Below are 144,179 nucleotides of genomic sequence, written 5' to 3' on the forward strand. Positions count from 1 at the left end.
AAGTCAAGGTATTGGAGTGGCCATCACAAAGCCCTGACCTCAATCCAATAGAAAATTTGTGGGCAGAACTGAAAAAGTGTGAGCGAGCAAGGAGGCCAACAAACCTGACTCAGTTACACCAGCTCTGTCAGGAAGAATGGGCCAAAATTCACCCAACTTATTGTGGAAAGGTTGTGGAAGGCTACCCAAAGTGTTTGACCCAAGTTTCAATTGTTTAAGGGAATGCTACCAAATACTAATTGAGTGTATGTAAACTTCTGACCCACTGGGAATGTGATGAAAGCTGAAATAAATCATTCTCTCTATTATTCTGACATTTCACATTCATAAAATAAAGTGGTGATCCTAACTGACCTAAGAGAGAGAATTTTTACTAGGATTAAATGTCAGGAATTGTGAAAAACTGAGTTTAAATGTATTTGGCTAAGGTGTATGTAAACTTCCGACTTCAACTGTACATTGATATTTAGTTAGTTAAGCAGACGATCTTATTACACCATAGTGCTATCAAACTTCTGATACCAATGCAGGGTGAAAAGGGGTGCCACAAAATGTGAACCACTAAATAAAAAAAATTGGTATAGAAAAGTTTTTAGAAAATAAAAAAATACAGTACAAAAATACTCAGACGTAATTAAAATACGTATTTCAAATACTGCCCATGTCTGCCCCATAGTGGAGATGGTAAATTATACGCTCTCTGCCCAAATGGAGATGGTATATTAAACTCTACCATGGGTATGGTTAAAGTACAACAGGGACTAAAACACACATCCAGGACATGAATAGATTTTACCGTATGGTTGTAATGCTGGAATATGTTTACTAAGGTCATATACTGTAGTACATTCACATATCAGTCACATTGAGTAGCCTATACACTTAGAAAAAAAGTGTTCTATGGCTAAGGGTTCTAAACTCAGCAAAAAAAGAAACGGCCTCTCACTGTCAACTGCTTTATTTTCAGCAAACTTAACATGTGTAAATATTTGTATGAACATAACAATATTCAACAACTGAGACATAAACTGAACAAGTTCCACAGACATGTGACTAAAATAAATGGAATAAGGTGTCCCTAAACAAAGGGGGGGGGGAATTAAAAGTAACAGTCAGTATCTGGTGTGGCCTCCAGCTGCATTAAGTACTGCTGTGCATCTCCTCCTCATAGACTGCACCAGATTTGCCAGTTCTTGCTGTGAGATGTTACCTCACTCTTCCACCAAGGCACCTGTAAGTTCCTGGACATTTCTGGGGGTGGAATGGCCCTAGCCCTCACCCTCCAATCCAACAGGTCCCAGACATGCTCAATGGGATTGAGATCCAGGCTCTTCGCTGGCCATGGCAGGAAATCACTCATGAGCAGTATGGCTGGTGGCATTGTCATGCTGGAGGGTCATGTCAGGATGAGCCTGCAGGAAGGGTACCACATGAGGCAGGAGGATGCCTTCCCTATAACACACAGTGTTGAGACTGCCTGCAATGACAACAAGCTCAGTCCGATGATGCTGTGACAACAAGCTCAGTCCGACACACTGCCCCAGACCATGATGAAACCTCCAAATCGATCCCGCTCCAGAGTACAGGCCTCGGTGTAACGCTCATTCCTTCAACGATAAACATGAATCCGACCATCACCCCTGGTGAGACAAAACTGTGACTCGTCAGTGAAGAGCACTTTTTGCCAGTCCTGTCTGGTCCAGCGACGGTGGGTTTGTGCCCATAGGCGACGTTGTTGCCGGTGATATCTGGTGAGGACCTGCCTAACAACAGGCCTACAAGCCCTCAGTCCAGCCTCTCTCAGCGTATTGCGGACAGTCTGAACACTGATGGAGGGATTGTGTGTTCCTGGTGTAACTCTGGCAGTTGTTGTTGCCATCCTGTACTGGTCCCGCAGGTGTGATGTTCAGATGTACCGATCCTGTGCAGGTGTTGTTACATGTGGTCTGCCACTGTGAGGAAGATCAGCTGTCCGTCCTGTCTCCCTGTCTTAGGTGTCTCACAGTACGAACTTCGCAAATTATTGCCCTGGCCACATCTGCAGTCCTCATGCCTTCTTGCAACCAAAAGGTTTCTAGCTGGAACCAAAAAGGGTTCTCATATAGGGACAGCTGAAGAGCCATTTTTGTGACATGGTAAGGTTGAACCCAGGTCCAGAGAAGAGACCAGACGAGGAATCAGTGGTTAAGGATAAACATAATACTTTACTGAGAAACGGTAGCCTCAGGATCCCAGTACACTTGAAAAAACAACAAACACTAAGTCTCGAAAACTCATTCAGGAATCAAACGCATACGGTAAACAATTCAAGCTTCTGCAAAGGACCAAAGAAAATACACCTCTTTTAACAGGGACAGGGACACAATCATGAAATCATAAGACACACCCACCAGAGTCCAATAAAAGTCTCTAGGGCGGAGTCTGCCGCCCTCTGGTGCCAGGAGGAACCATGACAGAAAGGCTTGAAACTGGTGCTGACGGTTGTCCCAGTGGAGGGTTGTGGGTAGTAACAGATGGTGACTGGGTAGCTGGGAGCTCGTCAGGGTCTCCCTCTGTTGTGGCGAGCCCTGGCGTTTCCCGTCAGCTCTGGGCAGGAAGCACAGAGATGGCCGAGATCTCCGCCGTAGAGGCAGCAGCCTTCGCGCATTCGCCTGTCACGCTCCTGCGGGCTCAGACGTGTCCAACCCAGCTGCATGGGATCCTCCATGCTGGGCTTGGTGGGCTTTGGATGCTCAGGAAACCGGAATGCTGGAGTGGTGTCAAAAGGGCGCTTTTTCACCCGTTTCCGGATGCGGTTGTCAAGCCTGATTGCCAGCATTATCAGGGACTCAAGGTCCTCTCCCAGTTCCCGAGCGGCCACTTCATCTTTAATAGAGTTAGACAGACCCTGGTGGAAAGCAATAACCAGTACCTCCGTATTCCACCCACTCTCGGCGGTGAGGGTGCGGGACTCAATGGCAAAGTCAGCCACTGGTCTGGCCTCTCGGAGGAGGTTGAACAGTCGGCTGGTCGCTTCTCGTCCGCCGACTGGGTGGTCGAAGACTCGTCACAGCAGCTACTATGGATCTGCAAGATGGTGGCTGCTGTTGCCACACCACCGTTGCCCACGCCAGGGCCTTGCCCGAGAGTCAAGATGATGTAGGTGATCATGGCCTGATTGGTGTGGAACGAGGACTGTAGATTGAACACCAGAGAACACAGAGTGAGGAACCCTTTGCATCCTCCCGGGTGGCCAGCGTACCGCTCCCTGGAGGAACAACAACGATGTCTGTAGCACTGGGCGATGAGACCTGGGCATTGGCTCCTTCTGGGTTGGTGGTGTGTCGTGGTTGGAGGGACTCGGCAAGTGCCCGAAAGGTCCCGGAGATTTGGGAGAGCTGTTCTTGCTGCCGTCCTAACAGTGCTCCTTGGTGGGCTACTACATTCCGGATCTGGGTGATCTCTGCTGGGTCCATGTTGTGGCAGAAGCTTGCTGTGACGTGGTAAGGTTGGAACCAGGTGCAGAGAAGAGACCAGACGAGGAATCAGTGGCTAAGGATAAACATAATACTTTACTGAGAAACGGTAGTCGCAGGATCACAGTACACGTGAAAAAACAACAAACACTAAGTCGAGAAAACTAACTCAGGAACCGACAGCACACGGTAAACAATTCAAGCCTCTGCAAAGGACAACAGAAAATACACCTTTTTTTAACAGGGACACAATCATGAAATCATAAGACACACCTGAGTCCAATAAAAGTCTCTAGGGCGGAGTCTGCCGCCCTCTGGTGCCAGGAGGAACCATGACACTTTTAGGTTCTAGATAGCACCTTTTATTCTAAGAATGTATATTCTGTTACACTTAGTGCGTGCACGCACACAGACACACACACACAACTACCAGGACTAGAAAGTAGAGGCTGAGGGTAAGTGGAGTGGGGATTGAGGTTGAAGGACCAGGGAGAGAGATCTGGCAGTTTCTAAGAGAAACTGTAAGCTCACTTTGTTGGTTGGAATTTGCAGCACCATGGAACGATTTAATAACAATGCGTGAAGCAATAAAAATTACACAGCTTCTGCTCCAAAGGAAAAATTCATTGCTCTCAGGTTGCACTCCAGATACATTTGTTCATCCGAGCAAACAGACGCACAGGCAGGCACGCAGGCACATTCGATCAGACACACCCAGTTTCTTTCTCTTTCTCTTTCTCTCACACACACACACACACACACACACACACACACACACACACACACACACACACACACACACACACACACACACACACACACACACACACACACACACACACACACACACACACACACACACACACACACACACACACACAGGTGCATGTAGAGCCCTTGGCTGCAGGCTGACCCTGGCCTAAGGACTATGAGATCTGATAGAAGTGAGTGTAACCGTGTTTGTGTGTGTGCGGGTGTGGGTGGGTGTACCTCAACCTGGAGCTCTGTTCAGTGTAAAGAAAGAGAGAGGGCCTGGGCCACATTCCAGCCTAGCCTCCCTGGGTGAGAGACAGGCCAGCAGCATTCCACCGCCTGCCTGTCAGGCCAGGTGCATTCTGCTCTGTGAGGAGGGGGCCAGAACACACACATGCAAACACACATGCATGTATGCACAAGCACGCACGCACACATGCACACGCACACACACACACACACACACACACACACAGAACATCCCCCAAACAAACAAACACACAGAGACCACCCCACAAACACACATGTTCACATTCATGCTCAATCACACATAAAACATGACATACATGCTTATTCCCACCCCATGTGCAAACATCTATTGGTGAACATACACATATGACTCCAAATACAAATAGTACATCCTTTTTTTTTCAAACAGAAATATTATTGCACTTGGTCGGTATGACAATATCCATGATCATTCAACTCTGTATTATACAGTATACACATCATACACACAATATCATGTAAAACACATTTAAGTACATCCACATACATACATACTGTACATACATACATACGGACTCATACATACATACATACATACATACATACATACATACATACATACATACATACATACATACATACATACATACATACATACATACATACATGATTAGTTGCACACATACAGTCTGACTCATTCCCATGAATGAGTCATACACATATGGTATGTAGGCAAGGGAGAGACAAACTGCCATTGTCTGTGCAGCGCTCCTTTGAGAGCTGTGTGAAAAAGTATATTTAATTAATGTATGGTTCAGTCATTTCGAATGCATGGATTTTTCTGTTCAGAGGAGGCACAGCTATTTAGAGCAGGGTTTGAATACACTGTGAATGTACAGCCAGCTTCACGTTCTCACGGTGCTGCTGCCGTTGCGCTCTGAGTCACACATGGACAGTGCGGATGGGGGTGGAGTGTGTGTGTGTGTGTGTGTGTGTGTGTGTGTGTGTGTGTGTGTGTGTGTGTGTGTGTGTGTGTGTGTGTGTGTGTGTGTGTGTGTGTGTGTGTGTGTGTGTGTGTGTGTGTGTGTGTGTGTGTGTGTGTGTGTGGCACCATCATCCGGGTCCTTTTTTCATTTGCTCTCTCATCATCAGGTTTTCTCCCTCCATCTCTGAGCTCTGCAGGAATCATAAGGCAAAGGCCTGATATGTACTTCCTCTCCTCTCCTCAATATTTTCACAAATCCCTCCTTCTTTTCTCACTGGACAAACACAGCCGCACTCTGAAGAGCCCAATGACACTAGCCTCTTCTCAAGGGTGAGGGGGACAGGTAGAAAGGGTGAAGGGGAGAGAGGGGGGATGGACGTTTTATTGCTCCTCTCATGCAAAGACAGTTGTATCTGCAGTCTCGGTCGAATGTAAAAAAAAACACAACGACCCCGGAACAAAAGCGCTATTCAGCGTTAGCGAGCTGCTTCCCCTCCACACTACTCGACCATCACACACACACAGAGAAAGAAAAGCTGCTGGTTACATGCTATTTGATAGGCTTGGGACTCCATGCTTAAAAAGCCCTGAATCACACCCATTATTCCCTAGCATAGTGGACTATACCTTCCCCTTCGTGGTTCCGCTTGCTTCCCCCTATTCCTGCATCTCCCCACACCTTCCCCTCTTCTTCCACCCCTCCCCTCCTTCCATCCCTCCATCCCTGTTCACATCTGCTGGTAGAGCGGGCCAACACCCACCTCATCCCCAACCCTCACCTCTCACCCCTGCCTAATACTCATCCATTTCCATACGGCTACTTTTCATCTCTGAAGTGCTGCCCCCACCCAGCATCAAGCCTTTCTGAATGGATGTTGAAGAGAGCAGCCAGGAGGATTCCTTCCTTCGTTCTTCCCGTGCCACCCCTCTGGCTGCCTCGGCACTTGGTACGTTCCGAGCGAAGGGACTAGAAGAAGTTGTGTGAGAGCACATTGTGTGTAATCTTGCATCGCAGGGGTCACTTCCTGAGTCGTGTGTCCGCTCCCCTAGCCCGCCGCCGATCCCCCTGTGTCACCCCCACCATCCCCACCCCACCCACCCCTGGGGGCTAAGCAGCCCCGAGAGGCTTTTCTGGACAGGCCCCTGTTCTTCCTCTTTTGTGTAGGAAAAGCTCTGACATCTGAAAACAATCAAATAATCTGGGCACAATGCTCCTCTTTATGGAGGGGGTACTGGTGGTTCCCAGATAAAGCGGGAAGGATTAAGGGGAGGAAGGGGGGGGTCACACAGCTGAAGCCGGGAGGGAGTAGGGACCATATTGTCACTGGTTGTGTGGGTGGGTGTCTGGGTGAGTGTTGGGGGATGCTCAACGGGAGAAAAAATATTCAAATATTCTTGCAAAGAGTAAGATGGGGAGTCATGTGTGACTCAGAGCTTTCCATCAGTGATTCCTCCTCCGGGTTTGAGGGAGACTGGAAAAGTCTCCGGGCCTGGTTAGGCAATGGGGGACTGAAATTTAAAACAGTTTTCACAGAAACACACCACATTCATAACTCATTTCAGATTCATCTCTGCAGTGTTTGTCAATTCATTTGTCATATTGGCTGTCTGACTGTGTGAAAACCACATACACAGTGAGAGTTGTGAGACGACAATGGGTCAATCCGCTGAGTACATTGTAGGAGTATATACACTGAATATTCACATAGATAATCAATAAGGGGGGCTTTATCAATACAATGAGGGTAACCTTTAAACCTCTATGTGCCTCTGTCTGTCTGTCTGTCTGTCTGTCTGTCTGTCTGTCTGTCTGTCTGTCTGTCTGTCTGTCTGTCTGTCTGTCTGTCTGTCTGTCTGTCTGTCTGTCTGTCTGTCTGTCTGTCCTTCTCGTTCTCTGCTCTTTGTAACATCCCCATGAGAATGGTAAACAGTCATCTGTAACTTCCTTTCCAACGTGTTCATTAATCCCTTTTATCCTGTGGGGTCGGATGATTACAGGGAAGCCAATTCAACTGACGCTGCCCAAATACACCACCCCCCCACCCCAACACCCCCACCCCCAAGCAACAAAGGCCTGTCTACCTCACCCAAAACACAGTTCCCTGCTTTAACAGGATCAGGTTTAAATAACACTAACATACAACCACAGAAACTAGTCTGAAATTATTAGAAAAGGCCCATTGTAAGTTAAAACGAAAACAAACAGTCCAAGTATCAATTTTAAGCCCACAGTGCAGTATGTTATTGAACTAAACAGGAGCTATTTCAATCTGGTCAAGCACATCCCTCAACTCTCTAAGCATGACACACTTTACCCATCCATTTAGCCAGATTCTCTAACTGTCCAATTTCCTAGATAAGTACACTCTCCTTTGGTGGGTCAACAACAGGTCCAACACATGGACTCATAGTCACATGTCGCTACCTCAAAAGTACTTCACTATTACCATGCAGTGTTGTCTATGTCTACTCTAAACCAGTTTTAGTCACGTTCTGGTGAAGAAGTCCCACAGGAAGTCATAGGTCTACATACATATGCAGTAGTCAAATATGCCTGAAGGCCCTAACACTTCCTCTCCTTGGAGCAGCTACACCTTTTCCGCTCGACACCCAGCAATTAGTGTGCCTGACAGCCACAAGCTTCCGAGGCTGGACCCGCACTAATCATAGGTATGCATTGTTGTGTTCAGCTGGCAACCCTTTAAACAGTACCTCTTGTTCAAAGCCCCACCTCTGTTGAGTTGGGTCCCAGTCCGTAGACTAGGCTAGTACATTGTCTGGTTAGATGGCAAATTGAAGTCAACAGGAACATAAAGGGAACCCAACCCGTTGTGGTTTAAACCAAATAAACAAGAAAGAGAGGGACACAATGTATATAAAAAAGGTACAGGATCCTTAGATTATTGCCTTTAAGATTTGTCGTTTATCATCTACTCTCTACGGCCTCCAGGAGGTCTCCACAGACTGAACGTCTGATGATGTACACACATCCAGTTCTCTCCATAATGTTCATACAAAGAGGGACCTTTGTGACCAGAGGTTGTCTGTCTACTCTACTGCTTATTCTAGCGATCACCTGTGATCACCTGAGTTTGAGGTCGTCACCTAATTGTGGTCATACATGAGAGCTAGAAACTGGTGCTGCTACTGCTTTGAATAGAATGCAGCTTTGGACATGTTTCGCCTTGAGCATCTTCCTTCAGTAGCCACGTTGTGTCCCTAGACTGTGATTCAATGTGTGTCATAACTCACTTTCCTTGGAATGTTGAATTTTGGTGGGCATTTTTGCAGTGTGAGTGAATTATTTGTCTAACAGAGATCTACTGCATCTAAAATGTGTTGTTACATCTTGTTACATCTATGAAATGCGTTGTCATGAGTTGTTACTCCCTTAACCCCATCAGTCCTGAGACACCAGAAAAAAATTGGCTTTTAATTTATCTGATTTTAATTTATCTGCATGTCCAGCCTTTATATTTAGACTCACAATGAAGTGTTGTACCATTTTCTTTTCAGAACAACCAGGGCTACAAGTAGAACACAAAACAATTTGACATAAACAGTTTTATTCATGAGTTTATTGAAATGCCAATAACAAAAACAAGGTCCGCCAAAGCAAAAACCGGATAAAAATGAATTTATATGAATGCTGTACAGAAATCGTTTGCTCACTGGGAATTGGCAACTGTGTTTGACATCAACTACGTGAGCTTATTACAGTAGTATAGGCACTATGTCCTGGGATTTCCTATGATCTTCTATGTAGAAGAACACCTTACCTTCTAATTACTTGTGTGTAGCTTGTGAGTGTGAGAGTCTTAGCTTTCAATAGTTTGTAGCTCAAACCATTCAGACTCTACAGACGTTTTTGGAAAAAGACCCGCCCCCACGGGCACCTTCGGGATCCACCCTTGTCGCACAAACACCACTCTAGCTCAACCCCTGTTAATAAACATACAGACTAATGGTATCTACGGATGCAGAAGAAATAGACAAATCCAAAGGTACAACCCAGAAGTCTGTAGCTCAAACACACAATGTTTAGAAAGACATTTCACTGTGATTGTGCATGTGACATTGAAACTTGAAACTTGAAACTTGTTTAAAAGGGGTTAGAATCCTATAAGCACCGTTATGGTGGGACTCATTGGGTTAAGACTTGAGTAGATAACCCTGTTATATATCTAATCTTCAGGTACTGTAAGTAGGTCACCATTGAACATCTTATTGATTCATTATGTTATATATCTCCTTCAACAGTTGACCCTTATTGCTCGTTGTGAGGGAAGTAGTGCACTAAGGCTTCTCTCTGTGAGCTAAACATCCTGTTGCCCTTTTGCTCAGTACACTGTGTTGAGTGAACAACACAGGAAATGCAATATAGGCAATTCATATTTGTGAGATGAGAAAACAAACTGACTTCCTGAACTCTGAACACTCCAAAGGATAGAGGCATGCTAGTGGGAAAATTCAAAGATGGTCATTGTTTTTCTTCTCAAATGACACTTTATTTGGGCATGTGGACGTAAGCCTAAGCATGAGGATGCTTGATTCTATTTAAGAACGGAGGGGTGAAAAGTGCACTACTGTAGCCGACTTTTTAAAATGAGTTCATTTTATGAATCCATTGCCACCAACATCTGTTAGATAACATAAACATGCGTATGAGACAGTAAATAATTTGGCCATCGAGACTGCACCATATTGTTGGAAAATTAACCTGAACAAAAAAACTCAACCTTTTTTCTAAGAATATCAGCAGCTACCCACCAAATCAGACCATTGTGTCACACTGATAAGCTCCACCCCCCATTGTCATGACAGATAGGAAATATTTTCAAACACCTGAGAGCAGTTCAATATGCGTTAACTATGCATCTCATTAGATAGAGCAATGTACTGTATCTACTGATTGGGGCTGTTTTATACAGCTGCTACATAGGCCGTAGCACAAGCTGTATGGGAGCCAGTGAAATACAAAGAAACTTCTCACACAACATACTGTCACTATGACAACCGGGTAGAATCCTTTAGCCTGATCTCTTGCCATTCCACACAGCACAGAAATCCAATAGCATAAAGACTTATATAACCACCCCATTGGTTGCATATGACAAATCTTCAACTAGTCTAGTGAATAAGATGAATTCATACCATATGGATTTGCAGTTAACTTGTCAATTAGTATTGCATTTGTTTTCTAGCTGTCTTTATCTCACAAAATACATAAATTAAATCCAACAAGGAGAGCTCAGAGATATTTCCCAATTTCCAATGGTTGTCCGCGGAATGCCAATGTAATAGCACATTATGCTACATTCACACTATCTTTTGGAGAAACACGTAGCTAGAACAATACAATAATTATAATAAAGTTAAAGATCTGTAAACATGCTGAGTGGAATAGGTTTTTTCAAAGGCCTGCACTTGCTGGTTAATGGAATTTCATTCAAGAATCTATTATTTTCGAAAGCTATTGCTGTGAAGGGCTTAAATACCTGGCTAACATTATTACCTGTCTTCAAGTATAATTTAGATAAAAAAATAATATTATTGTGTATTATTATCACCTTTTACATCCAAGAAAAAAGGTAACCGTTTTGAGAAAATTATATTCTGGTCCCAGTAAATATACTCATGATAATTTTCCTGGCCTGGCCATGAGGTCGCTGCAGATACAATGTTATTTGGGATTTCAACATAATACAATAATTGTATACAATTCAAAGTCAAACAAATTACACGAATCCCCATTCACATATCGGGCATCAGACCTAAACTTGAGATCAAGCCTACAGCCAATAAATGAGAAGCAGATTGAAGAATACAACTATAGCCTTCCTTCTCTGTTATTTGAAATCATGAAGGGAATCTGATGTAATTCCACGTGCTGCACCATGTATTCGGCTCATACTGTATGTCTAAACTATCTCCTCCATTTTATAGCACTAGTCATCCAGTATGAAAGTGGTTGTTTTATGTGATATTAAATGCGCGAAATGCAACCCAAATGAACAGAATCTACACTTGATATTGGCGGTGCTATCACACAGTCACACACACAATCCTTCCTACATATTATTTTCTATTTTGCGTGCTATCACACACACGCTTCCCTTTTCTGTGTATCAATGCGTGATTGAAAGGAAACTTCGTTCGGGAAGTGCAGGGACTACTTTAGGTCAACTTTGGATATAAATCATCAATGTATATGCCAAATGACACAGGCATATTTGAACATGAAAACGAGTGAAACATGGTTCGAGTAGATGTAAGCAATTGGATTGATAGTTGAGATTCCTTTGACATATATGTTTTTTTGCGGCCACGCGGAAGGATTTCATTCTCGAGCTGGGTCGACGCTTCCGCCCAGTTTTCCGATGTTCATTGCCCGAGTTGAAAATGGAATTCGATTAAAGCAGATGTCCAACAACTTCTTCGAGACATTTTTACTCGCCGTTTTTGCCTAATGTACTTCAATTTCATCATTGAAATTAGTTTGTAGACCTGTCTTCCCCCCCCCCCCAATTGTGGAGGTTATAATTCAACGTACACCGACACATTGACGGATCAACGCTGCAGCGCTTTTCAAGTGTTGTCCTGGACCCGAAGTTGGCGAGGGAACGCTCGATAGCTAAACACGAATAACGTGCCAAATGTCGGGTTTATTTTGTAAACATTTTAGCATCTGAACGCATTGGATTTCGTGTTGGCGAAGAGGATGACGAAGCTGTGTATTTTATTCTGGTTGGATTTTACTTCCAGGGAAGATAAAATGAATCATCGGTTGTCATTCCTCCTGACAATTTAGTTACAGCTAGCTAGGCTACTTGGTTTTCCGAAATAAAGCTCACTTATGCATGCACCACTGTAAGACCATTTACTTTTATCCAATATCTGGGTGTTTTATGCAAAAGAAAATGGTGATATTTGCGGTTTATTTCCCCGCCGTCACTGCGTCCTCGATGCTATTGCCAGGATTTGGATCCCCTTGAGAAAAGATGAGCGAAGATTCGACAAATCCAAACAACGAGTGAGTACATTTTACCCCACATTCTAGAATGCAACGATGTCCTTCATGTGTCTAATCTTCATTGCAATGATTTGCAGGATTTTAATGACTACTCTGTTCCACATGGATCATTGCTTCTACACATTGGTTCTACACACTTTCATATTTAAATTAGATTACTATTGAAGTAATACAAAAGACATAAACGTCTATTTAGTTTGTTGTGATAATATAAAATAAACCAATGTGTTTTGGGACTGGATTTAATAGAAATAGAGGCCAATATATTATATTATGCAACGAGAGATGCTAAATGTAATTTTGACAACTGTACAGAAAATGGTATACAGTCCACTATATAACAATAGCCTCATAATTAATGCAATATATGGTAGTTGTTTCATCGATATTGTCTTTGAAGAATACCTTTATGATTTGACTGCAATTGGATAATATCTGTTGCTATTTCAGATTGTAATAAATTACACGATGTAGTCACACAGTCACTGTGGCGAGATGATTTGTTTGTACGTAGGATTTAAGACTCTGTGCTTATCAGCTTTAAAATGATCTTGTCATAAGATTCAATATTATATACGATAGTGTTTTCTTGGCATTTGATAACATGTTAACGTTAGCTCCTCTACATGAACTAAGAGAGTATCATAAAATAGTAATGTGGTTGAAAAAAAATATTCCCTCAATATTATAATTATTCAATGTTAATGTGGCTGTAAACTGGTTGCTGCAATGTCAGAATCCAAAAGCAGAAGACGCCATATTTTTTTCTCAATCACACTCATTTGCATATTACAATCTCATTCATATATATATTTTTTTAATGGACGTAATGCGTTCCAAATGCACGGGCCTGAACCCGGAAAGCAGTATTTATGTGATTGTGAACTTGAAATAAGGTAATTTGTGTACATAAAAATAATTTATCGCTGTAAATCCGTATTGTTTTAATGGACTGATCGCTTGCGTGCGCTTGTTGACAGTCAGTGAGAAATATCTGGTCGGGAGGTGGTGCGGTCATGTGACCACTTCCATTCATAAAGTACCTGGGTGCCCATTCACAGTACGATGTGCAGTACAGTGTCTTGCAACGCACTGGCGATTACACAAACATTTTATCTGTTTTTGGGATCAGCTTAATCCAGATGTAGACATGACAGATAGTCAGTAATTTAAAAACAAATAGATAATGCAAGGATGCTTCGCTCTTATTGCAGTCTTCCATTGCTCTCAAAAGAATGGCGTCCATATTTCTTATTCTAGACGGTTGAAATGCGTTCATACGCTGACATTTCCACAGTTTTGTGCCCCAAGACTCCGATGTTCTCCATTCAATCCATCTGCCTCGCACACATCGGGTTGATTGATATATTGCAGGGAGGCTTTGTCCTTGAACTTGGCATATGTTGTTTCATATTCAATATATTACATAAGCAAAGACCATGATGTATGTGGTTCTGTGTGTGTGTTCTTCCTAGTGACATCAGCAGCACAGCGCATAAGATGGCCAACATATGATCCAATGTATTTGGTAATTATTCATTGAACATAAAGGAAGATGGTGGGAACAGAACAGTAAGCCCCGCCTGATCCCTTTTTATATTCATGCTGGCTGGAATTAGCCATCAGTCGAGCCCAACAATGGACTAAAGGAAAGGGAAAGGGGGATACCTAGTCAGTTGTACAACTGAATGTATTCAACTGAAATGTGTCTTCCGCATTTAACCCAACCCCTCTGAATCAGAGAGGTGTGGCAGGCTGCCTTAATCATCATCCACGTCTTCGGCGCCCGGTGAACAGTGGGTTAACTGCCTTGGTCAGGGGCAGAACGACAGATTTTTTTTACCTTGTCAGCTCAGGGATTCGATCCAGCAACCTTTCGGTTACTGGCCCAATGCTCCTACCCGCCAGGAACCTAATGTTGTTCCTTATAGTCCATGTTCTGTGTAGAGGCGAATTGGCTCTGGCAGCTAAAACGGCCAAATACTCCATCAAACCGTGTATTGATTTTCAATTGCGGTACTACTTTCATATATTAAAAATAAAAACACAAATGCTAAATCTACACTTACTGTAAACTGTTTTAATTGCTTTTAACACAGTTCCAGCCGACCAGTATTTTTCAGTGGCAACACGTTTGTGGCGCCCGTCTTTTGTTTACGCACAGGTGTTCAGAGACACAGATGGCTAGTTAGCACAGGTACACCTCTGTCTAACGTCTGTTTTCCGCGTGGGAACCCTAACCCTATATATTGTTTCCCATTGATGTGATCTGTTATTGATCTGATCAGTCTATTCACACATCTTCCCACAAACTGACAGTCCAATTTTGATATTTGTCCGCATTTTCATATTTTACAGTTTGTTTTCTATTAGTGGTGTTTTGTTTGAATTGAGAGGATGGGGAGAATTTTGGATGCAAAATTTTATAAGCATGCATACCTTACTGTTTCTCCTCACAGTAGCATTATAGTAAACCATGTCAATGAGTCGGACAGGGATCATCAACTGCATTCAGCCTCGGGACGATATATTTTCTTTCTTTAAAGGATGGTCAGGGGGCCAGAACATCATTTTCAAATAATTTGTGTACTGCAAATTGACAGCAAGAAGCCCAAACAGATATAACATTTGACTGAAACATAATAATTTCAAACATTGTTTACATTTGTATGCGATCACATATCTCTATTACATGTGGGAATACTTTGAAATAATAGATTTACAAAATGTAAATCACTTGGAGCTGATTTGCTGGGTTTTTTTTTGTCTTCTGTCCAACAACAAAATATATATACATTATTTTGCTGTGAAAAATTAGGGGGCCAAATAAAATCACCCATGGGCCATTTTTGGCCCTAGAGCGGCCAGTTGGGGAACTGTGGAGTAGGACATTAAACCACAGATGTATTGTTGTATATGTATAAAAACAATGGGCTGCTCAATAGGTTACATTGTCGTTTTGTTGGAAGTTTCTGGACACTTCTGTTAGCATCATGGGTCAAGTGTGATGAATATGCTTTTATTTCGCATAGCAAATGTATAAAGTTCCACAGCTTTTTCCTTCATCAAAATTGCACAAAGCTGTCTGATGAAAAACATGTGGTTGAATAGGAATATGTGCGCTACTCACCGACACCTGCAAAGACTCACTCGTACAGGTTATTACTCCCTAAAAGTCTAAACCGTTGGGGTTTAAGATGGTCATACCATGGATCATTTTAGTTATTTGATTTAGATTTTCAGGACCCTTGTAGGTATAAAAATATATTTAACAAAATGTAGGCATAAAATATTGAGTTTGGGCTTTACTACTGTTGCCCATAGAAACTCATTGAATAACTCATTCAGAAATGGCAGAACAGACCGTCCAAAAATATATCTTAAGTAATAAGGTTTTAAAGTGTCTGTCGTATATCTAGAAGATATAAGAACACTCGGGAAATATATATACTGAGCAAAAATATAAATGCAACAATTTCAAAGATGTTGCTGAGTTGCAGTTCATAAAAGGAAATAAATCAATTTAAATAAATTCATTAGGCCCTAATCTATGGATTTCACATGACTGTCCACCCACTGGGGATCTAGGCCTATCTAATCAGAATGAGTTTTTCCCCCACAAAAGGACTTTATTACAGAGAAATACTCCTCAGCACCAACCCTCCCCCCTCAGACAATCCCACAGGTGAAGAAGCTTGACGTGGGGGTCCTTGACTGGCGTGGTCTGTGGTTGTGAGGCCGGTTGGACATACTGTCAAATTCTCTAAAACGACGTTGGAAGTTTATGGTAGACAAATTTAATTCCCTGGCAACCGTTCTGGTGGACATTCCTGCAGTCATCATGACAATTGCACGCACCCTCAACTTGTGGCCTTTTATTGTCCCCAGCACAAGGTGCGCCTGTGTAATGATCATGCTGTTTAATCAGCTTCTTGATATGTCACATCTGTCAGGTGGATGGATTATCTTGACAAAGGAGAAATGCTTACCATCAGGGAGGTAAACAAATTTGTGAGAAAAATAAGCTTTTTTTTTTCATACAGAACATTTCAGCTCATGAAACATGGGACCAGCACTTTACATGTTACGTTTATATTTTTGTTCAGTGTATATATGTTTTAGACACATTTAACCCCCTTTTTGTGGGTACAAAACTACTTCCATACTTAAAAAAATAAATAAATAAAAAGTTAAATGGTACTGGGCTACCTTCAGTCCCGTGGGGGTCGTAGAGCAACATGGAAAAGGCCAAGGCCACTGTGTTCACGGGAGTCTCATCTTTTACACCAAACCGTTCAGATGCTTTTTGTGAGAAGACTGATTTTCGGGATGTCTCCTTGGTCTGACAAACAGCGCTATAACTGGGGTGTGTCAATCGACTCTTAAGGATTAATAGCTTTTTTTTCTGAGCATGTGAAATACATACCACCGTGTTAAATATCCGGTCTGCATGTTATGCTGAAAAGAGGAAGGACTAGTTATAACGTGTGGTTGAAGAAGGTAGCCTAGTTATCCAAAAACGCAAAATTTAATCAAACAAAGAGAAGGACATGAATCAGGGTGTGTCTAGCTGTCTTGGACTTGATTATATTTCTTTGATTTTATTAGGATCCCATTAGCCGATGCAATGGCGACAGCTAGTCTTACTGGAGTCCAAGACATTACAGACAAGACTTTACAATTTACGTACATTTAAAAACCTTAACATGTAGTGTGTGTTTGCTTTTATCAGTTGCACAGACTTGTACATACACACAAAAAGTAGGTCGCATGTATGCCGTTGTCTCCTATAGAAGTAGACACAACAACATTCATTCATATCCTTATGAGGGAGCATCTAGGTCTGTGTACTATTGTGCTGAACATTCATTCACAAAGTTATTTTCATTTTTTTAACAACTGTAACTCAATAAATAGGCTTATAGGCTATACACCTACAAACTGTAAATTTACTGTTTAGTTAGCCAAAATATTTTACTAAGTTTAGCCATTTGATGCTTTTTTTTATGTCTGGTATTGGTAAAGTCATTGAATGATTCGAGTTAGTCTAATATATTGATTGTTTAGTGTAGTTGTTTGCCAGTCAAGTGATTCCTCAGCCTTCTTTCTATCAGGTGATTTATTTGACAGCTCAGCGTTTGTCTGTCAATGTGGGTTGTTGTGATCTTATCACCTGGGGGTCTGTTCTGCCCCTCACTCTATTCCACTTTCAGGCTTTCCAAAACACATTCGACCCAAACAGCCACTGATTTGAATGTGAGCATCCTGCCTTGACAACAGCGCATAGCTACTTCAACTGTTTGGCAAGTAGTTTCTGGTTGTGTTAATTGCTCTGTGAAATAATGCTTATCTTTTTAGGCTAGTATTTAAGTTGCTCATACAATATGTATTGCGATTCTCACAATTCTATATGTATTGCAATTCGATACTGCAATTGTAATGCTATTTGATGTTGCAAACACATTTCTCACTAGAGAGCATGAGAACGAGTTTAGATCAGTCAGGGAAATAAAAGTCCTGAAAATGTTTTCTCACTATTTAAAAAGAGCATGGAGAATTAAGCTATAGGATGAAAAAAACTGATGTTTTGGCGCAGGTACAGCCGACTAATGCTACCTACAGTAGCAAAAACAATATAATATCGTCCCAAAATAATATTGCGATATGTAACTACATTTTTGGGATAGCCTACATAACACCACCTTTAGTTCTATAGCCATGGTGTAGCAAGGCCTAATAACCATTGGTGTGTAGTGGTCAGGCTCAGTAGAGGTTCTCAGTTGTTTGTAGTTTTGCTTCTGTAATCTTTTTGGGAAGTAGTCTTTAGAATGCTTCTAGCCACTACCCTGTATTGACTGAATTGGAACTTATCTGTGCAAACAATGTGGAAAGGAAGTTTTGGTCTTACGTAACGACTTCACTTTGGATTCAGTCAGAGCGAATTGTTCTTTTGTAACATTGTCAGCTGGCTGACCTAGTAGATTGTCAAACGATCACTGATACTACCTAGGGCTGCACAATATGATCCAAAAAATCAAATTGTGATTTTTGTACTATATATTGCGTTTTATCTTGCGATTTATAGATCAGAACACTTGAGTAAACTGATGGAATAAATAAAATGATCATTCTAATTTTATGGTTAGAATACAGTGGACACTTGGAATGTAGTTTTGTTTAGCGTGACAACGAATGGAAAAGTAAGGGAGGAGATGTTTGTGACAGTATGAAGCAAAGTGTTGGTCAGTGTTTCCCATGGGATGCTAATTAGGTTTAAAGAAATGATTGAAATATATTTTAAATAGTACATTCATATTTTCCTCTCTGATTAAGAACAAGCTGTGGGACAAACAGTGCTGATATACTTCCACTGGTACCGGCCTGTATTAAAGCAAAGGTTTGCTAGCAATATTTGCCCTAGCTCAGTGGATTTAGATAGCTTGTTAGCCCCTAATGCTAATTGCTAGCTAACACTTTTTAGGCACATTTAGAGCTTAAGAGCGACTAACTAGCATTTTGCAGAGAGCAAGTTACACAAACTAATCGTATAATATAGAAAACGTGGATTTGTATTAACAAGCAAAGTGAAAAGCTGTGTCGTTCTGTTGACTGCGTGCTGTTTGGTCCATGCATGCGGTAATCCCACTCTTCAAAGGGGGAGACACTCTAGATCCAAACTTTTACAGACGTATATCCATCCTGCCCTGCCTTTCTAAAGTCTTCGAAAGCCAAGTGAACAAACAGATCATCGACCATCTCGAATCCCACCATACCTTCTCCGCTATGCAATCTGGTTTCCGAGCTGGTCATGGGTGCATCTCAGCCACGCTCAAGATCCTAAACGATATCATAAATACTATTGATAAAAAACAGTACTGTGCAGCCATCTTCATCGACCTGGCCAAGGCTTTCGACTCTGTCAATCACCGTATTCTTATCGGCAGACTCAACAGCCTTGGTTTCTCTAATGACTGCCTCGCCTGGTTCACTAACTACTTCTCAGATTTCAGTGTGTCAAATTGGAGGGCCTATTGGCCGGACCTCTGGCAGTCTCTATGGGGGTGCCACAGGGTTCAATTCTCGGTCCAACTCTTTTCTCTGTATATATCAATGATGTCACTCCTGCTGCGGGTGATTCTTTGATCCACCTCTACGCAGACGACACCATTCTGTATACATCTAGCCCTTCTTTGGACACTGTTCTAACAAATCTCCAAATGAGCTTCAACTCCATACAACACTCCTTCCATGGCCTCCAACTGCTCTTAAACGCTAGTAAAACTAAGTGCATGCTCTTCAACCGATCGCTGCACCCGCCCGCCAAGCATCACTACTCTGGACGGTTCTGACTTAGAGTATGTGGACTAGAGGTCGACCGATTACGATTTTTCAACGCCGATACCGATTATTGGAGGGCCAAAAAAAGACGATACCGGTTAATCGGCCGACTTTGTTTTTTTATTTTTATTTATTTGTAATAATGACAATTACAACAATACTGAATGAACACTTATTTTAACTTAATATAATACATCAATTTAATCAACTTAGCCTCAAATAAATAATGAAACATGTTCAATTTGGTTTAAATAATGCAAAAACAAAGTGTTGGAGAAGAAAGTAAAAGTGCAATATGTGCAATGTAAGAAAGCTAACGTTTAAGTTCCTTGCTCAGAACATGGGAACATATGAAAGCTGGTGGTTTCTTTTAACATAACCAGGTAAGAAGTTTTAGGTTGTAGTTATTATAGGAATTATAGGACTATTTCTCTATGATTTGTATTTCATATACCTTTGACTATTGGATGTTCTTATAGGCACTTTAGTATTGCCAGTGTAACAGTATAGCTTCCGTCCCTCTCCTCGCTCCTACCTGGGCTCGAACCAGGAACACATCGACAACAGCCACCCTCGAAGCAGCGTTACCCATGCAGAGCAAGGGGAACAACCACTCCCAAGTCTCAGAGCGAGTGACGTTTGAAATGCTATTAGCGCACACCCGCTAACTAGCTAGCCATTTCACATCGGTTACACCAGCCTAATCTTGGGAGTTGACAGGCTTGAAGTCATAAACAGCGCAATGCATTGCGAAAGCTGCTGGCAAAACGCACGAAAGTGCTGTTTGAATGAATGCTTACGAGCCTGCTGGTGCCTACCACTGCTCAGTCAGACTGCTCTATCAAATATCAAATCATAGACATAATTATAATATAATAAACACACAGAAATACGAGCCTTAGGTCATTAATATGGTCGAATCCGGAAACTATCATCTCGAAAACAAAATGTTTTTTTTCTTTCAGTGAAATACAGAACCGGTCCGTATTTTATCTAACGGGTGGCATCCCTAAGTCTAAATATTCCTGTTACATTGCACAACCTTCAATGGTATGTCATAATTACGTAAAATTCTGGCAAATTAGTTCGCAACGAGCCAGGCAATGAACGCAAGAGCAGTGACACAATTTCATGTTAGCAGGCAATAGTAACTAAATATGCAGGTTTAAAAATATATACTTGTGTATTGATTTTAAAGAAAGGCATTGATGTTTATGGTTAGGTACATTGGTGCAACGACAGTGATTATTTTTCTCGCAAATGCGCTTGTTAAATCATCACCCGTTTGTCGAAGGAGGCTGTGATTCGATGAAAAATTAACAGGCACTGCACCTATTATATGCAACGCAGGACACGTTAGATAAACTAGTAATATAATCAACCATGTGTAGTTAACTAGTGATTATGTTAAGATTGATAGTTTTTTTTTATAAGATAAGTTTACTGCTAGCTAGCAACTTATCTTGGCTCCTTGCTGCCCTCGCGTAACAGGTAGTCAGCCTGCCATGCAGGCTCCTCGTGGAGTGCAATGTAAGGCAGGTGGTTAGAGCGTTGGACTAGTAATGTGTGGCTCAGTTGGTAGAGCATGGCACTTGCAAGGCCAGGGTTGTGGGTTCGATTCCCACGGGGGACCAGTATGGACAAATATGAAAATGTATGCACGCACTACTGTAAGTCGCTCTGGATAAGAGCGTCTACTAAATGACAAAAAAAAGGATGCAATGACGAATCCCCGAATCCCCCCTGAACAAGGCAGTTAACCCCCGTTCCTAGGCCTTCATTGAAAATAAGAATGTGTTCTTAATCTGACTGGCCGAGTTAAATAAAGGTAAAATAAAAATGCAAAGAGAATGTTGAGCACTAGGAACTGTCTGCTTGAGTGGCGGGGCTTGGTGTCTGTGTAGGACTACGAAGCGGACAAAAAGATGGACTGAGAGAGAACTCTGTCAACTCGAGCAATAAATTAATAGTAAAAAACAAACAAAAAACAGGCTTTACAGATGGCTAAGTGGCATTTGAAAATGTCAATGCCTCTTGCGATATGGATATTGCGCATGTCAATATCGCAATTTAGATAAAAATTTGATTAACCTCTTACATCTAGACGTTCCGCTAGCGGAACACCTGCTCCAATATCCAATGATAGGCGTGGCGCGAAATACAAACTCCTCGAAAATCCGAAAACTTCAATTTTTCAAACATATGACTATTTTACACCATTTTAAAGACAAGACTCTCCTTTATCTAACCACACTGTCCGATTTCAAAAAGGCTTTACAGCGAAAGCAAAACATTAGATTATGTCAGCAGAGTACCCAGCCAGAAATAATCAGACACCCATTTTTCAAGCTAGCATATAATGTCACAAAAAACAAAACCACAGCTAAATGCAGCACTAACCTTTGATCTTCATCAGATTACACTCCTAGGACATTGTTATACAATACATGCATGTTTTGTTCAATCAAGTTCATATTTATATCAAAAACCAGCTTTTTACATTAGCATGTGACGTTCAGAACTAGCATTCCCACCGAACACTTCCGGTGAATTTACTAAATTACTCACGATAAACGTTCACAAAAAACATAACAATTATTTTAAGAATTATAGATACAGAACTCCTTTATGCAATCGCGGTGTCCGATTTTAAAATAGCTTTTCGGTGAAAGCACATTTTGCAATATTCTGAGTAGATAGCCCGGCCATCATGGCTAGCTATTTTGACACCCACCGAGTTTGGTACTCACCAAACTCAGATTTACTATAAGAAAAATGTTATTACCTTTGCTGTCTTCGTCAGAATGCACTCCCAGGACTTCTACTTCAATAACAAATGTTGGTTTGGTTCCAAATAATCCATAGTTATATCCAAATAGCGGCGTTTTGTTGTGCGTTCAAGACACTATCCGAAGGGTAAAGAAGGGTGACGCGCCCGGCGCGTTTCGTGACAAAAATTTCAAAATATTCCATTACTGTACTTCGAAGCATGTCAAACGCTGTTTAAAATCAATTTTTATGCGATTTTTCTCGTAAAAAAGCGATAATATTCCGACCGGGAAACCCTGTTTTCGTTCAAAGACTGAAAATAAAAACATGGAGTCGTCTCGTGCACGCGCGCGCCAGTCTCATTGTTCTCAGATCGACCACTTACCAAATGCGCTACTGTTTTTCAGCCTTCTGAGAGCCTATGGGAGCGTTAGAAAATGTCACGTTACAGCAGAGATCCCCTGTTTTGGATAGAGATGATCAAGAAGGCCAAGAAATGGTCAGAGAGGGCGCTTCCTGTTTGGAATCTTCTCAGGTTTTGGCCTGCCAAATGAGTTCTGTTATACTCACAGACACCGTTCAAACAGTTTTAGAAACTTTGGAGTGTTTTCTATCCAAAGCTAATAATTATATGCATATTCTAGTTTCTGGGCAGGAGTAATAATCAGATTAAATCGGGTACGTTTTTTATCCGGCCAGACTACGGTTTGCAACTGCACATGGGGACAAAGATCGTACTTTTTGGAGAAATATTCTCTGGTCTGATGAAACAAAAATAGAGCTGTTTGGCCATAATGGAAAAAGGGGGAGGCTTGCAAGTAAAAGAACACCATCCCAACCGTGAAGCATGGGGGTGGCAGCATCATGTTGTGGGGGTGCTCTGCTGCATGAGGGACTGGTGCACTTCATAAAATAGATGGCATCATGAGGAAGGTAATTATTACTTGGCTATATTCAAGCAACATCTCAAGACATCAGTCAGGAAGTTAAAGGTTGGTTGCAAATGGGTCTTCCAAGTGGAAAATGACCCCAAGCATACTTCCAAAGTTGTGGCAAAATGGCTTAAGGACAACAAAGTCAAGCTATTGGAGTGGCCATCACTTAGCCCTAACCTCAATCCTATAGAAAATGTGTGGGCAGAACTGAAAAAGCGCGTGTGAGCAAGGAGGCCTGCAAACCAAACTCAGTTACACCAGCTCTGTCAGGAGGAATGGGCCAAAATTCACCCAACTTATTGTGGGAAGCTTGTGGAAGGCTACCCAAAACGTTTGACCCAAGTTAAACAATTTAAAGGCAATGCTACCAAGTGCTAATTAAGTGTATGTAAATGTCTGACCCCCTGGGAACGTGATGAAAGAAATTAATGCTGAAATAAATCATTCTCTCTACTATTATTCTGACATTTCACATTCTTAAAATAAATTGGTGATCCCAGCTGACTGAAGACAGGGGATTTTTTACAAGGATTAAATGTCAGGAATTGTGAAAAACTGAGTTTAAATGTATTTGGTTAAGGTGTATGTAAACTTCCGACTTCAACTGTATCTCAAGATCTCTTTTGTCAAATGTCAACATTTTGTCAGTCTTTCCTACCACAATACCATCCTTCGTTCTTTACCAATTCTTAACATATGGTTATGGAGGATGAGCAGTTTCATAATCTGTGAAATTAACCCATGTACAGGCCATTTATGGGTTAGTTTGTTTGTTCTTTTAGAGGATGTTGAGTTGTTTGCATGATTAATGACAATTAATCTAACTCTTATCTGGCAAATGGGATGGTTTGTTACTGACCGTGTGTTACTGTGTAACTGAGCAGGCCCTGTACAGTATAAATGTAGTCTGGTCTGGCTGTTCTCTTCCGATGGCCAGAGTTGTAATGCAGTATATTTTAAACCTGAGCCACTTCCCTCTTGTAATTCTCATTTCCTCTTAAAAGTATTTTAGCAGCAGACCTATTACTAAACTTGTAAATGTCTTCCAGTGTATTTGGAGGATTTTTCTTTTCTTAAAGCACAGTAAAACAAGTTTTCTTTCAAATAAAATTGTGCAGTGAAATATGTTTTAGTCTATTTAGTTGAAGGTCACAACATTGAAGACAAATTATAGGTAACACATGAAATGCCCATTTTGCCTTTTGAAAATGCTACTGATTAGGCTATGTTGTGTCGTACACTAAAAAATCCTCATTTTTTTTGTTAGGCCTAGATCAGGGCTATTCAACTAGCGGCCTACTGGCCACATCTGGGCCGTTATTAATTTAGACTGGCTCTTTCATCAATTCTGAACCTTAATAAAATATCTGCAAAAAATCCTGCAAAAATCTTACGTTCAGTTCCAAAATGACACTTTCCTGGAATTTGGCATTAGATGATTTGACATATCATAGCGTTAATATTGAGGCGCTTAGTTTTCAGATTTTTAAGAAGCTTTTAATAGTTAAAATGGTGAATGAGGGTTGAGCCTTTTTCCTTTTCAATTAGCACTTTTTTTGTTTGCTCCTCAACTTTTGTTGGTTGAGTGCCCTCCACTTCTTTCTTAATTACTTTTAGCACATTTTAAGTGCTTTATTGGTGTGTGTGTGCATTGCTTTTTTTTATATCCCTGGCCTACATTATGTATTTTTTCAAGGAGCCCGTCTCTCTCTAATATGCCCTGGCCATATCTCAGTGCTTCTAAGAATTGCTTTGAGCAGTATAATGTCTGAATTGTACATATTGTTTTCAGTTGTACTGCTGCATGCAGGAGCATGAAGGCTAAGCCTTGTTGGATGGTGCTGCAGCTGGGTTACGACGGTTCTTTCCTACGAGGCCACAGACCTAAATCCCTGTCTTTGAGTTACCAAACTCTTTGAAACAGGAAGGGGTTGGGGCCTGTGTATGGGTTTGTGTAGGCCTGTGTTCGTGTGTGTGTTCAACTATGTATGTAAGTGTGTTTGTCTATAAAGATAAGTAGGTATAGGCTAGATGAGGGCATTTAAGCAAACACAACTTCATCTTATAAAAGGAATCTTTTATGAACCAAACTCTTAACAGGGTATGTAGCCTATTAAAGGAAACGTTGACCCAAAATTCAGAAACTCCCAAGTGACTCCATACATTGAAACTAGTTCAGTGGAGTTTGCCCTCTCACCCTCTCTCTCTGTAGTGTTGTACTGAAACAGCTGCAAAAACTGGTCACGTGACTGGTGACGTTGCTGGACGCAGTCCTCGCTCTGCTCCGTTGCCAGTGAATCCATGATTCAGAAATCTGCGAAGTGTGGACATTGGTTTTTATTGAAAGCATATGGACGAATTAGCTATTTTGATCAAAGTAGGATCAGTTTTGAGTCAGGAAATGTGTACTCTTCCACCTAAAACATTTGCGATTACAGCAGCGAAGATGGTTAACAACTGCGCATGTGCGCTCTTGGGGTAATCCCTACTACATAGAAACTGCACGTTATGCCATTATTCATAGATGCTAGTTTTCTTCAGAGAAGTGAAGACAACTTTACACATTATTTTACAGTAAACAACAACCTACAAATATGTTTGACGACAAATTCAAGAGTCATGAAGAAAACAAGGGGAGGGGAGCCCATTGTGTCATCAAACATATTTATTTGAGCCGGAGTATTCAAACAAAGAATTGAGGAAAATTAAGCTTTGGATCACCGACCGCAGCAGTAGCTAATAAAGGCCTTCACGGGTCCAAAATGGACCTGGGGCTTTTCAACCTGTACCCGATATGCATAAATACATTTTCTTTTAATATAGAGACCCGTTCTGAACAGATCCTAGGACAACTAGACCCAATCCGAGTGAGAGAAGCAGCAGAAAATGATATTTTTTAAAAATCTACTTTATTAACCGTAGCTGATAAAGGGAGAGGTAGAGAGAAGTCCCGGATAACGTCTGAGGTATTCTGGAAACAGGTAGATCCGTGCAGACCTCTAGTAGCTGGATAACAGCCCCAACCCATCGCCAGGATCAACACAGACTGGTGGTGCAGTTGTGGCAATTGCACTCCAATGCCATGAATGAGGAATGTTTTTGCTGCAGATAATTTGAGTACGTGACTACAGTTCTTACAGAAATGGAAGAACGTAATGATGAGCAGTTAGTATTACAGAAATGGAAGAACGTAATGATGAGCAGTTAGTTTTACAGAAATGGAAGAACGTAATGATGAGCAGTTCGTTTTACAGAAATGGAAGAACGTAATGATGAGCAGTTCGTTTTACAGAAATGGAAGAACGTAATGATGAGCAGTTCGTTTTACAGGAATCCGTAAAACTAATTGGAGATGCACCCCTCTTCTAGCTGGGCCAAATGGACACTTATCTAACGAGTAAGTTGCTAAACTTTACTTTATGTAATGATCGCATATCATAAACCTCAATGAACGGGCCATTTTAGTTGGTTTATGCTTTCACATTAGCCCAAAACATTATATAGCCTATGTTTATATATCACAATGTTTTGGGGATATTCTATTCTACAATGTTAGGTGACAAAATGTCTATTGTCTCTCAACTATGGCTTTGGTGGTCATGAAATGTTGTCAGCCGGTTAGTGTCATTCAAAAGACGGTCTCACGGTAATTGACCATTAGTTAATATAAACACATTTAGTACAATATCTCTAGGCCTCCGCATACAAGCTGCTGATGCGTACCTTTGCAACATCTACATTTTAAAGGTCTAATAAATCAATGAAATATACACCATCTGAATAAATCCATGATTTATTTAGTCAGGTCCAAAGAAACATAATATGAAGAATAGAATGAGTTGGGCGACTGTATGTTATCTTACTATGCTCCATGCCATAGGCTGTAGGCTAGTTCATTTAGCGGACTGTATGTTATCTTACTATGCTCCATGCCATAGGCTGTAGGCTAGTTCATTTAGCAGACAATATATGGTTATAAATCCCGTGCCCTTACATTATATGATTTTATAGTAAGAATAATATAATTGAACTTACCTGAATAAAATAGAAAGGATATGTTTCCCATTCCGGAGCGAGTGTGCATATGAAGTGGCTATGTTGAGCGTAAAAGTGATCATTTCAAACAGGTCCTATAAGCTATATTTGGAGTTATTTGGCAACTTTTTAGTTGTGAATGATACAAACTGTAGAATGTCTTACAAATCAAAACGTATATGGGCTGCATGATGCGACTATAAGCTATTGATTTGAGAAAGTAGGAAAAAAAGCTTGCGCTCTGGTAGTTGCCTCAGGCTGCACAGCTGTTCTCTCAAGTGATCATATTTTCACCCATCAGACTATTCTCAATTTAATCTCGTCTTTATTAATATGTCAAATTAGTTTCCATTTAGAATGGCACATTATCAAATTGGCAGGGGAAAAAAAGACATGTCATCTGTATGCACTCCAATAGCGAATTGAATCTGCGCGCTTTCCCGCCAGTCCATTTTTCAATGATGCCAGTAGGCTACTTTGGTTTTATAGCAGAGCATGCACTTAATATAAGCAGCTGAAAAATAATTATCAGAACACTTATTTTACTCGACCCATCAACTACTGTTTGAGGAGCATTCTCTCGCTGAGCGACAGGTGATATTATGCCCAAGCTATGTATGCCATGGGCTCTCCAACCCTGTTCCTGCAGCTGCCTAGTGCTTAATTTACGAAACCAAGTGAAATCTGTTCGGGAACATCGATAGTAAAAGGTTTTTGCAACGAAACATATTTCACTCAACTGTTGACAAGCCCCTCTGCCAGCTCCAGAAAGGAATAAAGGATGTGTCACCCAATTTAATTATGAAAATATAAAACCTTCCCTATTACTAGGCTATTCAAAATCTTCCTGCACAACCAACTTAATCGCCTAGGGCTGTACATTTTCTCCCAGACTCCTGGATAGACATTTTGGAGCATAGCATAAGGTAACCGGTCCATACTCAAAAGGCGATTACTTGAATTTGTTTAATTTGGAGTATAGGCTAGCTATGTTCATCAAGGCAAAAGGTGGCTACTTTTAAGAATCTCAAATATGAAATATATTTTGATTTAACACTTTTTTGGGTCACTACATGATTCCATATGTGTTATTTCATAGTTTTGATGTCTTCACTATTATTCTACAATGTAGAAATTAGGAAAAACCTTGAATGAGTAGGTGTGTCCAAACGTTTGACTGGTACTGCATACTGTTGGTCATGGAAGTTTGTGTATGAACCCTGTTTATTGAGAAACTGTGAAATCTAAAAGGTAACTAAACTAAATTACTATTGCCCTGTAGCACTCACTTCTGTCACCATGAAGTGCTTTGAGAGGCTAGTTAATGATCATATCACCTCCACCTTACCCGACACCCTAGACCCACTTTAATTTGCTTACCACCCCAATAGATCCACAGACGATGCAATTGCCATCACACTGCACACTGCCCTATCACATCTGGACAAGTGGAATACCTATGTCAGAATGCTGGTCATTGACTATAGCTCAGCCTTCAACACCATAGTACCCTCCAAGCTCATCATGAAGCTTGGGCCCTGGGTCTGAATCCCGCCCTGTGCAACTGGGTCCTGGACTTCCTGATGAGCCGCCCCCAGGTGGTGAAGGTAGGAAACAACAGCTCCACTGCACTGATCCTCAACACAGGGGCCCCACAAGGGTGCGTGCTCTGCCCCCTCCAGTACTCCCCGTTCATCCATGACTCCAACTCAATCATCAAGTTTGCAGACGACAACAGTTGTAGGCCTGATTACTAGCAATGGCAAGACAACCTACAGGGAGGAGGTGAGGGCCCTGGCGGAGTGGTGCCAGGAAAATAATGTCTCTCAACGTAAACAAAACGAAGGAGCTGATCGTGGACTTCAGGAGACAGCAGAGGGAGCACGCCCCCATCCACATTGACGTGGCCGCAGTGGATAAGGTGAAAAGCTTTAAGTTCCTCGGCAAACATATCACTGACAATCTGAAATGGTCCACCCACACAGACAGTGTGGTGAAGAACGCGCAGCAGTGCCTCTTCAATATCAGGAGGCTGAAAAAATGTGGCTTTGCCCCCGGAGACCCTCACAAACTTTTACAGATGCGCTATTGAGAGCATCCTGGAATGGCAACTGCACCGACCGCAACCGCAGGGCTCTCCAGAGGGTGGTGCGGTCTGCACAACGCATCACTGACGTCACTGCCTGCCCTCCAGGACACTTACAGCACCCGATGTCACAGGAAGACCAAAAGGATAATCAAGGACATCAACCACCCGAGCCACGGCCTGTTCACCCCGCTATCATCCAGAAGGCGAGGTCAGTACAGGTGCATCAAAGCTGGGACTGAGAGACTGAAAAACTGCTTCTATCTCAAGGGCATCAGACTGTTATATAGCCATCACTAGCCAGCCTCCACCCAGTACCCTGCCATGAACTTAGTCACTGTCACTAGCCGGCTACCACTCGGTTACTCAACCCCGCACTTTTGAGGTTGCTGCCCTATGTACATAGACATGGAATCACTGGTCACTTTAATAATATTACATACTGTTTTACTCATTCATATGTACAGTGCATTCGGAAAGTATTCAGACCCCATGACTCTTTCCACATTTTGTTACTTTACAGCCTTATTCAAAAATGTATTAAATCGTTTTTCCCCCCTCATCAATCTACACACAATAACCCATAATGACAAAGCAAAAAAGGGTTTTAGAAGTGTGTGTGTGTTTTTTTTATATATATATATATATATATATATATATATATATATATATATATATATATATATATATATATATATATATATATATATATATATATATATGAAATATCACATTTACATAAGTATTCAGACCCTTTACTCAGTCCTTTGTTGAAGCACCTTTAGCAGCGACTACAACCTTGAGTCTTCTTGGGTGTGACACTACAAGCCTGGCATACCGGTATTTGGGCACACCGGTAATGTCAGAGCAAAAACCATGCCATGATGTCGAAGGAATTGTCTATAAGGCTCCAGGACAGGATTGTGTCGAGTCACAGATCTGGGTAAGGGTACCAAAACGTTTCTGCAGCATTGAAGGTCCCCAAGAACACAGTAGCCTTCATCATTCTAAAATGGAAGAACTTTGGAACCACAAAGACTCTTTCTAGAGCTGGTCGCACGGCCAAACCTAGCAATCGGGGGTGAAGGGCCTTGGTCAGGGAGGTGACCTGACAGAGCTCCAGAGTTCCTCAGTGGAGAGGAGTGAACCTTCCAGAAGGACAACTATCTTTGCAGCACTCCACCAATCAGGCCTTTATGGTAGAGTGGCCAGACGTAAGCCACTCCTCAGTAAAAGGCACATGACATCCCGCTTGGAGTTTGCCAAAAGGCACCTAAAGGACTCTCAGACAATGGGAAACAAGATTCTCTGGTCTGATGAAACCAAGATTGAACTCTTTGGCCTCAATGCCTCACACCTGGAGGAAACCTGGCACCATCCCCACAGTGAAGCAAGCTGGTGGCTGCATCATGCTGTGGGGATGTTTTTCAACGGCAGGAACTGGGAGACTAGTCAAGATCGAGGGTAAAATGACCGGAGAAAAATACAGTGAGATCCTTGATGAAAACATGCTCCAGAGCGCTCAGGACCTCGGACTGGGGCGAAGGTTCACCTTCCAACAGGACAACAACCCTAAGCACACAGCCAAAACAATGCCGGCGTGGCTTCAAGACGAGTCTCAATGTCCTTGAGTGGCCCAGCCAGAGCCTGGATTTGAACCCGATCGAACATCTCTGGAGAGACCTGAAAATAGCTGTGCAGGGACGCTCCTCATCCAACCTGACAGAGCTTGAGAGGATCTGCAGAGAAGTATGGGAGAAACTCCCCAAATACAGGTGTGCCACACTTGTAGCGTCATACCCAAAAAGAAGCTGTAATCGCTGCCAATGTGTTTCAACAAAGTACTGAGTAAGGGGTCTGAATACTTATGTACATTTCTAAAAACCTATTTTTTTCCCTGTCCATTATGTGGTATTGTGTGTAGATTGAGGATAAAAAAAGCTATTTAATACATTTTAGAACAATGCTGTAACGTAACAAAATGTGGAAAAAGTCCAGGGGTCTGAATACTTTTTTGAATGCCCCCCCCCCCACTACATACATACATACATACATACATACATACATACATACATACATACATACATACATGCTCTGACATTGGTCATCCTAATATTTATATATTTCTTAATTCCATTCTTTTACTTTTAGATTTGTGTATTGTTGTGAATTGTTCAATATTATTGCACTAGGAACACAAGCATGTCTCTACACCTGCAATAACATCTGATAAATGTGTATACGACCATTAAAATTGTATTTGATTTTAGACCGATAGTACTTAAAACAAAAAAGAGAATTCGGCCATACGTTTTCAATAAAACAAAGAATTTGTCTACAATTTTACTTCAGCAGATGTCACAAAATGCTATACCGAAACCAAGCCTAAAACCCCAAACAGCAAGCAATGCAGATGTAGAAGCATGGTGGCTAGGAAAAACTACCTAGATAGACAGGAATCTAGGAAGAAACCTAGAGGGGAACCAGGCTCTGAGGGGTGGCCAGTCCTCTTCTGGCTGTGTTGGGTGGAGATTATAAGAGTACATGGCAATTTAAGGCTAGATTGAACATCTTGAAGAACAAATATTCATAGATGACCAGCAGGGTCAAATAATAATCACAGTGGTTGTAGATGGTGCAACAGGTCAGCACCTCAGGAGTAAATGTCAGTAGGCTTTTCAGTGGCGAAGCATTCAGAGGTCGAGACAGCAGGTGCAAGAGGGAGAGCGAGTCAAAAACAGTAGGTCCGGGACAAGGTAGCACGTCTGGTGAACAGGTCAGGGTTCTCTAGCCGCAGGCAGAACAGTTGAAACAGGAACAGCAGCACGACCAGGTGGACTTGGGACAGCCAGGAGTCATCAGGCCAGGTAGTCCTGAGGCATGATCTGGGATGGGAGGGAGAAAGGGAATTAGAGGGAGCATACTTAAGTTTACACAGGACACCAGATAAGACAGGAGAATTAAACCATATGTAACAGACTGACCCTAGCCCCCCGGCACATAGACTATTGCAGCATACATACTGGAGACAGACAGGGGTGGGTCGGGGGACACTGTGGCCCCGTCTGACAATACCTCCGGACAGGGCCAACCAGGCAGGATATAACCCCACCCACTTTGCCAAAGCACAGCCCTCACACCACTAGAGGGGTATCAACTGACCACCAACTTACTACCCTGAGACAAGGTTGAGTATAGCCCACGAAGATCTCCTTCACTGCAAGAGCAGTCACTGAGGGGGCGCAAAACCGGACAGGAAGATCATGTCTGTGACTTAACCCACTCAAGTGATGCACCCCTCCTAGGGACGGCATGGAAGAGCACTAGTAAGCCAGTGACTTAGCCCCCGTCAGAGGCAGAGAATCCCAGTGGAGAGCCGGCCAGGCAGAGACAGCAAGGGCAGTTCGTCGCTCCAGTGCCTTTCACCTTCGCACCCCTGGGCCAGACTACACTTTATCGTAGGACCTACTAAAGAGATGAGTCTTCAGGAAAGACTTAAAGGTTGAGACCGAGTTTGCCTCTCTCACATGGATAGGCAGATCATTTCATAAAAATTGAGCTCTATAGGAGAAAGCCCTGCCTCCAGCTGTTTGCTTAGAAATTCTAGGGACAAGGAGGCCTGTGTCTTGTGAGCGTAGTGTAGGTATGTACGGCAGTACCAAATCGGAGAGATGGGTAGGAGCAATCCCATGTAATGCTTTGTAGGTTAGCAGTAAAACCTTGAAATCATACCTAAACTTAACAGGAAACCAATGTAGAGAGGCTAGCACTGGAGTAATATGATCACATTTTTTGGTTCTAGTCAGGATTCTAGCAGCCTTGTTTGGGACTAACTGAAGTTGATTTAGTGCTTTATCCGGGTAGCCAGAGAGTAGAGCATTGCAGTAGTCTAATCTAGAAGTGATAAACGCATGGATTAGCTTTTCTGCATCCATTTTTTTTTACAAAAATTTTCAGATTTTTGCAATGTTACCAAGATGGAAAAAAGCTGTCCTTGAAATATTCTTGATACTGAATGTTGGTCAAAAGAGATCAGGGTCCGGAGTAATGCAGAGGTCCTTCGCAGTTTATTTGAGACGACTGTACAACCATCGAGATTAGTTGTCAGATTCAACACCAGATCTCTTTGTTTCTTGGGACTTAGAACTAGCATCTCTGTTTTGTCTGAGTTTAAAACATTTGCCGCCCTCCACTTCCTTAAACATTTAGATCCACAATATTTATTCCACGGGACAAAACTAGATCCAGGGTATGACTGTGGCAATGAGTAGGTCCGGAGACATGTTGGACAAAACCCACTGAGTCAATGATGGTTCCGAAAGCCTTTTGGAGTGGGTCTGTTGACTTTTCCAAGTGAATATTAAAGTAAAAAAAAAAAGTGAATATTATCTGCCATGACTACAAGGTCCTCAAAAAGAAAGGAGGACCAGGGCACTCTTCATATATTTAATCAAAATGCCTTTATTTGTATTTTAATGGAAACAAAGATTTAAAACTCTGACACGTTTCGGCTGCATGGCCTTCGTCAGGGAGTACAAAGATGTGATAATACAATGTCCTCTTTTGAACAGATTTCTCATCAACCCTGATTTGAAGAGGGGGTGGTTACAGAATTCATTTGACAATACCTAGTCAGCAATACTATACACATTCAAAAGTGAAATACTGTAGATATGTTATAAAAATGCAACTCAAGGCTAGAAGCATCAGAATCCATATAAAGGTAGTTCTAACCTTGAATATTTACTCCTGAGGTACTGACCTGTTGCACCCTCGACAACCACTGTGATTATTATTTGACCCTGCTGGTCATCTATGAACATTTGAATATCTTGGCCATGTTCTGTTATAATCTACACCTGCCACAGCCAGAAGAGGACTGGCCACCCCTCATAGCCTGGTTCCTCTCTAGGTTTCTTCCTAGGTTCTGACCTTTCTAGGGAGTTTTTCCTAGCCACTGTGCTTTTGCATTGCTTGCTGTTTGGGGTTTTAGGCTGGGTTTCTGTACAGAAATTTGAGATATCAGCTGATGTAAGAAGGGCTTTATAAATACATTTGATTTGAATATGACTGGGAAAAGTGCTAAGAATAGGGGCGCCATCTCTTTTAATGTACACTAGAACACAGCAAACATGGACCACAACTGTCTAAACATAGCTGAGGGCAATAGAGCAAAAAGTCCACAAGATGACAGGAAATGGACCTCTTGCGACCCTACAGGAAAGCTGAGAAATCCATATCTTCATTTAAACCAGGATATTTAGTGGCCTGTAGTTTGTAAATCTCAAAACTTTCCCTTTGGTTTAGCTGTTTAAGACGGTCCCCTTTTCTAATTGAGGCCGGAACATGATCAATACCCATAGCTTGTAGGGAGGCAGGGTTGCCATGGTGTAAGGACTTGTAGTGCCTTGTTGTAAGGACAATTCCGATAGGAATTCAGGGAACTCGGTGAGGAACGCTGTATACGGCCCAGGAGGCCTGTAAACAGTAGCTATAAAAAGTGATTGAGTAGGCTACATAGAGTTCATGACTAAAAGCTCAAATTGTAAATAAAAATGTGCTGTCATAAATGTTAGCAACACCTCCGTCTTTGCGGGATGCACGGGGGATATGGTCACTAGTGTAACCAGGAGGAGAGGCCTCATTTAACACAGTAAATTCATCAGGCTTGGGCCATGTTTGTCAGGCCAATCACATCAAGATTATGATCAGTGGCAGACTCCACTAAGCTGGCAGGCTGGCTAACAGCCTTCTTCCTGGCCTGCACCCTATCATTGTGGAGCTAGAAGAGTTCGAGCCCTGTCTATGTTCATAGATAAGATGAGAGTACCCCTCCAGCTAGGATGGAGTCCGTCACTCCTCAACAGGCCAGGCTTGGTCCTGTTTGTGGGTGAGTCCCAGAAAGAGGGCCAATTATCCACAACTTCTATCTTTTGGGAGGGGCAGAAAACAGTTTTCAACCAGCGATTGAGTTGTGAGAGTCTGCTGTAGAGCTCATCACTCCCCCTAACTGGGTGGGGGCCAGAGACAATTACTCAATGCCGACACATCTTTCTAGCTGATTTACACGCTGAAGCTATGTTGCGCTTGGTGACCTCTGACTGTTTCATCCTAACATCGTTGGTGCCGACATGGATAACAATATCTCTATACTCTCTACACTCGCCAGTTTTAGCTTTAGCCAGCACCATCTTTAGATTAGCCTTAACGTCGGTAGCCCTGCCCCCTGGTAAACAGTGTATGATCGCTGGATGAATCGCCTTAAGTCCAATACTGCGGGTAAAGGAGTCACCAATGACTAGGATTTTCAATTTGTCAGAGCTAATGGTGGGAGGCTTCGGCTGGTCAGACCACGTAACGGGAGGAGGAGAGACCAGAGAAGGCTTGGCCTCTGACTCCGACTCGTTGCATAATGGGGAAAACCGGTTGAAAGTTTCTGTCGACTGAATGAGCGACACCGGTTGAGCATGCTGACAGCATTTCTTTCCCGAAGCCTTGAGAAAATGTTCCGGCTGCGGGGACTGTGCGGGGGGATTTAAACTACTATCTGTACTTACAGGTGTCACAGACACGGTTTCATCCTTTCCTACACGTACATTACCCTTGCCTAACAATTGCATCTGAAGCTGGGCTTGCAACACGGCTATCCTCACCATAAGGTGATAGTTCTCCTGTATATTATGAATACAGGGACTGCAATTAGATGGCATAATGTTAATGTTACAACCTAGCTTTTTTGGCTGGTGGAGGTCCTGTAGAACCATGTCCAGATAAAGTGTCTGGGGTGAAAAAGTTGAATGAAATCGAGCGATGAAAAAACTAAAACGTTGGTAAATGTATTTACATTTTAGTCATTTAGCAGACGCTCTTATCCAGAGCGACTTACAGTAGTATTAAAAGTTAAATTAGAAAAGTTTGGCAGTTAGCCAAGTAGCAACAAACCGCACAACAGCACAGAGACAAGTCCGGAAGTTGAGGGTGGAGCGAATGGCTGGAACAGTCTGGATTACAGGGATAGTTTACAACCTAGATAGTTTAAATGCTACATTTCTGTGATTTTTACAGCCATGGTGGATGGTTGATGGCTTCTTTACAGCATGGTGGATTCCTTGTAATGATGGCTTCTTCTCAGCCTTATCCTGGTACTCTTTCCCAGCAGTCCCCAGTCTTGAGTTTCAGACTGTAACTATGACGATTAGAAGCAGGGTCTCCAGAGACTACTTTCACATCAAAGCCGCCCCGGAGACGCCGCAGCAGTCCAAATTTGCGGTGCCTCTTTTTTTTTTTTTGTAATGGTGAGTGCAAGGTTTTAATTTTCCAAATGCTTGCGGTTCGAATTAAGATCATCTCAATATGTGGGGCTTTGATTGATGTTTGACAAATAGTTTTGGGGCTTTTGATACACATGTGGGATTATTTTTGATTTATTACGCTACCCTGGCGCTGCGGTACCCAGAACATTGTTGTTGGGGTTACAGTCCCAATCCTGCAATGAAAGGTTGGTTAGCGTTGGCGCAAGGCAGAAAATCAATGTTACAAAAAAACGTTGCCTGTGTAGTTTAACATGACGCTCTAGTTTCTTTTTACATTTTTTAGCTGTTTTTCTGTGATTAGGGGTAAACAAAGGGTGGCCTTCAACCAGTCTCTCTTTCCTTGTTACTCTTCTAGCCTATTTATAGTCACCTTGATGGGTAGATTTCCTCTTGTGCGGAAGGCACGTTGTGTTTTTCTGTGTTTGCTAAGCAGAGTGTTGGAGTGACGGAGATGAGTCACCACTAGCACCATGTTGAGGTAGCTAGCTACCATGTTGAGAGAATATGTGGATAGGACACATCTTTCATTACCCTTTTTTTAGGATATTTAGGCGCATTGCTAACTAACCTGATACTTGCTGTACATAGATGTGTGTAGGCCTATTTGATATTAACTCTAAATAGAACCCTTAGTTTAAAAGGTCATGGTAGAATTCGGTAATTTGTCCAACATCCAAAGGGTTGTGTTTGTGTTTTGTTTTGGGTCTGCATGCCTGTTGTGTAGCCTATTTGTAAACAAAATGTAAACAGTAGGCTAGGTTTGTCTTTTGGAAGCATAAAGATGTGTGATATATATTTGTCCTTTTAACAGTTGCTCGGCTTGCGCGGAAGAAGGTAGACTATTCAGCCACAAAAAATAATGAGTCACTGTTAGTGAAAAGCAAAAAAAAAAGTCTTTTTTTTCCCTTTTCTTTTGCTAGTGGTTCGTTTCTCACTCTGCAGAAGGTTAATCTATAGAATCCGATTGGGGTAAGTAGCTTGTGTTTATTTTGCAAATTATTATTTTTATTTTACCCAAAGTGGACTGCTGAAGCTTGACGGCCTTCCTCCGGTTTGGGCACAAGGGAGGTAGAAAAGGGGCAATTTGGGGAGGGACCTCTCTCCCCTTTTCTGATGCTAATGAAAAGAGGAACGGTTTTCCGCCTTTAGCTTGCAGAGTGTGTCTCTCCTGCAGCATGCTCCACTGCCTGGACATTGTGAGAGTACAAAACTTCAGGCCCGGGATCCAATAACGTGAAATTTCAGCAGAGAAGCGGCCATTGTGTAGAGCGAGGCAGCCGGGGAGGGTGATGGATAGGGGTGGGAGGGGATGGTGACTTGGCGAGCACCCAGGGCTCAGGCCACATCGTCCCTCTCCTCCTCCCCCACTCTTCCGCCACTCTCCCTCTCCTGTCTTTCTTTCACCCCCCCCCCCTCCCCTCAGGGGCTGGGAAGCCAGAGGGCTGAGGCAGAAGCAAAGCATGATGGCATGCTGGAGCTCTGTGAGCCACGGGCCGGGGCCACAGACAAACGGACACTTTGTCAGGCCAGGAAATGGCTGTCCCAGGATCCCCCTTCTCCACCACACACTGAAGCAGCCAGGCCCTCTGGGCGCAGGCCTGGCCAGCACGTGCTTTCAAGTACAGCCCTAGCCTACAGACCTTCATGTTGCTGGTGCTGCTGTGTGCTGGCTGTGTGTTTTGGATGGCTTGCACTGTGATGGTATATGTATAGCCTAGTTTGGGGAAATTGTGCTGGTTTAGGTATGAAATCACAGTCAAGCAGTTGTGGTATCAAAATGTATGTGATTGAAAGTCTTTTATTCTGTTTATTTCACCAAAACTTATTAGGTCATTTAGACAGTTCTATAATTTAGTTATTTATAAATATTTTTCTGTTGCTTCTCCAGTAATGCTGTATGTTGTCTACTTGCTTAGTTAGACACAGTCCTTAATTCAGTTTTTAGCCAAAGTGTAGTCCCACCACTTTACTATAAAAATGAGAGATGCTGAAAGCAATGTTCCCTCAAATTTCTTTCAGCCCTGAGCAAATTTCAGGTCTGCTGAGCACACTTTTACATTGTGAAAATTCAGTGCAACTTCTGGCACACATTTACTGTGAACACTGGCTGTACCCGCTTTAAGTTACAATTTTAACAGTGGCCAAGGTGGCTATTTTATCATAATGTAGGCCTACCTGAGTGGCCTACCACCAAAAACAATGGAGAAAATGCATACCATAACTTTTTAACATGGAAATAGCTATTGAAATGGCTGTTCTATGATACAGCCTACAGTAGCAGCCAATGTGTGGTGTTCAATGTGGGCCTACGTTCCATGAGATGTCTGGAAACATGCAGGTCTTGACATTAACCTGTTTAGCCACTTGTCCTTCAGACATGGAGGTGACTGAAAATGTTGTTTGATGCAAGAAACCACTTTACAAAATTACATTAATTATTATTCCCATACCATTATTCAGTCCCTCCAGGATTCTGCGATCGCAATTTGTTTAGTAAAATCAACAATTCCCTGTGTTATTTGAGTGCTTGCAAATTTCACCAATCACTTCACTATTTCCACATAAAACAGGCAAATCAAAGCAAAATTATTGCATAAAACTGACCCATCACCGCAGTACAAAAAGAGGGTTTTCAATTTCTACAAATCAATGCACATTTACCACTATGGTTAAATCAACCCACACAAAAAGAAAAATCCCTCGTCAGTGCATTTTCCCCACATATTTAACAAAATCATTGCATATTCCCCATGCAAAATGTCAGATTTGCTGGAGCAAAATCAAGCATTTTTAGCCACAAATATCACAAAGAATCCCTGCGAAATCCTGAAGGGACTGATTATAACAGAATCAGACAACTATGTTAACCTCAGCCTATTGGCCTCTTACTTTATTCAAGCCCGTCTCAAAATGCAACACTGCCTTTAAAACCAATAAAGCTATTTTCCTGATTCGCTTTTCAAAGATGGCTAGAAAAAGAAGAAAAATTGTGCTCTTGTAGGAGGCAATCATTCCCTCGTTACTGAACAGAAATTATTGGGCTAATGACTCATTAACTAGCAAAGAATATGAAGAATTGAGCACACGCGGCTGCATCTGGCTTTTGCGCTAAGATCTCACCAACTGCTCAATTGTGGCTACCAATGCAAAAAAAAGTATAAAAAAAGACTTAACGGTGTCAGTGTAAACGTAAATGACTAAAACCAAATATTTAAGAAAATATATAGAAATATAATGGAGCAATATATTTGTACATAAAAACATCTTTGAGGCCTACCGAGTGGCGCAGTGGTCTAAGGCACTGCAATCGGTGCTAGAGGCGTCACTACAGACCCGGGGAGAGATCCCAGGCTGTGTCGCAGCCGGTCGCGACCGGGAGACCAATGAGGCAGAGCACAATTGGCACAGCATCGTCTGGGTTAGAGGAGGGTTTTCCGTCTGGGATGTTCTTGTCCCATCGCACTCTAGCGACTCCTTGTGGTGGGCCGGGGACATGTACTCAGACTTCGGTCGCCAATTATGCGGTGTTTCCTCCGACACGTTAGTGGAGGACGCATGGCTCTTGACCTTCGCCTCTCCCGAGTCCGTACGGGAGTTGCAGACTGTAACTACCAATTTGGATATCACAAAATTGGGGAGAAAAATTCAGAAAATGTCATACCATTTATTTTATGTTTGAGTCACTCAGATCGCATAAGAACACAGCATAAGCCATGGCAAAACATGTAGAATTGCAGGAAACTGGTTTTAAATCTGCAAATATGCTCTCAGCCACATGGCAAAATGTGTAGAATTTCAGGAAATTAGCTTTAAAATGTTCTCTTAGACCGATGGCAAAATGCGAAGAATTGCAGAAAATAATCTTTAAAGCAAATGGTCTCTGTGGCTTCTGATACTGAGTCATTGGCTACCACCCCCCCGCGCTATCTTTGCCACCACTGCTAAAAAAAATCCTAGTGCAAACACTCCTGACCGCTTGTGCCTGTCAATAGAATAGAGAGAACATTGGCTGAGAGACTCAAGAAATGTAACCACTTAAATTCATAAATTGACCTATGGATGTAAGGCCTTACTGACAGTACATGAGATCAGCATATTTTGAAGTTATACATTTTTTTGTTGACAAATACATAGTTTCCAAGCCTTGGTGTAAAATAACCTTATTTTGGATTTCAAATCTCACATCCAACAAGATTGTTTTGAGAGAGGTGTTTGAGCGGACGTTCTCAATGACCTGACTCCACAAACCTGTTTGGCTGGCCTATATTGAGGAAGATGATATAATCCTGAAATGCACATGTATGCCCTCACATGAGAAGAGGAGTCCCATGTCCTAGTTTGGTGATGAACTTGAGGGGTTTTAACTCCGGAAGAGAGCTGAAGACTCTCTCCCTATCCACACCCTCTTTCTCACTCACTCCCTCTGTTTTGTTCTTCTCCTTTTTGTCGGAAATGAAGTCAGTCATCCAGCAGAAAATTTGGAATGGGGGGCTCCTCTCTCTCTCTCTCCTTGCGGGCCTGAGCCAGCTGATCTGCTTCCGCTCTCATTGTATGTCCAGTGGACTGTGTGCACCCAGCGAGGAGCACGGAGCCCAACCTTTGTCTCCACAGACCGTCCCGCTCTGGACAGGAGGGGGGTGGGTGTGTGTGTGTGTGTGTGTGTGTGTGTGTGAGGACAGTGGAGCAGTTGGTGTCTAGGCTTAGCACGCGCTTTTTAGCAGATTGTGGGTTTCTCTTTTGGTGGAGGAGTTGTTGCATGAGAGGAGAAATATGAATTGAATTGGAATGAAAGGAAGTTAATCCATTTGTAGATCTTTTAATGTCTGGATAGTGCAAGGCCTATTTTTCCAGGCAAATGCTGCTCATTGTGATGTTGATGTGGGTTACTTTAGGGCCGTTCCATTTGATTTCAATCACTTTTTGATCACACCCCTTTTGCTTTGAACAAAACTTTCTATACATATTTGCCCATGATAGAAGTGGTCAGAGTCACTTTTTGGACCTGAATGCCCAAACATTTAAAGGGGAGAGGTGCCCATTACCCATTTTTACATACCCTACCATCACTTGTAAAACAGGACCCACTTTTGCAGGCCCACGAGTCAGTCAGTCTCAACTTACTGTTGTAGAATATAGAAGGTGAAATTTTGAAATGTGGTTGTGTATCAGCAGTTGTTCTCTAATATCAGTCACTGACATTCACTCAATTAGCCCATGCCAGCAAAAAAAAGTTAGTCTAGCGTCCAGCTATTTAAACGTTTAGTAATCATTGTCGAGGGGGCCCCCATTGATTTTGTTAGCCAGTCTGACTCAGATCTCATATTAAAAACTGCAAATATTTCTCTCCACCCTATGGCAAAATGTGTAGAATTGCAGGAAATGAATTCTAAAACTTTCTCTCAGCTGTCAAGGTCCGCTAAATGTTTTGCTCACAAGGTATGAGAGGGGTGGCAACACATTTTTGCCTAGGGCCCCCAGAATGCTAGAGCCGGCTCTGACTGCATGTGTGGGTATTGATGTGGGTACGCAGATCCGTGAGCCACTGCGTCCCCTCCATGATCATTTCAGATTTTGTGGCCCCCACCCCCATCAAAGTTGCCCATCCCTGCTGTAAAAGATAAACAGTTCAGTTTGATATCATCGACCAACAGTGTTGTAAAACTATTTAAAAATTAAATAAAAAATAAGGGGATTCAAAATAATATCATTTTTAAACCTTTAACATCAATTATCAAGAAAAACGTCATTTTCGCATATGTTGTAGCTTAGAGCCTGTTTAACATCATCTGAGGTGTTTGCATTATGCCGGCCATCAGTTGAGACACAGCATGCTCTTAAATACAGGGTGGGTGTCATGTTTTGGCTGATAAATACAATTTGAAATGTCAACTTTCAAATGGTAGCATAAAGGTGGTTGGAGGTCCACACATCAGAGAATGTTGACTTGGATGAGAATATCAGCTGTTTTAAATTATCATGTCAATCTTCCATAGGAAGCCTATTGAAGTCATAGAAAAATATATAATAGAATAGGCATTCCCCTTTTAAGTTGACATTTGACGGTAGGTGGACTGGCGGCCATCTTTGTGGTAGTAATTGGAAGTAAACATTTCAATTCAATGCACATTTCAATGATGTACCAGCTAAATTGCAGTGGTCTGAAGTAGAGTTGGGCGCTATCCTGATTTTCATATTGTAATACAGTCCTTCTCACATCCTGGGATTTACAGTATTATTGGCTTAGTACACAAGGGGGCACCAAAAAAAATATATATTTTATGTTTGAGGCTTTACTGAGCCGGACAAACGTATCTCTTCAATGAGAGCCCAAGCACTTCACCGGTGTTTCCCCAGATCAAGTATGCAGATATTTGCTCAGTCTTGTACAAACTTTTTACACGGCACATTTTCTGGCCAGCGCTCGCATTGCCTTCATTGTTGTTTTCCTTACAAATAATAACTTTGGACATATTTGCCAGCTATGTGTGGCGCCATGTTTGTTGACATTATACAATGTATTCTGGGTGTCACGTAAATGTCTGTCAGACCAAAGGTGTTTATAACAAATTGAGGTTATGCTTTCTGTCAGCTGAGAGTTAGCTAAATATGATCGCTTGTGTTACATCAATCTCTCCTCAATTACCGCTAGGTCTAATGTAACCTACATTTTCCGGTTTGGAGGATTGTGTTATGCTGTCGCTACTTCTGTGAATGTCTGAACATTGCATCCAAAAATAAACTGGTCACATTCAGGACATAGCGTTGTAAAGACTGTGTTTGTGCAAAATGTTTCTGTGAAAAAACAGGGTGACCAACTCAAATGCTGACTGTTGGGTCAATCGAAACTGGAAGTTCTGAATAAGCATTCTAATCACATTGGTTTGAGCGTACGCTGCAGGGACCATTGTAGAATAACCGTACCAACAAATTGGTGTGGTTATTCTACACGTCAAAGGGTTAATACAGGCACTTGCTCAGATGCAGTGCATTCGGAAATTATGCAAACCCCTTGACTTTTTCCACATTTTCTTACATTACAACTAGAGGTCGACCGATTAATCGGCATGGCTGATTTTAATTAGGGCCGATTTCAAGTTTTCATAACAATCGGTAATCGGCATTTTTGGTCACCGATTACATTGCACTCCACGAGGAGACTGTTACGCGAAGTGCAGCAAGGAGCCAAGGTAAGTTGCTAGCTAGCTTAAACTTATCTTATAAAAAACAAATCTTAACATAATCACGAGTTAACTACACATGGCTGATGATATTACTAGTTTAACTAGCTTGTCCTGTGTTGCATATAATCGATGCGGTGCCTGTTAATTTATCATTGAATCACAGCCTACTTTGCCAAACAGGTGATGATTTAACTAGCGCATTTGCGAAAAAAGCACTGTCGTTGCACCAATGTACCTAACCATAAACAAAAATGCCTTTCTTAAAACCAATACACAAGTATATTGTTTTTAAAGCTGCATATTTAGTTAAAAGAAATTGTTAGCAGACAATATTAACTAGGGAAATTGCGTCACTGCTCTTGCGTTCTGTGCAAGCAGAGTCGGGGTATATGCAGCAGTTTGGGACACCTGGCTCGTTGCGAACTGTGTGAAGAACATTTCTTCCTAACAAAGACCGTAATTAATTTGACATAATTATGACATTGAAGGTTGTGCAATGTAACAGCAATATTTAGACTTAGGGATGCCACCCGTTCGATAAAATACGGAATGGTTCCTTATTTCACTGAAAGAATAAACGTTTTGTTTTCGAAATGATAGTTTCCGGATTTGACCATATTAATGACCTACGGCTCGTATTTCTCTGTGTTTATTATAATTAAGTCTATGATTTGATAAAGCAGTCTGACTGAGCGGTGGTAGGCAGCAGCAGGCTCGTAAGCATTCATTCAAACAGCACTTTCCTGCGTTTGCCAGCAGCTCTTTCGCAATGTTTGAAGCACAGCGCTGTTTATGACTTCAAATCAACTCCCGAGATTAGGCTGGCAATACTATAGTGCCTATAAGAACATCCAATAGTCAAAGGTAAATGAAATACAAATGGTATAGAGAAATAGTCCTATAATTCCTATAATAACTACAACCTAAAACTTCTTAACTGGAAATATTGAAGACTCATGTTAAAAGGAACCACCAGCTTTCATATGTTCTCATGTTCTGAGCAAGGAACTTAAACGTTAGCTTCATTACATGGCACATATTGCACTTTTACTTCTCCAACACTGTGTTTTTGCATTCTTTAAACCAAATTCAACATGTTTCATTACTTATTTGAGACTAAATAGATTTTATTGATGTATCATATTAAGTTAAAATAAAAGTTCATTCAGTATTGTTGAATTGTCATTATTACAAAAATATATATAAAAATTGGCCGATTTAATCGGTTTTGTTTTGGTCCTCCAGTAATCGCTATCGGCGTTAAATCATAATCGGTTATCCTCTAATTACAACCTTATTCTAAAATGGATCAAATACATGTGTTCCATCATCAATCTACACACAATACCCCATAATGACAAATCAAAAACAGGTTTTTAGAAAAATGTGTCACATTTTCAGGTCTCTCCAGAGATGTTCGATCGGGTTCAACTCTGGGCTCTGGCTGGGCCACTCAAGGACATTCAGAGAAGCCACTCCTGCATTGTCTTGGCTGTGTGCTAGGGTTGTTGTCCTGTTGGAAGGTGAACCGTTGCCCCAGTCCGAGATCCTGAGTGCTCTGGAGCAGATTTTTATCAAGGATCTCTGTACTTTGCTCTGTTCATCTTTCCCTCCAAACCTGACTAGTTTCCCAGTCCCTGCCACTGAAAAACAACCCCACAGCATGATGCTGCCACCAGCATGATTCACAGTAGGGAAGGTGCCAGGTTTCCTCCAGGCGTGAAGCTTGGCATTTAAGCCAAATAGTTAACTCTTGGTTTCATCAGACCAGAGACTCTTGTTTCTCATGGTCTGAGAGTCCTTTAGGTGCCTTTTGGCAAACTCCAAACGGGCTGTCGTGCCTTTTACTGAGGAGTGGCTTCCGTCTGGCCACTCTACCATAAAGGCCTGATTGGTGGAGTGCTGCTGAGATGTTTGTGCTTCTGGAAGGCTCTCCCATCTCCACAGAGGAACTCTGGAGCTCTGTCAGAGTGACCATCGGGTTCTTGGTCACCGATTGCTCAGTTCGGCCAGGCGGCCAGCTCTAGGATGCTTCTTGATGGTTCCAAACTTCTTCCATTTAAGAATGATGGAGGCCGATGTGTTCTTGGGGACCTTCCGTGCTGCAGAAATGTTTTGGTACCCTTCCCCAGATCTGTTCCTTGACACAATCCTGTCTCGGAGCTCTACGGCCTTTCCTTCAACCTCATGGCATGGTTTTTGCTCTGACATGCACTGTCAACTGTGGGACCTTATATAATGTGTGCCTTTCCAAATCATGTCCAATAAATTGAATTTACCACAGATGGACTCCAATCAGGTTGTATAAACATCTCAAGGATGATCAATGGAAACAGGATGCACTTGAGCTCAATTTGCGTCTCTTAGCAAAAGGTCTGAATACTTATGTAAATGAGGTATTTCTGTTTTATTTTGATAAAAATTTGCGAAGATGTCTAAAAACCTGTTTTTGCTTTTTCATTATGTGGTATTGTGTGTAGATTAAGGAAACATTTATTTAATCAATTTTAGAATAAGGCTGTAAGGTAACAAAATATGGAAAGGGGGAAGGGGTCTGAATACTTTCCGAATGCACTGTATGTCCATTCTATTTAAATGTTTGAAATGACACCTACCTTTATTCAAGAGTATGCTGTGTCTCAACTGATGGCAGGCACAACACACACACCTCAGATGTCAAATAGGGTCTAACTTACAATGTGAAAAACAGAGTTGATGTGTTTTTAGTGAATTGATGTTTAAAGTAAAATGATTGATTTTGCCCCGCTCCCTGTCACTCAAGAAGTGCATTTGTTCTTGCTTGACTACGAGACACTTGCGTTCAGTCTGCATGGTCAATGCAGCCGATGCAACAATGTTGATAACAATGATGCTGTTTCCACTTTGCTTCTTATTAATATAAATCCACAAGCATTCTATAATTACACTTAATTTGTGTTTCTTGCCTCTACAATCTGCTAGTTTGTCTTTTCTTAGCAAGTTTTAGCTAAATCGTGTTAGCCGCTAATGCTAATCGGTAGGGCTCTATGGGCTAGGTGGGACGTCCCACCTACGTAACAGCCACTGCCAGCCTGTGGCGCGATTTTCAAAACCTTAAAAATCCTATTACTTCAATTTCTCAAACATATGACTATTTTACAGCCATTTAAAGACAAGACTCTCGTTAATCTAACCACACTGTCCGATTTCAAAAAGGCTTTACAACGAAAGCAAAACATTAGATTATGTCAGCAGAGTACCAAGCCAGAAATAATCAGACACCCATTTTTCAAGCCAGCATATAATGTCACCAAAACCCAGAAGACAGCTAAATGCAGCACTCACCTTTGATGATCTTCATCAGATGACAACCCTAGGACATTATGTTATACAATACATGCATGTTTTGTTCAATCAAGTTCATATTTATATCAAAAACCAGCTTTTTACATTAGCATGTGACGTTCAGAACTAGCATTCCCACCGAACACTTCCGGTGAATTTACTAAATTACTCACGATAAACGTTCACAAAAAACACAACAATTATTTTAAGAATTATAGATACAGAACTCCTTTATGCAATCGCGGTGTCCGATTTTAAAATAGCTTTTCGGTGAAAGCACATTTTGCAATATTCTGAGTAGATAGCCCGGCCATCATGGCTAGCTATTTTGACACCCACCAAGTTGGCGCAATTCGTGACAATAAAATTCTAAATATTCCATTACCGTACTTCGAAGCATGTCAACTGCTGTTTAAAATCAATTTTTACGACATTTTTCTCGTAGAAAAGCGATAATATTCCGACAGGGAATCTCCTTTTCGGCAAACAGAGGAAAAAATCCCAAAGGCGGGGGCGGTCGGGGTCACGCGCATAAGCCAGTGTCCCTTGATCGGCCACTTGAGAAAGGCGATAATGTGTTTCAGCCTGGGGCTGGAATGACGACATTCTGTTTTTTCCCGGGCTCTGAGCGCCTATGGACGACGTGGGAAGTGTCACGTTAGAGCAGAGATCCTTAGTAAATGATAGAGATGGAAAAGAAGTTCAAGAAATGGTCAGACAGGCCACTTCCTGTAAAGGAATCTCTCAGGTTTTGACCTGCCATTTGAGTTCTGTTATACTCACAGACACCATTCAAACAGTTTTAGAAAATTTAGGGTGTTTTCTATCCATATGTAATAAGTATATGCATATTCTAGTTACTGGATAGGAGTGGTAACCAGATTAAATCGGGTATGTTTTTTATCCAGCCGTGTCAATACTGTCCCCTAGCCCTAACAGGTTAGTTGGCTAGCTAGCTAATAAATGTTATGAGTCATAGCAAATGTAGCTAGCTAATACAGCCTAATACCTGTGATGGTATTGGCCTAAATCAGCATGTTTGTGCAACAGTATCTTCTAAATTAAATAGGAATATGTTGGCTACATGAAGAAACATTTCATGGCGCCAAAGATTATAGGGTCCCCTAGGAAACACTGACCAAAACTGCTTCCGACCCTGTCACAATAACTCCTCCCTGGCATTTTCATTCGTTTTCATGTCAAACAACAACTGTATTCAAAGTGCCCACTATTATTTATATTCTAACTATTCATGGGTTGCATGTTTCGTCACAATATTGTTTTGAACGTTCATTTTGTATTGATGCTAGTGATGCACCGATATGACATTTTTGGCCGATATCCGATATATTTTCCTTGCCAAAAAAAACCCCAATACTGATCACCAATTTTAAAAATGTTATCGGCCTTTTAAGCATTCTAGTACAGTTAAATAGTTAGACCACTGCACCCATGTTTGTGTGTTAAGGCACTGCATCTCAGTGCAAGAGGTGTCACTACAGTCGCTGGTTCGAATCCAGGCTGTATCATATCCGGCCGTAATTGGGAGTCCCATAAGGCGGCGAACAATTGGCCCAGCGTCGTCCGGGCCGTCATTGTAAATAAGAATTTGTTCTTAACCTGTTAGGGACAGATGTTCCGCTAGCGGAACGCCTCACCAATATCCAATAGTATAGCGTGGCGCGAAATACAAACACCTAAAAAATGCTATAACTTCAATTTCTCAAACATATGACTATTTTACACCATTTTAAAGATAAGACTCTCATTAATCTAACCACACTGTCCGATTTCAAAAAGGCTTCACAGCGAAAGCAAAACATTAGATTGTCAGAGTACCCTCCCAAAAATAATCACACAGCCATTTTCAAAGCAAGCATATATGTCACAAAAACCAAAACCACAGCCAAATACAGCACTAACCTTTGATCTTCATCAGATGACACTCCTAGGACATTATGTTATACAATACATGCATGTTTTGTTCAATCAAGTTCATATTTATATCAAAAACCAGCTTTTTACATTAGCATGTGATGCTCAGAACTAGCATACCCACCGCAAACTTCCGGTGAATTTACTAAATTACTCACAATTAACGTTCACAAAATACATAATTATTTTAAGAATTATAGATACAGAACTCCTTTATGCAATCGCGGTGTCCGATTTTAAAATAGCTTTTCGGCGAAAGCACATTTTGCAATATTCTGAGTACATATCACGGCTAGCTATTTTGACACCCACCAAGTTTGGCACTCACCAAACTCAGATTTACTATAAGAAAAATTGGATTACCTTTGCTGTTCTTTGTCAGAATGCACTCCCAGGACTTCTACTTACACAACAAATGTTGTTTTGGTTCGAAATAATCCATGGTTATATTCCAATAGCTCCGTTTTGTTCATGCGTTCAGGTAACTATCCGAAGGGTGACGCGCCGGCGCGTTTCGTGACAAAAAATGTCAAAATATTCCATTACCGTACTTCGAAGCATGTCAAACGCTGTTTAAAATAAATTTTTATGCGATTTTTCTCGTAAAATAGTGATAATATTCCAACCGGGAGACGTTGTATTCGTTCAAACAGTGAAAGAAAAAAATGGAGTCGTCTCGTGCACGCGCGCACCAGTGTCATTGTCCTCAGAAGGACCACTCACAAAAACCCCTGCTGTTTTTCGCCCAGAGACTGGAGAGCTATCATTCCACTTTCTGGCGCCTTCCTAGAGCCAATGGAAGCCTTAGAAAATGTCTCGTTACAGCAGAGATGCTGTATTTTTGATAGAGATGCCCTAGTAGGAGAACAAATTGTCAGACAGGGCACTTCCTGAATAGAATCTTCTCAGGTTTTGGCCTGCCATATGAGTTCTGTTATACTCACAGACACCATTCAAACAGTTTTAGAATGACACTTGGTGTCATCATCTAAAATAACCTTAATTTATAGGACAGTTCTTATTTGATTAATGGTGGTCCGACCCATCTGTGAAGCTAGCCACAATAGTGGAATTTGTGGTTAGTCTTCAAAATAATAATTCTACTATTTGTATTCATTTGCATCACTGTCAATGACATACCTTTATTTTGAAGGCAAACCCGCGAATTCCACTATTGTGCCTAATCCTTACTGTGGCTAGCTTCACAACACATATCCCGGTCCGGTTGAGCCTCACTAGCCACATGAAGCTAGCTGGCTGCTTATAACGTTAGTTTTGGGCAACAGGGTTAAGTAGCTAGCTAGATATTTATTTTCATGAACTGTAGTTCAATTTCAATAGGCAAACAAGAAGTGGCAACCAAGGTAATACTCACAAGAATTCCTAAATCATTGCTAAGAATAATGAAAATGACTGCAGTTAATACTGGTCATTGTTTTCAGGTTGATTGTATTGGTGTTAGCTAGGTACCAAGCTAAAGCTAGCTACCCCAGAAGTTGCGGTCAAACAAATGATGCTTTATTATCAACGCGGTATTGAAAACACAACGTTCGTGGCCGGTGTTTGCTTGTTTGCCGACTTTTTTGTACAGCTTTGACAGTGCTACTGTATCTTTTTTGACACGCAAAAACCCAAACGGCGTTCCATAGTATGTATGTCGTGACGCTAATAGCAGTGACACGATTACTGTGTAACTCCGGTAGGGCAACATCTGAAAAGTAGCGCACTTGGTAGTGTGTACTGTTGCTCGACCAGTCGGGGAAAGCCAACATCACCCACGACAGAACGGTTGTCAAGGGCAATGAATTCCATTTGATTGGCTTTAATGGATTTCGCCTTTCAGTTGTCTCGCTGAAACTTTCTTACTCTTCTTCAAATGACTGCTCGACTTGTTGACTGCTCGAACCACACAGCAGACATTGTGGGCTAAGTTAGGAATGCTATGTAGTGCAAAATTTTACGTTGCGTTATTACGTCATGTACCTACGTTATATAGGTATGCACGTCAGCTTTGACGTCGGTTTTCCACATCGGCGTTAAACTAGACATCAGGACGGCGTTGGCATTTTTAGCTAATATCAGCCTATTCCGATATGTTCACCGATATATTGTGCATTCCTAATTGATGCCCAACTGAGCATTCTACTCGATGCATTGTCAATGAGCGCTGAAGATTTCATCAAAAGTGCATTACATTGGTTTGGAAATACAATGCCAGTGTGTAAATGATTTCAAATGAGTGCAGGAAATGCAGAAATGTATATTTTTGTTTTATACTGTTCAATTCAACATGAACCAATCAGAATGGAGAAAGACCCATTGAAATCACTTTGTTTCCACCCTAGGGTCACGCACTAATCAAAGCAAATTTATTCCAAAACATAAAATACTGTCAAAAATTTGAAAAATGCAGTGATATGTTTTGTCCATATCGTCTAGCCCTACTCAATCTCCTAAAATGTTTTGGCATTCATGTCCAAACAGTAACTTTCTGACTACTTCTACCAAGGGCAAATATGTACGGCAAGTTTCGTTCAAATCAAAAGGGCTGCGGTCAAAAAGTGATTGAAATTAAATGGAACGACACTTTAGTAAGCTGTTGAAGGGCAGAGCGAGTGCATGTGTAGCACCTGATTGTGATACCTCCAGAAATATGGACGTTCTTCGGTTTATGAAACCGTCTGCATTATTCAATGATATTGAGTTACCAGGTTTCTGGCGTAACTCAAAAGGTAATTTGTGAGCTGCAAAAATGTGACTGGACAATTTTTTGTTTTTTACATTGGATAGAAGTAAAGACTCAGCTACAAAATGGTACATCATAGACTGCAGTTGAGGAACAATGGGAAAGTAATTCTGCTTTCATAGTTGATAAACTTGTAACCCCACTTTTGAGAAAATGGAACACCTACTGGAGAGCTTTTCTTTGTCTACACCCATTCAGCATCATTCACACCCTCTTAAGCCTTAGCCCCACCCATCTCTTTAAGGATTCACATGTGAGGCCATGTGCTAAACAGAGAGAAAAGTGTAGTAAACAACCAAAGATTAAGACTAAAAGTGGTAAAAGTAGTAGCCTGCAAAAAGGAAAAACTCCAGGTAAAAATATACTATCTAGTACTTGGCCTATATCCTAATCTAACTTTGGTGCTGGTCATGTTGTGGTTCACATGACTGTCTCTGGTATTTAAAAAAGAAGCACAAATCAAAGTATTTGTCACATGCACAGGATACAGAAAGTGTCAACTGTACAGTTGAATGGTTACTTGCATATTTGCATAGTAGCAATATCAAAAAGTGTCCAGAGGAAAATATTTTATAGATATTAGATGACGCTTACCCAGACACACTTGTCTAAATTGATGGGTCATGTGAAAGAAATTATGTAACCCCCAGCCACATCTTGTTCAGGGAAATGGGTCACTACAGAAGGTTTAAATGGTACAGTGAAATGGTTACTAGCAATATCAAGAATAGAAAGTGTCAATATAAAAAAACGATTCTAGTAATGGCATACATGTTTGTTAAGGCACATGAAAGTTCACATGTTCCAGAAGGCATTTCTGCCCAAAAACGCATTTTGATCAACAGCAAAAAAAAGTTAACGTTCAAATGGCTCTCCTGTGAAGTAGTAACCTGCAACATCAAATCACATTTTATTTGTCACGTGCCGAATACAACACCTTACAGTGAAATGCTTACTTACATGCCCTTATGCAGTTTTAAGAAAAATACTATCAAAAAAAGATTTAGAAGTAACAAATAATTAAAGAGCAGGCGTGAAATAACAATAGCGAGGCTATATACAGGGGGTACCAGTACAGTCAATGTGTAGGGGCACCGGTTAGTCGAGGTAATATATAGGTGGAGTTATTAAAGTGACTATGCATAGATACTAACAGAGAGTAGCAGCAGCATAAAGGGGGGGACTACTTGTTTCAATATTTTTATAAAATAATTGCCTGCACGTTCGGTTAGATTTTGGCTTGGCTACTTTGAAGCAAGGTAAGACATGCATCATAATATATAGTAAAACATTCAGGTTTTAAACAATTACGTATATGTTTTCAAAATGCATACTGCCTCCAGCTCATTGCAAAGCAGTGTGCGACACGCTGAAGCCTGCCTAGTTGTCTATGCACTTGAATGGCGAATGGGAAGCGGGCTTCAATTACCAGTTAAAAAAAATAAAAATAGTACCTCCTTTTAATCGTGGCCATTAGTTTTTTTTTATTTTAGTGTTTTACATGCGCAATTGCCTTTTAGAATGGTTTTACTTAATGATTGGGCTTATTAAAGCACATTTTACTCCAGCAGTAACTAACAGCTGTTTTGAGCTGTATCAGCAGCTCTCGTGCTACGTCGAAATATTTCAGTCAATGAACAGGCTAAAGTGCCATATATCGCACGTCTTTTGTTCTTCTCCCGGACAATTGGCCGGGGGCAATTTTATTACCAGCTAATGGAAACACTGGTATACAAATATTACTGTATTGTAAAGAAGCAAATCTTGATTCATATCTCACGTCACGTACACTACCTCCGTAGGTAGTGTACGACTCTACCCCTAGATTTGAACCCTCTCCGAGCATGTAAAGAATGTAAATAGAATTGTCTCTTCAAGCCAAATGCTCGCACAGGAAAAAATCTTAGCTCACATCTCTCCTGTTTGTGTTTCAAGCCCTAATGTTTGTATGAATCCATCTTCCTAGGAAGGAAGGCTACTTTTGATTAGCATGACCAGGAGTGTGTTATGACATTATGTGCACAAGGGATGTAATACAGTAGGCCTTCTCCCGTCCCTCATCCCTCCTTCCACCCCCACCGGGACCAGAATTGACTGTGTGGCGTCAAGGCTGCTTAAACCAACTTTCCTACTTTGTTAGTTAATTTATTTTGGAGTTATTAACTTTGGTCATCGATCCTGGAAGGAACTTTGGTCAACTATTACCAGGGCTGGCTAGCATTTGTATGTTGGTCTACCTAAGTTTGGATGCGAGGAAAAAATATGTTTAAGCTCGATTGCTAAAATGGATTAATTGATAACTAATAACCTTGGCATAAAGGTTTTCCAAGAGTGTGGCTGCAGAGCAAAGGGCACCTGTTTGAGTTGTTGCTGCAGTGGAGAGACTTTACACTGGTATGAGTGGAGAAAACGGAACTGACAGGAACTGTCTTGTGACGGAGACCATTAGCCTATTTGACACCACTTGAATAGGCAATCTCGTTGTAAACGTTTTGTAAATGTTCAGTCATCAAGCGTCATTTGGCATTTCCTCTCTCATTCCTAGCTCACTGACTATTACAATTGATCACAGTTAACAGCAGGTGGTAAATACATGTTTGCAACCAAACCCAGTGGCGCTGGCCTATGGAGGATCAAACCTGCCATAATTATAAATAAATAAATGCACACAAATAGATAAATACGTGGATGAGTAAATGCACAGCAATAGATCAATAAAAAAATGTTTTAAATTCGTCCCACTAATTAATTGTATTAATTGATATGATTTGTTGCTGTATTTCTTCTTCCAATATGATAATAAGAGGCTGTCAAGAAAACAGACTACATGACCAAAAGTGTGTGGGCACGTGCTTGTTGGCCAGCTCATTTAAAAATCATGGGCGTTAACATGGAGTTGGTCCCCTCTTTGTTGCTAACAGCCTTCACTCTTCTGGTAAGGCTTTCCACTAGATGTTGGAACATTGCTGCAGGGATTTGCTTTCATTCAGCCACAATCTGAAGTCCTCGGGCAACTTCCTTCAAGTTGTTAAGAACTAACGTGTTCACTTTTGTGTCTGTTGTAGCAGCTAGCTGACCCAATTTTTTTTAATGCATGCCTCCACACTGAAAAGCAGTTAATCTGGAGAGGCAATGTTTTCAGCAGCGTTAGCCAGCACCGCCAAGTCTCAAGGCTACCGCTCGTATTATTGCAGCCATACTACATGCCAGAAGAACTGGGCTACTGTAGCTATCTACTGGTTAGTCTCTCAAGTATGTGTAGTTTTACTTTTTGGACCATCAGAGCCAGGCAAATGCAATCTAGCAACACGCCGTGACAACCAATGGTGTGTTCGATACCACCCACAGACATTTAACACCCCGTCATTATCATACAGAAATGAAAAGTGTAAATAATTAGATAATAGATCAATAATTGAATACATACAGGTATGTAGAGAAATACATTTAATTTTGGTCAGTTTTCGTATTTCCTTGCTCTTTGTGTCCATTTTTTCATTATTTGTTTATTTCTTATTATGGCAGGTTTGGTCCTCCATACTGGCCGCGTCATCATTTGGTTAATAAACTCACCCCTGTGAGGGTGCGACGTGCCACTGAGAAAGACGTCTCGCGGTCAAACTCCCTCCTTTCTCTCTTCCTCCCAGCCTTTAATATGTTACTAGTAGGATCTGTAAAGTGCTACCCTCAGCACACTTTGACCTTTGTCATTTCCGGTGGCCCAGTGGAATGTTCTTATCTAATCAGAGAGCCATCAGACTGCAGCCAGAGCAGAGCACAGGGAGAGGGCTGGATACATTTACTACACTACAGTAGCCGTAACAGTCCCTACAGTAGCTACCTGCCTGGCCTGCTGTAGGGGAAAGGTGAGGCCACAGCATGAGCCTGGTACTGTAGCCTGGCCACGTGGTCACTCACCCACTGTTTGACCTGAAAGAGGCAGGACACATCATATGCACTGACTGACCCCCCCCCACACACACACACATACCGCACACCACACACAAAAGACTGACTTTCTGCCTCTGTCATATGTAGGGGCCTTTTTAATGTGGTGCTAGTTAGTTATAGCAATAGTGCGTTTTAGTTTATGGTAACCTGGGATTGAGTTTTCAGTTGGAATCTTTATAGACTCTAACAGATTTGCACTTTATGCTTCTGTCCAGGCTCCAATACCTATTGATAGTGGTTGGGTATCCTTGGATATTACCATTTGTTCAACTCTAACCAGTAGGATAAGTCCTGTCAAAATCATCTGTCAGTGAAGCTCATGGGATACGGAGGTTGTAAATGGTTATTCAAGAGTTTAATATCCTGTTGATTTTGGGGTGTGTTGGGTTCCCAGGCCCTCCTGCCGTTGTCTTTTATCAATCAAATGTATTTATAAAGCCCTGTCACAAAGTGCTAAACAGAAACCCAGCCTAAAACCCCAAACAGCAAGCAATGCAGATGTAGAAGCACAGGGGCTAGGAAAAACTCCCTAGAAAGGCATGAAGCTAGGATGAAACCTAGAGGTGGAACCAGGTTCTGAGGCGTGGCCAGTCCTCTTCTGGCTGTGCCGGGTCGAGATTATAACAGTACATGGCCAAGATGTTCAAACGTTTGTTTTTATGACCCGTCTTTCTCTGACACCTCAAACTCTCTCTCTGTCTTCCTCTCTCTGGTTCTCTCTCTTTCTCTCCCTCTAACTTACTGACAGTTGTGAAAGAGTCACATCGCGGTCGGTTATAAAGTGTGTGTTCAAGCAGTGGTCATGGAATGTGTTGCAGTCATCATGTCTAACCATGTTCTGTCTGTGTGCAATGGCACCCCATATTCATGACGCAACATGGTTGTGGTGTTCAATTTCTCTCTATATGCGGAGGTAGTTGATGCCATGGTCTTGTTGCAGTCCCACCCTAACTATGTCTCTCTCTCTCTCTCTCTCTCCAGTGACAGTTATGCGCGTGTGAGAGCAGTGGTCATGACTCGGGATGACTCCAGCGGTGGGTGGCTGCCTCTGGGAGGCGGGGGCCTCAGCTGCGTTACCGTCTACAAAGTCAGCCAGACAGCGGGCACCACCACAGACCCAAACACCAGCACCACAGCAGACTTCCTCATCAAGGGGGAGCGGCTGAAAGACAAATCGGTAAAGGTCCAACTGGCTTTCTAAACACACACAACGAGCACAATTCTCCCCATTTAAGATATATGACATGTAGCCTACGATTCATATAAAACTATACCAACCTTCCACTCAAGGGGTTATGCACTCTTTATACACACCTCACACTCCTCACCTTCCAACTCTCACTCACACCTAACACTCGCCGCTCACAATGGAGTGCAAGTATGTTTGCTATGTACTATGCACCGACTCAGCCTCTGACGCAACAACCACTGAGGGGGTCGTGGGATGAGATCAACACACACACTCAGAGGAAGTGGTTGTTTGGCTTTCTTCCACTGTGCAAGGCAGGTATCTGTAAATAGGAGCAGGGCTGACTGAGTGTGTGATGCATGCTGACATCATCAGAGAGAAGAGAAGGACACACTGCTCAGGAGAAGAGAATGAGGGATGTAGGAAATAAAACTATAAACTATATCGGAAGGGAATGAAGGAAAGAAATAAATGGATGGATAGTCATGCTCTGAGCACTGCTTCAATTCATGCTCTTGTCCTAAAACTCTGATACCCTTCCTGTCTCTTTTTTCATGTTAAACAAATATATTTCCCTTGGCAAGAATTAAGAGATGACTGTATTAATTCAGTGTTGTGGATACGTGGCTCCTCCCTGCCGCGTAACTGTCTATTCTGAGCCTGGGCCACTGTGCACCATGGAGAGTGATTCTGGTGGCCACCCATCCCAGTGGCTTGTTAAAGCGGGAGGTCCAAACCGCCGTTTTACTAGAGACAATCCTTCCGCCTCAGACTGACACTCATAGTTCCCACACCGTGTGTGTTTACGCGGTGGGACAGGGCGTGCTCTCGGAGTGTTGTACAGTCAGACCTACAGCACGTCTTCAGTTCAGATGTTTGGGTGGCTCATGTAGTAAAACATGGCTTCCCCGGCTACCACAACAAACACCCCGCCATATGTAGGCTGTTTGGGGCATCCCACCCAGTGCCAGGGTGTCAGCTGGCATTACCCACTGTGCCACCAGCAGATTGAGGACACCAGAGAGAGAGAGGGGCACAGAGAAACGCATCGAGGGAAGGAAGAGGGTGAAACATGGGAAGAGTTGGAGACAGAGCCAGAGAACAAGAGAAAGAAGGGAGCAGTGAAAGAGATGGAGAGGAGGGGAAAAGAGAGAAGGATGAGAGAGCGAAATGGCCAGTCAAATTGGAAGAGGTAGTGGGACAAAACATTTGACGGAAAGAGAGGGAGTGGGAAAGAGGGAGACGAGGTGGTGACTGCAATGTTGGAGGGGGATCTGGCTATCAGTGCAGTGATGCGGCACAGAGTGTACTGATGACTCAGCTGGCTCCTGATATAGCCACCAATGGGCCTTCTCTCTCTGTTCTCTCTCTCTTTGTGTGTGTGTTAAAGAACACAGCTTTAATTGGCTGCTGAATTACCAGGTCTCAGATTATAACAGCTCTCTCTTTTTAACTCTTTACATTCTGAGCCATATACGGGTTGAAAATGGCAGATTTGGCTACTAATAAGTGCCTAAATTGGAACAAAGTGGCTGTAAAGTAACATGATATGCATGGCGTCAGAGCTCTGGCTGTGCGCTTCTCAGTGCTGTATGGGTTCTGAACTTGAGGACCATGTGCGACAAGAAGTTGTCACCTTCCCTCCCTGTAATTGGGCAACTTTCGGGGAATACTGTGAATAAGAGGACCATGTGGTTTTGAAAGATGAGACGCTGTGGATTATAATAAATACCGTTTTGATGTCATACGAGCAAGCCAAACTCCCGGGAGTCCAAATGGGCTCTTCACATTTCCAAATCATAAAACCCATGTCATATACAGTGTCAACCTTTATGATCACTATGTTTGTACAGTTACAAGATGACGTGTTGTCAAACCCTGGGTTGTTCTGAACAGAGTGAGCCTATGTTTGTTTATTGTGAAGAAAATTTGGCGCGGCACACGCACCTGAATACACTCATGACCCCTTTCTATATACGCACCAACATTACGGTCTGTTTCTCTGAACTGCCTTGTGCAAGCCTAAAAGCTGTGAAATCATGCCCACCTCACCCAGATTGACATTTTTACTTGACCATTTCTGGATTGCGTAAACTACAAAAGTAATTCGGTGATGCAGGGATGTGTTTTTAAATGAAACAATTACAAGTGTGCTTGCTCTGCTTCCTCAGCGGCACAGCTAGGAGAGCTCAAAAAAGTACCTTATAGTTGAAGACTTCTTGTGAGTCATAAGTGCAGTGTAATTGCTTAGGAACTGCACATTTTGGAGAGGTGTGTGCCACTTGGAGACTCCAGTTAGCCCTCTCACTCAAACCTTTGTAAATGTTATGTTGCACCTACCCCACATTTTCCATGAATAGTCTTATCATGTTATCCAGAGTATTTTCAGATTTCGTTATCAACAAATGTTGCAAGAAGTACAATAACTAAAATCAACAGAGTAATGTTTTGATTCAAGTGAACTGTTGCGTACTCAACTTTTGGTCTAATAATTTTCCCATTATCTCCAAACTGTTCCCTTTCACTTGCTACAATGGTTATGCATATGCTTTTCATATTTCTTCTGTAAGAAATATTTCAATTTAGCCCTACCCATGTAGGCCAATTCCCACGAATGTAAAGGGTTTTAAGCTTTTTGACTCTTAATACAGCGTTTCTTTCTCCACTGCTAGATTTAACCTAACTTCCTATTTCTGTCTACTATTTGTGTAGCCTGCCTAATAGGCTACTTTTGTATTGGAGTGTTTTAAGAAAGAAAAAAAGTCAATCTTCCTTAACCAACGTATTTCTTAAAGCTAGAATACTTAGTTAATACTTAGACTTCTAAATGAATGTTATTGGGTGTATAGTTATATTCTCCAAGAATCAATGGGTATACATATACACCACTGCCCCCATATATACACTACCGTTCAAAAATTTGTGGTCACTTAGAAATGTCCTTGTTTTTGAAAGAAAAGCAAATTTTTTTGGGTCCGTTTAAAATAACATACAATTGATCAGAAATACAGTGTAGACATTGTTAATGTTGTAAATGACTAGTGTAGCTGGAAACGGCTGATTATGAATTTTTTTTTTTTAATCATTTTTTTTATGGAATATATACATAGGCGTACAGAGGTCCATTATCAGCAACCATCACTCACTGCTTTATTATTGTTTCAATTAAGGACTCTAGCTTTAACTGATAAATGAATAAAAATAATAGATCATACGAGCTAAGAGGACTCAGCCCCAGGTACTCTGTGCATCGGAAGTTGTTTTTGGAATTGGATTTTAGATAGCATTGCTGCTTGGTAGATTACCAAAGGGATAACTGAATGGATGGATGTGGTATCTATCCATCTCTGTGTGGTGTGTCTCTGCTGTTTGGTGTCTGTTTGTCCTCTGCTCTCACACAGAGAAACAGTCCTGTCCTTTTGATAACATCCCAGAGTGGAATCAGTCCCCCTCCTCCTGTCACAAAAGCCAGAGTGCAACTCTAAACTCCCCAAATCTGTTTAGACTATCTTAATTCCATTAATCTTCTCTCTCCTTACCTATCTCTCTGTCTTTCCTGATCCCGCTCTCTCTCGCTTCCTGTCTCCTATTTTTTTTTCTCTCTCTAGCTCTCGCTCTACCTCCCTGTGTAGAATGCGTTGTCGTCCTTCCTCCTAGCGGAGATGCTTCCTCCTCCTCCCGGGCCCACCGCTCACCTTACCCACTCCGGCTCCGCTCAGTCTCGCCTCCCACAATCAGCCCCAGAGGCAGACACCCCTGCCCCCCTCTTCTCTCTCTCCCTCCCTCTATCCCTCAGCAGGCTCTGTGAACACAAGGGCTTAACCCTTACCCCTGTCTTTCTTACTCCTCTTTTTCTCTGGGAGAGAGACACACACACCTTGTCTGTTAACACACCTGCTAGGCCTGTTGTGAATGTGTTCATGCACTAATGTCATACTCCCTCACTCACAAACCAAATATGTTTCCTAGCCTTCTCATGTGACCACAGTCACACACCAGGTATATTACATATCCACACGCCCTCACATACAGCTGCCACGTATGCACTCTGATCAAACATAGACAAAGGTGCACACGTTGACAGTGATTTAGATGGCGACTGTCATGGTGCAATTGGGGCTTGACTTTCTTTGAATGTTGATTTGTTTTAGGGGGTTCTTTTGTATTGTTCTTGCATTGGTAAGAACATTTAATTTGACCTTTTTGTTTTAATGATTAATCTCATTTACTAAATACCATCAACACAGATTACCATGTTATAGACATTCCCCAAATAAGGGATTCAAACATGCACATCAAACAGAATGCACAAGTTACCAAGTGTCGTCCTTCCCTCCCTGATCCAACCCCAGGTGCGCGCGCCCCGTCTCACTCACTCGGCCCTCTTCGTTGTGCACGCTCACGCACAACCTCAGACTAATGGCTACCTCTCATTTCATTTAATCTGCCTAGGGTAGCGGTCACCAACCTTTTCTGTGTCAAGATCACTTTCCCAGCAAGCCGAGATCAACCGCTCAGATTATTTCTTTTGAACAATACTTAAGAGATATGTTACATTAACCTAATAAAAACATTTCTGTAGGAATGAGGTTTGTGCAGTAGGCCTAATACATTATCACAGGATATTGGCTGTATGCCTGGCCTGCCAATATTGTTCTTCTCAGACCAGATTATATATAAAAATCAGTTGGTGTAGCACTTGCGAGGCACTGTGGAGCATAAATGTAAATAATTAGCGTTCTTATTTTACTGTACTGATGGTACCTTCATCTGATGCCACATGGGGCTTTCAAGACAACTGGGAACTTGGGGGGGGACTAGGTCTAATCATGACGTCAGTGATCTTCAGGTCTGAAAGTTGGAGCTCTAGAAAGATGACCGAGTTTCCTACGTGAAATTCCAAGTTGGATGATTGTTCAAAGAAAAATGTGCAGTCTGATCTCGTTTCTTTTTACGAGTTCCCAGTTGTCGGAGATTTCAGAGTTTCCAGTTTGTTTTGAACACTGCATTAGTCTCAACGCAGGGAGGGAGTGAGCAACAGAGTCTGTCACGGTCCCTGCACTCGACTTCCTTTCCTCCGGTGAGACTGACCAGAGAGAAGGAACACCGTCTTTCACCTGATGGCGAATCTCGAGTCGCACCGCATCTGCCTCATGCACAAATTCAAGTTGTTCCTATGACCAGAGAAAGTGAAATATTCCTCGATATTAAAATAGACACGACAAACTGCTAATAATAATAACGCAGGGCTATCTACACTTGGCTACTTGTTTTATGCTTTGTAATAGTGTTGAATTAAAACTTAAAGTAACTTGTAAAAACAGCAGCTCTTTTCTGTATTCTTTGTCAGTCTCTCTGTGATCATGGTTTTAAAATTAATTCAATCTTACATAGGCTAGTATCAAACTTTGCTGTGGCCAGGTTGTGGAAGCTCTGTATGCATGGAGATTTGAGCTATCCGATTTGGCCAGCGCAGTAGGCGCACTCGTTTTAGCCACAGATATCCCAGTTCGCCGGGTAGGCGGAGTTTGTATATTCAGACAAATTAAATGGTTAAAAATGGGAACACCTTTCTTACCCGGTGCGCAGGACTTCTGAATCAAATGCACCTACCGCCAACAGAGCAAGCCTTTATCGTTCGTGTTTCTACAGAAATGTTTGGTGATCGACTAGGAATGCCTTCAAGATCGACCAGTCGATTGGCGACAACTGACCTAGGGGAAGGGCTGGAGGCCGTCCAGCACGCTTGATTAATAATGGGCTTTTGGAAGCACCCGACTTTCTGCAACACAATTGCAGTGCCTTCAGAAAGTTTTCATACCCCTTGACTTATTCCAAATTATGTTGTGGTAGACTGAATTCTGAATGGATTTTTTTATTTTTATTATTTTTATCTCTTACCCGATAATGACAGTGAAAACATGTTTAGAAATGTTGTATTGAAAAATTAAATACAGAAATATCTCATTTACACCCCTGTATTCACACCCCTGAGTCAACACATGCTAGAATCACCTTTGGCAGTGATTCCAGCTGTGAGTTTTTCTGGGTAAGTCTCTAAGATCTTTGCACGCCTGGATTGTACAATATTGCACATTAGTCTTTTTAAAATTCTTCAACTTCTGTCAAGTTGGTTGTTGATCATTGCTAGACAGCCATTTTCAAGTCTTGCCATAGATTTTCCAGACAATTTATGTCAAAACTGCAACTAGGCAATGTTGTCTTGGTACGCAACTCCAGTATATATTTGGCCTTGTGTTTTAGGTTATTGTCAGTGTTGTGTTCGAGACCACCTAAAGCGGGACCGACTCAAGACCGAGACTGGAGCAAATCGAGTCCGAGTCAAGACCAAGGCCGGAGGGGGGGGCGCGAGACCAAGTCGAGACCGGGAGGGGGACAAGTGGTCAGAGAAAAGTCAAGACCGAGACCAGAAAAATGCGAGTCCAATTCAAGACTATGATTGTAATTTTGTCAAATCACCACCATAATAAGAGTTAAAAATGTCCACTAGTTCTGTGCTCATATTTCAGAACAGCAAAAAATGCAGAGAAAATAGAGCCACTCTACAAATTATTACTAACCCAAACACAGTGGGGAACCAATGGGCCTTCGACACCTTCAGAGAAGGGCTAAGAATTTATAAAATAATAATTATAATACTATAGCAATGATAATTATATTATTTTCAATTATGTTCTGAATTAGTCTCTTAAGTTTTTATTGGAAAGGAAATGGTTAACACTGAAGAGGAGAAAAAAATATCAGATTTTAAGATTTTTCTTTGCTGGTCTCTGGGGAGATAAATCTAGCTAGTGAAGTCAGCCATTGGCTAGGCCATCAGAAGTTAGATAAAGGCATCTGCCGTTCAACTGTATTAGGGCAACATTTTGGAGTGACAGTTGAATCAACCAATCACATTTTGACTTAATGGATGGGACCATTTTTACAAAAACTTATGGAAACTTCTGCCTTCTTGAAGGCCAACATAGTCACTGCTCCAAAGACGAGCAGTAGTCTTCCCAAGGTCTAGCCAATCAGAGCTACAGTAGACCTTTTGTACAACAAGCCATTTGCCTCATGGGCCTGCCATCATTCACTTTGAACTGGACTGTGTGTTTACAGGCAGTTGCAACAGTGTGACTTTAGATCACTTGAAACCACAAAACACAATATATGTAAACACCACCAGAGTCCTCTTACATTTTGGAACTTTAGAGTCCTATTGATCTAACAAGCATGAAAAGGTAGGCTCTCTCCCTCAGTTATGCAAATAAACAACAACAAGATCAACAACTAATGCTAGCCAGAGCAAGCTAAAATCTAACGAAGGAACATTATATAAACCCTCAAGCTTTTTCAGATAGTTGGCCGTCAAAATTGCACTGATAAACAATGGGGAATTGTAGCCTCCTCATTCTTCTGCAGCATGCCTGCCAATGCATGCTTGTCCCAACCAAGCGAACTGGCTAAAGTTGGCTAGCTTGCTAGCTAGCTACTTCCAGACGCAAATGAGCGTTTTTTACTAACTATATATATTATTTTTTTGTCTACGTTTACTGACACTGGTCATATTCAGCAAGTGTTGCGCGTTTGTAAATTCATCAATTGTTTTCCGCTCTGGCACACTCAGACGAGAGTGCTCTGAAATCGGAGTAGATAGCCAGAGTGAATTAGCGAACGCAGGAGATGCTAAATGAATAACAGTTGGCTCTGTGTTTTTAGCTTGCTACATAAATAGAAACGCTAGCCTATTAGCCACGTTATGACTGACGTGTGATCATTGCCCTTGCTAGTTAGATTGTATTGGCATTCCCAGACTTAGTTATATTCTTCCGTTTTTGTCCAGCATATTGAGTCACTAAAAACAGTGCATCGCATCCCGAATGGAGGCAGCAAACAATGCCAGCTGTGATTTACAACCTGATAGCAATATGTGTTGGACTACCAAGAAATGTATTGGTGAATTATATTAATCATGAATTGAACTAGATCCATCTATTCTGCCAACAATGCCTTAGTGTACGTCATGGAACTTTGAGTCAAATAGAACCCATTTTTAAAACCTTATAAAGTTGGTATTGTAGCGGAAACTGGGGATTTTATATTTTTTTTACTGATATTATGATTGTCTGTTTGTTTCATATCTGCAAAGTAGTCCAAACTCTGTCAGTTCCACTTTAAACTTTACATCACTGGTTACTTTGTGTGCTAAACATGAAATGTTTTTTGCATTGGGAAGTAATAGTTGTACATTTCGATTAGGAAATGCTTAATGGTTGTGTTTTTATTCTTATGATTTGGACCTACTGGCTTATTATGTCTGAGTTCATGGAATGCTTATCCTTTAACATCATGCTGTGTGAGACTGCTGTCTTTCCATTGGCCTTATGTAGTGATGCCTGGAGAAGTGGTTATACTCAAATATTTCCAAAAGGTTTCCCTAACCGCCCGCCCAGGAAAGGCACCCTGTGTGAAAAATCCTATGTTTCCTATGTTTTTAAAAATTAGTTTTCCTATAGATGTTTCAGATTTTTACTCTCAAAAAAAGACAAACATTTGAAGTCCACAACAATGCTTAAACAACATACATCTGATTGGGTGGGCCTGGCCCCCCAATGGATGGGCCTCTCTCCATGTCTACGCATCTGATGCAAACAGCACATGATGACAACGACCACCCCTCATCACTGTCAAACGCTCTCTAAAACACTTCTGCGTGCAGGCCTTTCTAATCGACCTGGCCGGCGTATCCTGGAAAGACATTGACCTCATCCGGTCAGTAGATGATGCCTGGCTATTCTTTAAAAGTGCCTTCCTCACCATCTTAAATAAGCATGCCCCATTAAAAAAAAAATAGAACTAGGAATAGATATAGTCCTTGGTTCACTCCAGACCTGTCTGCCTTTGACCAGCACAAAAACATCCTGTGGCGTTCTGCATTAGCATCGAATAGCCCCCGTGATATGCAACTTTTCAGGGAAGTTAGGAACAAATATACACAGGCATCCTGTAGCACTAACTCAAAAAGGTTCTGGGACACTGTAAAGTCCATGGAGAATAAGAGCACCTCCTCCCAGCTGCCCATTGCTCTGAGGCTAGGAAACACTGTTACCACCGATAAATCCACTATAATTGAGAATTTCAATAAGCATTTCTCTATGGCTGGTCATGCTTTCCACCTGGTTACCCCTACCCCGGTCAACTGCCCGGCACCCTCCACAGCAACCCGCCAAAGCCCCCACCATTTCTCCTTCGCCCAAATCCAGATAGCTGATGTTCTGAAAGAGCTGCAAAATCTGGATCCCTACAAATTAGCCAGGCTAGACAATCTGGACCCTCTCTTTCTAAAATTATCTGCCGAAATTGTTGCAATCCCTATTAATAGCCTGTTCAACCTCTTTCGCATCGTCTGAGATTCCCAAAGATTGGAAAGCTGCCGCGGTCATCCTCCTCTTCAAAGGGGGTGACACTCTAGACCCAAACTGCTACAGACCTTTATCTATCTTTACCTGTCTTTCTAAGGTCTTCGAAAGCCAAGTTAACAAACAGATTACCGACCATTTCGAATCCCACCGTACCTTCTCCGCTATGCAATCTGTTTTCAGAGCTGGTCATGGGTGCACCTCAGCCACGCAGAAGGTCCTAAACGACATCATAACCGCCATCAATAAGAGACATTACTGTGCAGCCATATTCAACGACCTGGCCAAGGCTTTCGACTTGTCAATCACCACATTCTTATTGGCAGATTCGACAGCCTTGGTTTCTCAAATGATTGCCTCGCGTGGTTTACCAACTCCTTCTCTGATAGAGTTCAGTGTGTCAAATGGGAGGGCCTGTTGTCCAGACCTCTGGCAGTCTCTATGGGGGTGCCACAGGGTTCAATTCTCGGGCCGACTCTCTTCTCTGTATACATCAATGATGTTGCTCTTGCTGCTGGTGATTCTCTGATCCACCTCTACGCAGACGACACCATTCTGTATACTTCTGGCCCCTCTTTGGACACTGTGTTAACTAACCTGCAGACGAGCTTCAATGCCATACAACTCTCCTTCTGTGGCCTCCAACTGCTCTTAAACGCAAGTAAAACGAAATGTATGCTATTGAATCGATCATTGCCCGCACCTGCTCGCCCGTCCAGCATCACTACTCTGGACGGCTCTGACTTAGAATACGTGGACAACTACAAATACCTAGGTGTCTGGTTAGACTGTAAACTCTCCTTCCAGACTCACATTAAGCATCTCCAATCCAAAATTAAATCTAGAATCGGCTTCCTATATCGCAACAAAGCATCTTTCACTCATGCTGCCAAACATACCCTCGTAAAACTGACCATCCTACCGATCCTCGACTTCGGTGATGTCATCTATAAAATAGCCTCAAACACTCTACTCAACAAATTGGATGCAGTCTATCACAGTGCCATCTGTTTTGTCACCAAAGCCCCATACACTACCCACCATTGCGACCTGTACGCTCTCGTTGGTTGGCCCTCGCTTCATGCTCGCCGCCAAACCCACTGGCTACAGGTTATCTACAAGTCTCTGCTAGGTAAAGCCCCGCCTTCTCAGCTCACTGGTCACCATAGCAGCACGCGCTCCAGCAGGTATATCTCACTGGTCACCCCAAAAGCCAATTCCTCATTTGGTCGTCTTTCCTTCTAGTTCTCTGCTGCCAATGACTGGAACGAACTGCAATAATCTCTGAAATTGGAGACTTATGTCTCCCTCACTAGCTTTAAGCACCAGCTGTCCGAGCAGCTCACAGATCACTGCACCTGTACATAGCCCATCTGTAAACAGCCCATCTATCTACCTACCTCATCCCCATACTGTATTTATTTATCTTGCTCCTTTGCACCCCAGTATCCCTACTTGCACATTCATCTTCTGCACTTCTACCATTCCAGTGTTTAATTGCTATATTGCAATTACTTCGCCACAATGGCCTATTTATTGCCTTAACTCCCTTATCTTACCTCATTTGCACTCACTGTATATAGACTTTTTGTTTTCTTTTGTTCTACTGTATTATTGACTATGTTTTGTTTATTCCATGTTTAACTCTGTATGTGTCGAATTGCTATGCGTTTATCTTGGCCAGGTCGCAGTTGCAAATGAGAACTTGTTCTCAACTAGACTACCTGGTTAAATAAAGGTGAAATAAATGTAAAAAAAACTAAAAACAATTGCACATCACAAATAGCCTACTAACCAACACTTCAGACTAAACTTTTTCAGTCCCTGGTTTGCATACCCATTATTGCCTTAGTTATCATTTACTGGTAGATAAGTTGAAACGTCTTTCCTACCCTACTGGCTACCGATGTCATTCTTCTGTGAATCGCGCCATGCCAGAACCAGTTGAACTGCACACTTTTGCTGCGAGCAGATGATATTCCGCTGAATGTAGGCCATTTGTGCGGCACTCGTGAATATATTTCACATGCTTTGGGATTGTGTAGGCTACTTTGTGTAAGATTTCTCTCTTGTACTACATCATTAATAAGTGGTATACCTCCACTAAACTACTTTGATACGCACCAGTAGGAATTAAGAAGTGAAAATACACAATACCCACTGAAAAACAAGTGAGTATAGTGCCTATACCTGCGTATATACCCTCCACTACACCACTGGCCCTTTGTGTTTTACAAAAAGTGCATTCTCCTACATGAGTGTGCTGGTATTATGGTTGCTGTCCTTTCAGAATCACCAACCTGTCACATACTGAAGGTCATAGGTACGCCACTGTACTAACCTGTCACACACTGAAGGCCAATAGGTTCACCACTGTGCAAACATGTTTACAATAGATATGAAGGCTGTTAAGAATACTTTATTAATGTTTCAAGAAAGGAGTGTATATATTTGGCCTCGCAAAGTGATTTTATGTGCTTTCTGAATGGAAGCTGATCATTTGTTTTTTTTACTCCTCTGGTCTCTGGAAGAAATGACGAGTCCTCACTGTCTGAAACAGAGTACAAGTGTATCTGACACAGAGACAAGACTGAGACACGTCTCAAGTACTACAACACTGGTTATTGTCCTGCTGGAAGGTGAATTTGTCTCCCAGTGTCTGTTGGAAAGCAGACTGAACCAGGTTTTGCTCTACGATTTTGCCTCTGCTTAGCTCTATTCTGAAATAAATTAAAAATGTAACTCCCTAGACTTCCGGATGACAAGTATACGCATACCATGCTGCAGCCACCACTATGCTTGAAAATATGAGGAGTGGTACTCAGTGATGTGTTGGATTTGGCCCCCCAAAAAACATTTTGTATTCAGGACATAAAGTACATTTCTTTCACACATTTTTGTACTTTAGTGACTTATTGTAAACAGGATGTATGTTTTATTCTGTACAGGCTTCTTTTCACTCTGTCATTTAGGTTAGTATTGTGGAGTAACTACAATGTTGATCCATCTTCAGTTTTCTCCTATCACATTAAACTCTGTAACTGCTTTCAAGTCAACATTGGCCTCATGGTGAAATCCCTGAGCGGTTTCCTTCCTCTCTAGCAACTGAGTTAGGAAGGACGCCTACATCTTTGCAGTGACTGGGTGTATTGATACACCATCCGAAGTGTAATTAGTAACTGCACCATGCTCAAAGGAGTATTCAATGTCTGCTTTTTTATTTTTACCCATCTACAATAGGTGCCGCCCTTTGTGAGGCGTTGGAAAACCTCCCTGATCTTTGTGGTTGAATCTGTGTTTGAAATTCAATGCTCGACTGAGGGACCTTACAACTATCTGTATGTGTGGGATACAGAGATGAGGTAGTCATAAAAAAAAGTTAAACAAAAATGTCAAGATTTGTGAATACTTTCTGAAGGCTCTGTAGTTTCTGTGGCTGCCTCCAAAACTTACCCCCCTCTACTGCTTTATCATAATTTGTAATTAAACCCCACTATGTTATGTGTTTTACACATTTATGAGGAGGGGGGGAAAAATAGCTAAAATGATTGTGTTGGACTTGTTTATATTTTTCCGAGGTTTCATATCCAGGGTTGGGGCTTTTCTTTCTCCACTCGTTTTGTTTTTCGGTGTTGTATTTGAACGAGACAATTAAACATCTTAGGGTGAGGAGTAAGATGGAGGATAGATGTCTGTTCCTCAAAGGCTCCCTCGGACAGGGATAAATAACGAAGTTTCCACTTAGTGATTTTACACTCATCTCAAGATGGATTTCTACTTGAAGAGATACTGCAAGATTCAGGCAATTCAGATATTTTTCTACTAACCCAGAGTCAGGTGAACTTGTGGATACTGTTTTCTTTGCCTATGTGTGCAGTGTGATGGTAGAGGTAGTTTTGTGAGCCAATGCTAATTAGCGTTAGCGCAATGACAAAGTCTACATGTACCTACCCGTACAGTAGCATAAAACCTTAGAATCTCGCAGTATCCCTTTAACCATGAATGGCTTTGCTTATTGGGTGAATACATTTTTGGGGGGTTTTCTTCTGCTTCTGGAGAGAGCTAGACTAGATTGTGATCTGTGTGTTTCTGTATCATATTATTTTGCATTAAAGTAGTGGGACCAACGTTTTAGTATCTGGGAACTTCAAGTCACTAACGAAGATTTTCATCTCTCGCTCTGTGTCTGTTTGGTCAGGTTGTTCTGGAGTGTATTCTAAAGAAGGACCTGGTCTACAACAAGGTCAACCCCATATTCCACCATTGGAGGATCAACGACAAGAAGTTTGGCCTGACCTTCCAGAGTCCTGCCGATGCCAGGGCCTTTGATAGAGGGATCCGCAGGGCCATCGAGGACATCAACCAAGGTGGGTTAGGAAGAACCCCTGAGCTTTTGTTCACCTCAGTTCAGTACAGTTATACCTCACAGAACTCGTGCTTTTGTAGACTCCTTTCCTCTGACATTATGCATGTCTGTTTGTATGAATTTGTGTGTGTCTGTGTGTGCAAGCGTACATTTCTGCGTGTGATTGTATGTTGGTTTATATCTGTGGCGTGTAATGGTTGACATGTTCTCCAGGTGGTTGATGCATAGAAGTGATTAGCTCTGACAACTTCCCCTGCTCCCTGCTCACTCACCCATGATTGGCCCTCCTATCTTATCTTTGCCAGCTGTGGAGGAGATAAGGGTACCACTTCCTGTACAGACTGGCAGCCTAGACAGTTGAGTTGGAGGATAGGGGCTCAGGGACGCATTTGTCAAAATAGGGGCAGTCTGTGTCTGGTGAAATTTGGAGTTTAGGCTTTAAGATAGGTGGAGTTTGGAATAGGCTAGGTGGAGTTTGGGCTAGTGGAGTCCCCACTTCCAGAAGTTAGGTTGAAAATACTGTATCCCTAAAAAATGGTAACATCCACTTTCTACCGACTCCGCTGAGAGTCAGGCTTGCATTGTTAGAGATGGGCTGAGGATAGGCTAGGTTACCATGGTTGTTGATGTGCTGAACCTGGGCTAGGCTAGATTAACCTGGTTGTTAATGGGCAGGAGCTGGACTAGGCTAACCTGGTTGTTGGTGGGCAGAAGCTGGGCTAGGCTAACCTGGTTACAGATGGGCTAAGGCTAGTGTAGGCCGGGCTAAGTGTTTGGAGATGGGCTGAGGTTAATACAGCAGCTTGGGGCTCTGATAAGAGTTTCCAGCAGAGGTAGTGCCAGAGGTAGCAAAGGCATCCAATTAGCAGGAGAAGCGCCAGCTCAGCAATCTGCCATCCAGCCTCCTGGCCTGTGTTACTCAAGATTAAAACCTGGCTTGGGCGCTATGGATACCTCCTCCACCTCCTGGCCCTGTAGACCTGGGGAGGAAACTGATGGGGTCTAACAACATGAAAAGGGGGCACTAGCCTATACCAAAATGTGTATGTAACTCTAGCTCAGAATGTCTTAGGTACTGATAAACCAGTAGAAGTAACAGTCAATACTAGCGTATTAGCAGAATTATCATTGCTGTAAATTAGCACACATGCCTATGCCTTTGGCCTTGTCAGGAATGGCTGTGTAATAAGAGTGCTGCCTGCCTCCCAGTGCCTGTTCTACTCTGCTCCTCTCCTCCCTGTATCCTCTGTTGTGTTCTTTCTTCCTCTGTATTCCTCCAGTGTTGTGTAATGCCTCTCCTCCACACAGGCAGGTTCCTCTGTATTCCTGTTGCATCGCTCTGCTGCCGGACTGCAGTGTGTGTGCTTCGAAGTCTGTGTGTGTGTGCGTTCTTAGTGTGTGTGTGTGTGTGTGTGTGGTGTTCTTAGTGTGTGTTTGAGTGTGTGTGTGGCAACCTTGCAGTCCTCTGTTGCCATGGCAACGGTGGGCACATGGTTCAGGCAGCTCCATGGCCCAGCACTGGCAGAGTCGTGCTGCAGAAAGTCTCTGTCTCAACGTGCTACAGACAGACGTTTGGCCAAGCCATCAATGTAAATAAGAATTTGTTCCTCATAGACGCGCCTGGAAAAATAAAGGTTAGGAAAAAAATAACATTATCAATGAACACAGAGACTGACACAGAAAGATACAGGCACACTGTTGAATGCTCCCGCAGTTTTATTCTGCAACGTTTCCACCCGACAGTCTTCTTCTCTAAACTAGAGACGGAGAGACAGACCGAGACAGACAGATGCCTGGTTTCTCCTGCTGCTTGCCTGGCTTGTTTTAAATGAGGTCTTGGTGATCCTAATTAAGTGAACTGGGAGTCTTAAAAGAGCCTCTTGATGCCGTAGGTACAAACAGTTTCCTCTTCGTCCGTCCCAGTGGAAAGGAGCTAATCTCTGTTTTCTACACTACTGCCAACATTTAACTTTGGACAAATGTTCTTTCCCCCAACATTTCAATAAAAGCTTGTTTTTAGACATGTTGTTAAGAGTTGGGTACAAGTTCAACAGTACTATTACTTACACTGAATAAATCTATAAACGCAACAAGTAAAGTGTTTCATGAGCTAAAATAAAAGATCCCAGAAATGTTCCGTACACACAAAAAGCTTATTTCCCTCAAATGTTGTGCACACATTTGTTTACATCCCTGTTATTGAACATTTATCTTTTGCCAAGATAATTCATCCACCTGAAAGGTGTGGCATATCAAGAAGCTGATTAAACAGCATGATCATTACACAGGTGTATCTTGTGCTGGGGACAATAAAAGGCCACTCTAAAATGTGCAGTTTTTTCACAACACAATGCCACAAATGTCTTAAGTTTCGAGTGTGCAATTGACATGCTGACTGCAGGTATGTCCACCAGAACTGTTGCCTGAGAATTGAATGATAATTTCTCTACCATAAGCCGCCTCCAACATCACTTTAGAGAATTTGGCAGTACGTCCAACTGGCATCAAAACTGCAGACCACATATAACCAAGCCAGCCCAGGACCTCCACATTCGGCTTCTTCACCTGCAGGATCTTGTGAGACCAGTCAACCTGACAGCTGATGAAACTGTGGGGCTTGCACAACCAAGTAATTTCTGCACAAACTGTCAAACTGTCTCAGGGAAGCTCATCTGCATGCTCAGTGTCCTCACCAGGGTCTTGACCTGACTGCAGTTAGGTGTTGTAACTGACTTCAGTGGACAAATTCTCACCTTCGATGGCCACTGGCACGCTGTAGAAGTGTACTCTTCACGGATGAATCCCGGTATCATCTGTACCGGGCAGATGGCAGACCATGTGTATGGCGTTGTGTGGGCGAGTGGTTTTCTGATGTCAACATTGTGAACCAAGTGCCCATGATGGCGGTGGGGTATGGTATGGGCATGCATAAAACAATTGCATCTTATCGATGGCAATTTGAATGCACAGAGAGACAGTGACGAGATCCTGAGGCCCATTGTTGTGCCATTCATCCACCACCATCACCTCATGTTTCAGCATGATAATGCACGGCCCCATGTCACAAGGATCTGTACACAATTCCTGGAAGCTGAAAATGTCCCAGTTCTTCCATGGCCTGCATAGTCACCAGACATGTCACCCGTTGAGCATGTTTGGGATGTTCTAGGTCGACGTGTTCGACAGCGTTCCAGTTCCCGCCAATATCCAGAAACTTTGCACAGCCATTGAAGAGGAGTGGGACAACATTCCACAATCAACAGCCTGATCAACTCTATGTGAAGGAGATGTGTTGCGCTGCATGAGGCAGATGGTGGTCACACCAGATACTGACTGGTTTTCTGATCTACGCCCCTACCTTTTTTGAAGGGATCTGTGACCAACAGATGCATATCTGTATTCCCAGTCGTGAAATCCATAGATTATGAATGAGTTTATTTCAATTGAAATTGTTGCATGTTGCAATTTATATTTTTGTTTAATGTAGTATTCTTATCATAAGTCTACTTTCTTCAAACTCGTCATGGATTTTTATCCCCGACCCGAGTTGTACTTATACAAGCAGAGAGCAGATTTCATTAGGCCATGTGCCTTACTAACACAGAGTAGCTTTTCATTTCCCCATTTAGCTGTGATGGTGAATGTAAGTCTGGGCCTACCATACTTCCCTCAATGGCTTCCCTCTTCCCATCTATCACCAGTGGCATGCTTGTGGGGGATGTGTGACGTCTGGGCACTTGTAACATTTTAGGGACTTTTGATATTAAAGGGACTTGGTGATGTGGGGATGTATGTTATGTGAACTGTCTGTCATATCTGTGTCTGTGTAGCTACATGCTGGAATTCTTATTGAATTTCTGACTTTAATCAATCTTCTCTTTTTCAGGCTCTCCTGCATTTGGTGACTCGGACTCCCTGGATGGGTTACAGGTGAGTCCAGGGACTAGGGTCCCCGTATATTCTCCATGTCTTTATTTGGTGGCACTACGGTTTTCTGTCGCACTAACCTGACTTCTCACCAGTCTAGTTTAATTCAGTTATGTTTCCTGTGCTTGAATCAAGGACGCAGGGCCGAGGTAAAGCTGAGCAGTGGCTCAACACAACACTCTATCCAAGTACTGCTTCAGGCCCTTTGTCTTCTCCTCTGACAGTTGTCTTTAGGATATGGGTCTGTTGTAGCAGCCTGGGTCTTGCCTTACCTTTCATTGCTGGGGAGTTGTCGAGTGTGCCCACGGCTTAGGTGTGCATATCTGTCACCCGGTCAAAACTGATACCTGGGAACCAAGTTTCGTTAAAAAAAAGTCAACATGGTACATTTCTCCAATTTGTCTTTGTGTGTTATCTGAAACCACTCGTATTTCCTCATCTATTGATAGATTGAACTGTGCTCAGGTGTAGTGTGTTGATAAAGGAGTTGGTTCTCTTTGTCCTCCTTAGTATGAACTTTTACAAGCTACTGGTACTGTTCGGCAGTGTATATAGCAAAGTTTTCTCAATCTCATCAACAGGGAGTGAAGGTAAAGGCCTGCACACCCAAGCTGGTTTTGCTTTAGATATGGAGTGTGCTGTAGAAACACAACACTGCTCCTTGCTCAAGTTTTGCTTATGAAACACCACAAGTAGACAAACCTATCAGATTGACACGAAGGGCCAATGCGTTGTATTTGTGAAAGTATTACATGGCAAACTGAACCTCTTTACTAAAGGCATTGTTTCAGATGACCTGCTAAACTAATGATTTAGTATCCCCTGCTGCTCTTTAATTCCCAGGATCTGGGGGGGTTTGTGTCCACCAGTGACCTGGTGGATGGGCTGCAATCACCTTTGAGCCCACAGTATCTGACCTGATTCACAGAGTGGAGTAGAGAAGGTCAGAGGGCGTGAGAGGAACAAGAGGATCTGTTCCTGTGGAGAGCAGCTTCCTCTTTAAGAAATCAGCCGTACAGGAAGTCCAATGACAGCTGTTGCCAGGCAGCAAAGGAGCCGGCGGGCGGCCGGTGGGTGGGTGGGTGGGAGGAGCAGGGGGGTTCAGTAAGTGAGCAACCAAGGGTGTCGCCATGGTAATTTGGCATCAGAGTGTTGCGGTCTGAGACCTGGGAGTGGGCTACACGGGCGAGAAACTGTGAGGCTAGTCACACTCTCACACCAAGCCACGCAGCCAAAGAGATGGAGCTAACTAACGCTCGACTCAAATGCCACCACACACTAGGCAAGTTTCCATTAACCCAGGTTTATTTGACAAAAGCAATGTAAAAAATAAAATAGTTTTGCAGTATGTGTAATGGAAACGGCAGATACAGGAGAAACGTTCGAAAGATCTACAACATTTTTATCCTTGCCGAATCATTTTGAAGGTACGCACGAGATGTCACCGCGTAACTATAAAGCTCCACTCCACGTTACTGCTTGCAATAACATTTTTTTGAATAAAAATAAAGTTTCTTTGCAGGACAAGGATTGTCCTGACTTTCAAGAATGCTTGAATTGCTTCTCCTTGCTTTTCTGGTTGGCTATAAAGTTTCACCATCCAATTATTTCAGCTCTACAGGAGTGCAAGTTCCACCATGACATCGGCCGTGGCGACACATTGGCACATTAGAATTATTAGAATATGTCAAATATTAGTCAATTATTGCATTCTATCCATGCTGGCTTTCGCGGGCTACCTGAGACGTGAAACAGATAGGTGGGAGGGCATATACAGGCTCTCAACAATTTATTAATGCGCAATTTGCCTAAATGGATAATGGAAACACTTCAACCACTACATTTTTATTTGCCACTAGTTTTGTCATCATTTTTTTCCCTAAAATGTTTTTTTTGTAGGTGTGATGTCATGACGTCCAGCTGTTTTCATCGACACAAGATGGTTGAATGGAAACGCACCCTAGCAGGCAATTGTCACATCTATTTTCTACGCAAACTTTTTAAAATTTGAAAATAAATCACTGGACTAGTTAATGGAAACATATCTATTGTGTGATATTAGCCTGCACCTCTTCATAACTGGACACGTTTCAGCCATCACTATGTGCTGTGCTCCATCCCAGAATTTAACTCGGACGGCGAGAACTGTGTGTACGCAGACTAAAAAGGCCATAGAAATAAGTTGGGTTTTGTTCAGTTTCATTTCTTCGTCGAAACTCTGACATGAATTGATTTAGCTGAAAGTGACCTTGTGCTGTAGCCCAGCCAAGATCCATGAGATGAGTCACTTTGACACGGGAGGTAGGGCACTTTGACACGGGAGGTAGGGCACTTTGACACGGGAGGTAGGGCGCTTTGACACGGGAGGTAGGGCACTTTGACACGGGAGGTAGGGCACTTTGACACGGGAGGTAGGGCACTTTGACACGGGAGGTAGGGCACTTTGACACGGGAGGTAGGGCGCTTTGACACGGGAGGTAGGGCGCTTTGACACGGGAGGTAGGGCGCTTTGACACGGGAGGTAGGGCGCTTTGACACGGGAGGTAGGGCGCTTTGACACGGGAGGTAGGGCGCTTTGACACGGGAGGTAGGGCGCTTTGACACGGGAGGTAGGGCGCTTTGACACGGGAGGTAGGGCGCTTTGACACGGGAGGTAGGGCACTTTGACACGGGAGGTAGGGCACTTTGACACGGGAGGTAGGGCACTTTGACACGGGAGGTAGGGCACTTTGACACGGGAGGCAGGGCACTTTGACACGGGAGGCAGGGCACTTTGACACGGGAGGCAGGGCACTTTGACACGGGAGGCAGGGCACTTTGACACGGGAGGCAGGGCACTTTGACACGGGAGGCAGGGCACTTTGGAGGCTTGTTTGGCCTTTTATTGGATTTAGCCTAGTCACTCTCTGTATGAGCTTGACTGGACTTGTAACATGTCTGCCATGTAGAGTGTTTTAGGATGTCTGGATTTCCCCTGATACTCTGAAACTCTGAGCATATGCAGACATCAATGGCCAACCAGGTCTCTTTGTATCTGGAACCTCTTAACCCCCGGTCCAGATGTGTGTGTGTGTGTGTGTGTGTGTGTGTGTGTGTAATGCGCGGCTCTGTATCTTGTGTGTGCCTGTGTGTGTGGTGTAGGGCCCTCATCAGCCCACATCCTGCCCTCCCTCACCCCGACACCTCACACACACCGCCAGTCTCTCTCTCACACACACACATACGCAGTCAACACTGTCAAAAGCTGACATACTGTGAAAATGCCCCCCCCCCTGCCCACACACACTCTCATAGCCATTCACACACTTCATTGAAAAGATGCTGCTGTCCTTGACTTAGCCTTTGCAGAACCTTGTTTAGATGCAACATTTGACAGATTTATGAAAAAGAAAAACCACATCTACTGCATGACCTCAGCTGAGGGGGATGGATGAGCCTTTCCTTATCTCAAATGGATGTAGAAGAGAGGACTTGTGGGAGATGTAGTTTGTGTTTGCAGAGATTTTGATGCAGCCAAGTATTTGAGAGGAGGTGGGGTGATATAGTTCAAGAGAGATTAAAGAAGCAAACCCCAGTGGTGGGTGGTCAAACGGTGCATGTTTTAGTCAAGTAAGGTAGTTTGGTTGAGGAGAAAGCGTACTGAAGAGAAGCCCCTGTCGAATCAGTGTAGAGCAGGGCTGAGCAGCGTTTACGAGGATTCATACTAGGAATGAGTCATGGTCTGTGACACTGAAGAACTCGTCATACACAATCCCACTCTCTCCCCCTCTGCTTCTCTCTCTAACACACATCTGAATGCTTTTTGCTCGGGATGTTTCACAATGAAATACTGTGAACAGAGGACCCAGATATTTCAGAGGTCGTCATGCAGATGCCTGGACCTGTGACTCCTTATGAGTCGCTGGTTCAACACACCCACAACATGGGCTACACACACCTGTGCCTTATGGGGTTTCCAGAATGCGGAGCAGCCCAGCCCCTTCCCCCGTTTGTGCCTGGGAGGGTGGAAGCGCTTGAAGCTCTGATGTTGGTCCTGCGCCAGGTTGCTCCCCGCCATCTCCCCCTCGACATCTCTGGGGTCAGATCAGAACCAGATTGCCCCCCACGCATGCCTTTGAATGGTGGGGCTCAGCCCAGTGCTTTAAAAGGAAGCCCAAATCTGGTTCCCATTTCACTCCCCTAACACACACACACACCACACACACACACACACACACACACAGCTGTCATCTGTCTTTTTAAGTTATGGGCTGCATTTCTCCAGCTGGAGCTGGTTTATGACATTCTCTCGGCAGACTTGTTGGCCGTGCTCTCTGTCTCACACGCATGCATGCCGCACACACACACACACACACACACATACGTATACATATGCTCTCGTACACACACTTATTTTATCCTGTTCTGTTTTTTCTATTCTTTCCACTCCTCTTCTTAGTCTGTCCTTCCTGCTCAGACGGCTAACACACTGGGTGTGTGACAGTGTTTTAGCATTCAGAGAGGAAACAAGACGCACACACTTTGTTGAGAGAGAGAGGCATCTCTTAGCAACCACAGGACAGTAATTACTGTAACAGCAGCTGGGCGCAAACCAGATTTCCGCTGTGCGTTAAAACACTGGCGTGGGCTACTTTACACAGTGCACTGACTAACCAGCAGCCTCCTCCACACGCAGAGAGAGAGAGAAAGAGGGAGGGAGAGATGAAGCCAGGGAGTGTATGCTTATGTGTGTGAGAATATGTATCTTTGTGTGACTGCGTGTAAGGTTGCGTACTATATGTGTGTGAGAATTTGTGTGTGCGTGCGTGTACTGGCATGTGCACAGATGGGAGCACCATGCTTGTGTGAGTGCTGAAATGTGCTGGCCATAAGGCCTCTCTCAGTCATGGCTGCCTATCTCCTCCTCCATACCTTTCTTCCTCTCCTGCTGGGGTTGGGCTCATACTCTGTCACCTAACAAGTGTGTGTCAATGTATTTGCTCTCTATATGTATGAATGTATTTGGTCTATATATGTATGAATGTATTTGGTCTGTGTGTTACATAGTTATTAACAGTATTTGTCATCTTCAGTTGACTAGGAGTTGTCTGTGGATGATGCCGTTAATACCTTGAAACAATGTTTTTTAAATAAAAATAAAACGACTCCTTTGAGGACACATTTAGCCTTAAAGAGGAGGGAATGTTTTACATTTTAATTTAGCAGACGCACTTATCCACTGTGACTTACAGTAGTGAGTGCATATATTTTGGTACTGGTCCCCGGTGGAAGTTGAACCCATATCCCTGGCGTTGCAAGCGCCATGCTCTACCTACTGAGCCACACGGGACTGCGAAACTGGCTACAGGGTTAGAAGTGGCTATGTGTTTATCAGGCCCATGTTTGTAGATCTCACAGCAATAAAAATGCCTGTGGGAACACATGGGAGGCTGATAGGAACTCGGAGTTCTCAACAGACGGGGCTTGAGTCATCTCAGGCAGAAGCACAGGGAGAAATGTGAGCTCTGGCTGCCACCTGGTGGACACATGTGGAATTCATAAAGTTAGGACATCAGTGGCATCTGTAGCTAATGTGAGTCAGTGTTATGCTTCTTAGTTGGAAGTATAATAAAGACGCCTTGTATAAGTTAGAATGTATGATGTGTTGAATAAAAACTCAGCAAAAAAAGAAACGTCCTCTCACTGTCAACTGTTTATTTTCAGCCAACTTAACATGTGTAAATATTTGTATGAACATAAGATTCAACAACTGAGACATAAACTGAACAAGTTCCACAGACATGTGACTAACAGAAATTGAATAATGTGTCCCTGAACAAAGGGGGGGTCAAAATCAAAAGTAACAGTCAGTATCTGGTGTGGCCACCAGCTGCATTAAGTACTGCAGTGCATCTCCTCCTCATGGACTGCACCAGATTTGCCAGTTCTTGCTGTGAGATGTTACCCCACTCTTCCACCATGGCACCTGCAAGTTCCCAGACATTTCTGGGAGGAATGGCTCAAGCCCTCACCCTCCGATCCAACAGGTCCCAGACGTGCTCAATAGGTTTGAGATCCGGGCTCTTTGCTGGTCATGGCAGAACACATTCCTGTCTTGCAGGAAATCACGCACAGAATGAGCAGTATGGCTGGTGGCATTGTCATGCTGGTGGGTCATGTCAGGATGAGCCTGCAGGGAGGGTACCACATGAGGGAGGAGGATGTCTTCCCTGGAACGCACAGCGTTGAGATTGCCTGCAATGACAACAAGCTCAGTCCCATGATGCTGTGACACACCGCCCCAGACCATGACGGACCATCCACCTCCAAATCGATCCCGCTCCAGAGTACAGGCCTCGGTGTAATGCTCATTCCTTCGATGATAAACGCGAATCCGACCATCACCCCGGTGAGACAAAACCGCGACTCGTCAGTGAAGAGCACTTTTTGCCAGTCCTGTCTGGTCCAGGGACGGTGGGGTTGTGCCCATAGGCATCATTGTTGCCGGTGATGTCTGGTGAGGACCTGCCTTACAACAGGCCTACAAGCCCTATTGCGGACAGTTTGAGCACTGATGAAGGGATTGTGCGTTCCTGGTGTAACTCGGGCAGTTGTTGCCATCCTGTACCTGTCCCACAGGTGTAATGTTCGGATGTACCGATCCTGTATAGGTGTTGTTACACGTGGTCTGCCACTGCGAGGACGATCAGCTGTCCGTCCTGTCTCCCTGTAGCACTGTCTTAGGCGTCTCACAGTACGGACATTGCAATTTATTGCCCTGGCCACATCTGCAGTCCTCATGCCTCCTTGCAGCATGCCTAAGGCACGTTCACACAGATGAGCAGGAACCCTGGGCATCCTTCTTTTGGTGTTTTTCAGAGTCAGTAGAAAGGCTTCTCCAGTGTCCCAAGTTTTCATAACTGTGACCTTAATTGCCTACTGTCTGTAAGCTGTTAGTGTCTTAACGACCATTCCACAGCTGCAGCGATGTTCATGCTTGAACAAGCATGGGAATCAGTGTTTAAACCCATTACAATGAAGATCTGTGAAGTTATTTGGATTTTTACGAATTATTTTTGAAAGACAGGGTCCTGAAAAGGGGCCGTTTCTTTTTTTGCTGAGTTTAGAAGTTGATAGATGTGGCCAATTTCTGACATTTGTGTGTGGTTGTGTTGCAGCCCCTGTGTGAGGAGCCACCCTCCATCTGTACACCAATGAAGGAGCCCTTCTCCCCCCTGAATGTCCACAGTGTGGTGTCCACTGAGCCCTGCCGAGGCTGCTATGTCCGCGCTCAGCCTTTTGACCAGTTCCCCTCCAGCAACCGACGCTACCTGCCTCCTCAGGTCAGTATCAAACATCTCTAGACCCACTCTATATTATTGTGTATCATTAGCCCTTTATCGCGGTTGGAGATTAAACCTAGTCAAGTATACTAATTCTGAAGAATTTCTTATTACATGACATGGAAGAACAGTAAAGATCAGTCAAGATGCATACTAAACTAAACTTAAATCTATGCTGACAACATGCTAAAATGTCTGTTGTGCGCCCTCCTGAACTGAATAAACAATACTATAATAACTGTCTCAACTAGGTCTCCTTCAAGTCAACGCGCCACGTGCGCTTTCACATGGACGAAGAGGAGATCGTTAGGATCAACCCTCGTAAGGACGTTCTGATCCGCGGTTATGAGGACTACCGCCACCCCGTCATGTGGAAGCATGATGTGGAGCGAGAGGACCCTGACTTCCCCGCCTCCTTCCACAAACTGGACACCAAGAAGTGTGAGTACCTCTTCCCCGAGGGGCCGGGCATGGAGTCCCACTCGGGCCCTGGGAGTATGGGTATGGGCACAGGCCTAGGGCTGGGTAAAGACTCCTCCATCAAGACCCAGCCCTCGCCGCTGCTCAAGTCCAAAAAAGGGCGGCGGCGGCGGGAGGATGGTGAGCGTTCACGCTGTATCTACTGCCGGGAAATGTTTAACCATGAGGACAACCGGCGGGGGCAGTGCCAGGACGCTCCAGACCCCATCAAGCAGTGCATCTATAAAGTCAGCTGCATGCTGTGTGCCGAGAGCATGCTCTACCACTGCATGTCCGACTCTGAGGGAGACTTCTCGGACCCGTGCTCGTGTGACACGGCAGACGAGCAGTTCTGCCTGCGCTGGCTGGCCCTGGTGGCGCTGTCCTTCATCGCTCCCTGTATGTGCTGCTACCTGCCGCTGAGAGCCTGCCACCACTGTGGGGAGGCCTGCCGATGCTGCGGGGGCAAGCACAAGGCCGCCGGGTGACCTGACTGAACTCTGACCCCCCTCACCCGGGACGACCTACCCACAACACAGCTAGCTAACACAGGAAAGCGGAAGCTTGTTTTTCCATTCACCTCTCAAAGGGGGGTGACATGTTGTTATAGACCCCTGGCTCTGGATGTCTTTTGGAGATGTTTGTGTCCTCCGACGCAGAGGGCAACGGAAGACCAACCTCGTGCTTTACGGGCTCTGAGTGTGAAGTTAAGTTCAGGAGCTGAACGCGTGGAGAAGGCGTTGTGATTAACAGACATGGTGATATTACTAAACACACACTCACACTCGTACATAATACAGACAGGCAGGCCACCATGTCAGACTCTCTCTAGAAGTAATGTGTAACTTTATGAAGGAATAACAAAGAACAACAAAAAGAAAACAACAATTGTGCGGAAAGAAAACATACTTAGTGTTCCAGTATGCTAAAAGGGATATTTTCTTGCTTTTTTGTGAATTTGCGATTGGTTAACAGTGGCCTTCCCTTTGGCTCGAGCATTGGCCGACAGTGTAATTATTAGACAGAGAAAGTGCACTAGAAATGTTTTATCCCCCCCTTAAAGGTAACCTTCACACAATTCTAATGGTACATTAACCTTACGACCATTCTTAGAGTCATTTAACAGTTCAGAGATGTTGCTGTGGTGGATGTGTACGTCTTTCCTTATTTTTCCTATTAGTCGAATGTTGAACAAAAAAAGAACGTAACACCTTTATCTTTTGACGGGTACAGTATGACATAGCTTTTGACATTCACCATAGATAATGTTAGAATTATTTCCTTGTTTTGGTAAGGCGATTTGGACCACTTATTTGCATTCCAACATAAAGGGATCGATTCCATGAGCAGAAGGGAAAACATGGTAATGTATTTTGCCATCCTCCATCCCCCCCAAAACGTTTCTTCTAAGTCAAGAGTTAATGTTAACACTCCTTGAATCACCTTACACGAATGAGACCAATACTTCACAATTCCATGTACTTTACCAGATTTTCAATTTGGACTCAATCAAATGTTTGCTTCATGGTGAAACTGGTGTTTGTCTTTGTGTCTTGCTCATTTTATGTTTTGAATTTATAAAGTTGAAATTTTACTCAACCAGCAAGTTTTTACATGTAATTTTGGTGACTAAGGGGTAGTGAGTGCCCCTTTGTTGAACAAGTTACTTACATTAGGCTAGTTTGGGGAAAACTAAAAGTTTTGAATTAGTCGGCAACAAGAAATCACCAATTTAAAACTAAACTTTTGTGTGAGAAAAACCCACCTTGAAAGCACTGGTCTCCAAGCTTTGGTTCCAGCACCATCTCCACGTTTCAAAAGTACTGTATGTCTGTCCCCTTGTGATTGAAGCATTTGTAAGAATGAGTCAAATGTACTGCTGTTATTAGGTCATTTTGCAGCTTGTCCACGGTAACTCCTAGAATACATAATTTAACATTTGCCCAGTCGTGAATTAATGGATGCATCGTTTTAAAGGTCACAGAAAGAAAGTACGTTTGGCTATAGGTTATTATAGCATATGAGTATGATTGTTGCACAAGCACAGTGATCGTAGAAGTTACTAGTTGTAACAAAACAGACTTTGTTGAAGCCTGATTGGTAGATATGAAGGTCCTTGTTCAAATCCATATTTCACACAGAAGAACAATGGCCACGATAACAACCAATGAATGACTGTAGACAGACCCCCAGTTGTATTAATTTGATACTGCATCTCAAAAAGACAGTATGTTATTGCTAATTCCTCACAACAGCATCAACTGTTGATTTTAGACTTTGTGCCTGTGCACCTGAATAATGTGTGAGAACAGAGTCTTCTTTGATCATTTAGACAAAACTATCAAACTGATAGAAAATCGCCCTTCCCAATTTGAAAAGCTTGTCATTACAGCCCTGTACCTTGGCCAGTAGATATGAACCCCATCCCTCGGCCCGCCACTCCTCGAGAAAAGGATGTGGCAACTCGGTCTTGTCTCCAGACTGGACGGGGGCAGTCAACTTCTTCCAAATCCCACCCTTATGCCCCATGCTGGGCACTCTTTACTTTCTATGCAAACTCTTGACCATGGGAAACATATAGACCTCTCTCCACACTGAGTCAGTGACAGGACACTTTAATAATGCTATATAGATGTTACCCAGGTACCAAAATCCAAATGCCTGTAAATAAGTAACACTATATTTAAATACCTGATAATAATCCCATTTAGTTTTTTGGAAATGAAGAGCTGTATTTATCACTGCTGTCAGCATATATTGTAGCTTCAATTGACAGCATTATGTACATAGGTCACCTTTTTAGTATTATTTCACATTGAAAAGTAGAGGGCGTTGATGATTGAAATGACTATTGCGCGTTGAATAGAGTTTCTTTCTAGTTTTGTACCGAGGAAGGAAGGCTAGAGTGCTAACATGTCAAAGTAGTGACAGTCCACTTATTTTTAAAAAGTTTATATATAAAGCTGCTAGATACAATCACTAATTTTATTGTGTTGGGAGGGAGAGAAAAATCTGCTCTGAAAGACTGTTAAAACAATATCTAGTTCTCTGACAGCATATAACCATGACCACGAGTGTTTGTTAGGTGTATGTGTGTGCGTGTGTTCACCCGTTTTGGTTTGTTTGTCCATTTTTTTGAATATTTTTTTTTCTCATCCCATATTGTAATTTGGATTGCCCTGCATATTGCAAGCTGAACCAAGGTTTGATGAACCTGATTTAAAAACTTGCTGGCTGAGAAGCAAAATGTAGGATGTACATTTATACAAGTTTAGCTGAGAGATACTGAAATAACCTGTTTCATTCTGCATTAACCAGCACAGTGCAACTCGCTATCATGTACTGTATTATATATGCAACATGTCTGTCTGCTTTAATATATTTTTTTAGCTGTCGGTTAACTTTGCATATGTAAGACTTCAGTTTTTAACCACTGCTGCTAGTCTTATTATTCTTTCTTTCAATCTTAAAGTTTGGATATCTTTGGAATGCATACAAATGTACATTCTCGACTTTGTCTAGGTTAAAATGAAATGCCTATATAAACTTGTTTCTTCAGTGTATTGCTTAAAAAGGTTACTTTTCACAGCAGTTGAGTGGTTACTTTTACATTTTCCAATGCTTTGGTGCACTGATGTATGTAGGCTTTTTTCTTCTTACGGCGCTTGATGATGTAACATTTATGTGATTAGTTCTAAATAGTGGAAAACATTTGTGTTTTGAAAATTGCAGTAAAAATGGTACTCTAATTCTTCTGTAAACACTGCCTGTTTATTTTCTTTCTCGTGCATCTTTTCTTTCAGTTTCTTAGTGCCATTGGCGTCACACCCTGACAACCTTGAAAAAGTGCCTCACGTCCATCATAGTTTCCATCTTAAACTTAACAGCTCTTGTTCTGGTTATATTGGTTTATATATGTCTAGGTATTTCTATCATGGTTTGAAAATTCCAAGTATATGATGTAAAATGTATAGTTCAATAACTCATGTCATAGTTGTATTTTCTTCATACAGATGTAGCTTGTTACTTTTCATAAATATATAATGTAAATATGCATACATATGTTTGTAACTGTTTTTATGTTACATCATACACTTGTAATTTGACATATCAAATAACATTATCATAATAAAATGGTGAGTTTTAATCTTGTTGTTGTCTTGTGGGATTCTTTTAAAGACTATTATTATCTTGCCACCTCAGGTAATGTAATTATATTTCTATGGTGGAGACGCCACCTTGCATATCTACATCCAAATTCTACGTAACGTTGCAAAAACTTTCCAGGAATATTTCTCACGTATTATCTCTAGCTAGTGGTATCTAGTGCTAATGTTATTTTTTCATTGAGCAAATATCAAGACGCTCATCAGCAGGATGACTTTATTACAGCACCTTCCATTTGAGGTTCTCCAGGACCAAGTGAAATTCATCCCAGAATGTTTTCCCCATGTGAATGTCACATATACTATAATAGTATTCTGTTGAATCACTTGACATATAATTATGGTTAGACTATATAGAAGATTAATAACATTATCCGTAGGTCATGGCTGTACACAAATTACACATTTCATTCACATACTTGAATGGTAAAGAATAACATTTCAGAATGGGGTTTTTATTATGCTTTTTCAGTCCACGGAAGATATGAATATAACCCGGGAGGCAGTGGAGGCTCCTGAGGGGAAGACAGCTCATAATAATGGCCGGAACAGAGTAAATGGAATGGCATCAAACACATGGAAACCATGTATTTGATACCATTCCGCTCCAGCCAATACCACTAGCCGTCCTCCCCAGTTAAGGCGCCACCAACCTGTGCCGGGAGGTTATTAGCGGGAACCATACTTAGACATCACATCATTATATATTTTTCGTTATGGCGTCTGAGGACATGAGCAACGCCATTGAGGCATCTCCATTTTGAAGTAGGCAATTTTCTAAAATGTTCTACAAAATTTCATCAATAACTATGACAAAATACTCGTCAACAACCTATTTAAAACTATGACGATAATGAGACGAGAAGCCCTGGAAAAAAATAACCATTACAATTTACTTTTCATTTTAGTCTATGAAAATGTGAGGTGATAATTTCACAAGACTAATGGACATTTAATTTGACATGAAGCTTCTTTTCACCAGTTTTTTTCCTAATCATAAGAATGAATGCATGCAGAATATCGCATGCAATCCTCTCATTGGCAGAATTGACATATTTCAGTTGCAAGGTCTGATTGAACCATAGGTAATGATAAAGGCCTCTAGGGGGCTTCCACCATCCTTCCACCTTTTTAAAGTAGTCAACTGGGTGGGGATTCCTATGGGTTGTAGCCTCAAGGGCACTGCCCATGCTGTCACAGATGTTATAATGGCACAGACAAAAAGATGAGTCCTCTATCTATCTCTATGGATTGATCTGCCTGGCTCTCCCACACAGCTCCCAGGCGGTCACTTCAGTCACTCGACAATCTTTTGAACTGATGCTAAGCCAGGCCGCTTCACTTGTAAGCCTAAGTAACCTCAACTAGATATAATAATAATACTCTCTCTCTTACTTTCATGTATAGGCTATTTTTGCTCTGATCACATCAGAAGCTCTATTTTCCCATATGCGCTGTGTTGCTGCTCTCGCACTGCAGTTCGCAAATGCGAGTTGAAGTTGCTTTTTTCCTATGTGAAAAACGTATGCTATTTGTTGCACATTATGAGTAAAGTGATACTTCTGGCATTTTTTGTTAAGCTCAAATTCTCCCCTTTTCAAAGAAACCACTTATTTACCCCCATTGATGGTTATGATCGGGAGAAAATCAGAGCTGTAAATTGTTCAACCTGTGGCCAAGGCTTTATAGCCTGTATGGTTAATTTTGGCTGGCATTGGTTACAATTTGCCAAAATATCAATGTTGCCAGCTAAGGTATACGAGGGGTTAGTAGGCCTAGTTGGACAAAGCTATCTGAATGTGCACATGATGGAAGTTAGAGGTAGCCTAAATATGAATTATTTCATAGAAAAAAATGCACTGACTATTATGTCACTAAAATGTCTGGGACTAAAACTAGACAAAACCTGTCCAGAGTTTTAGTGGACTGATAATTAACTAACTAAGGATGAAATTACTTAAATGTGAGGAGGACTAAAACTAAATCTAAAATAGCTGCCATTATTAACAATGGTAGTGTTGTTTGAACAGGTATAAAGCCACGGTTGGCAATTTACTGCCACCTGCAGTTATGGAATGTTTGCTCACCAGTATAATTCATCTGCTGATCCTTCTTGATAACCCGGATGGAATCATGTGATTCTTCCTTAGGGAGAGAAATGTACACAACTGTAACCCAGAGAGGGTCATGCTTTCTCAATTTCAGGCATGGGGAGAGTAGTATTATATATATTTTTTCGTCCAGGGGAGGGTCATGTAATTTGTAACCGATTAAATGTCATATTCCTCAGGGTTTAAGAATGAGTTGCTTATTATAGTATTTCATGTGTTCCCGATGATACCCCTCATCCCTGATTCTCTGCTGGGCTCGCAGTATAATGCGCCTAGTGTAGTCTCAATAAAATTACCCTGTAGGCTATAGGCCTAGGCTATATGAAGAGCATGAGCATGCTCAGAGAAGCACAGGGCAAAGTTATATTTCTAAGAAAATGTACTTTCAGAGTTTTTGCGCTGGTGGGATGGTGTATTTAAACTAGGCTAAACTGCATTACACAGCGCAATGGATAGGCGTTCCCAATCATGAGCCCCAGCCTGCCCTGCTCTTGCTGATGTAAATATACCCCTTTGTACTGCCTAACCAATGACACTGCTGTATACGGTGGCACTTCACGAGGCAAGTCGATTTGTTCAAAAATGCTATATCTATGTGCATGGACTGGGCTACTGATGTCTTGTTCAGTTTAAAAAGGAAAGCATGAAGATGGTATTTTATTCCGGATCCCCATTAGTTCTTCCTGGGGTTCTAAGCTTCCTACTGCTATAATTACTTTTAATAAAAACAATATGTTTCGTTGCCCATAATGAAGCTATTTGTCAGAGTTATTGACCTCACAATAAGCCATACTCGAGTAATTTACATAACTTGCATTACTATGACACAGCAAACATGGAGATGGACAGCGCATGGGTGCTGAAAGTAGGCTAATTCCAGAAGGCCTAATTCATTTAAACAGACGTCGTTTTAATTTGACTTTAGGCTACTAACAACAAGAGTGCTTTGTGTTGGAGCCTATTTCTTCCTATTCAAGCAATAAAAGATAGGCCTATCTGTTTGACAGACAGAACTATAGTCTACTGTCAGCCTTTAATTTCAGTCTTTAATTTCCTTGCACTTTACCTGTGGAATGATCTACTTTAAAATTGGAGGAATTGGTGCCTCTAGGACATTTTAGATGGTTGTAAGGGAAACTTTTTACTGAGTAATGTGTCTGTTTTTTATGATTGTGCTTTGCTTTTCGAATATTATAGTGTATAATAACGTGTATTTTATTGTGTAGTTTAATGTGTTTATTGTATTTTGATCTATTCAACGGATGGGTTAATCCTGGACGCTGATTCGTTAAAACCGCATTCCAGTCGATGTCTATTCCACAATTTACCACCGGCGAACGCTATGACATTGAAATGCCATTTGACTCTGTTCCATCTCACAGCGCAATCCACTGTCTCATCAACCCAGCCAGACAATTTATAAACTTGATTTCCACTGTAAAAAGCATCTAGACATTATCTAATATTTATTTTAGACTAGCAATGAGTTTTCAGTAGTGGAGATTTGTATGGAGATTCTGTAAAATTGTTTCAGTATTGAAATTCGATCTCCAGCTGATCCATAGTAATGAATGTGTAGGGTTGGAAGTCTGGATAAGACAGACAGCCAGGCAGCTTTTCTCAGCCAGTCGAAATCATGAATCAGCATGATTTTTCTGGATATAGACAGAGAAATGTCAATAGAAAACAGGTCAAACGAAACGAAGTGCAGCTAGTTTGGAGTCTTTCCAACTTCAGTTTGACGTGATTGTGTTAGCTGTGTTGTTGGCTAGCGTCTATGAACAACAGTGTTCTGACAAGAGAGCACATTTTCTATGCCAAGTGAATTTGCGCATCATTAGCAAAATGTTATGGATGTAACCAAATAAATGTCACTAGAAAACAGCTTAAACAAATACAAACGCAAATACTTTGTTGTTATTATGGCTGCACTGTTTGACGTGACTGTAAATTAGCCGTAGTTGGCTAGCTAGTGAGCAAGGAATAAGAACATTGCCAGACAATATTTAGAAAGAACGACTGGGTCGCGTCAATAGATACAGAACAAAAATACTTAACGACTGGGTCGCGTCTCTGGCAACCGAATAATAGAACGACCGACCAGCTGGCTTGGGAAGCAACCCTAGATTTGTGTCAGGACTATATATTGTGGAAGGATGAAATATGAATACATGAATCAAAATAACGTTTTTAATGAAAATATGTAAAACATTATTTGAATATGTCGGTAACCCATTGTATAAAAGTGATAATGCCCTCAAAGCCGGTGTTTGGTGGATATATTGGCACGGTTTGACGACCCTCGACTTCATCTTGGGCCTAACAACAACCGTGCTAATATATCCTCCAAACTAAAGTGTATTGTGGTGCTATACAGGGCTCATCTGGAGAAGAGACAGCAATAACCCCCTGTCAAAATAAAGGTTAAATAAAAAAAAAAAATTAACGAGCACCATTGTGTGACGTGATAATCTTCTATTTGTTATAATAACAACAATAATAATAATAAGTGACGCATTGGACTAATTAGACATAGGCAACACCTTAAAATGGTTATTTTGAGTGAAGTGAGCGCCCTTCGAATTGTGGTGCTGAAAGGACAGCAGTGGTCACGTATCGTTCTGGGTTCCACTGCGTAACGGGGTCCGTGGACTTTTATGAACATCATGGCAGACACGAGTGTATTTGGAGCCTAGATCTCGTTGGTGTGATGGTAAGGTCAATGCAGTGGATCAGATAGTCTGCATGTACAATAGAGGTGGTACGTTTCTGTAAGCTAAGCACTCGGACAGTAGGGAAAATTCAAGTGCGTCGCACAAGACTGTTTTGAGGACAGCCGTTTTAGCCACCCCTGGTAGTGTTTTCTGTCTGTGGCTATTCTTGCTACGTCGGATTTGGCCCCTTCAAAGTAGTCACGCCACCGACCGACGCGCCTCTGCACACACGCCTACAGTTCATCATTCATGCCACCGCCATAGAGAAAGAATAAAGCACCATTTACTACCTAGCACTAGGCTGCTATAGCCTACATATTCATTTAGTTTGTCATTCTATCGTTTTCATGGAATTTTTGTGGTAATTAGCCCTAAATATAATTTATTTAGAATATACCAGAATTCATTTTACAGAAATCCTTTGACCATTCACCCAGGTCTCGGCTATTCTCATCTTGAAGAAAAGTGCGGGAGCGTCGCAACAGGCTACTAAACAACATACTAAGTCTAAATCAGTCAGGACCAAGCCAGGTAACCTAAGAAGGAAATTATTATTATTATTTCAAGGATATAGTCTGCCATTTAAGAAACCAATTGTGAAGCATTTGTGACAGTACAGGTCGGCAGGAGCGCTTAGCATTTCAACAACTCATTAAGAACAGCACTTCAACAACATGCCTATGCATTTAGCATTTAGGCTGTATAACATGAAATACTTAGAATGAAGTAATAATGAAATGAAAATGCCTTATTAGGCTATACAGTCATTCTACAGTGCCTTTTGAAGTCAATTTTAGAAACACCGGTTTGGCCGGTCTTTGGTTTGAGGATCATGTGGAGAGCTATGCATTCCTAGTTTGTTAATTTAGCCGAGCAGATGCTGTTATATTCACATGCTCTAATCACAGTCAACACAAATCTCTTTTGTAACAACAATATCATGGAATAAAATAGAATAAATTACAAAATGAAGGTTTCCCAAATGTTTTTTTTCCCCCCACAAGTGCATGTAGGCCAATCTGATTCTATGTGGCTGCTGTGTTAAGCAATGAATGTCTTTTTCTTGAATTCATTGATGATCCGATACCTCAGTTGTAACTGGTTCTATTGCCTTGTCAAGTCCTGACCAGGTAAAGAGGTCATTTGCCATAGTAATATGGTCAGGGCGTGGCAGGGGGTTGTTTTGTGTGGGGTTTTGGGGGTTTTGTTTCTATGTGGGAGTGTTCTAGTTTTCTATTTCTATGTGTTGTTTTTCCATGTTGGGCCGGGTATGGTTTCCAATCAGAGGCAGGTGTCTTTCGTTGTCTCTGATTGGAAGCCATACTTAGGCAGCCTGTTTTCCTTTGGGTTTTGTGGGTGGTTGTTTTCCGTTATAGTCTTTGTACCTTACGGAACTGTTGGTCATTGTTATTTTTCTGTTTAAGTGTTCTCCTATAATAAATTAAGAATGAGCACTCTACACGCGGCACCTTGGTCTGTTGTCTACGACGGCTGTGACATGCCTACATTTTTATAGTTGATAGACAACTTTAGCACTGTTAAGACTATCCTCTTTTTTAACAATAGCCAATGGCCATCCATTTTCATTTCAGAGAGATCCGATTTTCTCCAGGTATCCCTCATTATAAATAATGCACAGTCCCTTAGACTATAAAGTATTTTTTAAACCTCCCGCTTTGGGCTTGATGTGTCAATGTGTAGTTCATACATGCATAATCTATGATCAGATTTACTGTGTTACCTTTAATTAGCCAAGAAATCCCAAGTTTGAAAGAGACTGTTTTTCTGAAAGCTGTGCTGCATGATTTCCCCTACATTTTACCCCACTTGGGCCAGCCCCCAATTCGAGAGCAATGACATGGTGCACATATCTGCACATATGTGATGTAGTATGCAATTTTCAGGCACCACTTTTGGATCGTCAGGCTACTTTCAGAACTACTGGCTAAAAAGTATACAAAAGTATCAGAGAATCTCTTTAACCCATAGGAAGTTCAACCCAGATGAACATGTGTTGTGAACTACATTTAGCATTAGCAACAATAGTGGAATCGGCAGTTCGCCTTCCAAATAAAAGCCCCTGTTAAAACTGAAGCAAACTGATAAACATTTTTGAAAACATGCCACAATTGGATTAGATCATGTTCTAAACAAGGTTGGGATGTTGCTATATAAATTCAACAAAAGACAATTAGGCCTATTAGGGACAGATCAAGGGTAGTGCGTTTTTTTCTCTGGTTTACATTCGCTCTTCTGCTCATATTTTCCCTATAAACAATTGCTGGACTTACTTGTCACGTCCTGACCAGTAAAGGGGCTGTTTGTTATTGTAGTTTGGTCAGGGCGTGGCAGGGGGTGTTTGTTTAGAGTGTTTCGGGGTTGTTTGGGTTATGTTCTATGTTAGTGTATTTCTAGTTGGTCTATTTCTATGTGGTGTTTATTGGGTTGACCTTCATTTGGAGGCAGCTGCTTCTCGTTGCCTCTGATTGAAGGTCCTATTTATAGGGGTGTTTGTTCTATGGGGGTTTGTGGGTAGTTATTTCCTGGTTTAGTGTTTGTTGCACCTGACGGGACTGTTTGGAGTCGTTTGTTTTGTATACGTGTTTATTTTGTTTTTCCTTCTTCAAATAAAAAAAGAACATTAGTATACATTTTCCCGCTGCGTTTTGGTCCACTCCTTACGACAATTGTGACATTACTTTTGATATTACCCTAATAAAGTTTAGAAACGTTTGTGAAGGTTTGGTCTGGTGTGGCTTTTATTAAGTTTTAGCTACTGCAGGCCTATGATATGTTAAGTTGACAGTTGAAATTGATGTGAGGGAGTCTGTTTCAGGCCTACCAGAGTTACTCCTATAATCTAACAATGTAATGTTTATCTTTATATGAAATTTTCTGATCGAAAATGCCTCCTTCTGTATGTCTACATCTGTATAGCAGATGCAGTAGCCATCTGACATAAACAAATGCATGCCGGTATTGTAGCATGCCACGGGCATATCTATATCTCTCTCTATCTCTATACATTTTGTGCTCAAATCTCAGACAGGTGAACCATGAGGTGGAAAATTATTATTTTAGAAAAGTAGCCCCCCCCCTCAAAAAAGGCAATAAAGTTTTGCACATGCTACACATCGAAACACAAGGAACATTGTTTTTGTAGTTTGTTATAGCTGTTTTTAAGGACATGTAATTGAGCCTCATTAGGGAAAGGGAAAGATGGATACCTAGTCAGTTGTACAACTGAATGCCTTCAACTGAAATGGAAATGTGTCTTCCGCATTTAACCCAACCCCTCTGAATCAGAGAGTTGCGGGGGGCTGCCTTAATCGACATCCATTTGGCCAACATCCCTCATTTATTGATGGTGCTGGCTGCGACAGGTCAGATCAGAATCCACATGGATGTCCAGTAAATTTCTCAAATGTCCAGTAAATTAAAATCTTCCCTATCATGTCGTCCGTTGCCAAATTTTCCTAAAGGAAACTGAAATGGCATATTGTCTTTATGAAGATTTTAGAATATTTGCATGAAAATCTGTCTTCAATTGGATGGAAACCTAGCTATAAACACCCTAAAGACTGGCAAGTGTGTTAATCCAGTGTCTCTTTGATTATGCCTGCACATCATGGTTAACCAGCAGCCAGAAACATCTAAAGAATTAGCTACCAGCCAAACAAGCTTGTTAGAATTGTACTTAAATTCACCCTTCCCCACTTTTTTCGTCTCTATTTCTGTAATGTGTTTGTATATATGTAATTGTATATGTATTTATGTAAAAAAATAGGGACCACAATGGAAATAACTCCCCGACTTTATTGTGCAATCCCGGTCACTTCCATTTTTTAAAATCACAAATAAAATCAATCAATCAATCCAAACTGTGCAAAAGAGACATCTGTTACAAAATACCAACAAGTTTAATGATGAGGAGATTGTCATGCCAAGCCTGCGATACTTAGTAAGCCTACAAGGTATAGAGGGATAGAGGGGTATTTCTGTTTGTCGAGATTTACATAGTCTATTTATTGTTGTGTTGAAAACGCAAAACATGACATTGAAGTGCCCAAAGTCGGTATGCTTTGTTTATTGGTTGTGTGGTGCATTGGCACAGAAATCTGTTGTTGGAAAATTCATTGCATATATTTTATATAATTATAAATATGGCATCAAAATATTGAAAATCTGATTTCCCCCTAGCTGATCAATGCCTGCAGCTGGCTATGATCGAAGCATAAGGAAAGAGGCAGGGAGCGTGAGCTCATCTGTGGTGGCCGTGAACCCTGAACCTTCTGGCCTGTATCCCTGTGTAGCATCAACTGTGCCACCAAAGCATGCTGAAGAATTCCATGTTTATAAACACAGGGTTGCTACAGTTATTGCTATTTTCGGGTCATTAACATTATTTTGAGTTAATTATATGAGGGGGGAGGGTGTTCAATTTATGTTACAGTACAAGGGGGAGGGTCATTTTAAAGTACAAGGAGAGTTGGACCAGTAGGCTGATATCCCATTTCATGGGTGCACAATCCATAGGTTGCGCTGTACAGTGCATACAAGTAAGCCTCCAATGCAATTCTGAAGCCAAATACATCCACAGTGCGATTTAAACAGATTTTCTTTGGTCAGATGAAGTTATAATTGTATTTTCTTTAATTTATATAACAACATTCCAATCTTGTTAAGCGTTATCTTCTCCAATTGTGGCGTGTTGTCATTATTTGTATCAGTTTGCGTCAGTTTCAATGGGGGACTTTTATTTTAACGGCGAATCAGCGATTCCACTATTGTTGCTCATGGTCACGCTAATGTTGTTCATAACACACCGGTCCCACTTGCCTACTTCAAACCCCTTCCCATGCTACAGCAAGCTTTTGGACCGTAGAGTCCTCTATCTATCTCTATGAAGGGAACACACTGAGCGGAACAAAAGTAACCAACATGAATGTTCCACTACGGATTTAATTTTCGTTACTCCTGACTCTCGGGATGGTTTTAGCTAGCCGATGAATTAAGCTAATAATGTATGTTTGTGTCTCACAATGTCAATACACTCACGTTTATATCGGTCACATCTATAACTTTGAAGGAATCTGCTGATATTGTTGTCTGCCACAATGGAACGTGATATTTTAGATGTTCTGGAACAAATCGGGTAAGCAAACCACACTCCGCCATCTGATGGCATCACGGATTACGCTGCTCAATCAGCGATTAACCGCTAGCTAGCAAATGTACATGGGTGTTGTCAATATAGTGTAGTCGTTCTAGACAGTGGTATTAAAAGTATATGCTCATTAGTTCGCAAATGCTATCATGATTCGATGCTAGCTTTCCCATCCATGCATGTTCGGTATGCTAATACTAGCGCATTACGACGTGAATTACGTTTGTATGCCGCCCTGAGTTCTCGAGCTAAATTTGTCTTTTGGTGCGCAGGTATGACGGACCTCTGCAGGATGAGGAGACGCTTGTCAAAGCATGTGAAGGTGGACTGTCATCACCTGAGTATGTCAACCTATGCATGTGGTTAAAGTCCCGTCTGAAACCGTTATGTGACCTGGAAGAGAGCAGTACATCAGGTTCTGGTGAGCCAAAATACCATCAGACATCATCACCTCTCACTGCCTCTCACTGTTTTGTTAAATCACATACTACCTAGCTAATGTAACCAAGGGGCCAGGGTTACGGTCTAGAAGCATGGTTTCAACTGCCCATACGGTCTTGCTCAGTACTGCAGTTGAACTGAAGTTCGACCCAGAAAGACCCCCCCCCCCCCCCCCCCCCCGTCATTCACAAGCCAAAGATATACAATGTTTATATTCATCCAATGTCTCCCATGTTTTTGGATGACATGAGGACGTCAGTGCTTCTCCCTGTGCGCTCTGAGTGCTAGTGTGCCTGTGAAGTTGAGCCGTGTTAACCGGATGCAACCCAGATATAGACGGTCCATGAATCAGCTTATGCGAACATGAGTAGATTAGGTTGAAAACAACCAACGTCTCCAGTTATTTCATACTTTAGTGATTGCCATGTTAAAGGACCCCCCCCAGAGGAAGTTGGCACCACTATTTAGATGTAGTTTCTTGTCCTAGAGAGGAAATGCACGTTTAGGCTCCACCTCCGAAGAATGACGAAGACTACTTCACGAATTGGATGTGGAAATTTCCATGTGGAATTGATAAACACCAACAAATAGGGCGCTGTCAGTGTAGCTAGCATGCTAACCTTATATAACTAACTATAATGCTAACCATATCTAGCTAGCTAATGTAGTCAATGAACAGCATTCTTACATAGGAATTCCTTTTGTCCAGATGGGATAGGGCAGTGGACAAGAGGAATACCTATGTAAGAATGCTGTCCATTGCCTACAGCTCAATATTCAACACCATAGTACCCTCCAAACTCCTCATTAAGCTTGAGACCCTGGGTCTTGACGGGGGTAACACATAACACTCATGTAGTAACCCAAAAAGTGTTGAAATAATCTAAATAATTTAAATGAGAGATTCTTCAAAGTAGCCACCTTTTGCCTTGATGACAGCTTTGCACACCAAGATTTGAAAGACACATGCACATTATCTGGCAACTCCTTTTTTCTATATTTAAAAGTTAGGTCAGCTATGCTGGCCTATGGAGTCCCTTGGGAAACCCAACTACCAAACCATCCAATGATGGGATTTATAACTAAAGTATCTGGGCTTCCAAAAGGACTGATCTCTATAATATATAAACAACTTTTGAAAATCTCATATTCTGACCAAAAGTATGGTCCACAGATCTAAGTGAATCTGAACAACCCTTTAACTGGACCGGAATATCAGAAAATATGACCTTGGCATCCCGTAATCCAAACCATCAACTCACAGCTCCCAACTGTTGACTGCATCTGCTATGTTACTTAACAATGACAGTTTATTGAACCTCTCACGATTACTGCTGGCAGGCAGCACTGCAGCAAAAAAATATATACGGGGGGGGGGTTGGACGGAGACATGTTGGGCTTGGGGAAATGTGATGGGGAGTTTACATACCAATTTTATTATTACAAAATCCTGTGTGGTCAATATGAGGATTTCTCTGAATGTACAATAACAGTCAAAAGTTTGTACGCACCTACTCATTCAAGGGTTTTTCTTTATTTTGACTATTTTCTACTTTATAGAATAATAGAGAAGACTTCAAAGCTATGAAATAACACATGGAATCATGTAGTAACCAAAAAAGTGTTACATCTAAATCGATTTTTTGTTTGAGCCACACTTTGCCTTCTCTGGAGAGACCTGAAAATAGCTGTGCAGCGACGATAACCAAGCTAACTTTTCTTGTTGGCTTACAGCTGAAGCTGTTTGAATCATCAATTCACTACCCTGGTACTTTGTGCAAACCCTAATGCAAAATACGCTACTTTCAAAGCTGATTGCCACCAAAACTTTATTAATTAACTTAATCAGTCTCTCTGACCTCTCTCCCAAATATTATCTATTGCCTCAGGAAACTGACTCCGTGCCGCCCCCCCCCCCTCTCGCCCCATGAATGAATTAGGATCACTTTATTTTAAGAATGTGAAATGTCAGAATAATAGTAGAGTGATTTATTTCAGCTTTTATTTATTTCATCACATTCCCAGTGAGTCAGAAGTTTACATACATTCAATTAGTATTTGGTAGGATTGCCTTTAAATTGTTTAACTTGGGTCAAATGTTTCGGGTAGCCTTCCACAAGCTTCCCGCAATAAATTGGGTGAATTTTGGCCCATTCCTCCTGACAGAGCTGGTGTAACTGAGTCAGGTTTGTAGGCCTCCTTGCTCGCACACTATTTTTCAGTTCTCTCCACAAATGTTCTATAGGATTGAGGTCATGGTTTTGTGATGGCCACTCTAATACCTTGACTTTGTTGTCCTTCAGCCATTTTGTCACAACTTTGGAAGTATGCTTGGTGTCATTGTCCATTTGGTAGACCCATTTGCGACCAAGCTTTAGCTTCCTGACTGATATCTTGAGATGTTGCTTCAATATATCCACATAATTTTCCGTCCTCATGATGTCATCTATTTTGTGAAGTGCACCAGTCCCTCCTGCAGCAAAGCACCCCCACAACATGATGCTGCCACCCCCGTGCTTCACGGTTGGGATGGTGTTCTTCAGCTTGCAAGTCACCCCCTTTTTCCTCCAAACATAATGATGGTCATTATGGCCAAACAGTTCTATTTTTGTTTCATAAGACCAGAGGACATTTCTACAAAAAGTACGATCTTTGTCCCCATGTGCAGTTGCAAACTGTAGTCTGGGTTTTTTTATAGGGGTTTTGGGGCAGTGGCTTCTTCCTTGCTGAGCGGCCTTTCAGGTTATGTCGATATAGGACTTGTTCTACTGTGGATATCGATACTTTTATACCTGTTTCCTCCAGCATCTTCACAAGGTCCTTTGCTGTTGTTCTGGGATTGATTTGCACTTTTCGCACCAAAGTACGTTCATCTCTAGGAGACAGAACGCGTCTCCTTCCTGAGCGGTATGACGGCTGCGTGGCCCCATGATGTTTATACTTGCGTACTATTGTTTGTACAGATGAACATGCTACCTTCAAGCATTTGGAAATTTCTCCCAAGGATGAACCAGACTTATGGAGGTCTACAATTGTTTTCTGAGGTCTTGGCTGATTTCTTTTGATTTTCCCATGATGTCAAGCAAAGAGGTACTGAGTTTGAAGGTAGGCCTTGAAATACATCCACAGGTACATCTCCAATTGACTCAAATTATGTCAATTAGCTTAACAGAGGCTTCTAAAGCCATTACATTTTCTGGAATTTTCCAAGCTGTTTAAAGGCACAGTCAACTTAGTGTATGTTATCCTCTGACCCACTGGAATTGTGATACAGACAGATTATTTCACTTATAATTCACTGTAAACAATTGTTGGAAAAGTTACTTGTCATGCACAAAGTAGATGTCCTAACCGACTTGCTAAAACTATAGTTTGGTAACAAGAAATTTGTGGAGTAGTTGAAAAACGAGTTTTAATGACTCCAACCTAAGTGTATGTAAACTTCTGACTTCAACTCTAAATGTTGTTGATCAGTTCAATAAAATAAGTCCCAAATGGATTCAATGTATGCAAACACTCCTATTAAATATGCAATCATGTGTGAATAGGCCTAGGTTACAACTTGATTTACCCAGTTTATCAATAGAGATTTACCATGGTAATAATTTATTTACATGTTATGTAGTTCGTTTGGTAAATACTATGAATACACGATATATTGGAATCGTACGATGTTAGCTAAAAATGGCAACATCGGTATCGCACCCGATGTCTAGTTTAACGCCGATGTTAAAAACCTTTGTCAAAGCTACCGTGCATACCTATATAACGTAGGTACATGACGTAATGACGCCACACAATTTTGCGCTACACATGCAACACAGCATTCCTAACCTAGCCCACAATGTCTGCTGTGTGGATAGAGCAGTCATTTTAAAGAGTAAGAACATTTCAGCGAGACAACTGAAAGGCGAAATCCACTAAAGCCAAGATAATGGAATTCATTACCCTTGACAATCAACCGTTCTTTGTCGTGGGTGATGTTGGCTTTCGCTGACTGGTCGGGCACCGGTACACACTACCTTGTGCGCTATTTTTCAGATGTTGCCCTACTGCAGTTACACAGTAATAGCGTCACTGCTATTAGCTTCACGACATGCATACTGTGGAACGCCGTTTGGGTTTATGTGTGTCAAAAAAGATACAGTAGCACTGTCAAAGCTGTAAAAAAGTCTGCAAACAAGCAAACACCGGCCACGAAGGATGTGTTTACAATACCGCTTTGGTAATAAAGCATCATTTGTTTGACCGCAACTTCTGGGGTAGCTAGCTTTAGCTTGGTACCTAGCTATCACCAATACAACCAGCCCGAAAACAATGACCAGTAGAAACTGCAGTTATTTTCATTATTCTTAGCAATGATTTAGGAATTCCTGTGAGTATTACCTAGGTTGCCGCTTGTTGTTTGCCTATTGAAATTGAACTACAGTTCATGAAAATTAATACCTAGCCAGCTACTTAACCCTGTTGCCCAAAACTAACGTTATAAGCAGCCAGCTAGCTTCATCTGGCTAGTGAGGCTCGACCGGACCGGGTTATGTGTTGTGAAACTAGCCACAATAAGGATTAGGCACAATAGTGGAATTTGCGGTTTGCCTTCAAAATAAAAGTATGTCATTGACAGTGATGCAAATGAATACAAATAGTAGAATTATTATTTTGAAGACTAACCACAAATTCCACTATTGTGACTAGCTTCACAGATGGGTCCGACCACCATTAATCAAATAAGAACTGTCCTATAAATTAAGGTTATTTTAGATGATGACACCATGCCATATAAACTCAGCAAAAAAAGAAAGGTCCTCTCACTGTCAACTGCGTATATTTTCAGCAAACTTAACATGTGTAAATATTTGTATGAACATTAGATTTAACAACTGAGACATAAACTGAACAAGTTCCACAGACATGCGACTAACAAATGGAATAATGTGTCCCTGAACAAAGGGGGGGTCAAAATCAAAAGTAACAGTCAGTATCTGGTGTGGCCACCAGCTGCATTAAGTACTGCAGTCCATCTCTTCCTCATGGACTGCACCAGATGTGCCAGTTCTGACTGTGAGATGTTACCCCACTCTTCCACCAAGGCACCTGCAAGTTCCCGGACATTTCTGGGGGGAATGGCTCTAGCCCTCATCCTCCGATCCAACAGGTTCCAGACGTGCTCAATGGGATTGGGATCCGGGCTCTTTGCTGGCCATGGCAGAACACTGACATTCCTGTCTTCGCGGAAATCACACACAGAACGAGCAGTATGGCTGGTGGCATTGTCATGCTGGAGGGTCATGTCAGGATGAGCCTGCAGGAAGGGTACCACATGAAGGGTACCACATGTTATTTGACACTCAAATACCCAAACGGCGTTCCATAGAAATCCTGGTTGAGAAAGAAACGACTGACCAAATGAGCAACGAAACAGCACAGCAAGTAAATGAAAGAAATAGTTTTTTTATTATGTTTTACTAGTAATGGGAACATACGTAAATTCCAACAAAATACGTTTTTGGTATGCGTGTGTGTAACCTTTATTTAACTAGGCAAGTAAGTTATGAACAAATTCTTATTTACAATGACGGTCCGAATGACGTTTGTCAATTGTGCACTGCCCTATGGGACTCCCAATCACGGCCGGATGTGATACAGCCTGGATTCGAACCAGGGACTGTAGTAACGCCTCTTGCACTGAGATGCAGTGCCTTAGACCGCTGTGTGTGTGTGTTTTAACTATTTAACTGTACTAGAATGCTTAAAAGGCTGCTAAAGTGTTAAATATCGGTATCAGGTGTTTTTGGGGCTAGGAAAATATTGGAAATCTGTATCGGCCAAAAAATGTAATATCAGTGCATCACTAGTAAAAACAAAGTCAAATTCATATAATGTATAACAATGGTTATGCAAGCCATTTTTTATTTTTTTTCTTCCATAGACCTCAAAAATGGTCTCCTGAGGTGGTTTATGCATTGTTGTGGACTTAACATGTGTTGTTTTTTTTTTCTCAATAAAAGTGAAAATCTTTAAGAAAACTAATTTTTTTAAAGCATGGGAAAACATCTGATTTTTCCTTTGCCTGGTGGGCCATTTGGGAGATTTATGTCAAAGATTTGAGTATACCCACTTCTCCAGGCACCAATGCATAAGCATTTCCCAATTGAAATGTACAGCTATTACTTACCATTGCAAAAACACATTTCAAGTTTAGCACACAAAGTAACCTCTGATCTAAAGTTTAAACGCAACACACAAGTTATTTTCAAAGAGATGACTAACAGCAAGCAAGCTGCAAGAAAAAACAAAGTTCCACTCACCAACTTCTTGTTAAATTATTCTTGAAAAGGGAGAAGCTAACAAATCAGCAACAACATCCTCTTCCAAAACACCTGCTGCAGCCGCTGCAAACTAGCCTTCAACAAAAGGAAAACTACTGTTTGCTATTGCGCAGTGACCCGTTGGCCTTCAAGAAGGCAGGAGTTTCCATATGTTTTAGTACGGTTCCACCCATTACAAGTCAAAGTGATTGGTTGATTCCACTATCACTCCAAAATGTTGCCCTAATACAGATGAATGGCAGATGCCTTCTATCTTAGCTAGCTAGATTTATCTCCCCAGAGACCAGTAAAGAGATCCCGGTTGGATCTTTTTTCGCTTCAGTGTTACCCCTTTCCTTTCCAACAAAAACTGAAGAGATTAAATCAGAACATGATTGAAAATAATAATATAATTAGAATGTTATTTATTATTGTTTTATAAATCCTTACTTCTTCTCTGAAGGCGTAGAAAGCCTTCGTTGTTCCCCACTGTGTTTGGGCTATTTTCCCTCTATTTGCCCCCATTCTGAATGTCTAAACAATCCATATGTGCTGAAATATGAACAGAAATACTGGACATTTTGAACTTTTATTATGGTGGCGATTTGACAAAATTACAATCATGGTCTTGAATTAGTCTCGGACCACACCCGGTCTCGGTCTTAAATCGGTCTCGCTCTCGGCTCCCCCCTCCGTTCTTGGTCTTGGCTCGGACTCGATTTGCTCCGGTCTTGGTCTGGAATCGGTCTCGATTTAGGTGGTCTCCAACACAACACTGCTGTTTGGCTCATCTCAGTCGCAAAGAGGAATAACTTTACAGCTGTTTCTTATTATTAAACAATGCCATGCTGGTGGGTGGTACCGTTAATAAAATAAAACCCAGCCCTGAAACGAAATATAGGCTGAAAATAATTTGTATGTGATATCATAGGAAAAGACACCACATTCACGGATTTGCACGAAGTGGGCAGTTCAGATTTGTCACTTCAAGCTCAAATATATCATACTTTGACTACAACTCGGACTTATTGACTTAAATTGTTGTGCAACATCATGGGTAAGCTCTGGCCATCGTCTTTCAGCTCGAAAAAGTGGATTTCTACTGGTGTGGGCATTTCATGCTGAAATGTTGTGTTTAGGTGATACTGATGGCCTTCAGTTTGAGATGAGTGATATGCTGAAGGAGTTGGAGTGCCCCTATCGAGGCCTTGTGTCCGGGATTCTACAGGGAGGACTGCAGAATAAAAAAGATCATCTAAAACTAGTATGTAAGTACTGAAGTGACCATTCGTTCAGAGAACTGGTCTTAGTACCATCATGTTATGATACCCTTTTGGTGTGTTGCTGATCTGCCATGGTTCTGACATATATTTTACATTAATGCGATTTTTACCTGTGGCTCATATCTTTGTTCTGCAGTGTTTTTAAGCTCAGAGGTACAAGCTGCACAGATAGTGAAGAGCCGACTTGTTGAGGACAAACAACACAAAGACCGAAACGATCTCCAGGCAATCTGTGAAACACTGAAGCTCCCACAGCCAAGAGAGCAGGAAGTAGTAGAGCTGTTCTCCGGGATAGAACAAAAGGTGTGTCTAAGTTAGTCTTGCACACCCGATACTTCCTCCCTAGGCTCAGGTCTGGTATACCAAAGCTGCAAAAATGGCCTTCATTAACCCAATAGAAAGTCTGTGAGAAAGTGCCGAATGCATAGCCTTTGATTGTATCATTATCTTTGTATTCAACAAATGCATTGTATATCTGTATTTCCAGATAAACGCAGTGCTTCAAGAGCTTCCAAAGGATCACATTGGAAAGCCAGTACTGAAGAACACTCTCGACAGTGAACAGTGGGTAAGCAGACTGCATTCAGACTTTCACCCATTTTCGTGGAGGCAAAATTCATAATTCCTGCTAAAGCATGAGGGGTTGTCAAGTGTGTCCATTGACTCTGGGCCTTGTCTGTATCCATAGGAAAAGCTGGAGCAGATCAACACGGTCCTGTCCTCACAGTATGAGTGTCGGCGGAGGCTGCTGATCAAACGTCTGGACGTCACTGTGCAGTCTTTCGGCTGGTCAGACAGAGCCAAGGCAGGTGGAGTCTTTGGGTGCATCTCAATAGTCTAAAGCAGGCATGGGCAACTTTGATGGGGGTGGGGACCACAAAATCTGAAGTCATACCCACACATGGAGTCAGAGCCAGCCCTAGCCTATTGGGGGCCCTAGGCAAAATTGTTGCTACCCCCCCCCCCCCCCCCCGCCTTGTGAGCAAAGCATTTTTAACAGCCCCCCTCTTGACAGCAGCAAGAAACAAAAACAAAGCATGTTTTCCACTTCATTTCCTGTAATTTTACACATTTTGCCATGGTGTGTAGAGAAAATGTTAGATTTATACGCATGATGGAAGGTTCACTTTCCATCAGGACAACGACCCTAAGTACACAGCCAAGACAACGCAGGAGTGGCTTCGGGACAAGTCTCTGAATGTCCTTGAGTGGCCCAGCCAAAGCCCGGACTTGAAACCGATTTAACACCTCTGGAGAGACCTGAAAATAGCTGTGCAGCGACACTGCCCTTCCAACCTGACAGTGCTTAAGAGGATCTGCAGAGAAAAATGGGAGAAACTCCCCAAATACAGGTGTGTCAAGCTTGTAGGGTCATACCCAAGAAGACTCAAGGCTGCAATCACTGCCAAAGGTGCTTCAACAAAGTACTGAGTAAAGGGTCTGAATACTTGCACTACCAGTCAACAGTTTGGACACACCTACTCACTTTATTTGTACTTTTTTCTACATTGTAGAATAATAGTGAAGACATCAAAACTATGAAATAACACACACGGAATCATGTAGTAACCAAAAAAGTGTTCAACAAATCAAAATATATTTTAGATTCTTCAAAGTAGCCAACCTTTGCCTTGATGACAGCTTTGCACACTCTTAGCATTCTCTCAACCAGCTTCACCTGGAATGCTTTTGAAAGTTTCTTCAAGTGCAATCGCAAAAACCATCAAGTGCTATGATGAAACTGGTTCTCATGAGGACCGCCACAGGAAAGAAAGACCCTGCGTTACCTCTGCTGCAAAGGATAAGTTCATTAGAGTTAACTGCACTTTAGATTGCAGCCGAAATAAATTCATGTAGCAGACATTTCAACATCAACTGTTCAGACGATACTGCGTGAATCAGGCCTTCATGGTTGAATTGCTGCAAAGAAACCACTACTAAAGGACACCAATAATAAGATACTTTCTTGGACCAACAAACATGAGCAATGGATGTTAGACCAGGGGAAATCTGTCCTTTGGTCTCGTGAGTCCAATTTGAGATTTTTCGTTCCAACCGCTGTGTCTTTTGTGAGACGCAGAGTAGGTGAACGGATGATCTCCGCGTCTTCACTATTATTGTACAATGTAGACAATAGTAAAAATAAAGAAAAACCCTTGAATGAGTAGGTGTGTCCAAACTTTTGAGGGGGGGGGGGGGAATTGATCTTCAGGCCAACAAAAGGGGGTGTGACGCCATCTGCACATCCCTGGTCTAAAGTGACACCCTTTCCTCATCAGGGCACAGTGCTACTAGTGATACTGTCCTTAATCGGCAGGCTACACCCTTTCTGCTCTCTGTATGAAGAATCTCATTGTGCATGTCCTACAAACTACCCATCTGTCTTTTCTGTTAGGAGAGAGTTGACTGTATGGCCAGGGCCTACCAGCCTAAGAGACACTCCCTGGCCCAGATGTCGTCTGTGGGCATGGCTCACCTGCTGGCAGCCAGGGAGGACATCTGCAATGTGGTGAAGACCAGCAGTGGCTCAAGCAGAGAGAATACTGCCTGTGCCGTCAATAAGGTACTGTGGAATGTGACCCAATGTTCATTGTGTGCAAATGTCTGAGTGTACAAAAGTGTTGAGTCTTTAGGACAAAGCACTATAACTGACAAAATGAGGGTCCATGGTCCTCAGCCATTGTCCTGTCATTGACCTACCATTGTATTTCACTTCTATAGATCCTGATGGGGAGGGTGCCAGATCGCGGTGGTCGGCCCTCTGAGATAGATGCCCCCCTCCCTGAGATGCCAGCCTGGCAGAAGAGACAAGACGGAGGTTTTAGCGGTCGTGGTGGTGGTGGTCGAGGAGGAGGTGGTGGTAGTTGGGGAGGGGGTAAGGGTGGCTGGCGAGGAGGGGGTGGAGTAGGAGGTGGCTTTGGTTGGGGTCATGGAGGAAAGAGAGGACGTTACCAATACTAACAACAATGATTTATTTTTGACTGAAAAGCCAAACAGTGTTAACTGAAACCTACTCATGTGTATCTGCTTTGCTAAGGGCAACACTAAGGCATTGTTTATTTGGAGTGATGTGGACTTGACTGAAATTTTACAGAATGCTACTGTAGGAACTCTCCAAAATATTTGTCACCCATTTTTGTGTTAATTTTCAATGCTGTTATGAACTGTGCTGCTGAGGATCATTGTAGAAGCAACGAGTCAAACTCACTGACCATTTTTTATAGATTTTCTTTTATTTTGGTAACACTTTACTTGACACCCAGTGTTAACACGTTATGAGACGGTCATAACCTGTTATACAGTCATGACGCATATATTTACACCGGTTGTGACATATTGCGTTATTTTATTGCTGGTTATGACACCTACATAAGAGTGTCAAAACCCACATTTATTCAAATTCGTTTTTTCCCTGCCAAGAAATGTCCTTTCTCTTAAATCCTTTGTTTTTGTTTAGTCATGTATTTTTTAATAAATGTTTTAAGAACTTGTAGAAAATACTCTTTATGACAGTCATGAAGCATTAGGACCATCCTGTTTTATTGTACTTGGACTAAGAAAATACACTTTATGACACTGTCAAGAAGCATTATGACCATCATACAAGATAGATAGGCCTATCACGTACATGCCCTTATATCAGTCAAAAGAAGGGTGTCTTGTCCTGCTCCTGATTCCTGCTCCTGCAGTCATCAGCAACCGAGCATGGGGGTCGGTGCATGTCTGACGTCAATGTGTGCACAATTACAATGATAATTTAACATGGTAAATATATATACATCATAAACATACTGTTACATACAGTACCAGTCAAAAGTCTGGACACGCCTACTCATTCAAGGGTTTTTATTTTTTACTATTTTCTACATTGTACAATAATAGTGAAGACAAAAACTATGAAATGACACATATGGAATCATGTAGTAATGAAATAAATTGTATATATTTTAGATTCTTCAAAGAAGCCACCCTTTGCCTTGATGACAGCTTTGCACACTCTTGGCAATCTCTCAACCAGCTTCACCTGTAATGCTTTTCCAATGGTCTTGAAGTAGTTTCCACATATGCTGAGCACCTGTTGGCTGCTTTTTCTTCACTCTGTGGTCCAACTCATCCCAAACCATCTCAATTGGGTTGAGGTCAGGTGATTGTGGTAGCCAGGTCATCTGATGCAGCACTCCATCACTCTCCTCCTTGGTCAAATAGCCCTTACACAGCCTGGAGGTGTGTTGGGTCATTGTCCTATTGAAAAACAAATTATAGTCCCGCTAAGCGCAAACCAGATGGGATGGTGTATCGCTGCAGAATGTTGTGGTAGCCATGCTGGTTAAGTGTGCCTTGAATTCTAAATAAATCACAGACCGTATCACCAGCAAAGCACCATCACACCTCCTCCATGCTTCAAGGTGGGAACCACACATGCAGAGATCATCCGTTCACCTACTCTGCGTTTCACAAAGACACAGTGGTTGGAACGAAAATCTCAAATTTGGACTCATCAGACCAAAGTACAGATTTCCACTGGTCTAATGTCCATTGCTCATGTGTCTTGGCCCAAGCAAGTCTCTTCTTATAGGTGTCCTTTAGTAGTGGTTTCTTTGCAGCAATTTGACCATGAAGGCCTGATTCACTCAGTCTCCTCTGAACAGTTTATGTTCAGATGTCTGTTACTTGGACTGTGAAGCATTTATTTGGGCAGAAATCGGAGGTGCAGTTAACTAATGAAGCAGAGGTAACTCGGTCTTCCTTTCCTGTGGCGGTCCTCATGAGAGCCAGTTTCATTACAGTGCCCATTTTTGCGACTGCACTTGAAGAAACTTCTTGTTCTGTATTGACTGACATTCATGTCTTAAAGTAATGATGGACTGTCGTTTCTCTTTGTTTATTTGAGTTGTTCTTGCTATAATATGGACTGGGTCTTTTACCAAATAGGCTATATTCTGTATACCACCCCTACCTTGTCACAACACAACTGATTGGCCCAAACTCATTAAAAAGGAAAGAAATTCCACAAATGAACTTTTAACAAGGCACACCTGTTTATTGAAATGCATTCCAGGTGACTACCTCTTGAAGCTGGTTGAGAGAATGCCAAGAGTGTGCAAAGCTATCATCAAGGCAAAGGGTGGCTATTTTGAAGAATCTCAAATATAAAATATATTTTGATTTGTTTAACCCTTTTTTGGTTACTACATGATTCCATATGTGTTATTTCATCGTTTTGATCTCTTCACTATTATTCTACAATGTAAAAAATAGTACAAATAAAGAAAACCCCTGGAATGAGTAGGTGTGTCCAAACTTTTGACTGGTACTGTACACGTAGACTAAGGTGTAATGGAATGTGCGCAATTACAATGATAATTTAACCTGGTAAATAAAATAAAAATATATACATAAACATACTGTTACATACACATAGGCTATGGTGTAATGCAATGTTTTGCCTGGTGTGGTAGGTTTTGTGGGTTTTGACACTTATGTAGATGTCATAACCAGCCATAAAATAACGCAATATATGTCATGACAGTGTTATGACCAACTATAACAGGCTATGACAAGTTGTCAGATGTTGTGACATATTATGACATGGTTATGACCGTGTCATAACGTGTTATGACGCTGGGTGTCAATTAAAGTGTTGCCCATATTTTCTATACTGATGATATGTTGGTAGTTTAAACAAATTAAAATTGTTGGAAATTTCAATCATGGTAATTCTTTTTTTGATTTGAAGACTTGGGGCTCGATTCAATCCATATCGAGAAGTTCAGCACTATAGTGTCATTGAAATTGCAAGATAATTTCAGATTGAGCTGACATACAGTAGGCCTATGCAGCATTTACTGTGAATGCAGTCTCCACGAACACGGGAACATGGCCTTTACATTTTAATCGTGCTATAGCACTGTACTTCCGCAATACGGATTGAATCTAGCCCTTAATCTGATTGATTTGAAAAATAAAATGTTTATCAGTTTGAAATGTCTAGGTTCCCTGTGTGTGTGGGGGGGGGACTATGGATGAAATCGTAGGGGGACTATGGATCTGTCCTTGTACGTTAGTCACACGCGATGTCTCAGACAGCGCTGGCCCGATTTTGGGTGAATGAAGCAACTTGTCATAGAGATCCGGCATTTACAAAATGACACTGATTGGCCCAAGGGGGGTGCTGTCGTAATCAACTGAACTTCCAAACTTTGAACAGGCATATCTTCTGTCCTGTTTGAGCTACAGTCATGACATTTTGTACATATCACTAATTGGCCCGGGAAGGGGGGGGGATGACATGTTTAAGGTTACCTTGTTTACTTTGAACCAGAGAAAGTACAGTATGAGTAATGATATACTGTACTGACTGTTCTCTAGCTCGATAGAGAGGGTTCTCCATCAATTGAGCTGAGTTGCCGAAATCCCCAAGACCAAGTGTGCTAAAGGCGCCTGCAGACTAGGTTCTTACTGCTCCTAGTAGAACTCAAATAGGCGAAAGCGAACGTCTGTGCTGGCATACTCCCTTAAAAGACCTTTGATTGAAAAGCCAGAAAAAAGCTCTTTATCGTTCAGAAAGACACCATAGCAACAACATAGCCAGAACACTTCCTCAAAATCTGTAATTTTGACATTTTTGCCAAGGAGGTCTTGGTCGTGCAATTTTACATCTAAGATGTTTGGTGCAGTGGAAACAAGTCCTCTCATTGAATGACAACACTATGGATGGGATTCGTCACAAAATGTCATAATATAGGCCTATGTGCAAACTTTTTAGACTGGGAAGCATACAGTAAGCTTTAGGGAGTTTTGTAGTGAGCCAAGAAAGCCGGAGGGGTATACTACAATGCAGGAACAATGAGTTAGCCAGCTAACTTTGATAAACAACCAGAAATAACAGTTGATTTTCTGGTTCCTTAAGAAAGCTAAACATTGGTATGTGTGTTTAGTTGTTAAGTCAATTAGACCATGCTCATTTCAAGCTTATCTTTCTAAAAACTAAAAAGTTATTTCAGAATATTCAGGCAAGTTAGCAGGCTAACCTTGATCTTGGGAAACCAAACACATGAAGCCCCGGGGTTAAACTGCATGAGAGCGGTAGGACTCCAAGAGCAAAGGGAAGCGTTAGGGACAGTTTGAAATTTACTGAGGGGTGGGCTCTAGCCAACAAACTACCAATATTTCTTTCACAAAAACTGTTGCGTTAAATAGCAAATGTGCCTACTATGTTCTTGGCACGTGCGCTCTAGCCAACAGCTCGCAGGTACAGTGGGTAGGCTGTGCTGGTGCAACACAATCTCAAACTCAATTCATGCAAAATGTACAAAAAGTATTTCAGCAGATTTTGTCTTTGTGTGGCTTCATTTGTGTGAAAATACACACATTTTAGTACAATTTAATTCATAGGAAAATACCATTTTTTTTGTGCAACTTCATTCATAGGAAAAACATTTTTTGGGGGGGGGGGCAAACTTCGGAACAATCTTTTGAAAGTTAATGGAGCAATGTATTTTGGGCAACGGTTTTCTACACTGCCTTTTTTGTGTCCCACTTTTATTTATATCAAATAACAAATGTGTTAACATCCCAATATTGTTAATCAAACAGAAGTTAGCAAAGTTATAAAATTTATGCAACTGTTTGAGGGCCCGAATCAAGATGATGAATGAAATGTCATAATCATCGTTTTAATCGTCTGAAGTCAATGGTACACAAATCCCTCAAATTGTCTAATCCATCTCTCCATTGTTACAGCCTGGCTCAACTGAGATCAAATCAAATGTATTTATATAGCCCTTCTTACATCAGCTGATATCTCAAAGTGCTGTACAGAAACCCAGCTTAAAACCCCAAACAGCAAGCAATGCAGGTGTAGAAGCACAGTGGCTAGGAGAAACTCCCTTGAAAGGGAAAAACCTAGGAAGAAACCTAGAGAGGAACGAGGCTATGAGGGGTGGCCAGTCCTCTTCTGGCTGTGCCGGGTGGAGATTATAACAGAACATGGCCAAGATGTTCAAATGTTCATAAATGACCAGCATGGTCAAATAATAGTAATCACAGCGGTTGTCGAGGGTGCAACAGGTCAGCACGGCCAGGTGGACTGGGGACAGCAAGGAGTCATCATTCCAGGTAGTCCTGAGGCATGGTCCTAGGGCTCAGGTCCTCCGCGAGAGAGAAAGAAAGAAAGAGAGAAAGAGAGAATTAGAGAGAGCATACTTAAATTCACACAGGACACCGGATAAGACAGGAGAAATACTCCAGATACCCCCGACACATAAACTACTGCAGCATAAATACTGGAGGCTGAGACAGGAGGGGTCAGGAGACACTGTGGCCGCATCCAATGATACCCCCTGGACAGGGCCAAACAGGCAAGATATAACCCCACCCACTTTGCCAAAGCACAGCCCCCACACCACTAGAGGGATATCTTCAACCACCAACTTACTATCCTGATACAAGACTGGGTATAGCCCACAAAGATCTCCGCCACGGCACAACCCAAGGGGGGGCGCCAACCCAGACAGGAAGACCACTCAAGTGACTCAACCCTCCTAGGGACGGCATGGAAGAGCACCTGTAGGCTAGTGACTCAGCCCCTGTAATAGGGTTAGAGGCAGAGAATCCCAGTGTAGAGAGGGGAACCGGCCAGGCAGAGACAGCAAGGGTGGTTCGTTGCTCCAGTGCATTTCCGTTCACCTTCACACTCCTGGGCCAGACTACACTCAATCATAGGACCTACTGAAGAGATGAGTCTTCAATAAAGACTTAAAGGTTGAGACCGAGTCTGCGTCTCTCACATGGGTAGGCAGACCATTCCATAAAAATGGAGCTCTATAGGAGAAAGCCCTGCCTCCAGCTGTTTGCTTAGAAATTCTAGGGACAATTAGGAGGCCTACATCTTGTGACCGTAGCGTACGTGTAGGTATGTGCGGCAGGACCAAATCGGAAAGATAGGTAGGAGCAAGCCTATGTAATGCTTTATAGGTTAGCAGTAAAACCTTGAAATCAGCCCTGGCCTTAACAGGAAGCCAGTGTAGGGAGGCTTGCACTGGAGTAATATGATCAAATTCTTTGGTTCTAGTCAGGATTCTAGCAGCCGTATTTAGCACTAACTGAAGTTTATTTACTGCTTTATACGGGTAGCCGGAAAGTAGAGCATTGCAGTAGTCTAACCTAGAAGTGACAAAAGCATGGATTGATTTTTCTGCGTATTTTTTGGACAGAAAATGTCAGATTTTTGCAATGTTACGTAGATGGAAAAAAGCTGTCCTTAAAACAGTCTTGATATGTTCGTCAAAAGAGAGATCAGGGTCCAGAGTAACGCCGAGGTCCTTCACAGTTTTATTTGAGACGACTGTACAACCATCGAGATTTATTGTCAGATTCAACAGAAGATCTCTTTGTTTCTTGGGACCTAGAACAAGCATCTCTGTTTTGTCCGAGTTTAAAAGTAGAAAGTTTGCAGCCATCCACTTCCTTATGTCTGAAACACAGGCTTCCAGTGAGGGCAATTTTGGTGCTTCACCATGTTTCATTGAAATGTACAGCTGTGTGTCATCCGCATAGCAGTAAAAGTTAACATTATGTTTCCGAATGACATCCCCAAGAGGTAAAATATATAGTGAAAGCAATAGTGGTCCTAAAACGGAACCTTGAGGAACATCGAAAATTACAGTTGATTTGTCAGAGGACAAACCATCCACAAAGACAAACTGATATCTTTCCGACAGATAAGATCTAAACCAGGCCAGAACTTGTCCGTGTAGACCAATTTGGGTTTCCAATCTCTCCAAAAGAATGTGGTGATCGATGGTATCAAAAGCAGCACTAAGGTCTAGGAGCACAAGGACAGATGCAGAGCCTCGGACTGACGCCATCAAAAGGTCATTTACCACCTTCACAAGTGCAGTCTAAGTGCTATGATGGGGTCTAAAACCAGACTGAAGCATTTCGTATACATTGTTTGTCTTCAGGAAGGCAGTGAGTTGCCGCGCAACAGCTTTTTCAATTTTTTTTGAGAGGAATGGGAGATTCACTGATAACTCAAGGTAAAACCATGATCTGCACTGGTCTGCTGTGCTCTATAAACTGGTGTTAATGCGATGTCACAGTTCTTTACCATCTGGTTTCCATCATGTCATAACGGCTTTCCAACACTGTTGGTGTGAAGTAGCCAGACAGTCCTGGTTCCTTTGGGCCTCCATGTATAGTGGAGTTTTTTTCAGCGTTGGACTGACACCCATGATAATGGGATGTATAGTAGAATAAGTATTGTAACTGTGTATTGCAACAGTGAGTTGTTTTGTGAACAAGAAAACTGCCATATTGAATGATACATATTAACTTTTTTTAATGTCTAAAGGACATCATACCACTTTCCTCCAATCCGGCATTCATTTATACCTGGCTTAAACTCAGGACCTATGCCTTGCCCCGTAACCTGAAGCTTCCAACCCATAGCATCACAGAAAAAGGCATATTTCAATGGCGAGACGGGCGACACTTCAGGCTGAGGAGTATGGGCTTGTTTCAATCAGTAGGGCTGAAGATCACCGTTGTAGCGTGATTGACATTTGAAGGCAATGTTCCTGCATTAGCGGAGGCTGTATTCACGGTAAAAGCTGCTTATGTCGGCTCAATCGAAAATTAGCTTTACATTTAAAATGTGCTATAATGCTGAACTTCAGCGATACAGATTGAATCAAGCCCTAAGTTTCACAGATCTGCTACATATGCATAAAATCCATTTTGGACAGTTTGTTGAAGACACACTTATATCAGTGCAGTTGACATGGAAATGTTGAGTATGCTGAAAAGACCAACATTTTTTTCTGATGAGATGTTTGTCAACACACATATTCCATTATGTAGAGCACTCAAAGCGTGTCTGTTGCCCAAACTCGGTTTCCTTGTTTCCGTAATGATGCCAGGACGAGTTTGCACTTTCAGGGTACATGTAAAACACTTCATTGTGAGACTAAATATAAGGGCTGGACATGCAGATAAATAAAAGTCAGAAAAATAAGAAGTAGATTTTTCTGGGGTCTCTGGACTGATATGGTTAACCGTTTGGCCCTGGCCAAAAGGCCACGGGATTGTAGTGCTAGGGTTTATACGGTGAATGTGAATCATGGCTAATAAATCATGTTTGGTGATGTGGAGTGTCTACTATACCTGAATATGTCAAATATTAGGGCTGCACTTGATTTTCAGTTTCCCCAGTACTCAACTTTCAAGTATTTCACATATTTGACCCAGGTCTGGTGTGCATATAACACAATGAACACTTATAGTGTTAGTGCTGTGATTGGTGGAGGCTATAAGATCCAAGTTGATGCAACAAGCCAAGGGTAGACAATGAGGTTACGCTGTTTGTTTTACGTTTTGTTCCTTGAAGGTGACCAGGCCACCTGTTGTCTTTCCTCAGGGCTCAGTACCCACCACGATGCTTCACTCCTCTTTTTAGGTCAACAGAAAGATTTGTCACAGTTTCCATAAAGTTGACTATATTGTCACAACAAGGAAATACAGATGTCATCTCAGAGAATGTCATGGCATTCAACTTCTGTCTTATGTGACAGGGCCAGAAAGGCCCCTATTAACTTTTTGTACCTTGGTTGTTGGTGGTGGTGGAACCAGCTACTAGCATATTTCAAGGTGCTTCATGGTCATTCTTTAACTGATCTAGCTAGTGACTGCATATTTGTTTTTAGTTTGAATTGGAGCAGAGGAAATGAGGGGTTGGACTGTAAATACTGGCGTGACAGGAATATGGAACAAATAAAGAAAGGCCTTCAAAAATGTCTCAGACTGAAATATTGATAGTAAATGTGCAGAGGTAAAATCGCATGTACGGGAGTTATCTTTTCTACAATATCAATTTTGGGTCTGTAACTCCCTACAGCACAAGAAAGGAAAGCATGGTAGTGTGTGTGTTAACGCTTCACCTCTGGAGAGGAATAGTGGACTTGAAGATGTTCAGTACTGGCTCACTGCAAATTTGTTAATCTGTATACCTTCCTCATTCACTTCGCTGTTATGTTCAAGTAAAAGGGATGGTTGATACAGAAACACATTCAGGTTGACTGGATTTGTGTGACACAGTAAGATGCATCGCAATTCAATTCACTCACCTGATTAAATCACTATTTCGAAATCAGTGAATTCCCTATTATTTCCAATGACAATATTCTCAATATAACGATTGATTTTCCAAATAATTCCCTGAATAAAATGGCCTCAGCCCTGGTACGGTATTGTAACATGTACAGTACACTTCGGATGCATAGAATGGTGGCTGTCTCAAACTCATACAATACCAACACACGCCTAATGCTCGGGAAAAAACCTTGGTACCTGTAGGGGAATCTTTTAAATAGATTTGTCAGCAATTACTTTAAGAGGGAAACAAAGAGGGTCACAGAAAAACAATGTGTATATGTGGCTCAGTCATTAGAGAAGATCATGGACACAGAAATGTTACAGGGCAAGTTTATTTTTCCTCCTTCAGGTTTCATCCCATCACAACCTTCAAGTCATTTCTTCTCTCCATAGCTGCTGGAAGTAGGGGTGCTGAGGGTGCTGCAGCACCCCCTGGAAAATCTGAATAAAAAATATAAATACATTCCCCCCCCCCCAAAAGAATTCTTTCATCAAAAGTAGCGCACTGGGCTTTTACAACTCCTGTATTAGCAGACTGATATAGCCATTTGCAGTGGAGGGGAAAAACATTCTCACAAAAGTTGTGGACTGGGCCTATATTACTCCTGTATTCAGGGCTGGTCCTGGTCATTCTGCTGCCCTAGGCAATACAAAAATATTGCACCCTGGGCAAAACTAGAGTAGAATAGTCCCAGTAGGCAAAATTACAGAAATAATATGTAAAAAATATGTATTTTCCAGATGTTGAGGTTAGGTTCAATTCAGGTTCTGAATGAAAGGTGAAAATACATATTTCCAGGAAGTTAAAATCAGGTACATTTTCGGTTCTGAATGAAAGGGTTCCCGAGTGGCACAGCGATCTAAGGCACAGTGCAAGAGGTGTCACTACAGTCCCTGGTTCGATTTCAGGCTGTATTACATCCGGCCGTGATTGGGAGTCCCATAGGGCGGCACACAATTGGCCCAGCGTCATCCAGGATTGGCCGTTGTAGACATCATTGTAAATAATAATTTATTCTTAACTGACTTGCCTAGTTTAATAAAGGTTTTAAAAAAAATAATAAACTGTTAAAAATAAGCAATTTATAGAAGTCCAGACAGGACCAAATCTGAACCAAACATGGACATCTATGACATGGACCAAAAATCTATGTCCTTGGATGTTGAAATCAAGGCCGGACTAGACCGCACCAAATCTGAACCATTTTGATTGGGACAGGCGTGGGGGACTCTTCAAGATAAATCAATGTCATATTTTTGTTTTCACTGAATCTCCGTTTGGATATTTGGTAACAATTAGTCTGGGAAAATGTTAGCTATGTGGGAAATGTAAACTAAATTGAGATGAGTGCCAATGATCATTTTCATTCTAGAACATTTTGCTACATACAAGAAGATGTTGCTGTTCACTCACGTAGTAGTAGCCTTTCCTACTCTCAACCAAAAGCACGTGACTTGTATGATAATTAATCAATGTGATTTTGTTTAACTGAATCTCTGTCTGTATATTTGGTTAATTAATCTCTGGTTGGACAAGTGGAACTGGTAGCTAATTTATTCGTTTGTTCAACTGTCACTGATCACAAACATTTAGCATGCAATAATGTAGCCTAAATCAAGTATATTATTTATATATTGACTCACGTTGTTGCCTTTTATAGCCTTATATAGAGCCTATACTATTTTCCTATCGTCCCAATCCCACTGAAACCCCAAATCCTGACTCCTGTCCTGATTCATAACTTTATTCTGTAATACATAGGTTACATTATCAAAGCACGTGTCGCCTATGTATGTACAAATACACTATAACATTTCCCCCGTTTCTCTGCGCTGTCTTGTATTGCTGCCCATATGAGAGCTTCGGTAGAGAATGTGTGATCAGTGATCAACAAACTGTATGAGAGTAGATATGGTATATATATTTTTTTAAACAGAGTTGGTTCCCGTTAAAATACCTTGATATTTAAACAATTTTCTTTTTTTCAAAACCCCGTTATTGATGAGTTGATCCGCTATCTTTATAATCATAAACTCAAGTCAAATAGGAGATATTCTCTCACTCGTTGGAGGTTATCTAGCAATTTGAGCAACTTTAGTTATTTGACTTTTTTTTTTACTGTCGTTACAAAGTTTGTATGATTCGCTATAGTGATAGCCTACTCTGGGTGCGCTCCGTTCGTCCTGAGGCGCTCTGTGTCTAGATAGCCTAGGACTCAGGGGCGGTTCTGGGGGGGGGGGGGGGGGGCAGGGGGGGCCAGTGCCCCTGTGACAACAATTTTGGACCCCCTTGTGGCCCCCCTAAATGTGGAGTATGATTTTTTTTTTTTACATAACTAATCTTTGCTATCGTTCTTTTTTTACATCCGTTCTTAGACAGTGGCAACCCGGAAACACTAATGATTATGAACATGGTCTTTTGCCTGCTAATGCCTGCAATGCAGTGAAGAAAACGATATGACAACAATAACGTCTAATGTAACTGGCCCCTCTAACAGTACAACTGGCCCCAGCTTGGCCCCCCCAGTTGAAATGGTCTAGAACCGCCACTGCTAGGCCTACTGCTGAAATGCGCTGAATTAACAATGATCTCAAGGCAGCTGGGACCATAGTCACCAAGAAAACAATTGGTAACACCCTACGCCGTGAAGGACTGAAATCCTGCAGCACCCGCAAAGTCCCCCTGCTCAAGAAAGCACATATACATGCCCGTCTGAAGTTTGCCAATGAACATCTGAATGCTTCAGAGGACAACTGGGTTGAAGTATTGTGGTCAGACCAAAATGGAGCTCTTTGGCATCAACTCAACTCAACTTGGAGGAGGAGGAATGCTGCCTATGACCCCAAGAACACCATCCCCACCGTCAAACATGGAGATGGAAACATTATGCTTTGGGGGTGTTTTTCTGCTAAGGGGACAGGACAACTTCACCGCATCAAAGGGACGATGGACGGGGCCATGTAGCGTCAAATCTTGGGTGAGAACTTCCTTCCCTCAGCCAGGGCATTGAAAATGGGTCGTGGATGGGTATTCCAGCATGACAATGACCCAAAACACACGGCCAAGGCAACAAAGGAGTGGCTCAAGAAGAAGCACATTAAGGTCCTGGAGTGGCCTAGCCAGTCTCCAGACCTTAATCCCATAGAAAATCTGTGGAGGGAGCTGAAGGTTCGAGTTGCCAAATGTCAGCCTCGAAACCTTAATGACTTGGAGAAGATCTGCAAAGAGGAGTGGGACAAAATCCCTCCTGAGATGTGTGCAAACCTGATGGCCAACTACAAGAAACGTCTGACCTATGTGATTGCCAACAAGGGTTTTGCCACCAAGTACTAAGTCATGTTTTGCAGAGGGGTCAAATACTTATTTCCCTCATTAAAATGCAAATCAATTTATAACATTTTTGACATGCGTTTTTCTGGATTTTTTTGTTGTTATTCTGTCCCTCACTGTTCAAATAAACCTACCATTACAATTCTAGACTGATAATTTCTTTGTCAGTGGGCAAACGTACAAAATCAGCAGGGGATCAAATACTTTTTTCCCTCACTGTATGGTATGGAAAAGAGATGTATGTTTCTGCATGATTCATTATGCTGCCTTGTTGACAACATGACCGAGCGCCACAGATTACTGTTTGATTTGAGAAGGGTGCCTGTCCCTCCCTGCTTTTGCGTCACGGGCCATATATTAATCTAATTTCCTCAATGAGTGAGATTATATACAGTGGGGCAAAAAAGTATTTAAATCAGCCACCAATTGTGCAAGTTCTCCCACTTAAAAAGATGAGAGAGGCCTGTAATTTTCATTATAGGTACACGTCAACTATGACAGACAAAATGAGAAAAAAAAATCCAGAAAATCACATTGTAGGATTTTCTATGAATTTATTTGCAAATTATGGTGGAAAATAAGTATTTGGTCACCTACAAACAAGCAAGATTTCTGGCTCTCACAGACCTGTAACATATTTTTTAAGAGGCTCCTCTGTCTTCCACTCGTTACCTGTATTAATGGCACCTGTTTGAACTTGTTATCAGTATAAAAGACACCTGTCCACAACCTCAAACAGTCACACTCCAAACTCCACTATGGCCAAGACCAAAGAGCTGTCAAAGGACACCAGAAACAAAATTGTAGACCTGCACCAGGCTGGGAAGACTGAATCTGCAATAGGTAAGCAGCTTGGTTTGAAGAAATCAACTGTGGGAGCAATTATTAGGAAATGGAAGACATACAAGACCACTGATAATCTCCCTCGATCTGGGGCTCCACGCAAGATCTCACCCCGTGGGGTCAAAATGATCACAAGAACGGTGAGCAAAAATCCCAGAACCACACGGGGGGACCTAGAATGACCTGCAGAGAGAAGGGAACAAAGTAACAAAGCCTACCATCAGAAACACACTACGTCGCCAGGGACTCAAATCTTGCAGTGCCAGACGTGTCCCCCTGCTTAAGCCAGTACATGTCCAGGCCCATCTGAAGTTTGCTAGAGAGCATTTGGATGATCCAGAAGAGGATTGGGAGAATGTCATATGGTCAGATGAAACCAAAATATATATTTTTGGTAAAAACTCAACTCATCGTGTTTGGAGGACAAAGAATGCTGAGTTGCATCCAAAGAACACCATACCTACTGTGAAGCATGGGGGTGGAAACATCATGCTTTGGGGCTGTTTTTCTGCAAAGGGACCAGGACGACTGATCCGTGTAAAGGAAAGAATGAATGGGGCCATGTATCGTGAGATTTTGAGTGAAAACCTCCTTCCATCAGCAAGGGCATTGAAGATGAAACGTGGCTGGGTCTTTCAGCATGACAATGATCCCAAACACACCGCCCGGGCAACGAAGGAGTGGCTTCGTAAGAAGCATTTCAAGGTCCTGGAGTGGCCTAGCCAGTCTCCAGATCTCAACCCCATAGAAAATCTTTGGAGGGAGTTGAAAGTCCGTGTTGCCCAGCGACAGCCCCAAAACATCACTGCTCTAGAGGAGATCTGCATGGAGGAATGGGCCAAAATACCAGCAACAGTGTGTGAAAACCTTGTGAAGACTTACAGAAAACGTTTGACCTATGTCATTGCCAACAAAGGGTATATAACAAAGTATTGAGATAAACTTTTGTTATTGACCAAATACTTATTTTCCACCATAATTTGCAAATAAATTCATTAAAAATCCTACAATGTGATTTTCTGTATTTTTTTTCTCATTTTGTCTGTCATAGTTGAAGTGTACCTATGATGAAAATTACAGGCCTCTCTCATCTTTTTAAGTGGGAGAACTTGCACAATTGGTGGCTGACTAAATACTTTTTTGCCCCACTGTATGTATGTATACATACATACATACATACATACATACATACATACATACATACATACATACATACATACATACATACATACAGTACCAGTCAAAAGTTTGGACACACCTACTCGTTCAAGGTTTTTTTTTATTTTTACTATTTTCTTCATTGTAGAATAAAAGTGAAGACATCAAAACGAAGACATCAAGACATCAAAAGTGTTAAACAAATTAAAATATATTTTAGATTCTTCAAAGTAGCCATCCTTTGCATTGATGACAGCTTTGCACACTCCTGGCATTCTCTCAATTAGTTTCATGAGGAATGCTTTTCCAATAGTCTTAAAGGAGTTCCCACATATGCTGAGCACTTGTTGGCTGCTTTTCCTTCACTCTGCAGTCCAACTCATCCCAAACCATCTCAATTGGGTTGAGGTTGGGTGATTGTGGAGGCCAGGTCATCTGATGCAGCACTCCATCACTCTCCTTGGTCAAATAGCCCTTACACAGCCTGGAGGTGTGTTTTGGGTCATTGTCCTGTTGAAAAACAAATGATAGTCCTATTAAACGTAAACCAGATGGGATTGCGTATCGCTGCAGAATGCTGTGGTAGCCATGCTGGTCCTGTGGCAGTCCTCATGAGAGCCAGTTTCATCATAGCGCTTGATGGTTTTTGCGACAGCACTTGAAGAAACTTCAAAGTTATTGAAATTTTCCGTATTGACTGACCTTCATGTCTTAAAGTAATGATGGACTGTTGTTTCTCTTTGCTTATTTGAGCTGTTCTTGCCATAATATGGACTTGGTCTTTTACCAAATAGGGCTATCTTCTGTATACCACCCCTACCTTGTCACAACACAACTGATTGGCTCGAACACATTAAGAAGGAAAGAAATTCCACATATGAACTTTTAACCTCTTACATCTAGACGTTCCGCTAGTGGAACACCACTCCAATATCCAATGATAAGGCGTGGCACGAAATACAAACTCCTCAAATCCGAAAACTTCAATTTTTCAAACATATGACTATTTTACAGCATTTTAAAGACAAGACTCTCCTTTATCTAACCACACTGTCCGATTTCAAACAGGCTTTACAACGAAAGCAAAACATTAGATTATGTCAGGAGAGTACCCAGCCAGAAATAATCAGACACCCATTTTTCAAGCTAGCATATGTCACAAAAACCAAAACCACAGCTAAATGCAGCACTAACCTTTGATGATCTTCATCAGATGACACTCCTAGGACATTATGTTATACAATACATGCATGTTTTGTTCAATCAAGTTCATATTTATATAAAAAAACTGCTTTTTACATTAGCATGTGACGTTCAGAACTAGCATTCCCACCGAACACTTCCGGTGAATTTACTAAATTACTCACGATAAACGTTCACAAAAAACACAACAATTATTTTAAGAATTATAGATACAGAACTCCTTTATGCAATCGCGGTGTCCGATTTTAAAATAGCTTTTCGGTGAAAGCACATTTTGCAATATTCTGAGTAGATAGCTCGCCATCACAGACTAGCTATTTTGACACCCACCAAGTTTGGTACTCACCAAACTCAGATTTAATATAAGAAAAATGTGATTATCTTTGCTGTTCTTCGTCAGAATGCACTCCCAGGACTTCTACTTCAATAACAAATGTTGGTTTGGTTCCAAATAATCCATAGTTATATCCAAATAGCGGCGTTTTGTTCGTGCGTTCAAGACACTATCCGAAGGGTAACGAAGGGTGATGCGCGAACGCGTATCGTGACAAATTTCAAAATATTCCATTACTGTACTTCGAAGCATGTCAAACGCTGTTTAAAATCAATTTTTATGCGATTTTTCTCGTAAAAAAGCGATAATATTCTGACCGGGAGACGTCCTTTCCGTTCAAAGACTCAAAATCTAAAATGGACTCTTCACGTGCATGCGCGCACCCGTCTCATTGTTCTCAGATCGACCACTTACCAAATGCGCTACTGTTTTTCAGCCATGGGCTGCAAAGTCATCATTCAACGTTCTGGCGCCTTCTGAGAGCCTATGGGAGCCTTAGAAAATGTCACGTTACAGCAGAGATCCTTTGTTTTGGATAGAGATGAAAAAGAAGGCCAAGAAATGGTCAGACAGGGTACTTCCTGTACAGAATCTTCTGAGTTCTGTTATACTCACAGACACCATTCAAACAGTTTTAGAAACTTTGGAGTGTTTTCTATCCAAAGCTACTAATTATATGCATATTCTAGTTTCTGGGCAGGAGTAATAACCAGATTAAATCGGGTACGTTTTTTATCCGGCCGTGAAAATACTGCCCCCTATCCATAACAAGTTAACAAGGCACACCTGTTAATTGAAATGCATTCCAGATGACTACCTCATGAAGCTGGTTGAGAGAATGCCAAGAGTGTGCAAAGCTGTCATCAAGGCAAATGGTGGCTACTTTGAACAATCTCAAATATAAAATATTTTAATTTGTTTAACCTCTCTGTGGTATGTGGGACGCTAGCGTCCCACCTGCGGGACACACTATTCAACAGCCAGTGAAATAGCAGGGCGCCAAATTCAAAACAACAGAAATCTCATAATTATAATTTCTCAAACATACAACTATTATATCCCATTTTAAAGATACACTTCTCGTTAATCCAACCACATTGTCCGATTTCAAAAAGGCTTTCGACGAAAGTATAACATTAGATTATGTTAGGACAGCGCCTAGACAAGAAAAACCACAGCCATTTTCCAAGCAAGGAGAGGTGTCACAAAAAACAGAAATACAGCTAAAATTAATCACTAACCTTTGATGATCTTCATCAGATGGCACTCATAGGACTTCATGTTACACAATACATGTATGTTTTGCTCGATAAAGTTCATATTTATATCCAAAAACCCCATTTTACATTGGCGTGTAATGTTCAGAAAATGTTTTGCCTCCCAAAACTTCCAGTGAATGAGCACATCAATTTACAGAAATACTCATCATAAACGTTGATAAAATATTCAACTGTTATTCAAAGAATTAGAGATACACTTCTCCTTAATGCAATCGCTGTGTCAGATTTCAAAAAAGCTTTACGGCGAAAGCAAACTTTGCAATAATCTGCGTACAGCGCTCAGACATCAAAACAAGCCATACAGATACCCGTCATTTTGGAGTCAACAGAAATTACAGAAATTACGTTATAAATATTCACTTACCTTTGATGATCTTCATCGGAATGCACTCCCAGGAATCCCAGTTCCAGAATAAATGTTTGTTTTGTTCGATAAAGTTCATATTTATGTCCAAATACCTCAATTTTGTTTGCGCGTTCAGTCGAGTAATCCAAATCCACTGTGCTCGTGCAGTGAGTTCAGATGAAAAGTGAAAAAAGTTATATTACAGTTCGTAGAAACATGTCAAACGATGTATAGAATCAATATTTAGGATGTTTTTATCATAAATCTTCCATAATATTCCAACCAGACGATTCCTTTGTCTTCAGAAATGAAAAGGAACACAGCTAACTCTCACGTGAGTGCGCGCGATTGAGCTCATGTCATTTTCTCAGTCATCTGATTCCAATGGCTCTTATTCTCTCCCCATTCACAGTAGAATCATGAAACAACGTTCTAAAGACTGTTTACATCTAGTGGAAGCCTTAGGAAGTGTGAAATGACCCCACAGACACTATATATTGGATAGGGAATCACTTGAAAAACTACAAACCTCAGATTTCCACACTTCATGGTTGGATTTTTTCTCAGGTTTTTGCATGCCAAATGAGTTCTGTTATACCCACAGACATCATTCAAAAACAGTTTTAGAAACTTCAGAGTGTTTTCTATCCAAATCTACTAATAATATGCATATCTTAGCTTCTGGGACTGAGTAGCAGGCAGTTTACTCTGGGCACCTTCTTCATCCGGACGTCAAAATACTGCCCCCTACCCAAGAGAGGTTAAAAAGTTTTTGGTTACTACGTGATTCCATGTGTTATTTCATAGTTTTGTTGTTTTCACTACTATTCTACAATGTAGAAAATTGTAAAAAAAAAAGAAAAAGAAAAGAAAAACCCTGGAATGAGTAGGTGTGTCCAAACTTTTGACTGGTACTTTGAGAGATTACATACATACATACATACATACATACATACATACATACATGCATACATGCATACATACATACATACATACATACATACATACATACATACATACATACATACATACATACATACATACATACATACATACATACATACATACATACATACATACATACATACATACATGGGAGGAGTGAAGGCAGGGATGAGTACAAAAGTATAAACACTAAACAGAACAGGCTGTTGTGGTGGGCATGGAAACAATGGAAGTCTACAAAGCACTCTGTTTGGTGAATCTACTAGTTGCATTCCTTTCAAAAGGTAAGAGACACGATTCCCATTATTCCACTGCTTTACTTCTATGGACCGTTCTACAGGTGACTCTGGAGTTAAAGGGATAGTGTGATTATGCTAGTTGTAGGGGAGAGCATGCTAGCTGTTCAGCATCACTCCATCATGGAAAAAATAGTAGGCCTATTTTTTCTAAAAACGATATCTACTTATATTTCAGGATGTTGTGTATCCCTGGAAATAATTGGAATGAATGTAACCTCGAACACAATACATTGATTTGACTTGTTGAAAATCAGTTTTCTTTTTACCTAATTTGCTTACCACCTTTTCCATGTGGTTTCTTCCTTCACAGACTTTTAGAAACAAAGGTGGCTGAACTTACCGCTTTGACTCAATTTACCCCACTCTCCCCTACCTGTAGATTTCCAGTCATTGTGCTAACGTAGTGGCTTGCAAAACGACCCACAACTTCTTTCAAACTGCACGCAGAGACATAAAAACGGTATCCATGAGTTCATTAGACGCTTGGTAAAATCTTGCACTATCCCTTTAAGGAGTTGGTCAGGTTATGGAATGGTGCTGGTGGTGAGCATAGCCAAAAAAGACAGTCAAAGTCAATACAATGTCATGTGCCTTGTGACACAGGAGAGAGACCTGTTAGACTGTTGAGGGTGCTGCTGTGCATGCAATGAGGCAGAACGTTTACATTTGTAATGTATGTTGTGTGAGCATCATAGCACCACAACAGAAATTGTTTTGAACATGACTGAATTACACTGCAAAAGGTTCAGTGTGTATAGTGTGAAGTGGACCAGCTGAAGTCTTCTTTCAAAGCAGTTAAAGGGACAGAATTAGATATTTAATGAGATGAAAGTTGAATCGTACAAGGAACTTAAGTTAGTGACATAAAAAAATACAAACCGGTGAGTAACAGAGTAACTCTTGGCCAGGTCTTCCTCGTAAAAGAAGACTTTGACTTCAATGGGACTTCTTGGATAAAAAAAAGGTAAAAAAACAAAAAGACCACCAGTAAAACATTTTAAAAGCATCCAAGTTCCTCATTCTTGCTCATACAGGCTTTTTCAGTTCTGCCCACAAATGTTCTGTAGGATTTAGGTCAGGGTTTGTGATGGCCACTCTAATACCTTGACTTTGTTGTCCTTAAGCCATTTTGCCACAACTTTGGAAGTATGCTTGGGGTCATTGTCTATTTGGAAGACCCATTTGCGACCAAGCTTTAGCTTCCTGACTGATGTCTTGAGGTGTGTCTTCAATATATCCACATAATTTTCTTTCCTCATGATGCCATCTATTTTGTGAAGTGCACCAGTCCCTTCTGCAGCAAAGCACCCTCACAACATGATGCTGCCACCCCCGTACTTCACGGTTGGAATGGTGTTCTTCGGCTTGCAAGCCTCCCCCTTTTTCCTCCAAGCATAATGATGGTCATTATGGCCAAACAGTTCTATTTTTGTTTCTTCAGACCAGAGGACATTTCTACAAAAAGTACAATCTTTGTCCTCATGTGCAGTTGCAAACTGTAGTCTGGCTTTTTATGGCGTTTTTTGACCAGTGGCTTCTTCCATGCCGAGCGGCACTCGGGTTGTCAATATAGGACTTGTTTTACTGCGGATATAGATATTTTTGTACCTGTTTCCTCCAGCATCTTCACAAGGTCCTTTGCTGTTGCTCTGGGATTGATTTGTATGACGGCTATGACGGCTACGTGGTCCCATGCAGGGGCGAAAATCTGATATCAACTTTGGAGGGGACAATTACATGAAATTTTCTCAAGAGCAATTCCTGAGGGGGACACCAAAAGTAGTGCTGTAACACATAGCCTACATTGTAATATGGTAAATGTATATTGAGGAACCAAAGAAATAAGGTGTTTGCCGTACTCCTAACTACCGGTACCCAAAACGACACAACTAATCACAACAGCAATACCATTGCCTTTAACAAATCTTAGTTCAGTCACCAGTTTAAGTTGAGAGTGGGGATATCCATGGCATTTTCCAATTATGTTCCAATTTTACAGGTCAAAAAAATTGAGAACCTTTCATAATGTTGCCAAACAAAGACTCAACAAACTTACCTGTGACTCCCTGTCTCTGCCAGTCTGTCCCTGCATATCTGTCCCCAACTCTGCTGTCTGTGTGCCATCTGTTGCCTGCTCTGCCTAATGACATCATTGTGAAACATTTCCATTAGAATTTCATTTCTTTCTTATGAACATTTTATCAACTAGTCTTTGAGATATTAGGCTACTAGGGTTCTTACTATGCGTTTTGGTGTATTGAAAAATACTCTGATGTCCGTCTTTTATTTTTCTGCCATTTTTCTACCTGGCTGGCTGGCTGGCTACACACACAGTGTGTAAGTTATTTACAGTAGGAGATGGGCTTCTATCATCTTCAATCATTCTATTTGGGCTTCGATCTAAAAGGTAGCTAGCAAATGTGAAACGGATTAAAATGACAAGAGTTGACAGCTGTATGAGTTCACCATTTACACAACATATGCTGCAACCTTTTGTAATTTTAATAGTTTGTTTCATATTGGCTGGCTTCCAACAATAGCTGAATTTGCAAAGCTAGCGAGCACCAATTCAGTTTCAGTGGTGTTTGCTATAATCTTTGCTACCCGGGTTAAATAAAGGTGAAATAAAAATAAATAAATAAAAGTTCCCTTGCGACAATTTAGCTTTTGCAACGAGACCATGAAATATATTTAAGACAATGGTAGAAGAGAGTGTAGTTCTGTTCAGTTTGGATTTCAGTTTATCGCTAACCTTATCACAGGGACTTTGAAGCACTAACTTACATCATCTGCATGCTGATCTTGGAATAAATTGACGATAGCAAAGATTCCATCTTTGACGACGCCACATAAATGGAATAGGTACTAGCTAGCTTAATAGTTAATATTTGCGCGCTAGCTCTGCATATTCAGCTAGTGTGTGTGCGCGATTGACTGGATTAACCTCACGTCAGTTATGTGCATTGAGTGCCTTTCAGACAGTAGATACGACCTCTCTGTTACCTAGCAAGCTAAGGAACTGGCAGTGGATCAAACCATTGTGAGGCAAAGGGTGGGGGGGTCGCAATCTTTTGAAACTTAAAAACGCGCTATTAAGTGTCTATAATCAGCACAATTGCTTTCATTGCGTATTATTAATATTATTTAAATTACATAGTTATGTTTCAGTGATATATTGGGGTGGACAAATCATATTTTTCCCAGGATGGGGGGGTCGTGTCCCCCCGTCCCCCCCGGGATTTCCGCCCCTGGTCCCATGGTGTTCATACTTGCGTACTATTGTTTGTACAGATGAACGGGGTATCTTCAAGCATTTGGAATTTGCTCCCAAGGATGAACCAGACTAGTTTAGGTCTACAATTTTGATTTCTTTTGATTTTCCCATGATGTCAAGCAAAGAAGCACTGAGTTTGAAGGTAGGCCTTGAAATACATCCACAGGTACATCTCCAACTGACTCAAATGATGTCAATTAGCCTATCAGAAGCTTCTAAAGCCATGACATCATTTTCTGGAATTTTCCAAGCTGTTTAAAGGCACAGTTAACTTAGTGTATGTAAACTTCTGACTCACTGGAATTGTGATACAGTGAATTTTAAGTGAAATAATCTGTCTGTAAACAATTGTTGGAAAAATTACTTTGTCATGCACAAAGTAGATGTCCTAACCGACTTGCCAGTAACAAGACACTTTTGGAGTGGTTGAAAAACAAGTTTTAATGATTCCAACCTAAGTGTATGTAAACTTCCGACTTCAACTGTACATTCTAAATAAATACATATATGTATATTGACACTTGCACCACATATGTGGCCTGTATAACTGGTTAGTTCTTAGATCTAATACAGCTGTAAAGCCAGTGCCGATGCACCTGTAAAATGATGGACACTTTTTCCTGTTTGTGCCACTGGAACTAATGTGAAAAAGGCACCTTTAATTCATTAGGCCTATCAGTCTTTCACTGATATGTGTGTGTGTGTGTGTGTGTGTGTGTGTGTGTGTGTGTGTGTGTGTGTGTGTGTGTGTGTGTGCGTGCGTGCGTGCGTGCGTGCGTGCGTGCGTGCGTGTTTGTGTGCATGCAACATTCAGCTGACAATTACATCTTACTGGAAACAGTTAGCTTGAGTCATCAATGTAATCAATTTTTGTCTGTCTGTCTTTATCTTAAGGGCAGAGTACAGGGAGGAAAATGAGGTTCCAAAGTGTATCAATATTGGTGGCTTCAGGAAAGTTGTGCCTCAAATCACAATGTTTGTCCTTACACACAACAGTTGGATGGAATACAATATTTGATATTGTTGGGATCGGCTAAACTTTGAACATTGAGATATTAAATAAATGATAGCGACAAAGCCTTGAATAGAAAGAGTTTGTAAAAAGCCAAAAGACTTTGGAATGTGTTTGATGGAGGAGAGGAGAGCGATGTGTTGACATAGGGAAGACAGATGGATATCTGTGGATTAGGAGGTGAGAGGTGAGGTCAGTTCCCCTTAAAGGAGTTATCAGGGTTGGTATCTGGTTACCTTCTTACCTGTGGAGCCATAAACTGTAAGGAAGAGGAGTTTCTTAAGTAGGATGTATATAAACTGTGATGTCTGAAATGTTTTGCTGTCTGATTACAGCTGTACAGAACCTTTGGGAAGGATTAAACTTGGTTAAAGCTTCTCTAGTGTCCGTGGGTTATTTACTCTGAAAAATAAGAACATAACAATATGTTCATTATGTAATGCAATATTTCATGCAATGAATTTGTAGAAATATATAATTTTGCAATAGAGAAGTCTGATTTGTCGATTGTTGTTTGCATCTGTGTGTTGTATGCATTCATAAAAAAAATAAAAAAAACATGACCTGATTTTAATTTAGTGGGTGGGGACTGAATGTAAAGCCAGCCAGCCGGACACACCCATAGAGCACACAGAAGTAGGGTGCTTATCAGTAGTCCACTAGTCTCTCACAGTTCTGGTTGCCAATATCAGCAGTCCAGTGGATCCCTCACCTTGTCTGTTCTCCTTTAGTTGCACTGGTATGAAAAGACAGAGTAGTTGAAAGTGTTTTTAAGGCAGAAGTTTACCAGGGTTGCTTGCTATCACCTTGTCCAGTTCTTTCAGATCTGAGGAGAGGAAGCCACTTTAGAATATTCAAAACATTAGAGGCAATAGAAGGGCAATTTGGGTTACCTTCTTTGTATTATTTTCTGTGAATTCCCATATAGTCCTACAGCCACGATGACTCTGTTGTGACCACAACGCTTCCTTTGTAGGATGATTGTGAATTTATTTTCTTGTTATTTTTTTGTTTGGAAGAAATGTTTCCAGACGAAAAACCTGAATGGACTGTTTGGCACAAACTTAACCATAACATCAACACCACTTTTAAAAAATATATATTTCTCCTCCTAAAGTATATATACAGTGCATTCGTTAAGTATTCAGTCCCTTTGACTTTTTCCACATTTTGTTATGTTACAGCCTTATTCTAAAATTGATTAAATTGTGTTTTTTCCCCTCATCAATCTACACACAATACCCCATAATGACTAAGCAAAAACATTTTTGTATTTTTTTTGCAAATGTATTAAAAAACAAAACTGAAATATCACATTTACATAAGTATTCAGACCCTTTACACAGTACTTTTTGAAGCACCTTTGGCAGCGATTACAGCCTTGAGTCTTGGGTATGACGCTACAAGCTTGGCACACCTGTATTTGTGGAGTTTCACCCATTCTTCTCTGCAGATCCTCGCAAACTCTGTCAGGTTGGATGGGGAATGTCACTGCACAGCTATTTTCAGGTCTCTCCAAAGATGTTTGATCGGGTTCAATTACGGGCTCTGGCTGGGCCATTCAAGGACATTCAAAGACGTGTCCCGAAGCCACTCCTGCGTTGTCTTGGCTGTGTGCTTAGGGTAGTTGTCCTGTTGGAGGTGAACCTTCACTCCAGGCTGGGGTCCTGAGCACTCTGGAGCAGGTTTTCATCAAGGATCTCTCTGCTCTGTTCATCTTTCCCTCGATCCTTACAAGTCTTCCAGTCCCTGCCACTGAAAAACATCCCCACAGTATGATGCTGCCACCACCATGCTTCACCATAGAGATGAAGCATTTTTTGGTACCCTTCCCTAGATCTGTGCCTCCACACAAGCCTGTCTCAGAGCTCTACGGACAATCCTTTCGACCTCATGTCTTGGTTTATGCTCTGACTTGCACTGTCAACTGTGGGACCTTATATGGACAGGTGTGTGACTTTCCAAATCATGTCCAATCAATTGAATTTACCACAGGTGGACTCCAATCAAGTTGTAGAAACATCTCAAGGATGACCAATGGAAACAGGATGGACCTGAGCTCAATTTCGAGTCTCATAGCAAAGGGTCTGAATACTTATGTAAATAAAGTATTTATGGATTTTTTTTTTATATACATTTGCAAACATTTCTTGAAACCTGTTTTCGCTTTGTCATTATGGTGTATTGTGTGTATATTGATGAAGGAAACAGATGTTTAAAACAATTTTAGAATGAGGCTGTAACGTAACAAAATGTAGAAAAAGTCAAGGGGTCTGAATACTTTCCGAATGCACTGTATATTTCCTCATCTTCTTCAATTTATTCATAAAGGTTTTGTCCAAAACAAATGTCTACGTATTTCTTTAGTATTATTTAAGTAGTATTAGTTAATTCAGAACTATACTAAATGTCATAGTAATTCTGAGAGTAATCTATTCTCATACGTTGTTTTAATAATAGCTAATGTGCTCATTAGTATTAAACACTGTCACGCCTCCTTCCGCTCTCTCTCTCCAGCGCGCGACGTCGCCGGTTTACTAACCACCGGTCCTGGCAACAATCGTTACATTACATACATTTGGTCATCATTATCTCCTTGATTACCCCCCCCCCTTTGTTTAGCCCTCAGTAGACAGCAGTCACTAGGTAGTATTGTTTTCTCTGACGTTATGTACGCATCTCATATGTTCTTCTGCATTGACTTATTATAAAGCATATCTTCTGCACCTGCTTCCCGACTCCCGGTGTATTACGTTACAAACGCACATTCGGGATAATGTTAAGTGTACAGTAATGTTCGGTAACATACGCAGTGATGAAACTAGTTTTGACAGATGGCGTTTTGTCAAACAATCCACAGACTCATGACAAGCATCCAGCATACAAAGTTCGCTCACATGGAAACTATGGAGCAACACTAAATACACTGACTGACTGATTGACTGGCTTGCTGGCTGTGCTCTAAGACTATATGTTACTACCATAGAGATCCTATTCAATTCTTCTAATTCCTTATTATGTGGTTGCTATTGTAAAACCAGTAGGGTGCAAAGAGTTATAAGTTGCATGTTTGCCCACAGTGTGCCAAAACCAAACTGTTCAACTGTATTTCTCCTCTCCTGTTTTTAGGGTCTCACTCTCAGTTGGATGGTAAGTATTTTCTTCAATGAATGACATTGCCATGCACCTATTCACTAACTAGTGAGATTTCAATCTCTTCACTTCCTTTGTGTGCTCCATTTCGTAAACCTTTGTGTCTCTGTTAGTATGCGGAACCCCTCTCAACACTAGGATTGTGGGGGGTCAGGATGCTCTTGCAGGGAGTTGGCCATGGCAGGCCAGTCTGCACAGACTTGGCAGGCATTTTTGTGGGGGATCCCTCATCAACAAAGAGTGGGTGCTGACTGCTGCTCACTGCTTCTCCAGGTGAGGAATTGCAGGATTGCTAGAATCCTAACATTTAACTCTTACACCAAACCTAATCATAACTCAACTGAGCCTCCTTTTACAGCATTACCTTTATATTTTATATATATATATATATTTTCTCAGCCCCAGTACATCAAATTTGGTGGTCTACGTTGGTCGTCAGAACCAGAAGGGCTCTAACCCCAACGAGGTGAACCGGGCGGTCACTCAGATCATGTCCCACCCCAACTACACCAGAAGAACTAATGACAACGACATGTGTCTTCTCAAGCTCTCCTCCCCTGTGACTTTTACCAACTACATCCGGCCAGTCTGCCTAGCTGCACCAGGCAGCTCCTTTCATGCCGGCACTACTAGCTGGGTCACTGGCTGGGGCACCATCCGCATTGGAGGTGAGATCTGATGGGAGAGATTCAATCTAATGCATGGGCAATAGTCAATATGTAAAATGTATCCGTAATATAATAGGAGTGATCAATTGTAACAAAATACATTTTCCTCAAATAAACCTTCAAAATGAATCGATCAAGTAATGCATTTCAAATCATGTCGTACTAACTTTACTTGTCTGAATGTGTTTCCCATCTCCTCAGTGTCCCTGCCCTCACCAAAGACCCTACAGGAGGTGGATGTGCCAGTAGTGGGAAACAGGCAGTGTAACTTTAACTATGGAGTAGGTTCAATCACAGACAACATGATCTGTGCTGGTCTAGCAGCAGGAGGAAAGGATTCCTGTCAGGTAAAATCTCTTGGTTATCCTTTTTGTTTATTAGTGTGGGTCAATTACATATTGGTCCGATTCCCCGGACACAGGTTATACCTAATCCTAGTCTAAAAAGCGTTTTCACATTGAAAATGATTCTTCATCTGAGACTGTGCTTCATCTGGGAAACCGACCCATTGTTTCATAATCCTGTGAAAATGCAATCTCAGTGACACTGTAAATCTGTCTATGCATAGGGGGACTCCGGAGGTCCGATGGTAATCAAACAGGGTACTCGCTGGATCCAGTCTGGGGTTGTGAGTTTCGGCCAAGGCTGTGCCCTGGCAAAACTCCCAGGAGTGTACGCCAGAGTGTCCCAGTACCAGACCTGGATCAACAGCCAGATCAGCAGTGACCAGCCAGGCTTTGTCACCTTCTCCTCCAGTGGGACTGACTCTGACCTCAGTGTGTTCTGTACTGGTCTTTCAGCCCCTACAACCACCACTACAACCACCACTACAACTGCCCCTACAACAACCACTACAACTGCCCCTACAACCACCACTACAACTGCCCCTACAACCGCCCCTACAACCGCCCCTACAACTGCCACTACAACCACCCCTACAACCGCCCCTACAACCGCCACTACAACCGCCCCTACAACCGCCACTACAACCGCCACTACAACCGCCCCTACAACCGCCACTACAACCGCCACTACAACCGCCCCTACAACCGCCACTACAACCGCCACTACAACCTCCCCTACAACCACCACTACAACCGCCCCTACAACCACCACTACAACTGCCCCTACAACCACCACTACAACTGCCCCTACAACCACCACTACCACCACCACAACTGCCGCTACAACCACCACTACCACCACAACTGCGCCTACAACCACCACAACTGCCCCTACAACCACCACAACTGCCCCTACAACCACCACTACAACTGCCCCTACAACCACCACTACCACCACAACTGCCCCTACAACCACCACTACCACCACAACTGCCGCTACAACCACTACCACCACAACTGCCCCTACAACCGCCCCTACATCCGCCACTACAACTGCCCCTACAACCACCACTACAACCGCCCCTACAACCACCACTACAACCGCCCCTACAACCGCCCCTACAACCGCCCCTACAACCACCACTACAACCTCCCCTACAACCGCCACTACAACCTCCCCTACAACCACCACTACAACTGCCCCTACAACCACCACTACAACTGCCCCTACAACCACCACTACAACTGCCCCTACAACCACCACTACCACCACCACAACTGCCGCTACAACCACCACTACCACCACAACTGCGCCTACAACCACCACAACTGCCCTTACAACCACCACAACTGCCCCTACAACCACCACTACCACCACAACTGCCGCTACAACCACTACCACTACAACTGCCCCTACAACCACCACAACTGCCGCTACAACCACCACTACCACCACAACTGCCCCTACAACCACCACTACCACCACAACTGCCCCTAAAACCACCACTACCACCACAACTACCGCTATAACCACTACAACTGCCCCTACAACCACCACTACCACCACAACTGCCCCTACAACCACCACTACCACCACAACTGCCCCTACAACCACCACTACCACCACAACTGCCGCTACAACCACTACCACTACAACTGCCCCTACAACCACCACAACTGCCCCTACAACCACCACTACCACCACAACTGCCCCTACAACCACAACCGCATGTACATACCTACAGTGCCTTTAGAAAGTATTCAGACCCTTTGACATTTTCCACATTTTGTTACGTTACAGCCTTATTCTAAAATATATTAAATTGTTTTTTCCCTCAATCAACCCCATAATGACAAAGCAAAAACAGGTTTTTAGACATTTTTAAATAAAACAGAAATATCATATTTACATACGTATTCAGACCCTTAGTACTTTGTTGAAGCACCTTTGGCAGTAATTACAACCTTGAGTCTTCTTTGTTATGACGCTACAAGCTTGGCACACCTGTATTTGGGGAGTTTCTCCCATTCTTTGCTGATCCTCTCAAGCTCTGTCAGGTTGGATGGGGAGCGTTGCTGCTATTTTTAGGTTTCTCCAGAGATGTTCGATCAGGTTCAAGTCCGGGCTCGGCTGGGTCACTCAACGGTATTCAGAGTCTTGTCCCGAAGCCACTCCTACGTTGTCTTGTCTGTGTGCTTAGGGTCATTGTTCTGTTGGAAGGTGAACCTATGCCTAAGTCTAAGGTCCTGAGCGCTCTGGAGCAGGTTTTCATCAAGGATCTCTCTGTACTTTGCTCCGTTTATCTTTCCCTCGATCCTGACAAGTCTCCCAGTCCCTGCCGCTGAAAAACATCCCCACAGCATGATGCTGCCACCACCATGCTTCACCGTAGGGATGGTGCCAGGTTTCCTCCAGACATGATGCTTGGCATTCAGGCCAAAGAGTTCAGTCTTGATTTCATCAGAGCAGAGAATCTTGTTTCTCATGATCTGAAAGTCTTTAGGTGCCATTTGGCAAACTCCAAGAGGGTTGTCATATACCCTTTACTAAGGAGTGGCTTATGTCTGGCCACTCCACCATAAAGGCCTGATTGATGGAGTGCTGCAGAAATGGTTGTCCTTCTGGAAGTTTCTCCCGTTCCACAGAGGAACTCTGGAGCTCTGTCAGAGTGACCATCTGGTTCTTGGTCACCTCCCTGATCAAGGCCCTTCTCCCCCGATAGCTCAATTTGGCCGGGCGGCCGGCTCTAGGAAGAGTATTGGTGGTTCCAAACTTCTTCCATTTAAGAATGATGGAGGCCACGGTGTTCTTGGGGACCTTCAATGCTGCTGAAATGTTTTGGTACCCATCCCCAGATCTCTGCCTCGACACAATCCTGTCTCGGAGCTATAAGGACAATTCCTTCAACCTCATGGCTTGGTTTTTGCTCTTACATGCACTGTCAACTGTGGGACCTTATATAGACTGGTGTGTACCTTTCCAAATCATGTCCAATCAATTGAATTGACCACAAGTTGGCTCCAATCAAGTTGTAGAAACATCTCAAGGATGATCATTGGAAACAGGATGCACCTGAGCTCAATTTCGAGTCTCATAGCAAAGGGTCTGAATACTTTTTTTGGAAAACCTGTTTTCACTTTGTCATTATGGGGTATTGTGTGTAGATTGCTGATGAAAAACATGTATTTCATCAATTTTGAATAAGGCTGTAACATAAAATGTGGAAAAAATCAAGGGGTCTGAATACTTTCCGAAGGCACTGTATAGTCTAACTTGTGCTTATGGCTACACCTTAATGTGAATCTTTACTTTTGTAACAAATCTGACTACTGGATTACTCCCTTTTATTTGTCTCTCAAATGTTTATCTGTCTCTCCCTCCCTCTGCAGCTGTGGTGTGTGGCAGCGCTAGCGCCTCTTTGAACTCCCATGTTGGTGGCGGAAGCTCGTTGGCGACAGCAGGTTTGTGGCCCTGGATAGCCAGCATACAGACTAACGGAGCGCACGTCTGCGGGGGCACGTTAGTGGCGGTAGACTCTGTCATGAGTGATGCAAGCTGCTTTTCTAGGTAAGTTAACTCTACCTGTATGTCAAAGGGGGATAGTATATAGCTGGATTAAAATGTCACTCCTTACATGATTCTAAGGAAATCTCGTCATAGAACCTACATTTTGATTGGATTTCGATTTTTTACAGTGCCATTACATTAACAGTTAGTGACGCATAGAAAAGTTTCCTTTTCAACCCTAATGCAAAGGTTAACCAAGATTAATATGCCTGACGTATGACATTTGTACAATCATTGTGCTACTGAAAATTCTAGGAGGGATAGCTGTCTATAAACAACACCCATGTTTTACACAACCTTGGCTGCAGAAAGCATGGTTATGGTGTCATCATCATGTCAACCAGTGTCTGGGTGTGACTCCATGGGATCAACAGGCACTTACTGTAGTAGTTACTGTAGTGTACCAGAGGGGGGAGCCACCAGCCAACATCTCTCCCACACTACTGTTTTACCATCCTGATCAGCTGGACAGTTTAACGTTTTGGTACCTTCACAAGGAATTTAGTGGCCCATTCAGACTTAGGAAATCTATGCCTTTTTACGTGTTTTGATTTAAGCACTTCTCAGTAGTTGGTATTCAGACTTACACTACATGGCCAAAAGTATGTGGATTCGACTGACAGGTGTATAACAGATCACACAGCAATGCAATATCCATAGACAGTAGAATGGCCTATACTGAAGAGCTCAGTGACTTTCAATGTGGCACCGTCATAGGATGCCACCTTTCTAACAAGTCAGTTAATAAAATGTCTGCCCTGCTAGAACTGCCCCGGTCAACTGTAAGTGCTGTTATTGTGAAATGTCTAGGAGCAACAACGGCTCAGCCACGAAGTGGTAGGCCACACAAGCTCCCAGAACGGGACCTCTGACTGCTGAAGCGCATAAAGATCATCTGTCCTCAGTTGCGACACTCACTACCAAGTTCCAAACTGCTTCTGGAAGCAACATCAGTACAATAACTGTTCGTCGGGAGCGTCAAATAATGGGTTTCCATGGCCGAGCAGCCGCACAGAAGCCTAAGATCACCACGCTCAATGCCAAGCGTCGGCTGGAGTGGTGTTCGATGCCAGGAGAACGCTACCTGCCCGAATGCATAGTGCCAACTGTAAAGTTTCGTGGAGGAGGAATAATGGTCTTGGGCTGTTTTTCATGGTTCGGGCTAGGCCTGAAGGGAAAATCTTAATGCTACAATATAAAATTACATTCAAGGAGATTCTGTACTTACAACTTTGTGACAACAGTTTGGGCAAGGCCCTTTCCTGTTTCAGCATGACAATGCCCCCGTGCAGAAAGCGAGTTCCATACAGAAATGGTTTGTCAAGATCTGTATGAAAGAACTTGACTGACCTGCACAGAGACCTGACCTCAACCCCATTGAACAGCTTTGGGATGAATTGGAAAGCCGACTGGGAGCCAGGCCTAATCACCCAACATTAGTGCTCGACCTCAATAATGCCCTGGTTGCTGAATGGTAGCAAGTCCCCGCAGCAATGTTCCAACATCTAGTGGTAAGCCTTACCAGAAGAGTGGAGGCTGTTATAGCAGCAAAGGGGGGACCAACTCCATGTTAATGCCCATGATTTTTTTGAACGAGGTGTTCGACGAGCAGGTGTCCACATACTTGTGCAGGTGCGTAGCGAGCTCTGCTGGTGTGGCTCCCTTGTTCGCACTGAATAAATGTAATTAAATTAAAAAGTTTTGGTTCAATTAGTTTGTCTGTTTATCTCAAGCAATCCCTTTAAATATTGTGCAGCTTTAATTTAAATTAGATCAGCACAAGACTAATTCAGGTCTGAATTTCCCCTTAATGAATAATTACGTCAACAACTTCAAGACAAAGAAAATATCAACTTAATCAATAATTAATTGTATGTCAAATGATGAAGAGTTGAGTATGAAGGGTGCCTACCTAGGGCATAACACATTCACAACCCATACATATTACATTCATAAGCATTACATAAACATTTCAGAAGACAATAATCGGAATGAAGACTTTAGTATCCCTCACTAAAGTAGCCTTACACAAGCCTTGGCTTGGCAAGCCAGAACGGCTCATAGGAGCAGGGTGAGGCCGCTTGATGTACACCCCTTGGACAGGACGCTAGTCTATCACAGGCAGTGGAAGCTCCACAGAGGAGGAAGGGGAGGACCATCCTCATCAGTAAATTTCATAAAAATGTAAATTGTAAAACATTAAAGTTATAATTTTTAGATGAAACTATACTAAATATAATCACGTCACCAAATAACTTATTAAAACACTATTTTGCTAAGAAGGTCTAAAGTAGCATCAACAGCACTCTGTAGGGTAACACCATGGTGTAGCCAGACAGCAAGCTTCAGTCCTCCACTGGGTACATTGACTTCAATACAAAACCTAGGAGGCTCATGGTGCGCACCCCCTTCCATGGATATACACAGTAATTATGACAACTTCAGGAGGATGTCCTCCAGCCTATCAGAGCTCTTGCAGCATGAACTGACATGTTGTCCACCCAATCAAAGGATCAGATAATTAATCTAGTACTGAAAACATAATCTACAGCTTGCTAACACTGCAGTGTATAAAATGTGGTGAGTAGTTAACTCAAATAGCGAGAAAGACAATAGTTGAACAGTTATTTTAACAAATGAATTTCTTCCTAAATGAAGGAGAAGCAAGAGAGAGAGATTTTGTCTTTTTTTCACTTTCAGTTTCACTTACTTAGCTAGCAAATGCAGCTAGCTAGTTTAGCCTACTGAAACACCCTGCTCAAACAGAGGGATGCTATGTTAGCTGGCTATGACTATCCAACACAACACTGGAACTCTTCATTTTTTACATTTACCTTTTAGTCAATTAGCAGACACTCTTATCCAGAGCGACTTACAGTAGTGAATGCATACATTTCAATTCATTTCATACATTAAAAAAAGAATAGATATAATTCTCATACTGGCCCCCCGTGGGAATCAAACCCACAACCCTGGCGTTGCAAACACCATGCTCTACCAACTGAGCCACAGGGAGGCTTCCAAGTCAAGGTAAGCTTTTGGTATTACAAATTTATTGTCACCGGGGCCTGTCGGTGTAACTGCTTACTGACTGTACACTAACTTCACTGCATGATAGTAGCAGGTTTACTAACGCATTAGTTCTATTAACTATGATGTTACTTTAGCTAATATGGTGACAACGATGTAGTGTGTAGTGTTTTGGCTTGTAAACTTTCGTTTGCAACTGTTGGAACCTCTTTGGGCTAGGGGGCAGTATTTTGACATCTGGATGAAAAGCATGCCCAAAGTAAACTGCCTGTTACTCAGGCCCAGAAGCTAGGATATGCATATAATTGGTAGATTTGGATAGAAAACACTCTAACGTTTCTAGAACTGTTAACATAATGTCTGTGAGTATTACAGAACTGATATGACAGGTGAAAACCCGAGGACAAACCATCCAGAAAACAATCATTTCCTGCCCACCACTGTTTCCAATGGCTGTCATGTTTAATATGAACTCCCAGATTGCAGTTCCTAGGGCTTCCACTAGATGTCAACAGTCTTTAGAAATAGTTTCAGGCTTGTTTTTGGAAAAATTTTCTAGAATTTGTAGTTTTTCTAAGTGGCTCCCATTTTGGCTGTAGTGTTTTCATGCTCGTGGATGAGAGCTCGTTCTTTGTTGTTTATCTCCGGTAAAGACAATAACAATTCTCCGTCTTAAATTTTATCGTTTATTTACGTATTAGGGTACCTGAGGTTTGATTATAAACATTGTTTGACTTGTTGGAGAAGTTTATTGGTAACGTTTGGGATTAATTTTGTATGCATTTTGAAGGAGGGAAACTGGTGGATTATTGAATGAAGCGCGCCAGCTAAACTGAGTTTTTGGGGATATAAAGAAGGACTTTATCGAACAGAAGGACCATTTGTGATGTAGCTGGGACTTTTTGGAGTGCCAAAAGGATCTTCAAAGGTAAGGCATTTATTTTATCGCTATTTCTGACTTTCGTGGCGCACCTGCCTGGTTGAAACATTTTTTTTATGCTTTTGTGTGCGGGGCGCTGTCCTCAGATAATCGCATGGTGTGCTTTCGCCGTAAAGCCTCTTTGAAATCTGACACAGCGGCTGGATTAACAAGAAGTTGAGCTTTTTTCTGATGTATGACACTTGTATTTTCATGAATGTTATATATGACTATTTCTGTAATTTGAATTTCGCACTCTGCAATTTCACAGGATGTTGTCGAGGTGGGTCGCTAGCGCCACGTCTAGCCATAACAGGTTTTTATGATTGCACCGAATATCAGCTAGATGCAGGCAAGAGTGTGAAAGGCGGTATTGAATGTCACTGTCTGTCACCTCAAATTTGTCTCTCGACCTGTGTGCACCTAAGTTGTAAACTTTCATTCATAAACTAGGTTGTAGCAACCTCATGATGGGTATAGGGAAAATTCCAGTATCATGTGCAGTTGAAGAATGAAGTTTACATACACCTTAGCCAAATACATTTAAACTCAGTTTTTCACAATTCCCTGTCTTAGGTCAGTTAGGATGACCACTTTATTTTAAGAATGTGAAATGTCATAATAATTGTAGAGATAATTATTTATTTCAGCTTTTATATATTTCATCACATTCCCAGTGGGTCAGAAGTTTACATACACTCAATTAGTATTTGGTAGCATTGCTTTTAAATTGTTTAACTTGGGTCAAACGTTTCGGGTTGCCTTCCACAACAAGTTGGGTGAATTTTGGCCCATTCCTCCTGACAGAGCTGGTGTAACTGAGTCAGGTTTGTAGGCCTCCTTGCTCACACATGCTTTTTCAGTTCTGCCCACACATTTTCTATAGGATTGAGGTCAGGGCTTTGTGATGGCCACTCCAATCCCTTGACTTTGTTGTCCGTAAGCCATTTTGCCACAACTTTGGAAGTATGCTTGGGGTCATTGTTCATTTGGAAGACCCATTTGCAACAAAGCTTTAACTTCTTGACTGATGTCTTGAGATGTTGCTTCAATATATCCACATAACTTTCCTACCTCATGATGCCATCTATTTTCTGAAGTGCACCAGTCCCTCCTGCAGCAAAGCACCCCCACAACATGATGCTGCCACCCCCATGCTTCACGGTTAGGATGGTGTTCTTTGTCTTGCAAGCCTCCCCCTTTTTCCTCAAAATATACGGATGGTCATTATGGCCAAACAGTTCTATTTTTGTTTCATCAGACCAGAGGACATTTCTACAAAAAGTATCTTTGTCCCCATGTGTAGTTGCAAACCGTGGTCTGGCTTTTTTATGCCGGTTTTTGAGCAGTGGCTTCTTCCTTGCTGAGTGGCCTTTC

The 144,179-nt window shown here is 42.0% G+C and overlaps 4 protein-coding genes across 5 annotated transcripts in view; all 4 read left to right on the forward strand.

Annotated features, from left to right (window-relative positions):
• The first annotated feature begins 11,620 nt into the window (after window positions 1–11,620).
• spred1 (sprouty related EVH1 domain containing 1) lies at window positions 11,621–86,903 on the forward strand. The gene is made up of 6 exons (XM_014193659.3): window positions 11,621–12,454; window positions 57,049–57,244; window positions 70,877–71,045; window positions 74,931–74,974; window positions 82,129–82,293; window positions 82,545–86,903. The coding sequence occupies exons 1-6, from the start codon at window positions 12,423–12,425 to the stop codon at window positions 83,238–83,240; spliced, it is 1,302 nt and encodes a 433-aa protein (XP_014049134.1). The 5' UTR covers window positions 11,621–12,422; the 3' UTR covers window positions 83,241–86,903.
• Window positions 86,904–96,684: 9,781 nt separating this feature from the next.
• On the forward strand, window positions 96,685–110,651 carry tslig3b (tRNA splicing ligase complex subunit 3B). The gene is made up of 8 exons (XM_014193649.3): window positions 96,685–96,898; window positions 97,183–97,331; window positions 104,799–104,927; window positions 105,079–105,245; window positions 105,430–105,510; window positions 105,631–105,747; window positions 107,338–107,505; window positions 107,664–110,651. Exons 1-8 carry the CDS (start codon window positions 96,861–96,863, stop codon window positions 107,901–107,903), a joined length of 1,089 nt encoding a protein of 362 aa, XP_014049124.1. The 5' UTR covers window positions 96,685–96,860; the 3' UTR covers window positions 107,904–110,651.
• A 15,886-nt stretch (window positions 110,652–126,537) lies between these two features.
• LOC106601420 (polyserase-2) overlaps window positions 126,538–144,179 on the forward strand; it is a 23,934-nt gene continuing 6,292 nt past the window's right edge. The window contains exons 1-7 of one of the 2 annotated variants that reach the window (XM_014193631.3): window positions 126,538–126,819; window positions 134,250–134,270; window positions 134,387–134,546; window positions 134,673–134,941; window positions 135,143–135,288; window positions 135,510–135,717; window positions 138,676–138,853. In XM_014193631.3, the coding sequence (XP_014049106.1) occupies window positions 126,753–126,819; window positions 134,250–134,270; window positions 134,387–134,546; window positions 134,673–134,941; window positions 135,143–135,288; window positions 135,510–135,717; window positions 138,676–138,853 (1,049 nt within the window). In that variant the 5' untranslated portion in view covers window positions 126,538–126,752. Of the gene's footprint in view, window positions 126,820–130,118; window positions 130,251–134,249; window positions 134,271–134,386; window positions 134,547–134,672; window positions 134,942–135,142; window positions 135,289–135,509; window positions 135,718–138,675; window positions 138,854–144,179 lie in introns of those variants that run through there. The other variant, XM_082973746.1, reaches the window with a different exon arrangement.
• LOC145858596 (uncharacterized) lies at window positions 135,987–138,669 on the forward strand (the record flags this gene model as incomplete). Its single annotated transcript, XM_082957113.1, has 1 exon — window positions 135,987–138,669. A coding segment is annotated over one exon (1,053 nt), but the record flags the coding sequence as incomplete, so codon positions are not given.

The sequence above is a fragment of the Salmo salar genome, chromosome 01, assembly GCF_965601325.2.
Source record: "Salmo salar chromosome 01, fSalSal1, whole genome shotgun sequence".
NCBI lineage: Eukaryota > Metazoa > Chordata > Actinopteri > Salmoniformes > Salmonidae > Salmo > Salmo salar.

What these genes read in the sequence shown, in the direction of transcription:
- spred1 (XM_014193659.3), top strand. Translation starts at nt 12,423, where the DNA reads ATGAGCGAAGATTCGACAAATCCAAACAACGA. An exon ending in TCGACAAATCCAAACAACGA is followed by an intron (nt 12,455 to 57,048) that starts GTGAGTACATTT and finishes CTCTCTCTCCAG; the next exon opens with TGACAGTTATGCGCGTGTGA. An exon ending in GACGCTACCTGCCTCCTCAG is followed by an intron (nt 82,294 to 82,544) that starts GTCAGTATCAAA and finishes TGTCTCAACTAG; the next exon opens with GTCTCCTTCAAGTCAACGCG.
- tslig3b (XM_014193649.3), top strand. Translation starts at nt 96,861, where the DNA reads ATGGAACGTGATATTTTAGATGTTCTGGAACAAATCGG. An exon ending in GATGTTCTGGAACAAATCGG is followed by an intron (nt 96,899 to 97,182) that starts GTAAGCAAACCA and finishes TTTGGTGCGCAG; the next exon opens with GTATGACGGACCTCTGCAGG. An exon ending in AGATCATCTAAAACTAGTAT is followed by an intron (nt 104,928 to 105,078) that starts GTAAGTACTGAA and finishes TTTGTTCTGCAG; the next exon opens with TGTTTTTAAGCTCAGAGGTA.